The 144,179-nt window shown below is 37.3% G+C and overlaps 2 protein-coding genes and 1 long non-coding RNA gene across 8 annotated transcripts; all 3 read left to right on the forward strand.

Annotated features, from left to right (window-relative positions):
• The first annotated feature begins 232 nt into the window (after positions 1-232).
• sars1 (seryl-tRNA synthetase 1) lies at positions 233-7,138 on the forward strand. The gene is made up of 11 exons (XM_051880326.1): positions 233-478; positions 1,934-2,004; positions 2,108-2,188; positions 2,596-2,754; positions 3,010-3,153; positions 3,369-3,524; positions 3,870-4,091; positions 4,317-4,446; positions 4,560-4,717; positions 4,816-4,945; positions 6,263-7,138. Exons 1-11 carry the CDS (start codon positions 343-345, stop codon positions 6,418-6,420), a joined length of 1,545 nt encoding a protein of 514 aa, XP_051736286.1. The 5' UTR covers positions 233-342; the 3' UTR covers positions 6,421-7,138.
• Positions 7,139-7,891: 753 nt separating this feature from the next.
• chchd6a (coiled-coil-helix-coiled-coil-helix domain containing 6a) lies at positions 7,892-79,051 on the forward strand. Of its 5 annotated transcripts, none has more exons than XM_051879530.1 (10): positions 7,892-8,013; positions 8,108-8,219; positions 9,134-9,212; positions 9,350-9,446; positions 10,310-10,454; positions 29,948-29,971; positions 31,824-31,907; positions 42,137-42,207; positions 54,739-54,874; positions 78,690-79,051. In XM_051879530.1, the coding sequence occupies exons 2-10, from the start codon at positions 8,136-8,138 to the stop codon at positions 78,711-78,713; spliced, it is 744 nt and encodes a 247-aa protein (XP_051735490.1). In that variant the 5' UTR covers positions 7,892-8,013; positions 8,108-8,135; the 3' UTR covers positions 78,714-79,051. The 5 variants fall into 5 exon arrangements, with proteins under 5 accessions (XP_051735490.1, XP_051735489.1, XP_051735491.1 ...); XM_051879529.1 differs by lacking the exon at positions 78,690-79,051 and adding an exon at positions 70,301-70,457; XM_051879531.1 differs by lacking the exons at positions 29,948-29,971; positions 78,690-79,051 and adding an exon at positions 70,301-70,450.
• Positions 79,052-81,974: 2,923 nt separating this feature from the next.
• On the forward strand, positions 81,975-98,031 carry LOC127504648 (uncharacterized). 2 transcript variants are annotated; one of them, XR_007927415.1, is made up of 4 exons: positions 81,975-81,996; positions 88,015-88,137; positions 88,277-88,483; positions 96,822-98,031. It is a non-coding gene; the product is annotated as an uncharacterized LOC127504648 (long non-coding RNA). The 2 variants fall into 2 exon arrangements; XR_007927414.1 differs by lacking the exon at positions 81,975-81,996 and adding an exon at positions 86,857-87,400.
• Positions 98,032-144,179: the final 46,148 nt, after the last annotated feature.

The following is a 144,179-nucleotide window of genomic DNA, read 5'->3' on the forward strand; positions in this document are numbered from 1 at the left end:
GACAATATGACCTGTGGAAATTATAGCGTTATACAGCCTCGCTTTCATTCCTGTCATTGCGCTGCTCTGAATAAGGTCTATACCACTATGGTGAAGGCTTGGCTCATGAATATTAATTAGCTTAGGCGTGACTGCTCCAGGAAGGTTACCAAGCAACGTCGATTTAAAATAATTAATATTAATTAGCTCAGCTTTCGACTAGTATGATTCTGTACATCTCCCCAGAAGTGTAATGAATATGCATAAGCAGCTGCTCTCTAGCGCCACCCCTCCATATTCCTCCACTCTTTCCATTTTCCTTTCCTTCATTCATCCGCACTGCACACCGCGTCCACAGGCAATATGGTGCTCGATTTAGACCTGTTTCGCACCGATAAAGGCGGCGATCCTGAAATCGTGCGGGAAACCCAGAGGAAACGATTCAAGGATGTGTCTCTGGTGGACAAACTGGTCCAGGCGGATACAGAATGGAGGAAATGTGAGTAACGGCTAACGCTAAAGCTAATGAAACACATGGCAGCCTGTGAATGAGAACAGATTGTGACACGTATAACAGATCTGTTAATAAAGATTAAGACTTTACGATAGGAAACACACACTAACTGTGCTATAACACATAATAAAGTTAATGTTAAAGGCTTAGAAACGTGCGGAAACTGCACTACCGGTGTACTGGAGTAGCATGTAGCATTGACGCTAATAGTTAACCCGCCTGTCATAGTGTGGTTAACATTGTTTACGTCAGTTAATAAAACTAGTATCTGTTATTTAGCCTAATATTTGTTTATATTATGTGTTATTTAGGGACGAGAGGTATGAGTATGTATTGGTTAAATGTGCCGCAGCATCACCCAGCTGGATCTGATGCAATCTCAATGTCAGAGTGAGAGGAGGAGCTGCAGTGCTGACTGTCAGTGCTGTTGTGTTGTGTGATACTGTTCTTTCACCATGTTTTTTTTTTTTTTTTTGCCTATGCAACTGAAGTGAAAGTATTAGGGAATGACAGTTCGGAAATTTTATTCCATAAAATGGAATGGAATAATTACTATATTTCAGCTCAGTGTGGTCACATATGAATCAGGACTAAAGACTTAGGGTTGCTTTAAAGTCACCATGAAATCAAAATGGACAATTCTTATTTTCCTTTGGAATATTGAAGTATTTATTACAAATGATTTATCCGTGCACATTATTATTATTTTAAAATTTATATCCTCTCACAGTTTTTAATTAAAATAAATTCCCATCCCACTTGCAGCGACATCTCTTCTCTGATGACGCGCTTACTGGCGTGAGGGCGGGACAACCTGTCACTCACATGAGATCGGCCAATAGCAAACCACAACAACTATCCAAGGATACAATCAATTAAGTACTTAAAAAAACAAAATCAACTCTACATTTTCTCATTTGAGAAGCTGTTTCACTCGTATATATGTCACAATAGGGAAGAAAAATACTATCACAACTCCAGTTTCATGCTGACTTAAAGGGTTAGTTCACCCAAAAATGAAAATTATCCCATAATTTACTCTCCCTCAAGCTATCCTAGGCATTTGACTTTCTTCTTTCAGCCGAACACAATCGGAGTTATAATAATATCCTGGCTTTTCCCAGCTTTATAGTGGCATTGAGTAGCGCCCGGAGTTTTTGAAGCTCTAAAAAGCTCATCCATCATAAAAGTAATCCATACGACTCCAGTGGGTTAATAAAGGCCTTCTGAAGTGAAGCGATGTGTTTTTGTAAGAAAAATATACATATTTAAAACTTTATAAATTATAGTCACTGGCGTCCGGCAATGGCTGTAGGCGCTTTCACGAGAAATCTTCTCCAGGTGATTTCAAATTTTAGTATAATTTATAAAACAGTATGATTACTCTTGCCAGATCGCATTGATGTTAGAATATATATATTTCTTTTTTTATGCCTTCAGGTCGCTTCACCGCGGATAACCTAAACAAGGCCAAGAATCTGTGCAGCAAAGCCATTGGTGAAAAGATGAAGGTACGTAAAGCAGCTGTCATATATTTGCTTTGACCTTTTATTGTTGAATAATAATAATAATAATAATAATATTCTGCTTGCTGGTCTTATGGTGTTTTTGCAGAAGAAAGAGCCAGTTGGTGATGATGACACTCTTCCAGAAGAGGTTCAGAATCTGGAAGCCCTCACTGGAGAAACATTATCAGTGAGTCGAGCAATGATGTATAATTCCCATAATTCATGTATAATGGACTATAAGTGTACATACTGTAACACACTAGCAGTCATACTTTTTTAATGTTTTTCAAAGAAGTCTCTTATGCTCACCAAGGCTGCATTTATTTGATCAAAAATACCTTAAAAATAATACTATTGTGAAATATTATTACATTATACATTGTAGCTAAATTTTTAGCATCATTACTCCAGTCTTCAGTGTCACATGATCCTTCAGAAATCATTGTAATATGTTGATTTGCTACTCAAGAAACATTTCTTCTTCTTATCAACATTGTAAAAAATCTTTTGAACTGAAGTGTTGATATATATAACCATTAAACAATGATCCACAACCCATCTGTAACCACTAATTCTCCATCCCGTCTCTTGCAGCCCCTCACGGTGACTCAGATTAAGAAGGTGCGGTTACTGGTGGACGAGGCTGTGCAGAAGACAGACAGTGATCGTCTAAAGCTGGAGGCGGAGCGCTTTGAGTACCTGAGAGAGATCGGCAACCTCCTTCATCCCTCTGTGCCCATCAGCAACGATGAGGTGAGTTTCAGTCGTCGGTCACGGTGGGTGTTTTTATATACACAATAAACTAGGCAGGTCCGTAAATCCTGCAACCACCATGGAAACTTCATGGAAATACACTATTTGGCCAAAAAAACGTCACACACTCTAATGTTTTGTTGGACTGCCTTTGGTGCCAGGCAGTGTATAATGTAGCAAATGAACCATACTACCATGATGTTGCTTAATGTATTCAACTGGAGACTAAGGTAAAATGTTGTTTCTCTTTCTCAGGATGTTGATAATAAGGTTGAACGCACCTGGGGTGACTGCACAGTGCAGAAGAAGTACTCTCACGTGGACCTGGTTGTCATGGTGGATGGATACGAAGGGGAAAAAGGAGCCATCGTGGCTGGAAGCAGAGGATACTTCCTAAAGGTTTGCTGCCCTTTAACCTAAAATTACATTTTTGTGGATTGTCAAACTGCGAGTGAGGGAACCAAAGGAAAACGGAACTGTTTCTGTGTAAACCACATCTGAACATTTAAATTCTGAGCATGTGGTAACCATTTTGCCTTTTTGCACAATATTTACACCAAAAAGCACCAATTTTTTAAATTTTTAGCTTTCATGGCTGGTATGTTGTATTTCAGGGGCCTTTAGTTTTCTTGGAGCAGGCTTTAATTAACTACGCACTGCGGATCCTGTACAGCAAGAACTACAACCTGCTGTACACACCCTTCTTCATGAGGAAAGAGGTCATGCAGGAGGTTGCCCAGCTCAGCCAGTTTGATGAGGAGCTTTATAAGGTTTGTCCTATATCTATAACTTTATACACTACCAGTCAAAAGTTTGGAAACATTACTATTTTTAATGTTTTTGAACGAAGTCTCTTATGCTTATTAAGGCTGCATTTATTTCATAATAAATACAGAAAAAACAATAATATTGTGAAATATTATTACAATTTAAAATTATGGTTTATGTGGTAATGTTTCTTAGCTGTCTTTCTTTCTACAGTCTTTCTTCAAATCTCCCTCTTGCTCACACTTGCTCCTTCCCCTTCATGAGTGGACACACCCCCTACTGCTGATTGGCTATATATATATCTTGATCTACAGAAACAAAGCATTTAATGTAATGTGTTTGTTTAGGTGATCGGAAAGGGGAGCGAGAAGTCTGACGACAATACAGTAGACGAAAAGTATTTGATTGCAACATCGGAGCAGCCAATCGCTGCTTTCCTGAGAGATGAGTGGCTGAAGCCAGAGGATCTCCCCATCCGCTATGCCGGCATGTCCACCTGCTTCAGACAGGAAGTGGGGTCTCACGGCAGAGACACACGCGGGATCTTCAGAGTCCATCAGTTTGAGAAGGTCCGAGCAATTCTATCATGAAAATAATGAGTGAACAGTGCAGTATTAATTTTACATGACTATATTATTTCATGACAAGGATTAGACCACTATCAAATTTTGCAGCAAGTAAAGATCATGAAAAATTTTCTGGTATTAATTAGAAGAATCTTTTTTAATAACAAATTTTTTTCATGTATGAAATCACAACGTCTCTGAATACAAACTCTTTCCATCGCTTTCCAGATCGAGCAGTTTGTGTACGCCTCTCCTCATGACGGCAAGTCCTGGGAGATGTTTGATGAGATGATTGGAACTGCTGAAGAATTTTATCAGTCGTTAGGAATCCCCTACCGCATCGTCAACATTGTGTCAGGTTTGTTCACATTGCCCAGTTTTTTCTATTGAGAGCACCAATAGACCATTTGTTGGCTTTTCTCAGCTTCCCATAAAAAACCTTCAAATTAATTGTTTGCTTTTATTTCACAGGTGCTTTGAACCACGCAGCTAGTAAAAAGCTGGATTTAGAGGCTTGGTTCCCAGGCTCCCAGGCTTTTAGAGAGCTTGTGTCATGTTCAAACTGCACAGATTACCAGGCTCGTCGCTTGCGTATTCGCTACGGACAGACTAAGAAAATGATGGACAAGGTACAGTGCTACTTCACTGTTCTGAGGAAGGATGCTGGGTAATCTGTATTGACCATATGAGGTTGGTTTGATTGACCATTGTGTCTGTTTTCTTAAAGGCTGAGTTTGTGCACATGCTAAATGCCACCATGTGTGCGACTACTCGTGTTATCTGTGCAATCCTGGAGAACTTCCAGACAGAGGAAGGCATTATTATTCCAGAACCTCTCAAGGCATTCATGCCTCCAGGTGAGCATCGCTGAGTATGGATTTGTTTACCTGGATAGGTTATAGAAAATCTTAAATCCTCTTAAATCTTATTCTACATGCATGAAAAAGACCTGTTTTGGGATTCCATATCCTAGTCGTTAAAGGGATAATTCACCCAAAAATGAAAATTCATCATTTACTCACCCTCAAGTTGTTCCAAATCTGTATACCTTTTTTTTTTTTTCTGCTGAACACAAAGGAAGATATTTTGAAGAAAGTTTGTAACCAGGCCGCTTTGGGGCATCATTGACTTCCATAGTAGGAAAAAAAAAAAATACTATGGAAGTCAATGGTACCCCAGAACTGTTCAGTTTCCCACATTCTTCAAAATATCTTCCTTTGTGTTCAACAGAAAAAAATAAATTTATACAGGTTTGGAACAAGCTGAGGGTGAGGAAATGATGACAGAATTTTCATTTTAGGGTGAACTATCCCTTTAAAGATTAGGGTGGGAATCGTATGGAATTTAACAATTCCGGTTCATGTTCTGATACTGATTCCTCTGAATGATTCCTTTGGGAATCATACAGCACTGCTGACACTGTATGTTTTTGATTCACTATAAAGAACCAATTCGCTATAAGGAACCAAGTCATTTTTTGGGAATCGGGCAACACTGGTCGCAATGTTTTTGATTTCCAAAAAAAGAACGGACTCACAAGGGTTATTAGTTTGGGAAACTGACAACACTTGTCATACTCCGTTTTTGATTCACTATTAAAAAAATGACTTGTGAGAGTCATTCGTTCAGCAATCGGGGATCACAGGTCGCAATGTATGTTTTTGATTAACTGTAAAGAACCGATTCATAAGTGTCAATCATTCAAAAATCAGACTCCACTTGTCACGCTGCATGTTTTCACTACAAAGAACCAACTCATAAGAATCATTTGTTCGGGAATCAAGCAACACTGGTCGTGCTGTGTGCTGTTGATTTGCTATATAGCACCGATTCATAAGAGTCATTCATTCAGGAATCGGACAACACTGATCGCACTATATGTTTTTGATTCACTATAAAGAACTGATTCATAATTGTCATTCCTTCAAGAATCAGACCCCACAAGTCGTGCTGCATGTTTTTGATTCATTCAAAAGAACCAACTCAGAAGAGTCATTAGTTCGGGAATCGGACCATGCTAGTTGTGCTGCATGTTTTTTATTCTCTCAAGAGTACTGGATATGTGAGCTATGAGTGAACGTTTTAGATAGCTGTTCAATGTATGTTGGTTGTGTTTTCTCTGATTAGAAGAAGTCACCAAATATCTATCTCAATATTATGGTTTCTTTACTCAGGTTTAACAGAAATGATCAAGTTTGTGAAGCCAGCCCCTATTGACCTGGAGGCAACCAAGAAGCAGAAGAAACAGCAGGAAGGCGGGAAGAAGAAGAAACAGGGCGGTGACGCTGATATAGAGAATAAAGTAGAGAACATGTCTGTCAATGACTCTTAGACACACCCCCCTGCAATCCCAGCCAATCATAATGGTTCACAAGCCTTCCATTTTCTGTACTCCATTCACAATCATTGTCCACTGAAGCTGTTGCACTGTTTCATCCCTGATATGTCCCTGCCTCAGTTTACTTTCTCTGGGACAGTCCTACTGTGGAGCTCTCTAACAGTGTGACGGTGTATTTTAAGTCATTCTCAAATCAATTTCCTACAAAGGTGTCTTTGAAATCTTTAATTAAATGCATGGTGTTGCGACAGACATTTAGCCATTAGACCGAAATGCCTTGATGGCACTGTAATTTCCTGGGGCACTGTATTATGATTCTGTGGTTGAATTAAAGGGAACGTGCATGGTCAATATCAGTTAGTGCTGGGATAATTCTGCATCAGTGCCATGTTGGAGGTGGGAGTTTTGGGACATTCTCAAGGGAAATTGGTTCTGGATAAAGGACAGACCTCTTTCAATATCCTCTCTTACAATTAATATTTGCGCTATATATTTAAAGTTAAGAAATTATTAATAACTTACCGTTCACATTCACACAAATGTTACAGTGAGCAGCTTTCTGTCATTCACGTACGTCTTTTGCTTCATAGCAACATTTCTTCTTGTGATTTGTCTGTAAAACAGGGAATGTTATTATATGTACAGTACTTAAGATGCCTTGTGTGAGGAGTATGATGGCATTTGAGAATAAATCAATACCTGAAAGAAAAAAGTGTCTCTGAATTATGTTTTGTGTTATGCTTTTGATGAATGCATGAATATTGTGTTATGGGTGTTAAATGTAAGAGACTAATATCTCATTGCACACTTTTATCTGAAGCAACATAAAACTTTGAGCAATTTATTGTACAGGAATCAACTATTTAACTTTACCAAATTAACTTTATCAGAGTACAAGTAGCCAACATTAATATTAGTCATCTTGTTTGAGTGTTTTTAGAAAGCTTATTTCATATGCCTAAAAATGGACTTTTAAGTGGTTTATATTGTAATAAAAATAATGCATTTTCACCTATATAGAGTTGCTATAAAAATTATTTTTTTTATTTAGCCAAACCCATCAGAGTGTGGAGTTAATTGGTTTTTAGCCAAAATTGTATTACACCAAGAATCAATGAGAAAACACTTTATTTTGTGTTTATCCAAATATTGTTTATGAAGGATTTTGGAATCTCCCCCTCTAAATGGTCACTATGTAAACAGTTGGAGGTAATAAAAACAGTATATTAATTTAAAACAATTGTTTAACCTCATGTAAGAAACATTACTCCCTCCTGGGCTTTTGGAAATCATTTGATTCATAACTGGAGCACAGTCTCAATAATTTAACTCATATTTTATTGGATAACTGTAGGTTTCTTGTTTTCACAATTTATTTTTTATTTTTTGTGAAGTACACTTGTGAAATAATTACACTAAAGCATCAAACCCCTCTAATGGTATTTGAGTAAATGAGCTTACGGACTGCAACTCCCAGAAGCCTTTTCTCCAGTCGCCGATATATCCTGAGATTCCATTGGCTCATTGCACTGTCATTAGCCAATAGTGTTTCAGAATACTGCCCTTACAAACTGCCACTTCCCAACGGTAAGATCTGAATCTGTCAAACATATTGGCGTATTTACGAAATAATTTGTGTTCATATGAGTTAAAGAATAAAAATGTTCATCTTTTATTAAAGGTCCATTAAAGAAACTGTGCAAAAAGCGATGGGATCCGGAGAAAGCACGACCAGGAGAGTTTCTTTCGGCCTAGATGAGGATGACAGGGTGAGGATTCTGCGTGGAGTGAAGGTAATCCAACATCCCATATTTATTACCTTCAAGTCATACTGGTTATGCACGATTATCTTTGGTATTGCGGAACTTTGTTGCGTGAATTTGCAACAGGGTTAGCCGAACGTCCTTCAATGAACAGGACGAGTTTAGGAAAACAGGCCACAATGTTGTCATTTCACAAATACATGAATGTATGGAGTTTTTACGTCTGCAGTCCGCATATAATTGACAGATGGGCTCTGGTTAATGACAGTCGCGTCTTCGGGTTTGAGAAACTTTTTTTCTGCTTTGGAAGTTGTGTTGGACTGATAACTTACTAACCTAGTGGCTACTCAGGTGTGCAGAACAGAAGTGTAAATGAAACTAAGGGCAGGTGTATGTATGGTACTATCTGGACGTTAAGCACGCACGGGTAATCTTTTCATACTCTTTAAACAGAGTTGACTACAGAACTGCTTGAGAGTTTGATTCTGACTGGAATCTTTTGAGTTCGATCACTATATATATTTTTTTTATAGATCAAATATATATATACACACATCATTAGGTCAGTACGTGAGAACAATTGAGTGTTTTGTGTGTGTGTGTGTGTGTGTGTGTGTTATGTGCAAGTCATTGAATCATTCATTTAACTAATTCGCTATAAAAACACAGAGACTTATTATTCTTTAATAATCTTTGTGTTACTGTGTTTATAAATTTGCAAGGATACCACAGAAGGAATGATTAAGCTTTATAAGCAACAAATTACAAAAACATAGATTTATGTTTTTCCCTCTCCATTTTGCCAACCACTGTGCATTACTTTTTGTCAAGCTATAGATAAAAAACAGAACGATAATAGCCTAAATTATGAGTTATCAGTGATGTCATTGCTTCATTTTAGTCATGTATGTTCTTCAGTCATTTTCATACGTTCATGTTCTTAGCTGTCTGAAGACGTCCTACAGCGCATGAGGAATGCCAGTGCTGATCCAAGTCCACCTGTCAACAATAAAGAAAACCTAGGTATGACATAATATTGTCCACGTTCATAAATGTTTGCTGTTTATATACCTGTGTGCTTACCAGTTGCAATTAGTGAGATATTTAATTTGTAATGCATGTTAGCGATTAATCATTTTAGTTTTTCTATAATTTTGCAGGTCAGCAGGCTCGAACGTCCAGCACATCTGACCCACAACCTCCAAAAACACAAGCCAGGGCGACTTTTCCTGATACTAAAGAGGAGCTCAGGAAGAGGTAATCTAGGCCAGAGGTTTTCAAACTGTGGTCCAAGGGAGTGCTAGGGGGTCCTTGGAAAAGTTTAGAGAAAAACTGTGTAAAAAATGTAAAAATGAATAAATAATAAAAAGATTAAAGTAAAAATAAATAAATAACAATTAGAATAAAATAACACAGCCTTGTCTGTGAAACCAGGCACTAATGTGTTAAAACTTAACTTAATAGATACGAAATATAACATTTTAAAATTGGTATAGTATATCAATTTAAATTAGTCTTTTTATATGAACATATATTGCTGCTTTTTAAATTTTAGAATGGGGTCCCTCACATGAGGATCATATTTGCTTGTCTGTGGCATCTAAAAGATTTAAAACCCCTGCTCTAGTCTAGTTTTTGGCATTGCACAACAAGACAGGATTTTGGAACGAAAAACTGTTTATATATCAACATGACACGCCTTTAATTTTAGCTATAAAGAGTCTTTCTAACTCTTCCTAAATTACTTCATGCAAATCTGTTGTATGTGTGAAGCTGACATTTAATACATTCACCTTGCATTTTCACAAATTTATGATTTATTAATTAATTAATTTATCATTTATTATGCTTCTAATCTGACAATATATGTATTGATGGTAAATGTCTAAAGAAATGCTCACAAATATGAGTACTAGAAACCGTAGCTCCCACAAACGAAGAGAGTAAATTAGAAAGGGACTCATTTTTTCCTGGATTCTATTCAAGTGTGAATCATAGTCAAAACAAGCATAAGAACAAAGGACAAAACACTGACGCTCAGTGGTAGGTTTACGAAATGCTGTGAGTGAATCAAGCTTGGCAACAGGCATGTAAATAAAGCTGTGTGTGTGCATGCACAGGTATGAGCAGCAGCAGGCCATTATACAGGAAGAGTTGGCTCGCATCGCACGCAAAGAGAGAGAGGCAGCGCGGCAGGACATCACTCGAGCGGTGCAGAGAGAGCGAGTACAGACACGGCAGGAGTCTGAGAAAGTCAAACAGCTGGTGAGACTCTTCTACAAACATTTCAGCACAGCACAATACTTCAGGACAGAAGTATGACGCATGCAAACACTGACTCCACCCTGAGACAGGCAATGTAAATACTGTACATAATGTTAGATTTTTCTTTGTCAGTCATCGGCAGATGTAGTGTAAGGAGTTGAATTTCAAGGCAGTTCAGTAGCAAACATATTAGTTTAAAATTGTATCTTATTTCTGTGGTTTTTAGACATGGCAGCAATATTAAGCAGCAAAACTGTTTTCAACATTGATAATGGTAAGAAATGTTTTTTCAGCAGAGTAATGATGCTGAAAATTCAGCATTACATCACAGAAATAAATTACATTTTAAAATATAATAGAATAGAAAACAGTTATTTTAAATTGTAATAATATTTCACAATATTACTGTTTTTACTGTATTTTTGATCAAAATAAATGTAGCCTTTGGTGAATATAAGAGATTTAAAAAAAACAAACAAAAAAAACATAAAAAAATTGTACCAATCCCAAACTTTTGAACTGTATAGTTGACACAACGGCTGGGTGATATATTGAATATTCACAATGTTTTTCAAAATTAAGCAATATTGTGCATATGCATTGATTTTAATATACTTTTTATCTATCCATTAAGATAAGACTGCAATCAGTTTAGTTTCGCAATCCTTCCTTGACTGGATGTTTTAATAACGCATTTAAACTTAAATAGCAACAGCTTTAGATTTTAATTCATTTGTGCATCAGTTTGAACGATTTGTTTGAATGAATCATATCAAAACTCTGATTTAACAATTTGGTTGCCATCACTCAGGTATTATAGTAGAGATTATAAACCAGTTTGCAGTTATTTATTTATTTTTTTTAGCATTCAATAATGCGCATTATAAAACAGACTCTAAATTCTGATTGGATTAGCCTTGTTTGAAACCATATGAATGACTAAAAAAGACATCCGAGACTGCACATTCTGTATTAGTTTGCCAAGTTGCTTTTATAAAATGGTGGCAACTGCAATTTTTTTTAAATAAAATATATCTATATTAAAAATTATAATAGAAAAGGTGCAGTGTGTAAATTTTAGTGGCATCTTGTGGTGAGGTTGCGAACTGCAACCAAAGGCAGCCCACCCCTCCCTTTTGAAGCAAAATAGAGAACCTACGGTGGCCGTCTGGCTGACAAAAGTCAAATATGTTGTCTTTTGAGGCAGCAGAGAGTAACCAGTCAAGCAACGTGGTTTCTTCTAACTTCTAACAAAGAACGGTCTCTGCTTCTAATAAACCAGACGACTACTACTACTACTACTTCTTCGTGCGTATTTAACGTAGTGACGATGCAAGCTGCCTCTAAAAACAGGAATGATTTAGAAGAAGAACAACATTGTGACCAAACGCACTCTATAGTGTTTGTCCGTTTAGGGATGCTGTAGAAACATTCTGCCGCATAATGCCGACTTGACATGGAGGGGGGACCCGCGGTGTATGAGATATAAAAAGTTAATAAAAACATAACGGTTCATTATGTAAGGTCTTTATACACCACTGAAAACATAGTTATATATATTATATTGCATTTCTGTCAATAGATCCTTCTAAATTTTACACATTGCACCTTCAATATATTAAAAATAAGTTTAATTGCTGTTGCAACTGTTTTATAAAAGCCAAAAGCAATTTGAGTCTGTGTTTTACAGTGATTTTTACAATCACTGTCACTTTAACATGTAGCTTTTTGTGGCTTATTGCTTTCTTAACTTTATCAAACATTTATCTGTGTTCAAACAGCCAAACAAGTTAACAGTTCTACAATAAATAAATACAGTTAAAAAAAAGGGAAAAATTAATAACTTGTATTCTTATCTCCCTTAATTTTCCAGTTTGAAAGTTTTTCTTTTAAATAAAGTCCCGCAGGCAAGGAACACTGGTCAAGTCCCTGTCTGAAAAACATGCGGCTGCTCTCTTGACACGGGTGAAATTGGCTTCTTTGAATTCCACTCAGTTTTTTCCTTTGTCCCATCTTCCACTTTTTCTCATCCACTTATTTAGGTCCTTTAGGGATTATGTCCCTCATTCTTGGGCCCCTAGAGGAGCCACCTTCTCTAGTCTATAAGAGTTACGCATCTCACGTGTCGTGCAGACGTTGGATTGAAAACCGTGTGTGTGATGTTATACATGTCGGCCCATGCCCGAGGATCCTGTACGTCTTGTTGGTGTGTCTTATCTGAGGTCTGACATGTTCTGGACACTTAATAGAAAAGCTTCCCCTGGGCTCAAGCTTTGAAGAGTAAATGTGTGTGTGTGTGTGTGTGTGTGTGTGTGTGTGTGTGTGTGGAGGCAGGTTGAAGGTAATTATGGCTCAATCCTCTTATTCATCCCTGAACATCTCTCCCTCTTTCTCTCTGAACCTCAGTGTCTTATTAGCAGATGTGTGAACATGCCCAGATGTCACCAGATGTCTCAGCTGTGATTCTGATGTTTGTGTGGAGTTCAGTATGGATTTGTTCTCTTTTACACCAGTGATTCTAAACTGGTTTTGCTTCACGACCCAGCTTTTATATTTGACACTGCTATTTATTTTATTATTATTTATGTACTAGTATAGTTAATATTTTGAATTGGCTTTTTTCAGTTTATTTCAGTTAGTCATTTTTATGTGTTTTGCCATTTTTATTTTTTATATATTTATGTTTAGCTTTAATTTTTGTTTTAGTTTGACTAATTTTAGTACTTCAAGATTGACTTGTTTTTAGTTTAATTTTTTAATCAAAAATGTATAGTTAATTTCAGCTTATTTCAATTAATTTTTTAAAATAAAATTTTATAATATTTTATAAATTTTATAAAAAAAATAATTTGAACAAAACTGTAAAACATTCACTAAAAGATTGATAAATTCTTCTTGATAAATACTTATCCATGTTGTTCAGCACATTTATGACCTTAGAACACCTTGGACCTTAAACTAGAACACGTTTAGCAGAATGTCCAAGCTGTTCTCTCTGACCAGGGACTGTCATGCTCCAAAAGGACAATAAAAAGCACAATAAAACCACAAAAGTACTTCATATAACTTGTAAGGCTTCAGAGGACTTGAAATAAAGCCCACAATAGCTTTGTGTAATGAACAGATGATTATTTAACTTATCAGTTTAAAAGCCGTGGTCACCATTCACTCTCAGTGTATGTCTTGTTGTTCACAGGAGAAAGGAAATGAAAATGAAAGTGACATATGAAGGCCAAGTATTGTAACCCATACTCAGAATTTGTCCTCTGCATTTAACCCATTCAAGTTATTGCACACACATTAGGAAGCGTGAGTAGTGAACACACACTGCAAACTGTGGACACACACACCCGGAACAGTGGGCAGCCATTTTGCTGTGGCGCCCAGGGAGCGATTAAGAGTTAGATGCCTTGCTCAAGAGCACCCCAGTCATTTCCTGCCGATATTGAGAATCGAACCCGTAACCTTCGGATTAGCAAAAGGCCACGACTGCCCCGTCATTTATTATTCATTAGAGTGTACAGTACCGTTCCGTTCACATAAACAGCAGAACTAGTGTGTTTTACCAGCCTAACACATGGGACAAACTCTTGGCCAAATATTATATTTACTATGTGACAGATGAATAGAGTTTGATTGGATTTTATTTAACAACAAAAAATATTCTGGAACAAAAGATATTACAGGTTTTTTCCCTGCCATGTGAAAGCTGAAAAGCCTATTTATTTTGCTATTCCACTGATGGTTATGGTTAGTGGCATTTATTTTATTATTTCCATTTAGCGCTGTTTCTTTTCTCTGTGTTCTATAGCCCTAAAAGAACAAACCTGTGACCCATCAGTTGAGAACCAGTGTTTTACACCCTGTATGTGAATTGTAAGCCGCATGCAGTGGCTCTGTGTGATGTAGATGTAATGGGAAGTCTTATCATTAATCAGAATGAAGCTGTGACATGGCGACTCCTCTCTGTTCTGCTGGTGCGTTTCAGAGAATGCAACATCAAGGTCTGTGCCTCTAAATATTCATGATTATCAATAATGTCCTGATTACTGGAGACCTCTCTTGTGAAACGTGAGTCATGGTGAGATACCAGCTCAGCCATCTGAGGAGGAATTGATCCTTAGTTGTACGTTTCTTGCACAAGGATGTTAAAATATTGAAAAGAAAGTGTTATCATAATAAATTAGAAGTGCGTAACAGAATAAATACACCATTATTTGGTGTCTGTTCGAAAGCGAAGTTGAATTGAGTGGCAGGAGTGATTTTGGATTCTCCATATTATCAGTGTTGTCAGGATATGATTGATCACCAGGCATTTCAAAGGGATTTTTCATGTCTTTTATTGGTGAAGTTGCATCTGTTGTTCTGGCTTATTTCTACATTCGACGTGCCTTAAAAATTAAAACAGCGTATCGTATTTTCCTATAAACCTATTCACTATGGCAGGCTTGTTTTGCTCTTGATGGCAATAGCTTTGAGTTTAGGTAAGATAAAGCTGGTTCCCACAAGATTTATATCACAACAACATTCCTATGGAATCATTCACATTGAGGATGTCATCCGATCATCCAAGGTTTTTTTTTTTTTTTTTTTTAATCCTAATTTATTTTATATTCAGCCCAGCGTTTATTTGTTTTGAATAGCTTTGTATTTGTGACGTTTTGCCTGTTCTTTTTTTTTTTTTGCCATTGTTTTTTGTTTTCTCTCTGTGTGAATAGCTTTACGTTTGTTTTGCTTTTGTCTCACTAATTTGTTTTACTCTCCATGTGAATACTCTTTCATTTGTAGTACGTAATGCCATTTGTTTAATTTCTTTAAAAGAGTAGCTTTGCATTTGTTTATCCTCTTGCCTTTTTATTACTCTGATTCGTTTTGTTATCTGTGTGAACATTTTTGCGTTTATACAGCATGCAACTCAAACGTACTCTCTGCAACCGGTTACAAAGTATTTAAAGCTATTGTTGGTTATGTAAAATATCAAAATGATGAACTCATGCCTTGAATTGGAGTCATTTATTTAATAATGTCAATCATGGTAAAACTTCACGGTTTTATGGATGCCTCCATGTTTGATACTCACTACGGTTGGTTAGTTAGTTAGAATGCAGTTGTGACTTCAGCTGTTTGTTCATACAGCTGAATGAACATATTCAAGCAGCTACTTTAATCTTTTGTGATAAATAGTATCGTTAGATAAAAGTTCATACATAGATTAGTTACGGTTATTATTTATTGGTAAATTAACCAAAGGATTATTCGATTAATTGATAGATTAATCGATTGAAAAAATAATCGTTAGTTCCAGCCTGACTTTTGACCTTTTTTTTTTTTTTTTGTTATTTTTTTTTTTACATTTGCCTCATTCTCAGTGTTTGCATTTGTGATGTTTAAATAATCGTTAGATTATTTGATTAATCAGAAAAATAATCAATAGATTAATCGAATTTAATCGTTTTGTTTTTTCATTTAACATTTTTTTTTCTTGCTCACAGTGTGAATATCTTTGCGTTTGCGATACATTTAAATAATTGCTAGATTATTCGATTAATCGAACCCCCCCCCCGACAGATTCATCGTTTTTTTTTTTTACTACTTTACTCACCTTCTTACATTTGCTTTATTCTCAGTGTGTATCTGCATTTGTGATACGTTTTGCCTTTTCATTTAACAGTTTTTTTCTTGCTCACAGTGTGAATATCTTTGCGTCTGTGATGTTTTGCCTTTTCGGTGTGCCTTTTGTTACAAATTTTTGTTTCACTCTGTAAAATAGACCTATAAGCTCCCACTTGCAGTGCTTTCATTGCAGTTTTCCGTTCAGTATTTGATAACTGCTTCACATAAAGAATTGCTATTCTCTTAAGACATACAGAAAGAGGTTGTCTTACAGAAAGAGGGCAGTACAAATATATTAAAATGCAGTAATATATCACCTCCGCCCCTGTGCTCTCACTCAGACTACAGTAACACTCTTTCTGTGAAACTGTCTGTTCATCTCTTGCCTTACTTCCTCCATCCATCTGCCAGGGTCTGTGCAGATGCCCTCCATGAGCTCTCACTGTACATGACAAGCCTTCACAAGATTAATAAAAAATAACGTAGAGAGAGGTGGATAAAGGGAGAGAGAGAGGGGAGAATTGTGGGTAATTTCTTTGCTCTTAAACGCATTAATGCCTTTCCCTGGCCTGTTGGCGGGGAGAGGTGATAAGTTGCATTTGCATTTGGCACTCTCTTTCCACAGTTCCATTAAAAAGCTCGTCTCATTAACACCGCTTCACGCTCGCCGCCGAGCTGCCCGCCTGCTTCTCTAGCTCAGTTGTTACTTATGCATGAGAGATGCTAAAATAATCGGAGTGCTTCTATGCCTGGCTTATCTCTCTGTGATAAGGACTCTGATCCTTTTCCAGCCTCTCATATTTGATTTTGCATCAGATGAATGATGTTTTTGAGTGTACCTGCGATGGTGTGACATCATTGCACAAAGCTTCACACTTGCGTGTGAATGGAAGCTGTGTGGGCTCACTTCCTGTTGTTCAGTATAATCAAGTTGAGCAGTGATTTAATTCAGTCCATTCTATATGAATGTGTACTATATCTATACATTTATACATTCTCCTGACTGACCAGTATTTTGGTGTTACCCTAGTACTTTCTTGGCATCTCTACATATTGTTTTCTTTTCTTTGAGGATCATCCAGTGCATATAGTAAAATAGTGTAAATTCAGTTGTTAGACACTAGATGGCGGAATAACTCTTTAACACAATGCCTTTTGTCTTCATTTCTGCAAAATCTCAATACAACGCCCTAGAGGTCTTCATTGCTAATTGGTATTGTAAAATGTGTTTCTGGTACTCTATTACAGTATTTAAATTTGAAATAGAAGTCAATGTTTTTGTTACCACTACCTATCTCTTAAAGTGAGAAAACATGGTGTAGTTCTAGTGCATGCGAATAAATGGAAGCAGGACAGTCTTAGAGCTGACAGGTGAGACTCTTCACTAGGTTTATAGAATCGGTTATGTGTGTAGTGTAGTCATATTTATCTCTGAAATTAAAATGAATAACATCAGAGCCATGATCTAGCAGTAAGTGCATATGTTCCAACTTCCAAGCGTGTTGAGCCTTGGTGCTTACGCAGGAGATGTGGGTTCTAGCCTGTGTTTTCTCAGTCCTATTACATCTGTCTCATATACACAGTCTCTGTAAAAAAGAAATGGTAAAAACCACAGAACTCCACAAAAAGCTCAAATTTTTTTGTGTCACCACCGCATCAGCACCGAAAACATGGGGAATTTTTTTAAGACAATAATACCACAACCTATTTGATATTCTATAATTAAATTAACTAAATCAAATATTCTAAAATCGTGACACATCCCTATTGTGTACATGTTTTATATTTTAAAAAATACCTGCATGTAATTACATTTATAATTACACTGTTGACACATCCCTTAAAGGGTTAGTTCACAATTCAAAAATGAAAATTCTGTCATTTATTATTCACCCTCATGTTGTTCCACACCCGTAAGACCTTCGTTCATCTTCGTAACACAAATTAAGATATTTTTAATTAAAATCCGATGGCTCAGTGAGGCCTGCATTGACAGCAAGATAATTAACACTTTCAGATGCCCAGAAAGCTACTAAAGACATATTTAAAACAGTTCATGTGACTACAGTGGTTCAACCTTAATGTTATGAAGAGACGAGAATACTTTTTGTGCACCAAAAAACAAAATAGTGACTTTATTCAACAATATCTAGTGATGGGCATTTTTTAAAACACTGCTTCATGAAGCTTCGAAGATTTACGAATCTTTTGTTTCGAATCAGTGGTTCGGTGCGCGTATCAAACTGCCAAAGTCACGCCCCCCAGTGGTGAGCCATTGAAAATTCGAAACACTTATGACGTAACAAAGCATCGTTTACTGAAATCACGTGACTTAGGCAGTTTGATGCACACTCCAAACCACTGATTTGAAACAAAAGATTAATAAAGCTTCGAAGCTTCATGAAGCAGTGTTTTGAAGTCGCCCATCACTAGATATTGTTGAATAAAGTCATTATTTTGTTGTTGTTTTGGCGCACAAAAAGTATTCTCGTCGCTTCATAACATTAAGGTTGAACCACTGTAGTCACTTGAACTGTTTTAAATATGTCTTTAGTAGCTTTCTGGGCATCTGAAAGTGTTAATTATCTTGCTGTCAATGCAGGCCTCACTGAGCCATCGGATTTTAATCAAAAATATCTTAATTTGTGTTCCAAAGATGAACAAAGGTCTTACAGGTGTGGAACGACATGAGGGTGGGTAATTAATGACAGAACTTTCATTTTTGGGTGAACTAGCCCTTTAAACCTACCCATACCACCAAACCTGTCCCTAACCTTACCCATATCCCACCTCAATAGCAGCAAAAGTGTTTTGCAATACAATATGAACACAATAAGTACATTGTACTTAAGGCCACCTAATATAAAGTGGGACAAAAAAATCGATCTCGGCTAATGCTGTAAACTATATACAGGGAGCCCTTTCTTGCACATTATTATAATATTATACTGTACGACTGTATTCGTCGTCTGTCTGCACAATTTCCGTGACATTCATATCGGGACTAATACATGTACTGTTACACCCCTAATAAATAAATAAATAAATAAATAAAAAATATTTATTTATTTATTCTCCAGCCTCATAACATACCTCATCACAGACATCAACATTTCCCACCAAACCCAAGATAACAGTAAGCACACGCCGCACCTTGTGAACAATTCATTCCTTTGTTTATTTATTTACCTACTTTTCATCTCCCCTTGCCGTGCAGTTTATCAGAGAAGCTCAGTGTGAGTAATCCGGTGCGGCAGGAGAGAGAGAAGAGAGCCGTTCTGGTAGCAGAGTCCTATCAGTAATTGTAATCTCGGGCCTGACATCTTCCTGCATGCAAAGCCATTAAGACTCCCGCGCTCTCTGAGCTCAAGCCAGGCCAGAGCTCAGGTAATTGCCAGCGAGGCCTGCGGCAGGCAGGTGGAGTGGATAGATTTTATCCCGTGCTCCCTGCGCAGTTTCTTCCGTTCTAGCGTCGCTGTTCGAGCAGGAGTCTGGGATAAGAGGGAATTAGGTGCAGGATTAGGTCTTGTGTTGTCTCTGTGTTTGTAAGTGTTTACTTATCACTCTGTCGAAAGGGCTTTTTTTTGAGTGTGTCACAGGTTTTCTGGTAAGCGTCTTTGTGTCAGTTGAGAATGATTTCCTTGTTGTTTCCATGTCAACCTCAAAATGCCAGTGTTTATGACAACAGTATGAAGAATTTATTTCGAACTCAACTTTTTTTTTTTTTTTTTACTTTTTGTGATTTTTACAATTTTTTTTTAAGTTATTTGTTGTGAGAGGAACAAAACAAAAAACTGGATTCAAAGCAGTATTTTCTGTGTGAGCACCTAGGCTCAACCTGAACATGAGCATTTTTAACCCTTGTGCGTCAATTAAAAAAAAGTTACACATGGGCCTATAGTGGACAAAAATGTCCATGTCAAAAAACTGTCATAAAAATTCGAAGCTTGGGAGCACAGACTTAAGTTTGGTCTCATTTTAAAGAAGACCCTTGGCAGATTATTGCTTTTTGACAGATTATTTATTTATTTTTTAAAGTGAAACCAAAAAAAAGTTATAAAGGTTTAAGTTTATGAAAATTATTTATGAACATTTTTTTAATATAAAATATATATTTTATGAAACATGTTGAACTCTAAAACTGCTAGAAAATCAAAGCCATCAATCTAAACAAGTTGTGTTCCAAATTTAAGGTTGATATCTCAAAAAATGAGCTTTCAGTAAGATTTTGTTTGGGCGCAGTACCAAATTTTCCCCATTAGATGCCAGCAAAACTCCACTGGAACACACAGTGGTTGGATTTGTGATTTGCAGTACAGTAGAGTTTTTCTCTCTCAAATATTACAATACACACACACAATTTTTTTTTATTTTTTTATTACACACGTACAAACCACACTCTGACATCCATACCGACACACCCGCACAATTATAGCTGCATAATTTATCTAATTGGCTTTATAATATGCATAAGCGGAAATCAGGAATAAAGTGAGTAATTGCTTAATGGGCCAAACCTGAGAAAATGGCATGATCTGGTAAAAAATAGTAAAAACTTAAGTTTTGAAGCCTTTCCAACAGAATGAAAGCTTATTAACAAAGATTGCAATATTTTATAGTTACAGTTTTAAAGGAAATGGGGGTGAAATATTAAAATTCCAATAAAAATACACACCTGAGCCAAAATTTAAGCACTTGGCATTAACACAGGCAAAATGATTTAAAAAAAAAAAAAAAAAAAAAAAAACTGAAAAAGACAAAAATGTCCATAAGGTCGCACAAGGGTTAATAGAAATGCTGAGTTTGTCTGTTTTTAGACTTTATTGGCAGTGAAATTAAAGAGGAGACCAGAAGTTATCTGGCAAGACACAAATCATTTTGGCTGCATTCAAATCAGTGTTTCCTGCATGATCAGGAAACGTGTGCTAGCCATTAGGCTACAACCTTTTTTTTTCTTTTTTTTTTTTTCTCTAGGTTAGCACACTAAAACTTAGAAAATTAGTTTGAAAGAGAAAGTTTGTCTGTTTTTGGACTTTTGTCACTTTTTGGCTGCGTTCACACTGTAAGCCTTAGTGCTCAATTCTGATTTATTTCTCAGATCAGATTTTTTTTGTTTGGCTGTTAACATTATTTTTTAAAATGTGGCCAGTATCAGATTTGAGTGTGAACTGATCACGGTCCCGATCTGACCCGCATGCGCAAAAGAACAATAACAAGATGGCATGCAATATGCTTTATACAGACGTAAACATGGCTGATGTGCCATAGAAGCCAGTTAATTTGTGCAGAGGCGATAAGGAGGATGAAGACGAGGCTAAGGAAAAAGATTTTTCTAGTTTTCGTAGTTTTCCCTGAAGTTTTGCTTGTGTAGAGCTGTCACCACGATACTTAGACCTCACTGTCCTTCCACTGACTACCATCACGGCTGTCTTCCATATTAACTGAGTGACCAAAGAACTACCAGTATATAAAGTTTTTGTAGAGTGATGTTAAAGTCGCATGAATTCGAATATGACTGTTCAGAATGATGATGCATTTCAAAACATCCGATCTGTACCTGATTTAGTACCACATATGGAAGTGGCCCAAATCAGAATCGAAAACATCAGATTCCATGTGGTTTGTGCTGTTCACACTGCTATGAAAAAAAAGATCTGGATTTGCATCACTTTTGCTGGCAGTCTGAACGTAGTCTTATTTGGCTGCAAGGTTAGAAAGGAGAAATAGAATTGAATTGGATTTAAACCTTAATTTCCTGTTTGAGCACCAAAATGTGTTTGCACTACATTTGCTAACCGCTAGCCCACATGTCTGACTTTTAAATGTTTCTGTTGAACATTTTAATAGAAAACCTTAGTTTATAATTTTGGGAATTTGTCTGCTTTTTGGACTTTTATTTTATTTTTTTAAATTACTGGCTATTTTGGAAATAATCTGGCAAGAGACAAATAATTTTGGCTGCGTTCAAACCTGTTACCTATATGAGCACCAAGGCTCAACATGTCTGAAACGTGCTAGCCACTAGGCCACATTATTTCAGCAGAGAGAGGAAATAGGATTGTAGCTGGATTTAAACCTTAATTTCCCAAATGAGCACCAAAATGTTTGCACCACATGTGCTAACTGCTAGCCTAGATCTCTGACTGTGTTTTAAGGTTATTTTGAGTGTTTTAAAATAAAATTTGAGATCTCTTTGGACTTTTTTGTCACTTTTTGACCTCAAAATTTGAAATGGGACAGCAAATTATTTTGGGAGAGAGAGAAGATAGAATTGGGACTAGACTGAAACCTACATTTCCCATATGAACACGTGCTAATTGCTAGGCAACAACGTTTTGAAGATTTCCTTGAGCATTTTAAGAAAAAAAAAAAAGTGAAACTATGAAACATGATGGGGAACAATATCATTTAGGGGCAGGTGACCCCTGAAGGCGGTCGGGATTATGACTGCTAGCTGTACTCTTTACCTGCCATTCAGTAAAGGAAGATGAGCATATTAAATTTTTATACCTTGTGAGCACTTGACCGTTCCGGGCTGATTCCCGTGTCTCTCCCTCTGGTGCCAAACGAATCCCGACCCTCTGTCAAATAGTTCTTCTGGATTTGTCTTGTTGCTCTAATCTCTTTTCCCTCATGTCATCAATATCACGTTCAAGACCCTGCTCGAAAATGACATTGGCTTTCGCTGACACGGTGGTCGGATCGGGCTCAGATAAGAGCCGAAACGTCGGCAGAGAAATTATTCATGGCAACGGCACGAGAGAAGCAAGTGGCCCTTCCTTCTCCTCCCCAGACGACCGCAGCGGCGTGCACTCTGAGTAGTCAGTTTGAATATTAAGTGCTAATTTATTGCCTAGCCGGGAGCTACGTGTTAAATAAACGCAGACGAGTAAATAGACGAGGAAAGCGGGAGGGAAGCTGTGCCCAGATATCAGATGGCAACGCAGCACATCCAACCTAGAGGGGATGACGGAGTATAAACACACACCACAGGACACAACAGATGCACTGTGAGTGTGTGTTTGTGCAAGAGACGGATTTTAGAATACGTGACAACTGTTACTCATTGCGAGTTTTAGTCACATAGCCTCCAAAACTTAAAATTAAATTAAATGAACCTGAATCAGTTTTTCATATGACACAGGTTAATCAATAGCCGTATGGTAAGACTGTTATCTGGACGTTTCATACGGGGAGAGCATTTAATTGCGGATTATCATTACCGGAGGTAGTAATAAATAGAAATGAACAGTTTTAATTATGTTTTCTAACATGGTGTCGGACTGAAACATTTTAACATGTAAATCTCATTTAGTTTTGACTGGAAATACCTAATGCTGAAAGTAAGTATAATTGAGAACTCTGCTCAAAGATGCAGTGGTTCTCAACCTTTTTAACTCCACAACAATAATCGAAGTATAAAAATACTTATAATCAATATATTATATTAATATTATAACTGTTTTAGGAAAGCAGTGTGTTCTATTTGAGGTGTTGTACCTCATCTTATAAACATTTCAATTCACATACATTTTAAAGGGTTAGTTCACCCAAAAATGAAAATTATGTCATTAATTACTCACCCTCATGTCGTTCCACACCCGTAAGACTTTCGTTCATCTTCAGAACACAAATTAAGACATTTTTGATAAAATCCGATGGCTCAGTGAGGCCTGCATCGCCAGCAATAATACTCCATTTTTCAATGCACAGAAAGCTATTAAAAACATATTTAAAACAGTTCATGTGTCTACAGTGGTTCAACCTTAATATTATAAAGTGATGAGAATACTTTTTGTGTGCCAAAAATAACAAAATAGCGACTTTATTCCACAATATCTAGTGATGGGCAATTTCAAAACGATGCTTCATAAAGCTTCGAAATTTTTATGAATCATTTGTTTCGAATCAGTTGTTCAGAGCGCCAAAATCACATGATTTCAGTAAACGAGGCTTCGTTACGTCATAAGTGTTTTGAAACTTCAGTAGTTCACGTGACTTTGGCAGTTTGATACACGCTCCAAACCACTGATTCGAAACAAAAGATTCATAAAGCTTTGAAGCTTCATGAAACAGTGTTTTGAGATCGCCCATCACTAGATATTGTTGAATAAAGTCGCTATTTTGTTATTTTTGGCACACAAAGTTTTCTCGTCGCTTTATAATATTAAGGTTGAACCACTGTAGTCACATGAACTGTTTTAAATATGTTTTTAGTAGCTTTCTGGGCATTGAAAAAGGGAGTGTTATTGTTGGCGATGCAGGCCTTACTGAGTCATCGGATTTTATCAAAAATATCTTAATTTGTGTTCCGAAGATAAACAAAGCTATTACGGGTGTGGAACGACATGAGGGTGAGTAATAAATGACATAATTTTCATTTTGGGGTGAACTAACCCTTTAAATTGTGAACGTAGCAGAAACATCTTAGCAACGTTTTAGCAACGGGTTGCAGAATGCTTTAAACATAAATATTCCAAATGTAAATGTATATCACAGACTTCAAATGCGATGCAAACGACATGACTTCAATTACATCAACCTTAGATTAGTTTGATAATATCGATGATTGTGATTGATGAGAATTAGGCTGTGTTCACACTTGGCAGATTTGGTTGGATTAAAACGAACTCCGGTGCGATTGCTCTGTTAGTGCGGTTCATTTTATATATATATAATTATTTTTTTTTTTTTTTACTCAATTTCTACCAGATAAAATATTTTAGAACTTGTCATTGTACAAAAAAATAATCTTATTTTGTGGTCCACATATTAATTTTAAACAATCTGACTTATGGTTTACTCAAATATGTTTGTTTTTTTAACATTTATCTGTAACATCTCGTGTGTGATCCGAAGAACAACTCGATGCTGAAACTTTAGGTGTGATCGAGAACTCTGATAATATGCTATAGTTGACGTAATGTGTTCAGCAGCCTTCATCATTCCTCCAGTCTCTTCACTACTTCTTGAGCGTACGGCCTGTCACTTTGCATCTATCCTGGCCTGGGTGCTGAGTTGCAACCTAACGCACACACATGCACCATTGTTTACGGTAAACCCAACTCTGAGCAGGGCTCATTTCTAGACTTATCAGTGTAATTCATGCTTGCCTGAGTATTATCAGCCTGCTCCAGATCCCAAACAGAGCGTTACATGAGTGCAGCACGCCCATCAGATTGGCTTTGTCACCACAGAGAATTTAAAGAGGATAAATAAAGAAATGACAGGGCTTGTGTGTAGTCAGGAGCTGTGTGTGTATGCCGTGCATGTGTGTGTGGCTCTCAACAGGCTCTGAGAGTTCTTTGAGACTGAGTGATGAGTTTGCCATCATCAGACCAGCAGGGAGCACACTCTTGATTCTTCAGCTAAAAGTTGTCGTTGAGTCACTTTTAGGTCCTCGAGAGGCTATTTTAGGCTGTCTGCAGCTGGCATCATGGTAACAACATTTGTAGCTTTGTAAATGCCATTTTATATAAATAGCTACCTATAAATTGTTTTTCTTTTTTTATAAAAAGTATAGGACTGACACTAAAATCTTGGTGAGTCGCAATCAAATGTGCTTAAAAATAGGCAATATATTCACGCCTCTGACCGCACATCAGTTGAGATCTATATTAATGTGCCAGTTTATATTAATAGCCAACAGGTAGGCTGACAAACTATATTACTTGGCAGAAGAAGTGTTTATTGTTATTAATACATTTAATTATTTATTAAACATTGGTGTGTTTTATCATATTGCTGTTTTGCCATTTTAGGAAAGCAGTATGTTCATTTTGTATCTGATAAACATCTAAAAAAGATTGAATTCACATACATTATAAATTGTATATGTAGTAAAAACATCTTGATAGCATTTTAGCAATATATTGCAGATGAACAAATGCTTTAAATGTAAATATTCCAAATGTAAATGCACATTACAGACCTAAAATAAGATGCAAACAGCAATTAACCTTGACTAAGAATGTCAACCTTAGGGTACCTATACACGAAAACGATGTACTATAAACGGAAAAGATTTTCTTTTTCGCTTTTCACGTACAGATGACAACGTTGTAAAAAATTTACATTTTCAGGCTCCCAAAACACAGTATCGTGTAAAGCCCCTTAGGTTAGTTTGATTGGCTCAATAAAGGTGCTATTGATTCTCATTAGTATTAATATTAGTATTATTTATATACTTTTGTAGTATTTATTAATATTTTAAATGGGCTTTTATTCGAATATTTTGAGTATTCTTTTTAATTTTAGTGCTATTGTCATTTTATTATTTTATATTTTATTTAGCTTTGAAATATTAGAAATGTTGCTTTGGCAAGTACCTGAAATGTTTAAGTTTTTCATCTGATATTTCGATTTTATTTTATTTCAGCTTTATTTCGATTAAGGTTAAGGATTTTTAATAATTGTAGTTAACAACACTTATTTTCATGAATGCAACACCAACTAAGAAGTAAAATAGAAAATGAATGATTATTAAATAATTAACTTTGAGCTGATATTTGTTAACAACATGAGCAAAATGAACCATATTTCTAGGTCTTCTCTGATGCTCAGCTCTTGGTTTTATCACTGTAGATCCATGCAAGCTCTGGCAGTGTTGAGCACTTGGCTTCAGCAAGCAGACCAGATTACCCTCTCTTTCCTGTTCATTAAATACGTGTGAAACGCCCTGCTGCTGCTCCTATAATGAGGAGTGATTCCATACTGCATAATACATTTGTTAGCACCCAATTTACAGTTGCAATTAGGAGCCCTTGGAGATTCATGCTTGGCCATTTACAGTCTCCATTTCATGTTTGATGTTTAACTGGTCAAGCATAAAAAGTGGACATTAGATGTAGACTGAAAATGTTTGCTGAAATGGTCAGAGAGGATTTTGTCCACTTTAACTAAATATTTTTTTAATATTTCTACAAAAACATTCTACAAAATTGACCCTATTTACTTTATGTCCTTGGGCATATTGTGCATGATTCATCATCAGTGTTGGGCACATTACTTAAAGTAATTAGTTATAGTTACTAGTTACTTCTCACAAATAGTAACTGAGTTACATCATTATAAAAGTAACTAATTACCAGGGAAAGTAACTATTGCGCAAAAAAAAAAAAAAAAAAAAAAATCATGTGTCAAATAACTTGGATGCCCCCAATATTAAATATGTCTAAAAATAAATTATTCTTGATCCGACTCGTAACTCATGATCCGCTCTTGCTCACTACATGAAATTTTTCTGTACTGTACTACGTGTTGTAGCCATAAAACGTAGTTTCATATTTATGTTTAAATAGGCCTATGTTTTAAATTCATCTATTTGATTATGAAAAGTGAACAGCATGAGTAAGATAGAATACATCATAAGATGCGCAATATATCGGGAGACATGGAGTGGGTCAGACATGATTTTGACCATTTCATTAATTTAGTTTTGTAGAAAGCCTTTCTTTGAAGTGAATTTCGTTTTGTAAAAATTGTATCTTAATTTGAATCAATGTTTCATCAACCAATTGCCTGGATTTAATAAATAAGAAGCAAATATAGCAGACAATATAATCATGACATGGAGGCGCCGGCGCGATCACTTGCACGTGAACTGGAGCACATCTTACAGGCTAAAATGACCCGAAACTCAGTGTATAGGCTGCTTGCCTCGTAGACATGAGAAATATATCTACAGAAAGCTCGAAATGTCTACTTTTAAACGAAATAATTCAAAACGAAAAGAAATAGGCTACATTCTGATTATGTAATCCGAATGAAATGTGCATTCTCTCTCGAGGCGTGTCCACTGTGGAGATGATGAGAGTCAGCAATGTCAACTTCATCTTTGCAGCCGACACTGATTCAGAAAACAATACTTTATTAATAAACAATTAAAATGTCTCCTTGCTGTTTTTGTCACATTCATAATCATTACTTTTGCCGGTTCAGAAAACTGCATAGACTAAAAGATTGATTCTTGGGATATAAGAATCGATATTGGTTTATCAAAATAAATATTGATTAATCAATATCGTCAACCCAGCCCTAATCATAGCCTAACATGCTACGCTCCCAAGATGTCTTGTCAAGTCCAAATGCTATATCCGAAATCGCATACTCTCTTGAGTAGGTACTTATTTTAAATAAGTAATTATTTCACGACCACTAAAAAAGTATGTTCTATATAGTATGAGTGTGTTTAGTATGAATATAATCCGGTCTACTACATTTGCCATGCTGTCATTATCATGTGACCTACCAACGTCAGTTACGTTACTTCACTGTAATTCACGAATCCTCTTCTTTGGCCTCATGGGATAGTAAAGTGTCCATCGTATGAGAATCTCTCTGGTAGTAGTAGGTCATCCAGGTAGATTTTGCCTACTCCTTTATAAGTACTGTGGATTTGGACATATTTTTTTGTCACATACTGTTTTTTGCCTACTATAGTTTCACTTAAAAAAAAAAATTCTTCACATTACGAAATTTAAATTCCCTACAAATGTCATTGCATTTTTATAAATATAAAAACCATTTAATTCAGTTGAATAACGATCGCTTCAATCCCATCCAGCTCATCCAACATGAGCTGCAGTCGTATGTAGTGCAGCAGGAATCTGAGTTCACTGATCATGCGACGAGAGTAAGTGTCGAGACGACTGACAAGACCATGGCAGAGGATTCGTTGCGTCTGATTGTCTTGTAGAATGTGTGCTCAGCACCGCCGCTCCCTATTCAGAGTAAGCACGATCACGAAATCGAAAGCGAAAGTAAAACGCGAGCACACATTCAAATGTGATTTCTATACCCCGTATTTTGAAAGCGGCTCCCTGATGCATGCAAATATCTCCCAGTATGAAAGCCATCTTAGGCTGGGCTGTGTAGTTGGCTGTGAGTTTGCTTAGCTCTGTATCATGCTTGAAGAAAAATTTGGTCTCTATTTGCACTTTGAATATTGAGAGAGTACTTTGATTATGGTTGCACTTATTGTTTGCACTTAAGACCAAATGAAAGCTGTGTTATTCATTTTTATTTATACTGTTTTTATTTCAGTTCAGTTAGGAGGTCAAAAGTTCTCATATGAAATCATACAGGAGAGAAGCCAGTCAGTTGAGTTTGTGGCAAAACATTTTATAGTGCTTGAGTATTGTTGTCTTTTACTGCATATTGAGTATACATTTGAGTGTGTTGAAAATTACGTTATAAAGTTACTCTGTGCGTTCACTCGGCGGCTGCTGTGAGACACCTGTTGCACACTGCAGTAAGCTATTATCGATATTAGAATATCATTAAATGCTGGATGGCTTGTGTTGATAAATGGCATGCAATTTTAAAACGTATTGTATGATTGAGAAAATGCTGTATTACTGTTACTAAAAATAAACCTGCATCTGATTATGATATGTTGGCTACTTCACAAAATAGTGTTTTTCTCTGAGGCATGGTAAAGCATGGTACTCGCAAATAAATCAAGAAAATTAGATTTAAACAATAAGTCTAAAGATGTTGAGCTTTATAACAATAATTCATTTTCTGTCTACAAATATATCAAAACAGTTGTTCCCTTGTCTATTAAAACATGTAAATATTAAAGCGTCTTTGGTGTTTCCATGGTTTCTACAAAATAAAACCAGAAACCGAGGATAACGCGGGTATGACGCAATTGACAGGCAACTCTTCACACGTCCCGGAGCCTTGGTTAAAATAGCAATTTTCTCACGATTTACAAATAGTTGTAAACATTTGGGATATTGTAAGTACTCAAGTGAAAAAAAAAAAAGTATAACACTGGTCTAGTGGTTTTTGGATATTTTACTGCAAAACTATTACATATTACACCTTTAAGTGATGTTTTCTTCTTCTTTCTCTCTCATTCTTTCTTTCTCAAGCCTGCCTCTGAACTGGATGCCTGGGTAAGCACGGCCTATTCCACAATCACTGTTACATTTCTCTTATTCACTTTTTCTTTCTTCCTATCTCTCCGCATCTTGTTCCCTCCTCATTTAAACATGGTGTTTTGGTTTTCATGCATTAAGCCCTGATTGTGAGCATGCAAACCGTGTCGGCCACAGTGCCGGTTTTCGGAGCTACCCAGCTAGAAAATTGCATATGATGCTCATGCTGATGGAGGTGATTTACTGCTCGCTCGAGACAGGAGGCAGAGGGAAGGGGGTGATTATGTATGCCCGTAATTTGGGGTTGTGCTTTGTTGTGCACTGTTGTCTGGCTGCTACAGTACATGCGCCTCTCTCCCGGTCAGCGCCACGGGGCGTCTCTCCACCACAGCGTTGTTGCACGTGTGTCTATGTGAGGAAGCACGGCAGTGTGAATGCCGTATCCCGCTGGGCTTAATGTATCTGTGCTTCATACGTAGTTACGGAATGAGAGAAGCTAATTACAGGGGGGATGCGTGCATGTGTGCGAGCATGTCACTTTCTGCGCTCCCTTGTCGAATATTGTTTGAATACTTGTTCTTTTTGCAGCTTTGAACTCATTTTTTGAATGTATGCTTGTGCTTGTACATCCCTCAGTGTTGTGTAAGGTTATCACCGCTATTGCTTTTCAAAGGCACAGATGTTTGCATGCTCATAAATAGTCCATATCATCTCAGGCAGTCAGTCCCCCCTCTTGCTTTGTGCATGCAGAATGAGTGCCAACCTCGCCGATCACATTCAGTTATTGCACACCTGTTTGAGCGTCACAAGCATGGACGAAATCACCTACAAACTTGTGTATGTCGTTATCTTGTGTCCTCACTTTCTCTGTTTATTTTTGGAATCCCTCCATGTTGTAAATCCTCCTCAATGCTTTTTTCGAGGGCTGAAAATCTTACACCAGCTGTCCATTTCCTAAAGTCTCTGGCAGAGTGGGCAGAACGGTTTTAAGAGCTTTTGCTCCATGCTGTTTGAGTGAAGCTGCACTGTGCGACAATCTACGTCCGGCCTCTCTTGAGTTTGGTCAACAGTTTTGGACCAGTTGGGACATATGTTGCCGAAAGCATTGGCTAATTCACTGCCCAAAAATCTGAAAACCTTGATGAATCTTCTAGAAATGCCAGCAAATAGTGAAATTCCAAAGATGACAGTTGTACTTTCAATGTCCTAAGCTTATAAGCCTTATGGTTTAAATTTTTTTTTTGGAAATTAATATCACCAACTAGATCACAGGGCTTGAGTCTGGGCCGTGTGTCGCTTTTTGTTTTGCCTCACGTTTATTTCTAAGTTAGAATTTCATCAATAATTTTTTTCCTTGCTGGAAAGTTAGTTCAGTAGTTCAGATTCTTACTTGCACTGCCAACAATTTAACTGGCTTAACCAAAAAATAAATAATTAATTTTATATATATATATATATATATATATATATATATATATATATATATATATATATATATATATATATATATATATATATATAATAAAATATTTTTTTCTTTACAAAAAATAAAATTTACAATAAGCTAAATTTTGCAATGGTCAATAAATAATATAAATAATAAAAATTAAATACTCAATAGTAATAAAAGTAATACTCAATAAATAATAAATTATTTATTTATTTTAATTTATTTATTTATTTTTTCGTATTTGCTAGAAGCATTAACATTTTTTTTATTTAATTTTTTTTTTTGATTAAAATATTTATTTTAAAAAAATTACATGTATTTTTTTTAAAAATATTTTTTTATTTACAAAACAAAATTTTGCAACAGCCCTGGAATTTACGAAGATGAGCAATTGAATGACACAAAACTCATTCATTGCAGGGGAAACAGCTGGAGAAGAAGGAGGCGGAGCTGAAGGCGCTGGATGCTTTCTACAAAGAACAGATCACAAATCTAGAGAAGAAGGTTGGTGTCTTCCTGTCAGTTTGGTATTCTTTCCAATTTCATGATATTTTTCTACATGCTAAATACTGATGAAATGGCTCTCTGATACTTATGGTTTTAGTGTGTAAATGATCAAATACCATGGTACGGCATCTATTCCATTTCTCGGGAAACCTTTGAAATGTCTGGCTTTTAAGTTCTGTCTTCCCATATAATTTTCACAGTTGATCCCTGACATTTTCGAGAAATAAAAGTTATGTTGCGGAGCCTCAAGGAAAGGTATGCATAAGCAGACTCAGGATCAGTGGGTGGTTAAGAACTTGTTTCCATGCTGTTGTCGTTTTTTCCGCTTCACGCATGGCTATAGTTGTTGAAGACGAGACGCCTCTGTTTGTACACAATTCTTGTTGCGCCATAATATTTGAGGATGAAAGCACAGTTTATCCTCTACTGCCACGTTCAGTCACTTTCAGAGAGAGATAATGCCCAAGCAGGGCTATTTCCCACTGCCCTATACCTTCAGCCATCTATCCTTTGTAAATGACTGGACAGAGATCATAATGGTTCAAACAGCACTGAAGTGGGAATCTGAAGTGCATTGGCTCCATTTGGATGGGCAGCAACGCCAACTGCCTTTATCCGCTGGGTTCACACCTTGATTAACCCCCATTGGTGTAAAAAAAACGAATAAAGTTACGTTAAATGGAAAGGGCTTGGTCGGCGCGGCAAGGGGCAATGGTGCAGAAAGTGCTTTAGCCAAAGCCTCAAAACCATTCAGCTATTGGCAAATGAAGTCAGAGTCGCTCTCCAAGATTTGTGATTTTCCTCAGTCCCCCCTCATTCGTTTTCTCTCTCTTGCACTCCCTCCCCCATTTTTTTCCTACGCTCTCTCTGAGGTCTTATCGACTGCATGCAGCAGGCAAAAAAGTGAGATTCGCTTCTTTCCCCTCTTTACCAACATGCCGTAGGAAAATGGCCCAATGTGTAACTGTGGCCGTGCTGTATGTATGGAAGTGGTTGTCCGTGAAAAAAAAAAAAAAAAAAAAAAAAAAAGGCATTTTTCATGTGGTTGAGTTACCTTATTTCCAGGGATGTGAAGTAACGAATTACAAATACTCACATTACAGTAAATAAATATTATTGTTCTTGCATTCCCTATAAAAAGTCTGGAGAGTAAAATAATACATTTACTAGCCAATGGCAACTTAAGCTTCAGTGTGTCCAAAGAGGGTTGATCTACTGTGGTTGAGTCACCTTATTTCCCAGAATGCACAGCAATTTTCGAAGAGCCACTGCCAAAGAAATGTTTAACATTTGGTTGTTTATAGTGGCTAAGTCGTTATTTTGCAGATTGCAAATCATTATTTGAAGAATCTCTGATGAAGAACATTGTGACGTAGTTGTGTTGTAATATTAAACGATTTTGGTTGAGTATTTCAAATATTGCTGTACATTCTGGGGAATAAAGTGATTCAACCACTGCAGTCATGAAATTTGTTTGTGGTTACTAAACAAATGGGTTACAATTTTCTTTTAGCAGAGATTCTTCAAATATTCTGGGTCTCTGTGGGTCCATAAAAGCCTTAAACTCAGTTTTATAAATCGTATGGTCATAAAAAGTCTTTAATATCTTAGTATAAAAAAGTCTTAATTATCATTTTAATAGGTCTTAAATTTGAGGGCAGAAAAGCAGTAATCTCGATATGACTTCATAAGATTATTAAACTTCAAAGGGATATGATTAAATTAAATTTGAGAGGTGCATGTTAAAAACACGGGGCTGTTGCACGTTCTGCAGAATTGTTTCAGAGTTTGCAATTATTGAATACCAAAGCTGAGCGATTGCTTATGATTTATTGTTTATGAGTTATGACAATTTTTACTTTATGGTGTTTATATTGTTGTATATTTCAGATGGGTGTAAAAGTGCATATTTTATCTCCCTCATCTGTTTGAGTAGCTGGAAGTAGTAAAGCAAAGATTTCAAAATAAGAGTCCCCATACATTTTTTAGTTGCGTAGTAAAACAAAACGAATTTGGTTGATTACCATAATTGAATCACCATATTTCCTAGAATGCAATATTTGAAGAACCTCAGTAAAACAAAACATCATAACGTTGTTGTTTAGTGACGTCAAACAAATTTGGTTGAATGCAGTGTTTGGAACAAAACATAAACCGCAAGACTGTTCCTCCATTAATAATAATGTGTGGTGTCGTTTTATATTCAGTGACTAAAGAATATGGCATTAAATGCAATATTTGTATTCTCTCTATCATACGCTATATTCAGAACAAGAGAATAACCTAGCCACCTTGACAGCTTTAGAGAGATAATTCCTCTCTATTTGACTCCCTCACTTTGTTCAGCTTCTCTTGCTTTGTTCATATAAGCTGTACTAAGAGGGTTGCTCACTCACTGGCTTGAAGAATTGCCTTTTTGTTTATTCACTTTGGGTCCAGTGATTCAGGGGAAGGAGATGGAGATGAATGTTTTGGGTACATGCTTCATTATGATGCGAAAACAAAGGATTGCAAAGGGAAATATTAACACTGGGACGGCATCCATGGTGGCTTTGCCGGGCTGATAATTTAACGCTTGTGTCTCTGAAAAGAGGGGATTTGTTCCACGGTGTACAGTTAACGTTGTTCGCAGGCAGCAGATTTACACTCCACTGTCTTTCAGACTTAATTCATGTTTCATTTTGAGCCGGAGACAGATTTATAATACACTTCCAAGCACCGTTTTCCATTTTGTCCGTTTATATTAAATCTACGTTACTAATATTTCACTGGACGTTAGTCCTTGTATGGGAAGGTATAAAGTGAATACTGTTCATTTTGATTGAATATGGAGCTTTGGCATAGCAGTTAGAGCACATGCTCAGGTAATGCGTTCTAGGAAGTGAAGCGTTTTTCCACCCTGGCCCATAAAAGTTTATTTTATTTCAAATATTGCTGTTCATTCTGGGAAATAGTGACTCAACCACTGCAGTCTCTTTATCTGTCTAGATGTCTGTCTATCCATCTATTGGTCTGTCTGTCTGTATCTGTCTATCTATTAGTCTGTCTGTTTATTGGTCTGTCAATCTGTCTGTCTATTGGTCTGTCGGTCGGTCAGTCGGTCTGTCTGTCTGTCTTTTGGTCGGTCTGTTGGTTGGTCTGTTTGTCTGTCTATCTATTGGTCTGACTGTCTATCTATTGTTTGTCTGTCTGTCTGTCTGTCTATCTATTGGTCTGTCTGTCTATCTATTGGTCTGTCTGTCTATCTATTAGTCTGTCTGTCTGTCTATTGGTAGGTCTGTCTGTCCGTCTGTCTATCTTTTGGTCAGTCTGTCTATTGGTCTGTCTGTCTGTCTATTGGTCGGTCTGTCTGTCTTTTGGTATGTCTGTCCATTGGTAGGTCTGTCTGTCTGTCTATGGACCCTTTTCACAGACTGTGATGACGCGTTTTAACGGTCATCGATATCGTAAATCCTGCGTAGGTACGTAGGTACATTTATAACACTATACTTAGTATTATATTACCTTTGCATCAAATTACAAAAATCTAGTTAACGTTGCTGTGAGGGTGTTTCTAATACAGCAGCTATGGGAGTGACAGTAAAAATGACATCTTTCTCTCTTCTGACTGCCGTTATCAATCGATTTCTTTTTTTTTCCTCTTTTTTAAAAGTTGTGAAAACAGTATTGTGGAGTTTTTCTTTTGCTATTTGAGCAAATGGAAACAAAAAATATATTTAATGTATTCTCTCATTCACCGCTATAGAATTTTACCCAACTATGACGACTTCCCCTTCTGAGAAACCCAGAAATGTGAAAAGGGTCTATTGGTAGGTCTGTCTATTGGTAGGTCTGTCTATTGGTAGGTCTGTCTATTGGTAGGTCTGTCTGTCTGTCTATTGGTCTGTCGGTCTGTCTGTCTGTCTATCTATTGGTCTGTCTGTCTAGATTGTGTTATTTTTCTTATTTAAAAATGAGTTAAATTAATTTCTTTTTATTTCAATTCATTTTAACTACTCTTCCTTACATTCAAATTCAAATTCAGGAACTGAATGTAAAAGACGTTCTCAATTAAAATCTGAATGCCACACATCCCTGATTCAAAGTCCAACAAAGTATTTTACATAGGTGGTACGGAAACGGTTAACTAAATTTATGCCACAAGTATTCCGTCAGGGCACGAGGGGGTGGTCCGCATTGTGTCAATCTCCGTCGCTGGCTCAGGGCAGACACAGGCTGTGAGGATTAATGGCGACCCAGTGCTAATTACTGTGCGATCATCATAAATAAACATTCTACATTGGGAGCTCCCCTCCCATCTATACACACGTTCACACACATACACACTCGCTATCTCGCACACATTGAGGTTACAGACGAGCTATCTTCTGTCTAATAGCAAATAGGATCAACCCAGTGTGTCAGATGCCCCAGTATTTATATTTACCTCATTACAAGAAAGCGCCGTTTGCCAAAGGGATCAGAAGCTGGCAATAAAAGGCGCACAGAGTGTTTGCAGTCAGGCTTTACTTGCCGTGTGACACAGTCAGACCACGGGAGTGGGATAATGCAGGCAGTTGGCATGTCTGCTCAGACTGCTGTTACCCCAGCATGGGGTTTTGGGCGGGGGAGGCTCTGTTGGTATGGGTTTGGAGGGGGGTATCTTCATGACAGACCTCTGAGAGGTGTGGTGTATCCATCCTGCTTCTCCCGTTTCCCGTCGATGGCAGGTGGGGCTGAAGAAGTCTATCTCTGCAGCGCAGGCGAGCCACCGCAGGAACGTTCTCCACGGCGCAAGTGGGGAACGCCTTTTATCGCAGCAAACGTTGCGTCCCCCCCCCCCCACTTCTTTTTGAAGGTGGCACACATAATCGCCTAACATCCATAAATTCTGCCAAAGACGGTGAGTTAGCGCTGCTAAAAGCGAAAGCTGTAAACAGCAGCATTCCGCCACCGTTTTGAATTAGCGCTGGCGCTCCCTAATCCCGCTAAAGCTTCTCCACTCATGTCTGCGTCCCGCTCTTAGCTGCTTCACACTCGCTATACAAGATTTTTTTTATTGCCCCGCCGTTTTAGCCTCCCCCCCCCCGCTTCGCTCTTTCCCCCTTGTCACTAGTTGCAAAGCACTTGAGCGTGGGTACAAGATAATAATCCTCCTGAAAACCTGGCAGCCGGGCTGACGTGCTGTCAACGGGAGCCCTCCTTCTAGAAAAGAAGGCTGCGGCAGGCTTCACCTGGACGGAGTGGAGAGCGGAAGATCTCTGGCCCTCTTTGGCCTGGGGCACCAGCACTGCCAAATCTAAAATTCATTTACTTCAAAGTATTTAATATTTCAGTTTTATAATTCTTAAGCAGAATTATACTTTATTCCATTCATCATGCTGTGTTGGGTGTACACTTATGTCAGGGGCTGCAGGGGTGTAATAGCTCGTTGACTCTGTAATGGCGAGAAGCAAGGAGGTGGAGCAGCATTACAATCAAGAAGAGGACTTTTTGCATACATTTTTGCTGTGTTGCATCTCAGTAGGCTAATGCAAAAAGTAAATGCTGATGCGTTGACAAAACGTCTGGTTATGTTGCGTCTGCTTATTCAGCCTTATCAACTTTTCATATTTATGGATCTGGCTTGATTCAGTTATTTAATCGCCCACAAGGAAATCTGGACATGTCTTTTAAGATATAAACAAGGCCTTTCTGACACAATAGATACATTTTTCTGACATAATAGATCAAACAGATCCTGACCTGCATTGTTCATAGTGTTTTTATTTTATTTAAGTCTTGTATGCTCACCGAGGCTGCATTTATTTGATCAAAAATACATTAAAACAGTAATACTGTGAAAAATTATTACAATTTGAAATAGTCATTTGTTCATTTCGAGCATAAATCCATAGTGATGGTCAGATATCATTATCTTACAATAAAGGCATGAAAAATGTCATAAAGGCTTTGGAAGTATCCAAAGGCCCCATGCAAATTTCTACAATTTGTTTTCTTTTTTAATATATTTGAATTTTCTGAATTGTCAGCATTATTACTCCAGTCTTCAGTGTCACATGATCCTTCAGAAATCATTCTAATATGCTGATTTGGTGCTCAAGTAAGATTTCTTATTATTATCAATGTTGAAAACAGTTGTTGCTTAAAGGATTGGTTCACTTTGAAATGAAAATTAGCCCAAGCTTTACTCGCCCTCAAGCCATCCTAGGTGTATATGACTTTCTTCTTTCTGATGAACATAATTGCAGAAATATTAATAAATATCCTGACGCATCCGAGCTTTATAATGGCAGTGATAGGGTTCAATGAGTATGAGCTGAACAAAGTGCCTCCATCCACATCCATCCATCATAAATATGTGCTCCACACGGTTCTGGAGTGTTAATAAATGCCATCTGAAGCGAAACAATGCGTATGTGTAAAATAAATATCCATATATAACAAGTTATGAAGTCAAATATCGAGCTTCCGCCAGACTGCCTTCCGTACGCAAGTTACGAAGAAAGTGTAAACTGGCGTCGCCTCAATTACACTTTTTCCATTTAATAGCGAAGGTGCATGACGTAGCGTAAGCTTTGTGAACTGCAAGAGGTGTTCTTGTTTAAATATGGGTATTTTTTTTTTTTTTTTACACAAACGCATCGCTTCGCTTCAGAAGGCCTTTATTAACACTCCGGAGCCGTGTGGAGTACACGTTTATGATGGATGGATGTGGATGGAAGCACTTTGTTCAGCTCATACTCATTAAGAGTCTAAGATTGGATCATTATTGCTGTGATTATTATGTTTCTAGCATGTTATATATTTTTGGCAACAGTTCTTCTAACCCTAATTGATGAAGTGTGTAGCTTTTCATTTCTTAAACAACCATGTAGGAAGCTGTATCATTTCCATATTCCAGGAAGACAAAGCCAGGATTTACCAGGCTCAAATTGGGGTTGGGAGGGAGCATGAAGAAATATTTTCACACATGAATTGGCACCACTAAGTCCAGACCTTAAATTCATTGAAAGTCTTTGGGATGTGCTGGAGGAGACTTTACAGAGTGCTCACCTCTTGCATTGTCAATACAAAATCTTGACCAAAAATTGATGCACTTCTTGATGGAAATAAATGTTATGTTATTTTCATCAAATAAATTGGGATTACATTTTAACTAAGTTTAATGGTGCAGCACTCAAATATTTAATAGTCTGTAAATTGTATCTTGCCTATTTATGCCACTACTAGGATAGGTTGTACCTTATGCAATAGGCCCCAGATGCAATCCCTGTTCCTAGTACTTTATTCTGTGTACGTACTACAGAATATAACCGTCTAACCAATATGCTTTATCAGTTTACTTTTACTCTTTTTGCTTTTAGGATTCAAACCTACATCCTCCACAGTCTTTAACGTGTGTACATAGCCTGAGTATCTGGAACATGTGTGCTAACAACTATGCCACGGTTCTAAAATTGAAGGTTCTTTTTGATAGTACACTAACACGGTTTACAGTCATAAAGGATGGTTAATGCTTTGGGTCCATAGATTCCCCAGTGCTGATCCCTGTCTGTCACAGGAAGTGCTCGTCCTTAGGAGGAAGTCTTGCAGCAAATGCATCCTGCAGTGAAGCATAGCTGCCCGATACAGATTAAAATGCTGATTGGATTAGAAATGCAGCGGCTGTGACTGAAAGGCGAGGGTGTCACTGACGGGCAGTGCCAGGCAAAGAGGAGAATGACAAAGCAGGTGCCAGCTGCGTGATTATAACGAACAAATCCCTTCCTGCTGCGATGCTACAGGAAGGGACGCTCTGTGCTAATGCATGCAAGGATGCGAGAGGGGTTTTTCATTTCGGTAACCCTTATCTTTCCCTTCTGTGTTTTCATTTAGAGTCACTTGTTCATTTCTAGCATAAATGCATCCAGTGTCAACTGCTGTATAGCAGCTGTGATGATGGTCAGATATCATTATCTTGCAGTGAAGGCATGGAAAATGTCAAAGACTTTGAAAGTATCCAAAGGTCCCATGTTAATCTCAACAATTGCTTCAGATCCATACGTGTTTTTCATTTACAGAATTAGGGTTCTAAGCTCACTGGCCCTGGCAGGAAAGCTCTTGTTATTGAGGATTAGTTTTGTTTTACAGCATTAAGTGTTTCCCGCTGGCATGAAAATGACCCTGAATTGAAGATCTGTCAGGGATTGCTCCCCGAAAGGATAAAGGGATTCAGGAAATGTATTTGGGTCAGTGTGTCGGTAATCCTGCTAGACTGCATCATACTCAACAGTTTTCACTCTTTATTTTGCATATGATGAACGATCCGCCCACATGGTGTTTAACATTTTCTACAGCGTTAAGATGCCTGTAGAATGAGATTTAGTCATTTGATAATGTTGCTGGTGATGGAGAGCATTTTTATGAATACATTACCGCATGGTAAAATTGGCCCGCCCATACTGAGTCAGAGGCTTGACGAAAGCAATTCGCTTTGTTGTATTTCCTTTTGAAACAGGAAGTCTGGGAAGGGCATTTGGCTTTTTTCCTTTCTTTAAAAATAGCCAGTAGATTTAAACATTTGATTTGGACAAAAATCTCTAGAGTGCAGGAAGAGTTATCAATATTTTTGCTTCATGTGATTTACTGTAAGAGAAATCGGGAATTGATTGGATCATTGGGTGGTTATGGTTTGCTATTGGTTGATCTCATGTGAATGACAGGTTGTCCCACCCTCGTGCCAGTAAACATCATCAGAGAAGAGAAGAAACGTCATAGCAAGAGGGAGGGGAGGTTATCTTGATTAAAGAAGGGCACAATAATTTAAAAAAAAAATAATGACGTGCACGGATAAATCATTTATAATAAATACTGCAATATTCCATGAAAAAACAGGAATTGTCAATTTTGATTTCATAGTGACTTCAATGGCACAGCATTAAAAAGAAGTGTTTCATTCAGAGAGAGAGTGTGGGAAATGGTCATAGGTAACTACATTTTTTTTTTTTTTTTTTTTTTTAATAAATCCTTTAAATTATAACATTTGTTTGGTTTCTTGCATGTACTGTAAATGGCTTTGTATGTTCATAGCATCAGAATCTGAGAAAGGTGTCCCCACAAAGTGTAACGCCTCATTAGAACCCTTAACAATTTAAGAGTAGTTGTCTTTGTGATCGTGCCTAAATAGCTAAATGTTCTTCTACTGCAAGAGGTAGAATTAATAGCTGAAAACTATTAACTGACTTTAAATAATTCAGGATCTAGAGTTTCAAAGGTCTCTTGGTATACTTTTACTAGGTATAGATTTTGGGATAAGTGGAGCTTCATACACTCATCATTTAGCTCTTTTCCATTTCATTTTTTGTCTGCACAGGGGAAATCAGAAAACATATACAAGAGAGTGTTCAGTGTCTTGATGTGACTCTCTTAAGTGCCATAATTGTCTTCCCAAGATGCATTTTCTCTCCCCATAGCCTTTTAAAATATTTGCACTACAGAAGTTTGGAATCACTATGAAATGTTTATATTTTTGAATGAAATTGTTGTTTTTATGCAGCAAAAATTACAGAATAAGATCACCAGTCATGTAAAAAAAATTCTATTCTATCAGCTTTGTTCATTGTATAATCCCCTACTTGCATTCTAGCAGTCAGTTAATTGAGATATTAAGATGAAGATTACGAAATAAGATCACCAATAATTTAAAAAATATATTATATTCTGTTCTATATTCTATCAGCTTTGTTCATTGTATAATCCCCCATTTGCATTCTTGCAGTCAGTTATTGAGATATTCAGATGATTACGAAATAAGATCACCAATCATTTAAAAAAAATATTCTGTTCTATATTCTAAATTCTATTCTATATTCAAATCTATCAGCTTTGTTCATTGTATAATCCCTCATTTGCTTTCTTGCAGTTTATTGAGATATTCAGATGAAGATTACGAAATAAGATCACCAATCATTTAAAAAAAAGAATTCTATTCTATTCTATTCTATTCTATATTCTATCAGCTTTATGTTCATTGTATAATCTCTCACTTGCATTCTAGCAGTCAGTTTGAGATATTCAGATGAAGGTTACAAAATAAGATCACCAATCATTTAAAAAAAAAAATTCTATTCTATTCTATTCTATCAGCTTTATGTTCATTCTATAATCTTGCATTCTATCATCACTTGCATTCTAGCAGTCAGTTTATTGAGATATTCAGATGAAGGTTCATTTCGTAATCAGTATTTTTATTGTTTGTGTTTCAGAATGAGGAACGCTTCAGGATGTCTGCTGAACAGTTTCACACTGCTGCAACCAGAAGTGAAGCCAATATAAAGTAAGAAGTGATTATAGAATTGTCACTTAATTATAATGCAAATATTTTAAGATTAAAATAAGCGCTAACAACATCTGCTTGTGTTCAAGGTAGGATTTAGTGTTAAAGAACAATCAAAAGTTTCTTGCAACTATTTTTTTTTTTTAATTGATTATTTAGAAAATTGGTCACCAAAATTAGAGAATTTTTTAGTTAAGTGGGTGTAAAAGTGAACAGACCACAGAGTTTGCAGACATTTACTAAACAAACACGCCTGAAAAAAAACCTTATTTTGTTCCGGCTGATAACGGCCTCATAATAACCTTGACTTTCCTGAATAGAGATGAGATTTTTTTTAGTGCCTTGAAGATGTTTCATTAAATTAATGATCATGTTGCCGGCAAGGTAAGCCTTTCTGCGGTCCTCTAGTTTACTTCCTGAAATAGTCTATAATTGATGATGGGGTCAAAAGCGAGGGACCGTCGTAGCCTTGCTCCATTGCTTTCAAAGGAATATGGCCTGGTTTCTATGGAGATAGGTCATTTCTGTCCCTTCTCGGCAAGTGGTAGAATGAAAGTAAGTGCATGTGGAAGGTGCAGAACATGCCAGAATGAACGGCCAGATTCTCATTAACGTAAACGCAACATCCGAAGAGCCCTCCCCCAAACATTGATTATTATTCTTTGCTATCAACTTCATGTTGTGGTCGCTATCTGTCTTTCTCCAACCTCTCAGAAGCCGGATGTGGAATTGGCAAGGTTGAATTGCATTTGAGATTCATTAAAGCCAATTTCTTTTCTCCTATGCAGGAGACACAAGCATTTTGTTCTCTCTAGGTTCGAATGAATCTCCAGCAGCTGTAATTAATGCAGATTGTTTGTAGCTCACCATGACCCTTCCGCCGCCCAAAGCTGCTCGCCATTTGCTAAGGATTTTTCACTTTTTTTTTTCTTTTTTTTTTTAAATCACGTTTTCTCCTTCCCTCTATTTTTCTTCTGTCTCCACCACAGTACTCTGTCTCTACCTCTTTCTACCTCTAGTTTCCGAATGTATTTGTCCCATTCGTTTTCTCTATAGACATTTCAGAAGATTCGTTGAACGAACCTGCTCCAAGATAAATCAGACCATTATCACATTTGTTTTTTTGTTAGTTAAAAAGAGAAAAAGTTTTCAGACTGCATCCTTATCTTTTATAAGGGAATGAATTGCGCATTGCAGCAGAACTGTACTTACAGTGGTGTACACTGATGAGCAAAAACATTATGACCAGTCACAGTTGAAGCGCATATCGTTCTGGGTAGAACGATTAAGGTCTGGGTAGATTAGATGGATGGATGCGGGAATAAAGAACTGAGTGACTTTGATAAGGGCCACATTGTCAAAGTATGGCAAGGCGACTGGGTCAGAGTATCTCTGAAATGGCCAGGCTTGTGGGTTGGTCCTGGTCAGCAGTGGTGAGAATTTACCAACAGTGGTCAGAGGAGGGACAAACCACAAACCGAGTGTTGTGCTCCCAAGGCTCATCGATGCACAAGGGCAACAAAGGCCATCCCATTTGGTCCGAGCCAACAGAAGGTTATGGAAAGAATGTGTCACAACATACAGTGCATCGCACTGCTGCGAATGGGGCTGCAGATCAATCCGAGTGGCTATGATGACCTGTCCACCGTCGAAAGCGCCCACAATGGCTCGGATGTAAATACATAGCGCATGTAAACTGCCTCTGCTCAAGCTAGGGTACACTGTAAAAAAACTGTAATAGATCTAATGGTACATTTAATGTAATTTCAGAGTAAAATACCGTTAAGTATTCCAAAAATACAGTTTTTGGGAGTGAAAAATAAGTCATTGTATAATTTACAGTGGAAAAAAAACGTAAATTGACATTCCCACAATTCCCTGTGTGACACTTCACATTTGATGTATTGTTGTTGAAATAAGTTTTTCTTAGTTTTTTTCTCATCAGTTATGTACATTAGGGTTTTATGTTACATCTAATGTTGTTAAATTAATGTTTATTGCATTTTTAAAATTTCATGTGTGTTACCATGATGGTGTTTAGTGTTTGTGTGAATGACACTGTGTGCACGTTCTATATATTAGTATTGTCCTTCTCAGCTTGTGATGAACTCTGATTCATCATGTGACTCTCATCACCACTGTGTTTGGTGGTTGTCAGTGTATTACAAAGGTACGAAACAGATATTGGTACTTCAGTAGGTTGGTAAATTAACATTATATCAGTTAATGAAATTTTTTACCGTAAATTTAACAGAATTTTTTTTACAGTGTAAAATAAACAGTTATGAACCGTAATTATTACAATATAAACCTTTAAATTATACAGTTTTGAACTGTAAAATAGACAGTAAACTAAGTGCTGTCCTGTAAAACCTAAAACATTGCTACCGTATTTTTTACGGTAAAGTTCTGGCAACCACAGCTGTCATTTTTTTTTATTTTTTTTTTACTGTAAATTTACTGTTATTTTTTACAGTGTAAATGCTCTTTATTACTGTGCTTTTCAATTAAAAAAATACTTCTCTTAGCTTTCAATATATGCATAAACAGTTACCATTTACATGTTCAAATTTCCAAAGAATTTTGGATGAAATTTTTCTACAGCCTAGCTGAAATTTCAGTGCACCCCTAGTATTATCATAGCTTAATAGTTCTTTTAATGTTTTGTCATTTCCTAGACAACAAATTTGCTAAAAATATTGGTAGCAGTTTAACTAGAATCCAGTAGTTTTTCCTGTTTGGTTGATTTCTGTTTCCATGATAACAGTGGTGACTGATTAGTGGATGTCTTTACATAGAATCCACTTTTTATATACTATTTTTGATCATCCCCAGAGCTTGTGATTGGTCTGTTTTGAATGGATTGTACATAAAAATGATTTGCTCTATAGATATTTTTGAAAGCCATTTTTCTTCTGGATCCCTTCTGTTATGTCTGGCAGAACAAAGCACTGTGGGATCTTTTGTGCGTTAGCTAATTTTTTGGAAAGGAGGGCAATCATTCAAAACATTTAAATCCTGAATTCACCAGACGACACTTAAAATTGCCTTCATGTTTGACAATACAAAAATAACACTTTTGACCGTTAAACCTGCAGATGGCTTGTGACTAATTCTCTCCCAGCATGCTTTGTGCTAGATTTAAAGAGGGATTTGAAACGATAATCTCGCAAGGCCGTCCCAGAGTGCGAGGTATCGTGTAGCGCGGCAACACGCCATTGAGCTCAGATCGTCAGATCGAGTGTACGTGATTTAGGTGTGTAAGTGTTTGTGTTAGCTTGTTTCCTCTCCTGTCCCTCTTGAGTCTCACAGGTTTTGTACCAGCTGTCGGTGAGTGCCAGTCGTAGGTGCAAAGATGGCAAAGAGGCGAGTGCTTTGAGGTTATACAAACGATGTTGGCACCTGGGTAATGAGCTTCTCCCTGGGGACGTCTCATCTGCCAATCAGAGCACAGAAGAACATCTGTACATGACTACTTCAGGTTTTGTGTGTCTTTGTTGGTAGTGTATGACCTTGTTCTTTTACTAAAACAGCTGAGCCGAAAGCAGACTGAAGCATCTCTTTAAAGTCGACATGAAATGGTGTTCGCAACCCTTTTTACTTTTGTAATGAGATGGTGAAATGAGAGGAAAAAAGTGGGTGTTTCATGACAGAATAGAGCCAGATGTCTGGAATTAAAAGGTTGACACAAGGAAGTTTGGTGATGTCCATTGGAAAATTGTTGCCGATTTTATATTTATTTATTTATTTATTTATTTATTTATTTATTTTTAATGAGAGATTCAGAGGTCCACATTTTTTAAAGGGGTCCTATTATGCTTGTTAACATTTTCAGCTTTCTTTAATTTTGCTGTTTGAGCATGAAAAATATCTGCAAAGTTACAGTGCACAGTCACTCCAAAGGAAGTTATTCACTATATTAGTGCGCACTGTTTCTGAACTCCCTGAAACGCTGATTGTAGTCTTTCTTCCGGGAACATACATGTCACAATATTCCTCATTTAAATAATTTTCGCCCAAGGCATACACAAAAAGGGGAGCGAGGCCTGGTTGCATTACGTTAGTAGTGTGTTGAAACTCAGTTATGGTAAGGTGCGTATCATTTCCGAAACACACTTGAAGTGGTTGACCAATCACAACACACTGTTCCAGCTGACCAATCAGAGCACATTGTGCTTTTCAGAAGGATTCCGGAACTAAATGGAGAATTACAGACTGATTGGTAAGAAAGGTGCTGCAACAATGTAAAATATATATATATAAGCATGAAAACCTATTCTAGTACACCCTGAAAACAAAATCAAGACTTTGAAAAAGGGCATAATCGGTTCCCTTTAATTTTAAGCAACATGCACTGATTAATTGCACACAAAAACACTAAGAATGTGGGTTAAAGTAAAAATTGGATCAATTTTAATATCGATTTTGAGTTTAAATTTAAAAGACTAGAAATTGCTAATCCATTCTTTCTTAAGCCTCATTTCCAACAAAATTACTCAGAACAATTTGTCCCAGGAACTTTTTTTCCCCCAGACCCGTTGCTGACGTAGACTGTGCGCGACTTTCCAGTTCCCGCTGGATTTCGTCCTCCACATATAAGCTTTATAAAGTCTGAACCTTGTTGTTGGTCCATCGGTCGTATTTTAAACTCCATGTTGATTTGAATAGCAAACAACTCTTACTGCACGCACTGCAACAGACTTATAAAAATGGTGGTTGAAATAAAATGCTGCGTGGAGTTAACCAATCAGCATGTTCAGCGCCCAAGTCCCACCCCTGAAAGTTCCTGAACTTTGAAAAAGTACTACCTCGCGAGCAGGGACTTTCTGAGGGGGAAGTTTTTACACAGAACTTTATTTAGACCCTGGTTCCTGCGGTCGAAACACACCGAGTACCACCCCAAAGTCCCTAGTTCCTGGGGAAAGTTCCTGCGGTGGAAACGGGGCTTTAGTTTCTGCACTAGCTTAGGTACAGTTTGTTCAGTCCGTCCAATCCACTTGTTGGCAGTTATATTTCAGAGAGTTTTAGCAAGCTTTTTTGCTGTTCTACCTGCGTGGAGCTGATGTTTTAATCCTGGTTTTAATCCCTGAGGGTATGGCAGCTTCCAGACCCCCGACTTCTGGAGCATGACAAGGCCGTCGTTTAATCCTCACCCGCCTCACAAGCCTCGAGCGGTTCAGGGTCCCTCTGTCGTTTGCCTCGCCAACACATGGAGCTCTAAGACAGCAATGGCTTCAGGGCCATTCTGCCCCATTCCCAAGCGAGGAGTGCGGTGGATCTGATAACTCAAATTGAAAATGCCTGCTGAGGAACTGCGATCCAGCCAAGGCGAACTACCTAACCTACAGGGTTGTTAAGAAACTAAGCTAGACCTGTCAGTCAGGGAATATGGTCTAGGCAGTGAGAGGGGTGGATTGGGTGCACCACAAGAGGTTTAAATGCATGAAGTTGTTGGTTATTGTAAGCGAATGAATCCCAGACAGAAATGTCCTGGTCATATTGCACACCAAACTCAAAAAGAAATATTTTTAATTATATTTTGCATAACAAATGCTATTTTCCATATTCATTTTTCTCCAATTCTAATTTCGGTATTGCAAAAAAATTATTAATCCATCTTTATCTAAATACTGTAATGAAAGTCAATTATTTATATTTATTTATTTACAATAAATAATACCCTGATACATTTACACATATGTTTTAAAATGTGAGTAATTTATCTATTTTTACTTTCTGAGTGGTTAGTTCTCTTTAACTTAACTGATTTCATTCAGGAACAAAAAGAGTGTTCATGGTGAGTCATTGCATTACTCACTAAACTCTTTCATTCAAAAACATTAATTAATTTTATCATTAAATATATGAGATTAAATGGATAATCAGACATGGTCACTGTAAGAGCTGTTCATGAATTTCTCAGTTTATTTTTGTGTTCCTTAGGAAAAAAATAGCGTATAGTTTTGGAACAACATGAGGGTGAGTAAATCGTGACACAGTGTTTATTTTTGGGTGAACTGTCTCTTTAAGAGAATGAAGCAAAGTAAAAGAAGCAAACAAGAATAGTAAGAAATGCATCTGGTCAGCGTCATGCTTGGTCTCTCTTCCCAGTAAACTTGCTTGCTCTTTGGCAGCCAATTATATAGCCTTAGCCAGGCATTTGTTGTTGTTTTTTTGCGATGGATGTTGTTTGCGGTCTCTCAGAGGAAAGGCCCTCATTAGAGGAGCTCTTGGCTGGAAGGGTGGGTGGAAGTGTGGGACGACTAGACTGTGGGTCATGAGTCTTGCTTTAGCACAGCCACAGTACAGCACATGTTCATAAGTCTTGTGCAACCTAAATAAAAGTAAAAACTAGCAGTGCTTTTTTTTTCACAAGAAATATTTTTTCACACATGCCAGAGGTTTCTGGTTTGAATTCTGATGATAATTATCTTGTGGCATTCTCTTCTCACCATGCTCTCTTCACTTCATTTGTTCAGATGAATGAAGAACTTTATTTGACCATGATGAGTCATCGTCATCATGGGTAATTTATGTACTTTTTGTAGTTGCATTGCTTTGAGAGTTTTGCATTGGTATTTTAAACTTTTATCATAACCTTTTCTTCTGTAATTGGGGTTGGTGTGGCCTCGGAAGGTTCCATCTCCACCAGGAACGATTCATGAATAGTCACCGGTTGTGCCTTTGAAGACACCTCAGTTTGCTGTAACCATCGGCAGCTTTAAGTCAGGGTGAATTTAATGAAAACTTGTCCAGATCATGTTTTACCCCAAAATCAAAAGGGGAAAAAAATGTACATGGAGAAAATGAAGATATTTTGTTTGCATTGTGACATTGTTTTCATGACATTTCATCCCCCAAATTCTTATTATCATAATTTGTCCAGACATTTTACTTTAGACTTGTTTCTGATTATTCTCAGTGGTGATTCTCATTAGATTCTCATTATAGAAAAACAGTAATTTATTGCTGTATTACATAAAAATGCTTTGATACATTTTTCCCCAAATTAAATAAGCATAAATTAAACTACATTATGAAAAATATTATATTATATTATATTATATTATATTATATTATTAAGCTACCAGCATTAATATTATTTTTCTATCATTTTAATGTCAATATCAACAAGATAATTTTTAATATTAATATGTATATCAATATTAATATGACTGTTAACATTATGCATTCTTCATTCATGTTCATAATAATGTCAATATTAATATTAATATTAAAATTAATGTAGCCAGTTTGTAATGTGTTTTTATCATAAAAAAATTTTCATCAAATATTTATTATTTTTCATCTGTCACATTAATGCAGGGCTCACCAAACAGGGGGTTTGTGAGATGAAAAGTTAAAGTCTTATGAGCTGCATGTTTCAGAGTGAATATAATAAATTTCATTTATTATAATTATTAAATATTCATTTTTTACAGTACAATTGTAATTTACGACAGTAATATATTTCTTTATTTTTTGTCTTTGATTGTAGAATTAGTTAGTAATACTAATACTACTACTACTACAACTACTACTACTAATAATAATTATTACTAATATTAACATCAGATAACTTTGAACATGCAAATTTGCCGTTATATTATAGAAATATTAACTTAAAATCTCAGAGAGTACTTCAAGTGCATATTTAACATCTAATGGGCTGGGCTGACAAAAAAGTTTGTGAACCTCTTCATTAACATAACGTCTTTTGAACTTCATTTGGGAGCTTTTATCACCAAATATTTATATATATATATATATAATGTAATATAAAGTGGAGGATTCCAGGTGTGCTGAAAGTTGGATTCAAGTACAAATGTGTGGTTTTTAAGAAGAGAGTTCTGCACTGCTGCTCTGTGACCTCCTGTCTTGAGGACATGTCCGACAGCTCCCGCACCCCAACAACCCCTCACCTTGTCACACCAGAGTAACATCTCCTCTCTACACCTGTCTCCATGCGGCGGGCCGAAGGTTAAGGAAGCGTGCATGACTGTTGAGCTCCACGCGGTGATTGACTAGAGGCAAGAGAAGTGACTCCTCAGCACTTCAGAGACCGGTACCCTGGAGAGAGGTGCAGAACTCTGGCCCGCCGGTCTAGCATATGCGGACCCTGGCTACAGGAGTAATTATCAGCTTTGTCAGATCCCTCCGAGCACTTCTCTCCTCTTTTCTCTCTCTCTCTTTATCTCTTTCTTCCTTCCATCCTCCTCTCACCCTGTCAGGTTTAAGTGGGGCCCATCTCTGCGAAAAAACGCTGGCCCCTACAGGTGAGATTGGACGGGAGGGTGGAGGGATGCGGTCTAGGAGGAGAGGGGAGGAAGCCCGTGTTCAGTCAATTGAAAAGCTGTCAGAGTGCGAGCGAGCCCCTGGAAGGAGAGTCGACAAGATAAGACGAGGTTCTCATCTGCCAGCTGAGCTCGAGCGAGGTCAAGGCAACGGCGCCTCTAATCTAGTTAATTTTAGACCCTCGATTCGGAAAACATGTCGAGTCGAACTCTGAGCTGATAAAACCTTGTGGCCTACGTGTTACATCAAGTTTGATTTTGTGTTTTGTGTACCCCTCTCGCTATTATTTGTTTATCTCAGTTTCTCAAGCATTCAGACGGTAATCCGAGTTCGAGTCGCGGAGATTTCCGTAGCGCGGTAATTCCAAAGTCTTGTTTTCTCTTATCAACAAGAGCTGATTGGAAATAATTAACAAGCGAGCGGAAGCTAAACCTCTGCGCGGTCTTTGGTATCTACCAATTTTCAGCTTGCGCATGGCTCCTTAGCATCAGAATAATGAGCTTGTCTCTCCAAGTTACAAGCACATGCTCCTACACACAGAATGTGTTTTAAGCTAATTTAATCTTTTGTAGTTGCTTTTTTCTTTAAATTTCATTTCCATATTTTTGAATTACGCTTTGTGCGTTTCCTTCTCGGAAAGGTTTCTGAAGTCGCGCTTTGTTCTGTAGCACTCTGCTCCGTTAAGGAGATTACAAATAATAGACGAAATTCTGGTAATTAACATTTAATCTTTAAACGCTGTGTTATTTATTTACAGATGTGAAATGAGAAAATGAGCGTCCCTTAAACAGGCACGGCTTCTGCTCTTCAAAGCAGAGCAGTTCGTAAGCAGCTCAGCTAATATTTTTATTAAAGACCTCACCTTCAATTTGGTTCAATTCAGTTCAGCCCGGGTTTGAGCAAGCCAATTTTCTGCTTCAGACTGCTTTAATAAACCCTCTGCTCTATCAGAAGCCTCTGCAGTTCCTGATGAAGGCAGTTTATTTTAAATTAAAGGAGAGTTTCTTATCTGCCGGAGCAAAGAATGTGACTACAGTAGTCGTTCTTCCTTTTGCAGGGTAATTAAAACAAAAACCGCTTTCGGCGGCTGATAAAAATATGGGATCTGATACGTGGTGGCCCTCTAATGTTGTGCAGATGTGCCATTGATGGAAGTTTATTTCCTTCACCCTTCTCCTTTCGGCCACATCTGGTTACCCTGAACGACCGTAAGACGTACAGCCCTACTTGAAAAGGGATCAGCGGATTGGCGTATCTCTACCCTGCGTCAGTATGATGGCAATCGTTGATGATTTAATTGAACTTGCAAGTGAAACCTAAGCTAGATTGAAGCTTTAAATCGCCTTTCAATTAAGCAGGATGTCAGTCGATTGCCTCAAAGCCGCAGTCATGGTGAAGCTGGAGGTGGATGCATGGCTTCACTTTGCTTAATCAGTCTAGTGATATTTGACATGACACCTGGCTAGCTGAGCTTTCATCAACTTGACGGCAGGAGTTATTAGCTTGAGTGGATAAACTGCACTATAAATACCTGTTTTGATGTTTAGGATATGCTTTGAACAAAGATACAGCACTTAAACTTTTCTACCTATATTATCCATTTTATCAGTCAAGCCATCAATCATTTTTGTGGTGCAACGCCTAGGTAGATCACTGTAAATTTGATGGTATTGCTTTAAGGTGATGATACACGGGGCAACTTTTTGAGCAATGTTGCTGGGCAGTGTCACCGAGCATTGATGCTTGGGCACTTTCCCATTGAGAATGGGCAACAAATTTCTATCTGGATACTTTAGATCAAAATTTGTTGCCCATTCTCAATGGGAAAGTGCCCAAGCATCATCGCTCGGCAGCATTGCCCAGCAACATTGCTCAAAAAGTTGCCCCGTGTATCATCACCTTTAGAGTAAGTTTAAATGAAATGCCACATACATTATTACAGTTAACTGACCTTTTGTATGAGAGCTTGATTGGATAGACCACTCTATAAAACAAGATTTCTTAGCTTTACTTTTGTTGCTTTAGATTATGCTTTTCAGCAAGGATATTTGCACAAAAAAGCCTTTATTTGAACACCGCACACATTATCAGAGTCAATAATTTTAATATTTTTACAATAGCTGCTTGAATGTGTGCTATTAGTTTGCTATAAGATAGCTGAGCTATTGTCAGTTTGGCCATTTATTTTGATTATATAAAGCTTATAAATAGGGCCCTATGAAATCCGTTTTATTTTTTCTTAAATTCCAAAGACTCCATTTTAATGGTTAAATTAAATTTTAGTAATCAAAAAGCATGTCTAATTAATTGAAATAATGAAACTTATCCAATTTACCAACAATTTATTAAAAGTTTAACAAAAAATTAATTTTTTTTTAGGGCCCTATGATATACGTTTTATTCTTTCCCCTCAAATTCTGTTTTGTTTTAACCAAATTCTGTTTTAACTTTTCTGGTTTCCATTTTAATCATTTAATTACATTTTAATAATCAAAAAGCATGTCTAATTAATTGAATTCTTAAAAACAACAAAATTTATTGATTAAAAAATGTATTTTTATGAAATGTTTTGTTTTTTTCAGAAATTCTGTTGCGTATTTTAATTTTCCCGGCAAGCAAATAACGCATACCATTTAATTTATCTTTCAATCATGAAATTAAACTTTTTTTTGTCAAACAATGTGCTGCACAACAGAGCTTCACTGTTAAAATTAAAACATGGAAGAAAAACTGGGATTATTCCTTAAAAAGATAGTTTTAACAATTTATTATTAAATTAATTTATCTAAATTCTACTGTACAACACTAATTTGTTTCTGTCAAGTTAAATCGAACTTTTATTTTGACAGGTTGCCAAGAGCTTTGAGTTTCTCTGTATTTATGACGATTGGTTTCTCAAACGAAGCAGTTAAATGCTGATGAAGTGACTTTCAAAGCGGCTCTGGAGATGAATTGCCTAGCAATGCGTTCATTTCCTCATATAGTGATGCAGGATTTATATTTAAATAGTCTTTTTGCAGTGTAATATTCACAGACACTAGTCTATATCGCAATTTGATTTAAGTGTACTGACCTGCTTTTTATTCATTCATCAAAAATTTGACAAATTCCGTGACATTCCGCGTTATATACTAAATTCTGTTTTTATGACTGGATTCCGCAATTCCCAATTCTGCGTTTTCTGCATCGCGGAAATCATAGGGCCCTATATAAAGTTTTATTATATAATATAATATAAATATTATATTATATAAAGTTTTCTACATATTTTTTATTTTTACTTTTATTTGATTTTTTAAATTATTTTATTTGATTTTTTTTACAATTTTAATTTAATTTTATGTTATTCAGATACATTATCTGAGTGAGAACTAGCTTGTCTGTCTTTTGTTAATTTGACAGCCGGATTGATTAGCTTGATTGGATAAATATCTTTATAAAACTTTTATTTTCTTAGTATAGAATATGTTTTGAACACCGTTTAACACAGTTTGAACACTGTTCATTTTAATTAAATTCAGTTTAACAATAGCTTCCCTGGCTTTCAAATTGGCATCGAGGACAATTAGTCTGATAAACTCTCATTTTTGGCTTCAGTTGTTTTGTATTAGATTTTTAGCACAAATTTCTTATGCTTTTTAGCACAGATCTCACCACATGCATTATCTGAGTCAATAACCGTCATTTAACCGTCATTGCAACAATGGCAGTTCGGATTCGCGTTATTAATTTGAGTGAAGGTGTTTGTCTGAAGTGAGGATGAATGACAGGTTATTTGCCGCTCTTTTTTTTTTTTTTTTTTTTGCCTTCAGGGTCTACTGTACAGATGTACCGAGGAGTTTGTCGGGTCTGTTCACCGCCTCCACCTCCTTCCCGCTCGCTGGGTTATTTATCATAGTTGTTCTAGTCACTGCCACTCTTGACACTGGTGTTATTAATGAATATCCACTCTGCCGGTAATTCAGTTTAACCTGTCTCCCCGCATTCATTCATTCTACTAAACCATCCACAGGAAGAGCAAAATTGAGGGAGGGGTGGGAGAAAGGAAATGAGTGAGTCATGCGACTGTATTTTACCGCTGAGTTTGTTTTTTGGTTGCGCTTCATATTAAATGTTTACTGTCACTGCATGCACAATCCTGCCAGGATGTGTACAACAATGTTGATCTGTCTTTGCACAAGTTAGACACTTTTGTTCTCATGATTCCTTCTCATTGACCTCTGACCTTTTCCACAGGCCACGTAATGTGGAGCCAGTGTGTTCGACCCTGCAAGCTCAGATCCTGAACTGCTATAGAGAGAACCGCGAGCAGACACTTCAGTGTTCAGACCTGGCCAAAGAGTACATGCAGTGCATCAATGCAGCTAAGAAGGTAAGAAACCATAAAGATTTAGGTGGTAAAGTTTTTGTTTAGAAGCATTTGTGACCTTAAATGCACAGTTGAAGTTCATTTATTTACTGTAACGTTAAAAAATATATCACAGTTCAAGCATATGCTTTTCAAGCAGGCATTAAAAAAATTTATTAAATCAATAAATATAAAACAATCTTATATAAATATACTAATAAAACTAAACATAAATCTGTTGCTAAGACTATAACTTTGTAGATCACACGCAGAACTTTCCACTCCGATCTGCGCTTTTGTTTTTTTTTTTTTTTTTAGAATTGCACTTTCACGCTAATTTGCCCTTTATAGTTTATTGAAATATGAATGTTCATGACATTCATAAATATCTGAATCCATTTTAACTAATGATCTGTTAAGTATTTTAAGTTATTATGAAGTGTTAACAAAGTACGCAAACTACCTCACATATTCAGAGTTTGTGTCCTGCACAGGTGAAGGGTTTGAATATTATTAATACATATTAAATATGTTTTATGATGTATGATTCACTAATAGGAGGACATATAGAAGTCTAAATAGTTTCAAGTGTCCAAGTAGTTCCATTTACATCTTACAGCCAACTCACACTCAACCGACAGACACTTCATTGGGTTTTGTGTACCCCTGTCGGCATCTGTTGGCGTTGATTGCCACTTGTTTTCACCGACTGAGCATGTTCGTTTGCAACATGTTCATTTGTTGGGTTATGGAATCTCTGAGAAGTGGCGTTCTGTAATCTGGTGACTGTCCACGTTGGTTGGCTTCTGTTGATGCAGTGTGAATTGGCCTTTAAATGTGCAGTATCAATAAAAGCCTGTTTGATACCAAAATGATGTTCACACTAAGGTTGCCAGGTTGCTGTAATTTTGGTTGCTAGCAGCTGTCCTACTTGACATTAGTATACAACCTTAAAGGGTTGGTTCACCAAAAAAAAAAATCAAAAATATCTTAATTTGTGTACCGAAGACAAACAAAGGTCTTACAGGTTTGGGACGACATGAGGGTGAGTACTTAATGACAGAAATTTCATTTTTGGGTAAACTAACCCTTTAAGCAGAGTAATATGTGAACTTCGCTCTTGCTTTCATTGCTAGTAGGCATTGCTGTAGCTCAGATGGTAGAGCATGGCCCTAGAAACCCCAAGATCGTGGATTTAATTGATTCGGGACACAAAAACTGATGAAATTTATCCCTTGAATGCACTGCAAGTCTCTTTCTGCCAAACGCATAAATATAAATGTAAATGCCCATTGGCATCCGCAGCGCATTTGCATAGAGTTGAACTCTCATCAATGTCTGTAGCTCATGTCACCTCAAATCACCTCACATCATCAAACTTCACTGAAAGAGAGTCACTTTTTAGTCGTTTTGTTGATATAATTTGCTGCCAGCGTGAATGCCCCTTAAAGATCAGAGAGAGGGGGTGGAAAATGGTCATGAAAAACTCGATTTTGATTGTTATTGGTGCAAGAAACCTTGATAAACATAATAAGTGGACTGAAGTATAGTTCAAGTTTTAGTTTAGTTATAGTTTCAAAAAATGAAAATTCTGTGGTCCAAACCTGTAAGACTTTTTTTCTTTTGTGGAACACAAAAGAAGATATTTTGAAAAATGTTTGGACCCAAACGTTCTTCAAAATATCTTTATTTTCACATACTTCATGTGTTCTACATTAGAAGGAAAATCATACAGATTTGGAAGAACATCAGGGTGAATAAATGATGACATGCTGCATTCCAGTCGTCGGTCTTTTCTCAGACATTACATTCGCTTAAAGGCATAGTTCACTCAAAAATGAAAATTATCCCATGATTTACTCACTTTTAAGTCATTCTAGGTGTATATGACGCTCTTCTTTTAGACGAACATAATCGGAGATATATTTTAAAATATTCTTAGTCCTCCAGGCTTTATAATGGTTGTGAATGTGGGGGGCACATTTTAAAGCCCCAAAAAAGTGCATCCATCCATAATAAAAGTAATCCATACGACTCCAGGAGGCTAATAAAGGCCATCTGAAGCGAATCGATGTGTTTTTGTAAGAAAAATATCCATATTTAAAACTTTATAAATTCAAATAACTAGCTTCCGGTGGACGACCGTATGCATACTGCGCAAGTCGACATGCACCAAATGAGTAACCCCTGATGCGATGTATGACGCAGGATGTAGGAGTATCGTAAGCTTAGACGCCTCTCACGGCTGTGAAACAAACTCAAGCTCCTCTTCTCTTATATCGAAATCCTCCGACACTTCTAATTTGTGACCGGTGTTTAGTTTTGCTCTGTCCTCTGCGCTTCTGCGTTTGTCATTGTGTCATGCATCGGGTCAGAGGATATGCTTCCGCCGCAAATCGATGCATACGGCCGTCTGCTGAAAGCTAGTTATTATAGTTAATAAAGTTTTAAATATGGATATTTTTCTTACAAAAACGCATCGCTTCGCTTCAGAAGGCCTTTATTAACCCGCTGGAGTCATATGGATTACTTTTTTATGGATGGATGCATTTTTTTTTTTTTTTGGCTTCAAAATGTGGCCCCCCAATTCACAACCATTAAAAACCTTGGAGGAACAAGGATATTTTTAAATATATCTCTGATTGTGTTCGTCTGAAAGAAGATATTTATATACACATAGGATGTCATTTTTGGGTGAACTTACCCTTTAAGTGTTTTGTGTTGGTCCGCAGCACCCTTGCTGCAGTTTTGTCAGTAAAGGTGTACTTTTCAAGGTGTTAATTCTCCAGGAGTTTTATTTTCAATGTTCAGTTGTAGCCTGGCAACAGTAGAGTAATTACTCCACTCCATCACACCCTCAGTCGCAAGGAAGAGAGCGTGTGTGGATGTGTTTCGGGCTCACAAGTACACACTGCACTCAGGGAGTGTGTGATAATCACTGCTATGGCAACGGCTCCCAGTACCAGGATGTGGATCTGGCATGCCGCCGCATGCTGCTGCCGGTGGGTTATCGCTCTCACTTCCTCATTCCCCTCTCCTCCGCTCATCCGTGCTCTATTGTAACTGTTGAATGCAAGTGTTGACTTTTGATTTGAACTCTTTTTAATTACTATTACTTAGCAGCACAGCTACTCAATATGAGTTTGAAAATGTCCTTGTTGTTTGGGAAGGTGTTTTTGTTTTTTCCCTTGAGTCTTTCTGAATTGAGTATTTTAAAGAAAGGGGGTTTTCAATGCAGTTTGATAAAGCAATTTTGTGTGTGTTCAGACACTCAGTTGCATGCTGTGTCTTTGTCCAACTTTTCACATAAGCATTATTGCTACAAAAGCAGGAGATGGTAAACACAAAATCCAGATCAATGGTATTCGTTTGGCTAATCGAACATCGCTCTCAGTGCGCACAAAGCCTCGGGATATTTGTTCACTTTGTGGGCCAGGGGCGAGACTGTACAGTATGTCTTCCCGCTGGAAAGAGAGATTGGCTTTTAATGTGGTTTTCCCTTTTCTACAAACTGCTTTTTCTAAACTGGGTGAGGTGAACATGAAAACAAAATTGACCATAAGAAATATGTCAGGTTATGGAAGAAAAGTGGGTTGTAAGCAGTTTCATGTTGACCAAAGGCATAGTTCAACCAAAATTGAAAATGTTGTTGCTCAATGAAAATCTTCCCCTCCGCCACAGCTCTCAAATATCATTGATGTTTGTGTTCTACAGCAGAAGAGAAGATTTTCAGTGATTAATGACTTCAATTCAGTCTTTTCCTCACAGAAAGCATTGCATGGCTTAGGCATCATATGATTATAACCTGTGTATAATATATGGAAAAAAGCATAAAAATATCATCATGTATTTACAGAGAAATAGAAAAACCAATATAATAGCATGAGACTGATTAAAGAAGGACAGAGGATTCTTTTTATTTTGCGTGAATTATTCCTTTCAACAATACACATGTCAGTTTACATTATAAGTAACACTTGCTGAGGCAAATCACCTCTAGATAATATTCTTTGCACAAGGCTTGTGTTACCTCTCAGAACAGACGTTGCTTGCTAGAGGTGTGAAATATAATGCAGTCAACCTTGTTATAATTGGGATGCATTTAATTAGACTCCAGCAATTAAACATAAGCTAAGCAGTGGCATTTAAGACAATAATTTAACCTCATATGGTTTATGTTTTTTTATATATATATATATATATATATATATATATATATATATAATATAGAGAGAGCGCGAGAGAGAGTGTAGAGTGTTGTTACCATGCCATCATTTTACGCCGGACTGCTTCACAAATGAGGGTCAATTCAACGCTGGATTTACACAAAAAGTTAACATGACGGCACATGCTAGTCGATGAGTTGAATCAACTCCACAGCAACTACATATATTTTTCCACTAACCATTCAGAAATGTCCAGTTGCATTCTAAAAGTTGTAACTTCTTCCTGAGTCTCTCCATCAGTGTCCGACTCCGGTTTGGCTGAACACCGTTACTGACAATCGTCATTTTGGCTGCGTGAGATTCTCCAGCTTTGTTGTTGTTGAGCAACTGAAGCGCAAGCTGTTAAAGCTCCGTCCTCTTCTAGAAAGGGGGCCAGGAGTAGCAGCTCATTTGCATTTAAAGAGACACACAGGAAAACGATGTGCAAATTTGACAAGCTATAATAAATAATCTATGGGATATTTTGAGCTGAAACTTCACAGACACATTCTGGGGACACACTACATCTTGTGAAAAGGGGCATAATAGGTCCCCTTTAAAGGTTTAGTTCACCCAAAAATGAAAATTCTGTCATTAATTACTCATTAATTACTCAAAAACAAAAGAATGGCTTTATTCAACAATATCTAGTGATGGGCGATTTCAAAACACTGCTTCGTAAAGCTTCGAAGCTTTATGAATCTTTTGTTTTGAATCAGTGGTTCGGAGTGTGTATCAAACCGCCAAAGTCACATGACTTCAGTAAACGAGGATTCGTCACATCATAAGTGTCTAGAAATTTTAATGGTTCACCACTGGGGGGCGTGACTTTGGCAGTTTAATACACGCTCTGAACTACTGATTCGAAACAAAAGATTCGTAAGCTTCGTAAGTAGTGTTTTGAAATCGCCCATCACTAGGTATTGTTGAATAATTGTCATTATTTTGTTTTTTTTGGTGCACAAAAAGTATTCTCGTCGCTTCATAACATTAAGATTGAACCACTGTTGTCACATGAACTGTTTTAAATACGTCTTTAGTAGCTTTCTGGGCATCAAAAAGTGTTACTTATCTTGCTGGCAATGCAGGCCTCACTGAGCCATCGGATTTTATCAAAAATATCTTAATTTGTGTTCCGAAGATGAACGAAGGTCTTATGGGTGTGGAGCAACATGAGGGTGAGTAATTAATGACAGAAATTTCATTTTTGGGTTAACTAAGCCTTTAAGACTAATTAGTCGACTAGTTTTTCAGGCAACCCAACAGCTAGTAAATGTTATAATTGTAAATATGTAGTTTTGCACATTCCTATTTTAAGCACAGATCAAAGACAAGTCTACTCATCATAGCAGTTCCCAGACAGCAGTTAGAAGCTATAGAAGCCCTTATTAGAGAAACTCTCTCTTGCTCTTGACACACTTCATTTTGGGAAGGCTGCATGCCCTGGAATTAAGGGAGACCGAGAGAAGAAGCGGGAGTTGGGCGGGAGCGAACCCCGTGCTCTCCATCTGAGGGGGCACCCACGCTTCTCTGGGCATTGTCTGGGATAATGACTCCGAGATTGGCTGATTCCTCCATCCTGCACGCTCCACCCTGCACCGGGATCTTCCGCTCATTTACGGCCAGGGCCAGATGCACCGACGGTGATTGTGATTGATGTTTTGAGCTCCCTTGCATTTAACACAGAGGAAGAGGAGAGAGAGGCTTGTGGGCAACTGCTGAAGGAAAAATGGAGGGGAGGAAATATAGAAAGGGATAAAAAAAAAATGGAGGTGAAGAGAAAAAAGAGCGGGAGAAGGGAATAGGCTAGTTAGCCCTCCGTGTCTGACGCTGGATTGATGCTGTGGGGCGGCAGGGGCTGTTGTGTCAGGGCTGAACTTTTTGAGAGGCTGCCCAAAACTTTTAATGCTGTTTCTCTCAGCGTAAAATTTGCCCCCAAAGCCCCAGCTCTGCCATCAGCATTACTGCAGGCTCAAGGGCTAATGCCCCATGTGTGTGTTGATGTGTTTGTGACAGTTCAGGCCAATGCATGCTCTTGGAACAGATGTTTCAGAATGCCTGTCCACATATAGAAATACATCAGCACTCATATGAGCTCTGAGATGCCGTGAATAATGTGAATGTATAAGAAGAGCTTGAGAGTTTGTGGGGTGCTATACTCAATAATTGTTTTTGCTCTGACATAGTTTAAATTATTTTCATTTGAAACTATTTTTCTTAATGCAAGTTAAGAAAATTCATACATGTCATGTTTACAAATGTCTGTCTTTATCAGGACTCAGACTTATTGTTTCGGACTTCTACCCTAGACTTCTATCATTTTATTTTATTTTATTTTATTTTATTTTATTTTATTTTATTTTATTTTATTTTAAACAGACTTACTCAAACCCTAATACAAGTTTGAAGGTTGTTGTTGTTGTTGTTATTATTATTATTATTATTATTATTATTATTATTATTATTATTATCATTATTATTATTACTTGTTATATTTAATAATGATATTTAATTATTAATATTAAATATTTAATGACTATAATAAATGAATTAATAAATAAATAAAATATAAACCACTAATGTTTAAATAAATATAATTTATTATTACTATTGAAATCTTTATATTTAATTGTAATAATAAATAGTATAATAAATGTTCAAACACCAACGTTTATATAAGAATTACATTTATTGTTGTTATTATTTAAATACAAATCATGTTTAATAATAATAAATATAGTAATATAAAAATACTAAGGTTTAATTAAATGTATTATTATTATTGTTATTATATAAATATTTATTTATAAATGTATATTAATAAATAAAATACAGTGAAATGTATTACTATTATTAATATTATTATTAAAATATAAATTTCTAATTTAGTTATTTTTAATAGTAATATTATTATACATAAAAATATACAAATATCCAATATAAAACACACAAAAACACCAATGTTTAAATAATTCATTGTAAAGTAAATAATTAAAAGGTAAATTGTTGTTGTTATTATTAATGCATTTATTAATTAAACATTGGTTTGTTTAATCATATTGTTTTTGCTTCTATTTTATTAAAGCAATAAGCTACTCAAGGCTGCTTTGCGTTGTGCCTAAAAGCACCCTTTAATTGTGGTAAAATCAATGTAACACACAGTCTTGTAACTTCTTGCTTTATTTATGATTTTTGCTCAATAGCAGACTCTATCAGATTTGGCTAACTTCAGGGAGCATTTTTCCTCAAAGGTATAGATAGGTTTGAAATGCGCACAAACACACTTTCAGTACCATCCTGTGTCTAGCGTCCATCACCACACACACACGAGTCAGATCACAGAATGTACTGCTGCATTTCTCCAGTGAGGCCCAGAGATGGAACCTCTTTTCATTCGATTGACTAAAAGGAACTGGCTGCCAGGTGCTCCGAGGCCTTCCCACGACCCCCGCTGTGCCAACTCAGAGCTGTGTGTGTTAACGTGAGTTCTCATATCAAGTACTGCTGGAATATTGCATGACAGCTTGTTATTTATATGGTTGTGGAGCAAGACACAAATGCAACGACTGACTCTGACTCCAGGGTCCACAAACAAATCATCAATACGAGCACCACCATTGAAATAAATGGTGGGTTAAATTGGTCTGCATCAGACATTTCAAATAAAACAAGATGTTTCTATTGTGTGTGATCTGTGTGAGCTCTTTCAATGAAACAAGCCTGAAAACAGAATGAGATAAATGAAAAGCTAGAAGTAAAGGAAGAGAGACTAGGTCAAGGTACTGTAGGTGGGCAGACGCTTTCAACATCTTTCTACTTAGATGAGAATAGTGTTTTGTCAGGATAGTGAAGTTGAATCATTGTCTGTACTGAATCATTTAACTATCCAATGTCTCTGACTCTGAAAAACACCCTAGATACAGGAATGCTTGTCCTAGTTATAACTACAATGACTCCGACAACTGCAGAGAATTTTGAATGTCGGGACTGGTTAAAATTCTAATTATACAAATGATAGTTCCAGTCCTTATATTTGATTGGCTGAGCAGCGTTCCAAGAGTGCTAACATACTGTGTAGAACAGGGGTGTCCACATTTTTTTAAAAGGGGGCCAGATTCGATGTTGTGGACACATCTGGGGGGCCGGTTCCTTTTCTATTTTATATATGTATATATTACATGTTTTGTTTCTTGAAAACATGACAGATTTGACAAAAGCTGGAGCTGACAGTAGAGTAGCTTGAGATAGGACACAGATGTAAAATGAATACACCACAAATATCTGTAAAACTTTTAACAAGCTCGTTTTTAAAGGGTGAAATTGAAATATTATTACTGAGTTAGAACTCTATTCTTATTTAAATTAAAAAGTACTCCAAATAGATCACCGCAGGTAAAACCACACATGGCACCTCACTACATGGTAAAAAGTAAAAATATTGTTATATCTAGAATGGCTTTATGGTATTTAGTCTATGAACACATTTAATATAAATACGAATGCACAAAACTGCAAGTTTATGACAAACATAGTCTGTAACTTGGCCTTTATTACTCATTTGATACATGTCTATATTAAAAATTAAATAAAATGAGATATTAACTTACATTTCTGACAAAATACCACAGTTACAGTTAGTGTTACCACAGTAAATCCATGATAAATGTTGTTGAATTGTTGGTTGAAAAGTATTCTAACTGGATTGGCTCAATGTTTCTCCTGATTTGCACGTTAGTGATGTTGATTCAGTCAGCGCTGTTTCAACTGGCTTTAAACTGAATTAAATCACAGAGAGATTTGCAGCTTGTACCCGAGAACTTGAACACTTCTCACTGGCTGTTTAGTGGTCATGTGATCGAGACACTCAGCAAGTAAACACATTTGTGAGCTTGTGAGTCAAACGCTGGCTCCTGCGTCAGTATCACACGCATGCGTCGTGCTGCTCATGTGAACAGCGTCGGCCAATACTGAGCCAGTGTTCTGATGTAAACACGGAAGCGCTGCACTGCGTCAACTGCGTAGGAGACTGACAGGGTAGAGAAAAAATTCTTGAATAAAGTCGTTATTTTTGTTTTTTGCGCACAAAAAGTATTCATGTTGCTTCATAACATTAAGGTTGAACCACTGTAGTCACGTTGACTATTTTAACGATGTCATACTTTTCTGGACCTTGAATGTGGTAATTGACCGTTCGCAAAGACCCGCCCCCTTTAGTTACTGTTGCTACGTCCGACAAGCCATGATCTCTTGCCACTCATCATGTTCTCACACAATGAAAATTACATTGTGGAGCAAAGAGTACACTGACAACGCGTCGACAGATAAGACAAAGCAGGTTACTTTTGATATGAAACAGTCTCAAATTTTGTCATTTTTAAATAAATTTAAACAATAAATACCGTTTTGTGGCTCTTTAATGTGTCATGACAGATCGCTGTAGCACTTCAGTTCAAGCGGCTCATGAACCGATCATCTCTTCCTACTAGTTCATTTATAGAATCAAATAAACATGAATGAACATCATAAGAAATGTTGTTCCAATCGCAGAAAGTTGTCAGTACACACCATTTTTCAAGTTCAAGTTCACCTACGTTAATCTGCTAACTCCCCTGACTGCTTTGTCGGACAAAATGGCGGATTCTGCGTTATGATTGGTTAGATCGCCTGTCAATCAAACTCCTGGCGAAGGGTCAATTATGTTGCTTTCTATGGGGGATAAAAAAAACCTCTCGGATTTCATCAAAAATATCTTAATTTGTGTTCCGAACCTTAATATTTGTACATTTATATGTAAATTACTAAATAATTATTTAAATAGAAAAATAATTTGTAGGTTAATTGATTTAAATATTAAATTGTGATTAGTCAATTTTTCTATACTTGAAGCATGTTATTTTAATTTTAATTTAATACTTAATTTATTAAATTTCATCATTCACGAATGCAAATGAGTTTACTTTTGTTAAATTTCCTGCCTGGGTTTGATTTATAAATAATTAGAAGTCTAATAATAATTAATGAAGGTAAACCTGTTTAACTAATCGCATACATTAACATACATTAACCACAGTTCTACTAAAAATATAAGACTCGGTGCTCAACGGCAGGCACAAGACTTATCATTTCCAATCTCTGCCTTTCATTTTTTTGCTTCTTTCTCTTGTAAGAGCAGACGCCTCGAGCCTCCATCCATCCATTCTTCACAGTGGGATTATTGATTTCATTTTCATATTGCTGCAGGTCCTCCGTTGTAAACAACCTTCCCCTCTTTTCAAAAAGTGAATTGATCCTCGGTCCGCCTGTGTTAGAAGGAACCAATCAAAGGGAACACCATTATCTTTCTTTTTTGCAGCCGCTTCCCTTTCTCTTCTCCTTTTGTGTCCTGAAATAATAGAGCTCGCATTGGCAAACAACATCAAGTATAATGGTGAGTTTGTTGGCGGCACAGATTTGAAAAGTTTTCTGAAAGTGCCACGCTAAAGTGGTTTGAGTTCAGAACAAACTTATTGTTCCAGCAGCACATTTACACAATATAATAGATGGCGAGGATTATCTTGTTTGCGGTAATAGCTCGAAAAGCTTCACACAGCCACACTGAGAAAGACCTTGAGGGAAATGGATGGAGGGGCTTTTTCTTTATTTAATTTTTATTGCACATCTATAGAAACGTGGGGGGGGGTTGGGTGAACTAGAAAACCTTGATTTGCGCTTATATACAACAGAGACTGTTGCCTTGCCATTTCTGAAAGCCTTTACATCAAAAAGATGCAGTGCTGTGAGGACCCAATTACACCTGTTAATGTATTTGGCCTTGGAGACGCAACATATACATGGAGTTACGCTTTTGTTCATTTAGGACATCTGCCTTTATCAAAGCTGTAGGAAGGAGTGCATTAAAATTCATTGTAATCTTTCGTCTTGTGGGGAAACTAACTAAGATAAGTGTCTGTGTTGTTGATTAGCTGAACATGTGGGTCTAGGCTGAAGAACCACTCAAATGGGTTTTAGAAGCTGTTGTGCTTTACTGGCTGCTGTCTGTTAGCTAAAGAGATTAGGACTACATTTCTGTTTCTTACCCCTGATGATCAAGGATACACAAAAGCAGAAAGGTTTATTTCACTCTCTGTTTTACCATTTCGTTCTATCACAGAACCTGAAGTGTGGACGTTCTTTGTGCTTTCAGAGGGTAAATATCAACATGACATCAAATTTGACCCTGTGTACTTCATAAAGGTCTAGTTCACAAAAAAAAATTAAATTCTGTTATTATTTACTCACCCTTATGTCATTTCAAACCCTGTCTGACTTTCTTCTGTGGAACGCAATGAAGATATTTTGAAATATGTCTTGTTTTTTGGTCCATTTAATGAAAGTCAATAGGGTCCATAGAAAGTTATACAGTTTTAGAACAACATGAGGGGCTGTAAATTACATATTTTTCATTTAATAGATATTCTTTGTTGTGCATGATTTGTCAGGAAAAAAAAAATGTTTTGGTTATATTTCACCAAATTTGAATAGCTTCTTCAACGCTGAAATGAGTTTTCATTTAGGCTGATGTCACCAAAAACACTTAAAGGTGCTCTATGTAAGTTTTTGACTGTTCTACAGCATAAAAATACCATAATATGTTTTATTAAACATGCTTAGTTCACATATTTGTTTCTCTGAAAACCATTGCTACAGCCAGTTATTTTACTTTGAAATTTGTGTTCCATGTTGGAATTTCTGTTTTTGTTTCGGTCTGTGCAAGACCGCACGTTGCCAATTTACTCAATAGTATTTCGCCACCCTGGGTTGCCAGTTGGTGGAAAACACATGCAGAGAATTGCAGCCATTGAAGCCAGCAAACAAACTGGGTCGCAGATTCTACCCAACCTAAAAAGCCTTAGCATCCATCTAAAAATCTCTATGAACGGGAGCATAATAAAACACAATATAAACTCATCATAAATCAATAAATCAAATAATTATCTTACAGTGTGTAAGTCTCCTCGCCTTCCAATGTCAATTGAGCTCGCTCCTGTTGCGTGTCTTCAAACTGGCAACCCGCAAAAGCATTGAGTCTGAGGAGGAGGGGCGGAGCAAACAATATTTTGAATTTGGACTGCAGTACACATTTCAACCACTAGCTGTCATTCTTAAATAGAGCACCTTTAAAGGAATAGTTCCTTCAAAAAATTAAGTCATCAATGCACATATTCCAAATCTATGTAAATTATTTTTGCGCAACATGCAGTTTTTTCCCCCATGCAATATAAAGAATGGAGATTTGTAGATTTTAAAGGGTTAGTTCCCCCAAACAATGAAAATTCTGGCATTAATTACCCTCATCTTCAAAACACAAATTAAGATATATGTAATGAAGCCTGGGATATTTCTGTCCCTCCACTGAAAGTCCATTATACCAATACTTTGATGCTTTATGATCATAAACACTTCATAAAAGAAATCCATAGGAATCAACTGTTGATTACTGTTGATTGAGTAACTGATGAATTTTCTTTTTTTACGGAACTATCCCTGTAAGCTTCAAAGTGGACACAAAAGCATCATAAAGGTATTTAACACTTTTTTTCAAGTCTTCTGAAGTCATATGATAGATTTGGGTGAGAAACAGACTGAAATTTAAGCAGTTTTTACTGATCAATCTGCTCATTCTGTGAGTTGTTACCCCTTATTTATCCTGCACGCGTCTGCCTCGTCCAAGCCACGCAGCTGAAATACAAAATAAAGTCAAAAATAATCACCCTGAGAAGACTCCCGCTCATATTTCACATCACTAGGAGGCCAGAAACTGACGACGAGATTCAAAGTTTAAAAACTTTAAAATCTTTTATCCTTGTCGTCCATAACTGGATTTTTAAGTGTATTAACTTTGTCTGTAGGCTACAGCAAAATAAAGTAGGGCATAGCAATAAACACAATTAAACTGGACAAAATATAACCATTTGACCAGTAAAAACACGAAAAATCAAGGAAAACAATGTTGTTCAGGCAAATCTTGTGGTCTCGCGAATCCAGCCGCTTCGCTTCTGAAATGCTTCTAGTGTGAGTTGACACCACGTAGAGGACGGAACAAAACCTCGCTGGTGCCGTAACGCGCCGCAGACGCGTGCAGTGTAAATAAGGGGTCAACCACTCTGACCAGATCATTGAGTTGAATTTAAGAACTGATTCAGTCTGATTTGTGAACAAATCATTCAGACCACTTTTGTTAACTGGATCAAACAATTAATTAAAAAAAAAAAAATCAAACTTAAAAGAACAATTCTTACAATTTTCAATTGTTTATGACCCAAATCTCAGTCTCTTCCTCACACAAAGCTATTGTAAGACTTCAGAAAACTTTGGAAATAGAATGTGAGTTGTATAGAGCACTTTTGTGATACTTTTCTGGTACTTACTGGTCTTTTTTTTTTTTTTTTTGAAGTTTGAAAGCTTTAGACCCCATCCAGTGTAATTGCATAAATCAAAAACTTTGATATGGTTTTTATCTTAGTGTTAAATCTTTACAGCAGTTTGTGTGTTGTTAGGCCTTTGTTGCGAAAATAGATTCAATTTGCACCTACAGTAGCTGTCTTTGCGGTAGAAGGATATTGGAACCAAATGTGACAATACATGGTGCTTGTAATACAAAAAGATCAAATCAAAAAAAAAAAAGGCTGAATACATGCTTGGCTCACTGGTCTTTGTAGCCGTAATTCTCCTTTCATCTTTCAATCTGTACTACTTCTCTTGTGTCTTGCTTCTGTGCTTCCCTCTCCAATCGTTTCATTGCTATTGTCTGCACTTTGCACTATCTAATGGCATATCAGACCTATTCTGAAGGCTTCATTTTGGCTCAGGCGTGCCACATGGCCTACGAACATCCTCACAAAGCCCTGAAGCCATAGTCAGCGGGGAACCTGAGGCCAAAGAGCCAGAAACACAATGGTTGACGTGACCTTTCCGTAGCGGAGCCGCAGTTGTGCACCACTGTGCATTCATTCTGATAACTCTGATAATCCATCGGACAGACATTGTTCCGCTAAAAAGCAGCTTCAAAACCTGAACTATAGAATCTGCAGTCGACTTTTTTTTTCCAGCACTCTCCAGGTGTGATAAAAGTGCATTAGGAATGGCTTTCTTGCTTTGTTACCCCAAAAGCATCCGCGTGCTGTTTCCCATTTGGCATCGGAACAAGGCGGTTCACTTTGTCTGTCTGGTCTCCAAAAGCTCTTTCCTCTGTTTTATTCTATTGAAGCTGTTAGGAGGAGCAGCAAATACTGTTTGGGCCGGCTATCACTCCATCCACAAAGGCAGGTTTGAAGTACCTCCACGGAGTAGCTTCAAAGACATCTATTTTTTCACGGTTGTCATCAGACATCATAAGGAGAGCAACCAAATTGTGGGTTCCTTTACCTACAACAAATAGGTTTTTGTTTGCTTTTTGGTTTTCAGAAAAAGCGTATTGTGTTTCAGACTATTCCTATGGAAGAAATGGCTTCTCGTTTGAAAAAGCATTTTGTGAAAAGCAAACAATCCCATCATCCAACTAGCACAGGGATATTTTGTTTTTGCGGTTTTTTTATTGTTTCACCCCTAATTTCTACAGCAGGCGAGCAAGAAGTTTGTTCTTTGAGTACCAGATTGCCTGTCAAGCATCTGATATGATGGATATCCAATTCAACCCAGACCAAATGCAAATGGGGGAGCTGAAATCTATACTACACAACTTTTTGTGTTCTCATAATAAAATGTATTTTATTTTATTTTTAAATTTTATTTATTGTAAATTATAATAATACAAATGACCAAAAAACATTATTTATTTATTTATTTATTTATAACTGTAGGTGTTTCTTCATTTATGGGCTCTTTTATGTCCTAGGGTTTTTGTAAATAACTAACAGATTTATATAACTAACAGATTTCAGCTTTTTTTTTTTTTTTTTGGTTACATGAAGGTCACATTAAAACCTTTTTTAACGTGACCTCATCATTTATTTTTGCTTATTTTCAAGTGTATCAGTAGCTATGTTTCCATCCAAAGTTGTGAATTTAACTTATGCGCAAAATTGTAATACCGCGTAAAACCAGTAAGTCAAAGAGAACAAAATCTTCACTTCCTGATAAACTGGTGCTAAATATCACTAAGAAACGTAGGAGAAGCCACTGTATATAATAATTTTTGTATATAATAAATTATTTACTTCTCAGAGCGTGCATATGAAACGCAATAAACGTGTTATCTTGCTTTCAGAGGCAGATGTTGCTGTTTGGGAACGCAGTCATGTAAGACAGTTCTGGGAGGAATTATACCGAACCACATTGACGACAGATTTCTGAATGACCGAAACAGCATTTCAGACGCTTTGCAACAAGATTTTCCCGCTGTTTAGTAAAGTTATGCCGTCCCATCGCGCAAAGTCACATGATTTTTTTTTGATGCACATCAAGAAATTTATTCGGTAAATGTGTTTCCATCGTAGTTTATGTGCATGTTTTCTTATCGGATAGAAAATTTATCTGACTCAAATGAGCGGATATGTTTTTTTATGTGCATTTTTAGAATTTATGCGCATCTTGGCATTTCCATCCAGCAGTTTTTAATGTGATATCCCAAAATGCGCATAAAAATAGGTGGATGGAAACATAGCTATAGAAGAGCATGGTAGAGAAAAAGTTAGGTAAATCACATGTGAACAGAATATTTTATTTAGATTATTTAGTATTTCCCATTAAACTTTAACTGTTAAAATTAAGCAAAATTGGCAACATTATTTAATTTTGTATATTTAGGATACATAATGCCTTAGCATGACAAAGGAGTCAGTCATTTTATTCCAGAAATGTTAAAAATGTAATTTGCACCACAGAATGCTATTAAACACAACATGTGATGTAAATTACACTGTGGTGAACATGGTCAAATAATAAAATGTAACAAAAATGCAGAATTCTCCTTTGATTCATGTATGTCCACTGCAATGCAATTAAATTACTGAGTGTGTGAAGAGTTTATTTTAAGAGAGTTTACTTTCTAAAAGTTCAGAGGGCCAAAAGTGCTCATAGTTGAAGAAACACCTAAATACGGATCTATGTTATTCAATAAAGAAGAAGGATTTGACTTATCTAAAAATAATTCATTTATATATACTTGTATAGTTCTTGTGCAATACATCTTGCTTATTGAACGAATTGATATTGGATAAGTGCAGTAGGCTGAAAATTTAATATTGAGTTTCCTCTTGCACTTAGTTATGTCATAAACTCAATGTGTTTTTTGGAGATTTTGAAAGTGGGTTTTCTGTTGTTTAGATGGGCTGTTTTTTGGATGATGATGTTATTAGAGCAAAGGGCATTTCTAGCTTTTATGTCCAGAAATGAAAAGGGCAGAAGTCATGCATATATTGGTTCCTCCTCACAATGTCCTGTCACATCAGACATGATGTAGTGGCCAGGGAGCTTGAGGTCAAGAAACCCGCCTGACCTTTGAGAAAGAAAGTAACTGACATTGTGCTTGTGTTTGAAAGATAAAGTGTGAGTGTATGTTTCTGACTTCCACATGTTCTGAAGCTCTGAAGAGTGCAATCGGTTTTAGCATCAGCTTTAGTTGTATGAACAACCGTTAAGGCCTATTCACACCAAGCATGGAACAAATGTTCATTGTGAACAAGATTTAGAACAGAAACACTGGGCATAAGGAAAATTACAATACTTTTTTGTCCTAATTTCTTCACTTGCAAGAGATAAACACTAGAGCTTTTATTTTGACAGAAACTGCAGTTGAGCTTTTATTTTGGCGGAAAACTACTGTTTCTGTGAAAACAGGTTTTCCGTTACAAATCTAGTGAAATAGCTGTAATCATTTGCCCACAAAATGCTGGAAATTATGTAAATGTGAAAATAATGTTGCCCACTATGTTACCAAATGCACGCTACACTCACAGCACATGCAAAGATGGAGTTCACTACATTCATTCACTGTAAACTGAGCCATTTTGAGATGCGGAAAACACTAGATCACAAGCTGATTGCATGAGCAAAGTGCGCACTTCGCTTTGAAACATGCAGCGCAAACAGACTATATACTTATTTAATTAAATAGCAGTCTTTTGCGATTTGATAAGGGCACAAAGCCATATTGCGCATTCGATTTTAATTCGTTTGACAGATACTTTGCCAAAGCAATGGTTTTAATGTAGACTGATGAACATTCGTTTCGCTCTTGATGTGAATAGACCTTTTTGTTGGCGATTTGTTTTGCATTTTAGTTCCGCATTCGGTTTGAATAGGCATTTAAAGTATTTTGTCCAGGTTTGCTCTTTTTGGAGAACTAAATTTACATACCTCAATGAAACTTCCTGCCTAATGAAAGGTGAAGTGAAAAAGAGGTAGATCAGCTCTTATCAGGCTCATTAAATGCCTTATTCAGGACGTGCTTTATGCCAGATGTGTTGTGGAGTACTTCCTCTTGCATATTTGATTGCGTGTGACTATGTGATTTATCTGACTATGAAATGAAAGGATCAGACAGATCAGAGAGTGGTACATCAGAAGTTGGTGAAGTCAAAATCAGCAGAACTTGCTCGTAGATTGAACCCACTGTCGCTGCTGGCGATTTCTTTCCTTTTTTTCCCCTCATGTACTCTGCTCAATGCAGAGTTCAGAGTCAAGCTCCCTCTCGGCCTTGTTTGTTTGTCTTGTTTGATCATTCTTCTTCATCTGCTTCTCTCTTGTTTGCCGTCGTAGTGACAGCAGCTGTCTCTCCCTGCCCTTAATGGTGAGGGGAGTTTAGACAAGGCCTCAGAGAGGAAAATGAGACACTAGGAGCAGCTAACATCAGCCCAACTCTTTCTGTAGGTTACATCACTTTCTTTGGTAGACATCCAATGTGCTATTTAGCTTTATAAAAGTTCACAATGCCCCAACAAACACCAACTACCATGAAGCTGTTCATACAGTAACCAAATGTGTTTCTCACACACACACACACACACACACACACACACATATATATATATAATCGCTTTAATTTAATATACAGTATATATATATATATATATATATATATATATATATATATATATATACTGTATATTAAATTAAAGAGATTGCAATTTTTATTAATTCAGTTTATTTATTTTCAGAAATTTAACTGATCACAATTTAATCACACATCAAATTTTGCTGAGAAATTATCCCCGAAAGATAATTTAAAGTCATTATTGTGATAAATGAGAAAATACAAAAAGGAGATTTAGAAAGAATTATTCTATTTGATTTAACATAGAATTTATTACACAAACTTTTTGGCTACAATGTCCATGTGTCCATGAGGGTGAGTAAATGATGACAGAATTTTCATTTTTGGGTGAACTATACCTTTAATGTTTTTTTTTTTTTATTAATATCAATTATTATTATTTTTGTTAATGAAGTAATACTCTAAATAAGATACTAAAACTGCCAGTAGGTAAATGTCTAAATGAGTAAGTCATTGAGTCATTCATTCGATTTGTTCAAATGGCTGATTCATTCAGGAATAAAGTAAAGGCCTCTCTTTATGAATGGGCTATTGAATCACTGGTTCTCCGATTCGTTCACAACACAAATTCATTCAGAAACACAGCTGTGTTGCTTGGAGACGCACAATTGTTCTGCTATGGCTTTATAGCAAAAACAGATAATATTATAAAATATGACAAAATATTATCTTCTTATTTATTGAACTGTTGTATAAAATCAGTATCACATTTGCACCTGTGCTATTCGGAACAAAAGCAGCACTTGTTGTGTGAGATTGCACTCATTGCTCGTGTGATATTGCTTAACTATATCAAATGATATAAATATGAAACAAAAACTCATACAGTGGCATTTTTGCCCCAATATCTTGAATTTTGTTTCCTTGCATCATGTTCGTCACCATCAACAACTGTATGAAATATCAGATGACATATGTAGGTCTGGGGCGTGCGCATTATTTTTTCCATAACTAATTAAATTAATGTGTTAAATCAACTGTGTGTGTATATATGTATATAAATAATACATTTTATTATTATTTATGTAAGGAATAATTGACGACGGGCCGTTGGATTCTTAGAAAATAATGCACACCTGAGGTGGTAATGCGGCCACGACGCGAAGTGGAGTGGCCATTACACCTCGGGTGTACATTATTTTCTAAGAATTCAACGGCCCGGAGTCAATTATTCTGCTTATACTACAGTTATGACACCTCAAGACGCTGTTCCGATGTTGTATTTCAAGACATTTGTCAGGTTTTTGTCCTTAAACACTCTTGTGTGTGGGACTAATTTCTTACGTATCTCATCCCAAGCCTCCATTGCTAATTGCAAAATGTCATTCAAGAACTAGTAACGGAGGCTTGAGCCTTGATAGCAGAATAATACAGATGATGCAGTTATTAACGCAGTTGAGAGAGAGAGAGAGAGAGAGAGAGAGAGAGAATAAGCATAATTAGCCCAATTAGCCTAACTTACATGAGTCTGCTTCTCTCACGGCAGCAGTGTCTCTACTAATAGCGAAACTATAAGTTTATCTACCTCAAGAACCACACAGTTATTACCTCGCTGTTGAATCATGTATCTTAAGTTGCTAAACTATTTTACTGATTAATTCGTCAAAGCAGCGCTGACAAAACGTTTCTGCGCGAGTGTGTGTCCGTACTATATAGTCCACAGTACGTGTGTATGTTTGAAAGAGAGAGAGTGGGAGAGAGTATGTGCTTTCAGGACACAATAAAACGTATTTTGTGGCAAAAACCATGACAATAATTTGTCGTTTTCATCCTATTGTTTACCATATTTATTTGCTCGGTGGGTGTCGTTGTGGGTTTTGTTTATTTTTGCGGTTGTAGGCTATAGAACCTATTGAAATAACTGAAATCATTTGGCGAAGTGATATGGAACTGTAATGCGGTCAAGACCTGCCTAGAACTACTTTAGCCATGCGTTTCCCTGAAAATAAACATTCAACAGCATATAAACATTTTTATTGTGCTTTAATCTCTCTCTATATATAATATACTTTGATTATGCTTTAATTTTTGACTTTTATACAAAAGTGTTCCTTTATTGCATCATACTACTGTTTTTTTTCCTCACAAATAAAATATATCGATCTGTCATCAAGTGTAAATGAGTCACTCTTGACTCATTTACACTCACACACTCTTTCTTTCTTTTTTGGCAGTATTTGTCCTTCATGCATTGTGAGAAATCCATCACAGCTGTGATATTGATCTATCAGTGTTCTTATCTGTGTTATACGTTTCTCAGCTCTGAACCTTTTTTATGATACCCACTCCTCACCACACTGCTTTCAACCACAGGTCAATACACCACACTTGCACAGTCGGTGCAGTCGGCGTTCCTCAGGTCTCAGTGTTGGGCCTATTTTAATTATTTCTATATCCCACACTCTTAGTTCTGCCTCCCCTCCACCACCAGTTAGTTCCCTGTTTTGATCCAGGAGGTCCTCAAGAGGGTTATCAGAATTTGATTCGCTGTACAAACAATGGGTTTGGCTGCTTTCAACCACAGGGAAAGACAGTACAATCGATAAGGGACTGAAACATATACAAGCCTGCTGAGCTGACAGTGGCCTTGTGCAAAAGCTGTAGAAGGCGACCGCTGTGCAGTTTCTTTGTGATTCTCAGTTATGTAGGTTGTTACTTATAGAGTGTGCTTTAGTGAATTAAATGTATCTTTCTTCCTTTGTGTAGCCTGTATATGCATATTTTTATGTCCCATGGGTTGAACTGGTTTTTTTTTTTTTTCTTACTTTTTCTTGGAAATGTTGGTAACACTTCACAGTAAGGTTTTATTAGTTAACATTAGTTAACTACTTAAGTTAATATGAACTAAGAATGATACTTCTACAGCATTTATTAATCTTAGTTAATGTTTATTTCAACATTTACTAATATATTATTAAAATCGAAAGTTGTATTTGTTAACATATATATGTTAACAGGTCTCAGTGTGTGTGTGTATATATATATATATACACACACACACACACACACACACACACACACATATATATATATATATATATATATATATATATATATTATAAATATAAATACAATTACAAATATAGGTAAATATACATTTGTGAACAGTATTTTGTTTCAATTTTAAGTAAACTAATTTAGCAAAATTATGCATGTGAAAATATTTAATTTTGTATATTTAGGACATGTAAAATATTGGCTATGACACTAACTTTAGCAAGCCATGGAAGTTGCCATTTTATTTCCAAAAATTATTTAAAATGTCATTTCCATCACAAAATGCCTACATTCATAATTTCAGGTGTGATGGAAATGGTGAAAATTTTCATGACATTTCAGAAAAAATGTCAGAACGATGAAAGAAGCTTGTGTGTCTAGTGTTGGACATTGTTAGTAGACAAGTTAAACTTGTGAGAGTGTAAAAGGTGAGTTTATTTTGTAAAAGTCCACAGGGCCAAAAGTTACCATAGCTGAAGAAACACTTATTCATGTGTAGGATCTTTTTCCACAATCTCTTCTTTTACTAAAAACCCTTAACCCCTCACAGAAAGCCAATTTAATATTTGTTTGAATCTTTTGAGGGCCATGCACAATAATTGTGCAGATATCCTGACCCAGAGTGATGAAAGACGTAAATCCTCAGAGGTTAAACTGGCCCTTGGCGCTGCTGACAGGTTGCGTTAATTAACTCGCACACTCTTCGTTTGCAGCATCTTCGTTTTGCCTGCATGTATGCTGAGAAGCTTCAGAGGTCAAGGCTGGCATTCAGAAATAATAGTTATGTGGGTTGCTTTGAATCTGAGTGATGTCATTGCAATGTCCTCCCTTTCGCCTGTTTCTCTTTGTTTCTCTCTTCATCTCCCTCCTCTTCTCATGCCCTGTCCTCCCTCCATCTCCTCCTGCCCTCCTCTCTGGCACACCCCCACTGTAATGTATGGAGCACCTCCGAATGACTGGAATTAAGGGCCCTGACCTTTAGTGGGTGATGATTACCCATGCAATGTAGTCCACCCCCTCGCTCGTGTGGGCCTGAATCCCACAGGCAGTGATGGCAGTGACTACTGTTTTTTTTTTTTTTTTTTTTTTTAACTGTAAACTCTAAAATATTGTTTGTTTTTTTTTTGGCCAGGGTTTGTTTCAGTCCTGTGGGAACATCACCTTGTGGTTTTGCTTTTGGTTTACAGTTCGGTATGTGCTATGTTCAGGAAAAAAAGGACTACTGTCAAATAAAAATAAAGAAAATAAGAACAAATAATCAAACAGTTACAAATAAAATAAACAGTGCTTTTCAGGTTTTTCAGGTAGGTTTAACAGTACTTTTCAGGAAATAAAGTAATCAAATGTAAAATAACACTGCATATACAGTAATCTTCACTGTATAAATTAAAGATTAATCCTTATTAAAGTTACAAAAGTTATTTAGTCGAGGAGTGAGTGATTTCTTTGTCTTTTGTTGTTTGATTAACATTAATAACACAGACAGCAGCAGCAGGAATATTAGGCTACTGTCACTTTAAAGGGTTAGTTCACCCAAAAATGAAAATTTTGTCATTAATTACTCACCTTCATGTTGTTCCACACCCGTAAGACCTTCGTTCATCTTCAGAACACAAATTAAGATATTTTTGATGAAATCCGATGGCTCAGTGAGGCCTGCATTGACAGCAAGATAATTAACACTTTCAGATGCCCAGAAAGCTACTAAAGACATATTTAAAACAGTTCATGTGAATACAGTGGCTCTACCTTAATATTATAAAGCGACGAGAATACTTTTTGTGTGCCAAAAAAACAAAAGAACGACTTTTCAATAATATCTAGTGATGGCCAATTTCAAAACACTGCTTCGAATCTTTTGTTTCGAATCAGCGGTTCGGATCGCGTGCCAAACTGCTGAAATCACGTGACTTTGGCACTCCGAATCACTGATTCAAAACAAAAGATTCGAAGCAGTGTTTTGAAATCGGCCATCACTAGATATTGTTAAAAAGTTATTTTGTTTTTTCGCCGCACAAAAAGTATCCTCGTCGCTTCATAACATTAAGGTTGAACCACTGTAGTCACATGAACTACGTCTTTAGTAGCTTTCTGGGCATTGAAAGTGTAAATTAACTTGCTGGCTATAGAGGCCTCACTGAGCCATCGGATTTCATCAAAAATATCTTAATTTGTGTTCCGAAGATGAACGAAGGTTTTACGGGTGTAGAACGACATGAGGGTGAGTAATTAATGATATTATTTTCATTTTTTAGTGAACTAACCCTTTAAGACACAATGCACAGACCCTTTATACTGATACTGTGCACATGCTTGTCTTTCTTGACTGTTTACGTTCACTTAAGACATAACCTACTACGTTTGCTAGGATACTCACCAAGATGTGCATGTTGACATAAATTTTGCGTGGATTTGTCCAGTCAAGCGCAAGAAGACTTAAAAAAGTGAACTTAATTTAGTATTCACATGCTGTCTGTGTCCCTAATGCATTGGAATATTGAATGTATTAAATTTGAATTTTTGTATATTCATATAAATTGTAATCTACAGTCTTGATGTTGATTATTAAATGTATTTATTGTCTTCTTTGTCGCTCTCTGAACAGAATCTGTTGGTGAATCACGGATAGAGAGTCATTCACTTCGGCAGCGGCGCCATCTTACTCGTCGCTCCAATTCATCTGTATGTTGGGTTTCACGGGCCGCTTCATCTTAAGCCTCTCCATCCAATTACCATCTGATCCCAGGGCTCGGAGTCGCACTCCAGTGTACTGAACAAGCTACATATTACAGGCCACTATGAGTATTCCATTATCTGTAACAGCGCAGAGAATGGGATCACCGCAATGCAAGGCTTGATTTTTATAAGAGTACACTCAGGAAATCCTGATGCTTTTATTTGTCAGGATTTTATTTATGCATTGTATTTCGGCAAAAGCATATCTTCATAAATGGATAACTGCCCAAAGCTGGTCCCGCCTCTGTCTTTTATTGCCCTTCAAATATGGCCAACTTGAGATCAGTGTCTGAAACTGAATCAATCTGATAGTGAATTAATTTCTGGTTTGTTCCACATAAAAATAAGCCTGACATTGGCCGTTTAAGGCATAGTTCATCAAAAAAATTAAAAATTTGTATTCATCCTCGTGTCGTTTCAAATTGCTAATGTGCTGATTTTTTTGCTATAGGACACAATAGGAGATATATAATAATATCAACAATATAATATAATAATAATAATAATATTAATTATAATTAATGTATTAACAACAACAATTAGTATTTTTAATATATTTTTAATACATTTTAAATACTATTTAAAGTTATAATTGTTATATTATATGATATATTATAAAATAATTATTGTATATTAATTTCTGGATGAACTATGCCTTTAGTCGAATTGAATTTCATTAAAAATGCATAAAATATTGTGATCTGATTGAATGTAGCCTATTTTTGAAATAGGATGAAATGATTCACAGCAAGAAGAGAGATGAAGACGTGATTGATCTGCGAGTAGTGACACGGTTTCGGTGTCATACACACACATAGACATACTAGCTCAATTTGTTGCTTTTGACATGGCCGGGTCTCCCATGTGAGCTCAGGCAATTATGGTGAGATGGCATCACACACACAACCCTCAATTATCCTGCTGACACACACTGTATCTCGACATCAGTTCAGATGCGCACACACACACTCCGTGTCAGAATATACACACCTCTCTGTCAAGCCTAATAAGGTTCTCAATCCATGCTAGCAGGATTGACTTGGGAATTACCTTGTTAAGGATACAGCCGAACCGAGCACATTTCCTTTGCTGCATGTGTTTATGTGCAGCTGGTGTGGAGGGCAAACTGGGATATGCTGCTTTGAATCAAAACTCACCTTTTCTTAACTGTAAAAGGAGGGTGTTGAATCTTATTTTCACTTTATATCTGTAAATAAATTGCTTATGACAACTGGCACTTCGGTGCTACCTACAGCCAGTCCAATACACCACCACTTATCTTTAAACAAAAATACTTTGACATACAGTAATGCTTTTGAAAATAAACCGTGTGTAATAAGACAGTGTGCTAACATGTGCGAATGTGTGAAAACCTCTAGCACAGGCTCTTCAGACAGCGATCACACACTCGGCAGAAGTGCCCTGCATGGTGTGCCGAGGACAAGATGGCAGGCGATAGCAGGAGCGAGGGAAGGGCCAAAGGTTAACATAATAAGTGCTCCATCATACACCAATGAGGTCTGACAGCTCAACCATACACAGCTCACATTAAAGAGAGAAAGAGAGCAAGTGGGTTTACCTCTCTGTACACCTCTAACACAAGCTTTCTAATCTTGTATACTGTCACATATACACTGATCAGCACCAAAATGCAAACAAAAACGAATGAATACATACTAGATGTGACCCTGGAAGACAAAACCAGTCATAAGTCGCACGGGTATATTTGTAGCAATAGCCAACAATACATTGTATGGGTCAAAATTATCGATTTTTCTTTTATGCCAAAAATCATTAGGATATTAAGTAAAGATCATGTTTCATGAAGATATTTTGTAAATTTCCTACCGTAAATACATCAAAAATGTATTTTTCTGAGTGGATATGCATTGCTAAGGACTTCATTTGGACATCTTTAAAGGCAATTTTTTTTGCACCCTCAGATTCCAGATTTTCAAATAGTTGTATCTCGGCCAAATATTGTCCTATCCTAACAAACCATACATCAATGAAAAGCTTATTTCAGCTTTCATATTTAAAAAAATGACCCTAATGACTGGTTTGTGGTCCAGGGTCACATATGGGAAAACATGGTACTTTCTATATGTCGATGTAAGTTTGCAGGAATTGTTTGTATCTAGACCTGTAAGTAGAATAGAATTAACCTGTAAATCTATTTTATTTGTTTAAAAATAAATATTCTGTTTTGATGCATGCAGATCCTCCACCAGTGGGCTCCTCATTAATGGCATTTTACTTATAGGAGATATTGTATTGGTTTTTGAGCATCAATAATAATAATATTATAATAATAATTTTATTCATTTTTCTTTTACTTGTGTGTGTATATATATATATATATATATATTTTTTTTTTTTTTTTTTTAAAGTAAAATTATATATTTTATATTATTTTTGGTTGTAGTGGATATTGTATTATTTTAGATAATCTACGATAATAATAATAATTATCTTGTGCTTGTAGGTGATATTTTGTTCTTTTTGAGCATCAATGATTTGATTTTTTTTTTTTTTTTTGCTCATAGTGGATGTTGTGTTTTTAAAGTGGGATTCAAAATCTAATTTAAATCTGAAAATAATAAGAATATTTTAATATTGAAGGTAAGTGTACCCCCCCCCCCCCCCCCCCCCCCAAAAAAAAAAAAAAAAAAAAAAAAATATATATATATATATATATGTGTGTGTGTATATATATATATATATAGGGGATATTGTATTCTTTTGGAGTGTCAGTGATTAAAAAAGTAAAAATTAAATAAAAAAATTATTTTATTTTTTGCTTGCAGTGGATATTATATTATTTTATATAATCTGATAATGATAAATATTATATTTTTGCTTGTATGGATAAGATATTATTTTTGAGCTTCAATGGTAATAAGATTTTTATTTTATATTTTATTATTTTATTTTTGCTCATAGTGGATGTTGTATTCTTTTTAAGCATCAATGATAATGATAATTATTTTGTTTTTTCTTGTAGAGGATAATGTATTCATATTGAGCTTCAATGATAAGGTTTATTTTATTTGTGCTTGATGGATATTGTATTATTTTTGAGCATCAATGGTAATTATTTTATTTTATTTATTTTATCCTCTGCTGTGAATGAAACTCTGCAATCAACTTTCAAGCCATTATTACCACCATTGTAGGTAAGTATATCTGTACATCTGTATATGGTATGGTATACTTTGAATATGGCCTCTGGGTACCTGTGCTGCTGCCCTTTCGAATTCCGACAATTCAGAACATTTTTCTGAAATCACACAAAATAGAATCTGCATTATAAAAACCTAACAGTGCTGAGCATATTTAATCAGCCTCAAAAGAAAATGCTGCCTTTGTCAGTGCTAGCTGAAAGAATACCATTTTTATCCTCGGATTCCCCTCAGTGTCCACCCCACAGTCTCTGGTGATCCACTCTTTCTCCCAGGCCTCACTCCCTGCCAGCTCAATCTCCGTCCTTCCCGAGCATGTGCCCCTGACATTTGGATTGTGCTAACAGCCGCCCCCTTTGGGCAAACAGCGTCTAGCTGAGGTTGTGGAGCGCGCTGTTATTACCATCATGTTGTGCGCGGCATCGCCGTGCCGCTCTCCCTCCTCCAGGGCTCGACCTGCACTGACGCACATGGGCTTCCTGCACTGGAGCCGCAGCACAACACTGATTTAGAGACATATATAAACACACCTAGCTGACATTACATTACCATACACATGCGGTCTGTCTCTCACACTCGTACACGCACTCACAGCTGACATTTATCTTCAAATACCATGACACCCTTCCTCTTTTATTAGATCCTCTCACTGTGCAAAGATGAGAGTAATTAGAGAGGAACAGCCCCCGCTCTCTTCCGTCTCTTTTTATTGCTTTTCACTCATCTCCTTTTTGCGAGAGTGAGAGATCTTGTGGCATACAATGGCGTAATATACCCCCACAGGAGCCCTGCTGAGGCTGTGTGGTTTTGGAAGAGGGGGGACGTGTCTCACACTGTCAGCTGGTTACAGTTGCCAGGCTTTTAGTTTTTCAACCGAATTCAAGGGCAACTTTTGACACGACACTTATTCAAGACTAGCAAGAGATTCTTGTACTTTTGATGCTGGATTTCCTCTTGTTTGTAGTCTGAGGACACATTAAAAGTGGGAAATCTAATTTAAATCTGAAAATAATAAGAATATTTTCATATTGAAGGTAACGTTCGCACGATTCTGCGCTCATGGGAGTCTATTTAAAGATTTTACATACCCGACGTTATCAAGACAGTTGCCAAAGGCAGTCAGTAAAAGCAAAGACTATAGAATAACACAAGACGAGTCACTCGTATTATTTTGAATGGGAGAAAGTGAAACGAGCAATATGTCGGAATAAGTCCCGCCTTCTAAATAAGAGCCAATCGCCGATTGGTAAAGTCATCGTGTCACTGCAGTGGCCGTTAGAAGCTCCGGTTCCTATAGAAAAAGTCAGACGCGCGCCTCCGAAATGAGGCACAAGACGCGCATTAGCTTGATCCAGCCTGAAAAATACCGTTTTTTGTCATGGTTCGAGCGTTTAGAAACTAAATTTATGAGACAGTTGTTGTCAGATTTCATTGGTGATTTCAAATATGAAATTTAATCGAAAGCTTGGCAAACAGCTTTGGAGAATTTGATGTTTCCCTATTCAAAGAGTTAGGAGCTGCACTTGAATGCCCGAGAAGCGTTTCAAAGATGGCCGCCGAGTGAAATGACTTGTCTTAAAGGGACTTTGGTAAAAGGACGTGTCAGAACTCGTAAGTATTACAGAGACAGCTCTATAATACAAGCAAAACATGAGGGCTCGTATCATAAAAGTTTAAAAACTCTGCTCTCTTTTGTCACATCGTCTTTATTTTTCATATTGCCTGCGCATAATTTCGCTGGCTTCTGCAGCAGATCACACTATAAATAAACGTGTAATCGCTTACTTAAAAATCGCTTTAATACCCTCTGTGTTTACTTCCATATGACAGCGCGCTGTGTGTGTTGCCAAGTCCGCGATTTTCCTGCAGAATTGTGTTACTTTTTCACTGTTGCCGCAGGTTGTTTTGCAACTCCGTGGGTTGAAGTGACCGCACTAACGCGATATTTAACCCCCGGAACGCGATTTTTACTGGGATAGCCCAAGGAACGCGATTGGGCTAGTTTTGGACTAGTTTTGAGAATCAATTGAGTGGATTTTGTGGTAAAAACCTGGCAACCCTTTTTGTATCGTTCTTTTGCGCATGCAGGTCAGTTCAGAACCATGATCTGTTCACACTGGAAATCTGATATTGGCCACATTTAAAACAACATGAACAGCTATACAAAAAAATCAAAGCAAAAATCAGAATTGAGCATTAAGTTTTGCAGTGTGAACGTAGCCTGAGAAACACTGTTGAAAGTGGATCGGGCCGAGCACCAAAACACACTTGCAGCCAATCAACAGTAAGGGGTGTATACATTCATGAGGGGGGAGGTGCCTCTGCTGCAAAGCATGTTTGTGATTTGGGGGGCGGAGCTATCAAGATAGGGGTGTAATCCTTTTAAGTATGGGCGTGTTTGTGTTGGGGCTTTCAAATATCAACAGCGTTTCTCAGATATTGCTTACTGCACCTTTAAATGCCCAGGAAAATGATGCAGTAAATTGCAAAATTAAGGTGTGGCCAATGGACAATAAATGGTCATTGGGTCAGCAGGGTCACAAAAAACAGGTTGAGAAGAAAAGACACATGTTAACTGCAAAAGAATTAAGGTGTGAAACAATCAGGAACCCTTTCGCATATACAGTATATCACTTTCATTTTAGTGTGTGGACATTTTTAACATTAAAAAATAAGGCATTCTGATTTTCGTGTTTTCATGTTTGTTTTTTTATTTTCATTAAAAAAGTTATGCTGATAATATATTTGGTAATGGAAAAAAGCGATTAAATTAAAAATCAAGACTCAGACTTTTGAACCTACTGTATTTGCACTGATAAGGCAATGCATTTACTATTTTCTTTATCATGACCTCATTGACTTACATTTTTTGTTTTTTTAAACTGCCTGCATTTTGAGGGGTAAAAAGTTGCAGGTTACACCGTAATACATGACTTTTTAAGTAAGTAACATGCATTAGTTTTCAGTGTTTATTAAGTATTCAATGAGTTTAGTGACACATTAAGTGTGAAAACCTCTCTGTATAATGTAGTCACATACAGTAAGCCTATTGTTTGCTGCTTAGTTTAAACAGAAGCGCTGTACCACCACCAAATTTTCTGTAAAGATGTAATCCAGAATAAACCCTGTACTAAAATACACCGGCTCTGCCCCACTTCCACCCATCAGCAGTTCGGATGTGACTTTGGTAAATGAAATGCCACATCAAAGCCTGAAATGTTGCTTCTGTCGTGAGAACCTCATTTTTTTGTCAGCTGTCTACTTGTGGTGCAGTGTAAATACTCTTCTATATTAATATTTGGTATGTTGTTAAGATGGTATTTTGCTGTTATATATCAAGATTACTTGCTGTTATTTCACCATAAAGGCATTAACTGTTGTTGGCGCATTGACTAGTACCCCATAAAGCATTGCTGACAAATGCAGCTCTCGTTCTAAATTAACTTAGCACTTTAGATGCTCATATGTTTGGATTACATCTCTAAGAGCCTCATTTTAGTTCCCAAAGCAATAAGTCACAGGTTGGTAGTTTCAGTGCCTGCCTGTTCCAATGAAATCAGAGTGATCCCGTCAGATGGGCCTGTTAAGTGGGCTTTGCTCCTAATGCCCCTCTTATTGCCTTCATCACCATGCTACAGTGGCTTTATTTGCTCTGCTAAACTTCCTCATGGCCTTTTAATGGTAGTGAATTGATTATTAACTGCTGTGACCATTCAAGGTTCTCCAATGCTTGGGTTTGGAAGATTTTCAACCATGTCCTGTTGGGTAAGAGCTGAGGTGAGTCAATGGTCATACATTGTGGCTTGTAATAATTTAGAAGAGCCTATAGTGCATTGGCAGCTGAATGGTTGTGGATTCAAACCCTTAAGTCCTTAATTTGTTAAAATTATGACTAAGATACTTGAGGTAGTGATACATGGGGCAACTTTTTGAGCAATGTTGTGACAGTGTTGCCGAGCGATGTTGCTTGGGCACTTTCCCATTGAGAATGGGCAACAAATTTCGATCTAAAGTATCCAGATAGAAATTTGTTGCCCATTCTCAATGGGAAAGTGCCCAAGCAACATTGCTTGGCAACACTGCTCAAAAAGTTGCCCCATGTAGCATCACCTTCAAAGTCAACATGGCATTCACATTCCATTTTATGTTTGGAAAGTGACATTTCTGAGGAAAATATTTGGGTAAAATATGTAGGGTGGGAGATTTTATTCTATCTGGAACTCATTGGGTCATGAAAAGTAAGCTTTCCTTACCAGGAATGGTGTCACCGCCACCCACTTTTAAAGGGTTAGTTCACCCAAAAATGAAAATCCTGTCATTAATTACTCACCCTCATGTTGTTCCACACCCATAAGACCTTCGTTCATCTTCGGAACACAAATTAAGATATTTTTGTTAAAATCTGATGGCTCAGTGAGGCCTGCATTGACAGCAAGATAATTAACACTTTCAAATGCCCAGAAAGCTACTAAAGACATATTTAAGACAGTTCATGTGACTACAGTGGTTCAACCTTAATGTTATGAAGCAACGAGAATACTTTTTGTGTGCCAAAAAAACAAAATAATGACTTTATTCAACAATATCTAGTGATGGCCGATTTCAAAACAATGCTTTATGAAGCTTCGAAGCTTTACGAATCTTTTGTTTCGAATCAGTGGCTCGGAGCGTGTATCAAACTGCCAAAGTCACGCCCCCCAGTGGTGAAGCATTGAAATTTCGAAACACTTATGACGTAATAAAGCCTCGTTTACTGAAATCACGTGAGTTTGGCAGTTTGATACACGCTCTGAACCACTGATTCGAAACAAAGGATTCGTAAAGCTTCGAAGCTTTATGAAGCGGTGTTTTGGATCCTTTTTCAGTGAAAAGGATGCTTGCTAACAAGTTGCTAAATGGGACACCGAGCTTATTTTCTGCACAACAGGTGAAGAGCAACTTTAAAAATTTAGCAAACTATTGATAGAATCTCAAAACAAGAGACTGTTCTACATGGCTATATACATTCCCATAACAAATGTGTGGAGGATCAGTTCAGACGGGATAAAGATTATGAGTACAATAAGACTATACTTTGAGTTATTTGCTAGTATAGCTTGTAGAACTACAGAACTGAACTTAGAAACTTTAATTCTGAACTTCATGAAAGCAATGAATTCAGTCCCACGTTGACATCCTATGGCACCCGATGTAATAGGACGTTTGACAGGCAGGTTTCAATTAGCGTGACTGCACGTCTTGTATCTTTTAATAGGAAATCCGCCGCTGCTGTGAGGGAGAAAGCTTCAATGCTCTCTGCTGCATCTTAATAAAAATATGTATAAAAAAGAGAAGAAGAACTGGGTTTCCACAGCAACTGGCACCTGAGTAACGGCGGAGACGTGCTTGAAGGCATCAGGTTAGAAAATGACATCTTTGCATCCTGACGTGTCCGCATTGATCCCGTGTCATACCCAATTACAGCGAGTGCTGTTGTACAGGCGCGTGCTATTCAGCACAAGAGCGCCTCTCAAACGAACACACGCTGTCGCACTTCTCCTCAGACGTCTCAGGAAGTGGTTTTAATGAATACCTGCCCCCATCCCTTTTCTTTACTACCTTTCCATATACTTCTCGTGTTTACCTTAGCGAAAAAACGCAGCGACGTCGATTTCCGCTTTGAATCCGGATGCGTCGAGAGTGGCGGTAAAGCCTACTATGATTGGCAGCGTTTAATACTGAGAAATCTCTAAGTAATCTTCAATTATACAACGTATTTATCTTTCATTGTGACAGGGAAATGATCAATAGTCCCTCCAGATCTGATTCTTCATCCTAGTTCAACACATTGAGGGTTATTTTTTCATGTTTCATGCCTGGTTTGGTATATTTATAATCATTGCTTGAGAGGAATCAATATTTTCTTTTCTTCTGAGAGAAGACAAAATATATACCAGAAGCTCTCTTGAGGTTTTACTGCAATTTTTCATTCTTATGTTGACTGACTTGTCCCACTGTTGCACTTGTTTCTAGGAGCAGCAAGCATTGAAGTGCTCTACAGAACATCTTTGATGCACTCACAAACTCTGGTCTCGCGTCAAGCGCTTATACACCGCGCGTGATTCGACCTGACGGAAACAACCCATGAAATCTCAGGTAGGTGCTTGATTCCGCCTGAAATGTGTACTTAGCCCTTGCACAGCGAAGAGATCCATTTGAGCACCACACAGTCAGCTCCTCTTTTACTCAGCCTCTTTCAACTGCCTGAACCCATTTTCTGCTTGTTTCGTTTCAGAGTCTCCTCACCAGGGGGAACACGGCCGACAATAGGCCCTAATTAAAGCATGCTGTGGGCTGACAGAGCCCATTCTTCGCCACAGCGTCCCGTTTAAACTGGGCCTCCCTTCCTGTGCCATCCACACCCACCTCACTCCACTAATTTCAAGTGGAACCGTGAAGGCTTAATGGAAGACCTCGGATGACAGGAAGTCAACGTGACCTGGTGGGTCTCTCGAATAGTTTCTTTTGTGTTTTCCTTTAACACTCTAGCAGATCACAGTTTCTTCTATGTATTTTATTTAATTCAGTATTTGTAATTTAGAGTGATGGTTAGATTGCATTGGAGGCCCTTGGCATTCTGAAACCCCAGGAACTGGCTCTACTAGCCCGGTCCACAATCCAGCCCTGGTTTTCCAACACTTCTGTTATCAGTAAAATAATCCTTGATAACTGGGGAAAAAAAGATTGAATTTCCATCACACAACATCTATTCATTTTGTCAGACCATATTTCATAAGCAAAACAAGCAGCTGGATTTGGAAACTCGGTTTGTAATCAAACTGGACAAAACAAACATCTTATCCTTAATGAAAAGAGTGGGAGGAATGCCAGCTAGACCATTACCAAACCTCCGCTGAAGCCCTTACAAGTACTTCATAAAATAGTCTGACAGATGGGCTACAGCTCACTACCAACCCACAAAGCCACCTTGGTTGGTTTGGTCAGGCATAAACCCCAACCGCACAAACAATGTGGCAATCACAGCCAGACCACATCAAATATCTAAGCCTGTTGTCAGGTGGTGGCCAAATGTCCAATCCAGGGATATTACCTAATGGACACTTCCACCACCTCAAACCTGGGAGTAATTCCAGCAGCAGTGCTGGCTATGTTGGTGACTCATGGGCAGGGCCGCATTAACAATAGGGCTAGGCGGGGGGCTGAAGTCCCAGGGCCCGAGCAAGGAGGGGGCCTGTGATTGGCTGTGGAGTAGATTGACATGGTCATCGGGAGCACCTGAACTATTCCCGGTAGGCCGATCGCCAAAACACCTTGCCCCCACATATTAAACACTGTTATTTAGTGCCGCACCTGGGAAACAAAGACCAAAATCCAAGTGATGAAATGGCTACCTGCTCATGTTCTGGTTGTCCTTTAGATGTCTACAAATGTGGGGAAATATTTCTTTAATAACATTAATATATTTAAGATGATAACTTTTATATTTATTTAATTTTATATTTTCATCTTTGATATATATATATATATATATATATTATATATATATATTATACAAAAATTCTTTCTTGTTCTCAAATCTGATTGGCTGAGAGCCGTGTGATATTCTAGTGATAACAGCACTTCTGCCTTTTCACCGTTTGTATCACTCCGCTTGAAGCGACTGTCATCGCGGCCGAGCAAATCCACCGTATTTTTTACAAATACTACACTTGTACCACGAACTGTAGTTTTAAGAGGTTTTTCTTAGGTGAGAATGTAGTTGTTTTGACCTGAAATATGTAACTCATATTTAATCATAGCGCCTATTTTACAATTTGTTTAGACGTTTTCGGAAATGCGAGCTCCAGGCCGTTCAGTGCTCGTGTACCCGCTGAGAACAGCTTCATCTCGGCCAGTGCTTCGGGTATTTGATGCTGGCTCTTATAGTGATTAAACATGAGATATAATTCATTTTGGGTACATAAAACGGGCAGTCTTTGGTCTTTTTAATCTATTACTTGTTCCTAAGCAAATCAAATTGGGCTATGTTAAATTTAATAATTTAATATTAAGGCTATTATACATCCTGTGGAGCACTGCTTTTGTACGTTTGACTGAATTGTACAATTGTGTTTATTTCCTATTGTCATTTACAATGGCTGTTGTTGTTAATTTAAATATTGTTGTTCAATAAATATTTAATATAAATAATATGTTGTATTTGGTATTGAGAAAGAGTCCATTAGTGCGTAATATGGATTGAGTGAAAGTTACATTAATACGCCATTAGATGGCGGCAAACTTTACGAATGAATGAGTCAGTCACAAGAAACTTTTAAATTGAAAGTTTAAAATTAACTTTTGTAAACGAAGGACGTTGTTTTAGCGCTGTTATGGAAAATTCCCTTAAAAGGACAAAAAGATCGCTTTCCTCAGTGGACATTCAAACAGATTTTTGTATTGGATATAATATTATGGACATTGACCTGAAGAATGAATGTTATATCAGACAGGGAATGCTCACTCATACGATCTCTCTCTCTCTCGTAACGTCGAACTGTTGTATAAACACAATATCACACTCGTAGCCGTACGATATGGCTTTATATCAGCTCGCTGTGATTACCTACAGTACGACCGAATCACAGCCGTGCTGATATACAGCCATCGCACGGCTACGAGTGTGACCATATGTATATATGTTGGGTTACATTTTTATTTTAAGGTAACGCAGTTACATTGTTCTTAAATAAGTACTGAATAATATTAATTAACTGCATGTACTTACTATAGGGTTAGGGTTTGGTTTAGGGCTAGTCTTGTAATTATGCATAATTTACTGTTATTACTATAGTAACATGTAACTACATCACCTTAAAATAAAGTGTTACCCAGGTTTGGAACGGCATGAGAGTGTGGAAACACTTTGTTTTTAAAAAGCAGGTGAGGTAATCTGGTCTATGTCTATTAAAAAATTAAGACAGACATAGTTAATAAAACTGTCAAAACTCTGGAGAAACAATCAAAACCTTAGTAATTAGACATGTTGGAAGACTGTTCTTAGGTGTTATTTGATTTTTTTTATTACTATTATTATCTTTTGTCAATGACGAATTTGTTTCTGCAATCTGGTAGAACTGATCTAAAGTAAAGAAACACTGCACATGTTGAACTCAAAGAGATATCAGCACAGCTTGGTTTATTCTGACTCAAGAGTACATTTTTACATGTGAGGCTGGATATGTCTTGAAACTCACTGCAGGACAACTAGAAATCCAGTGTTCCTTGCACTGGTATTATAACAGCTTGAGGCTGTGTATCCATGCACTGGTAAAGCTCATTTCAAACACTCAAGAGTTGCTCGAAAATGACCCGGCACCTCCTGGTAACTCTTCACATGAATGAAAACATCTGTCAGAGCCCTCTTGCTGTGCAGAGACAGAAAATCGCCTGTAGGGTTTTTCTAAAGGCCTTGAGGCTAGATATCTAGACAACCAGCATCAACATGCTGTTCCACAAATGTAGTTTACCTCGAAGATTACTTGAGTAATGAATGCACAGAAATGTTGAACCTGTGGCAACCCTCGTTTGATAGCTTTGAAGACTCTAGTCAATATGTATCTTCCCTAGGGTATATAATCAGGTTTTGGAAGATACTTATAAGTTTTCCAAAACCTAGTGAGCTGCCTACCTAGAGAGTATCATAGGAAAGTGAAAGCTATGATGTGAAATCTATTCTAAAGGGTACACAGAAAAATCATGTTGCCTTCTGAATTCATCTTTTTTATGTTTTTGAATGAAGTCTCTTTTGTTCACCAAGGCGGCACTTTTTGATCAAAAATACAGTAAAAACAATAATATTGTGAAATATTATTAAAATGTAAAATTTTTCTATTTTAGTATGTGTAAGCAATAAGGTACGAGAGGCTGTGCTGTATCATGAATAAGTCACGGCTGAAGGACGTTAGGCACGACGTGAAGCGGAGTGCCTGCAACCCCTTCAGCCGTGACTTATTCACGATACAGCACTAGCCTCGAGTACCTTATTGCTTTTATAAAACGGTTACCACACAATACAAATATTAAAGCCAAAAATATGTATCAGTGCAATTTTCATGAAGTAAACTTTCACTGAAAGCCTTCCTTCCGCCAGAAAAAATAGTCCCTGACCGTGAACAGCAACAGAAGTTACATTATTACGCCATTAGATGGCGGCAAACACTGTCTTTATGAGTGAGTCAGTCAGTAGTGAAGACTTTTACACTGAAAAGACTGAATTGTTGTGAACACGGAACAAGACGCAACTGACAAATACTTTGACTAGCGCTGTCAGTCATGGGAAAACCCCTTAACTGTTAAAAGGACAGGATAATACATCGGACATTTAAACAGTTTCAACAGTGCTAAAAATACACATCCCGAAAATGGTAATTTTTACTGAGACAAGTAAAAAGTCATTAAAGATAGGAGACAAGTTGAGAAGAACTGAGCTTATTCATTTAATTCTAATGCAAATGGTGGTCTAATTTTTTTTTTTCAATTCGATTTATTTAAAAAAAAAATTTTTTTTTTACATTTTTTTTTAAAATAAATTTTTATATAATTTTTGTTTGTTAAGTTTCCCCATATTAGTGTACAATAGCAACATTTTGTTACTTTTAGTACAGAGGAGAGCAGTGAGAGGACAGGAGATTAGAGGGAGAATAGAATATATATAACTTACATATGAGTACCACAACTCTAGGTGTCAGACCATAAACAGGTGACAAGTGTGACCTCATTGTCTTATGTTTTGAATTTATAATAAATTAAACTGCCATTTCACAAGAGACTGAAACACGTGACCTATTGGTTCGACATGTACGGCTCAGTGATTTCATTTCCTGTGCATTTCTTAATGACATCATGCCCACAATCAGAGGACTGTGGACTGTTAGTTCAGGGCCAAATATTCAGGTTAAATGGAGCAGAATGATTAGCAATGTTCTGACAGGTCGCTCGTTGCTGTGAGCAGGTCAGTGAGGAGATGTATAAGGGCAGATCAGTTTCCAGACAGCTGCTGTTTGATTGGTTAATTCGTAAATTTGATTTCATGTACTTGCACACCCAGACATACTTATGCTAAAAAACAATATGAAGTGTTTGTAACCCGAAGGTTGCGGGTTCGATTCTCAATGCTGGCAGGTAATGATTGAGGTGCCCTTGAGCAAGGCACCTAACTCCCCAATCGCTCCCCGGCTGCCACAGCAAAAAAAAAAAAAAAAAGGCTGCCCACTGCTCCGGGTGTGTTTGTCCACGGTTTTCAATTTGTGTGTGTGTGTGTGTGTGTGTGTGTGTGTGTTCACTACTTACTACTCCTAATGTGTGTGCACTAACTTGGATGGGTTAAATGCAGAGGACAGATTCTGAGTATGCGTTGCCACACTTGACCTTCACATGTCACTTTCACTTCACTTTTTCACTATAAAAAGTGAAATATATATAGTTAGAAAATCTGCTGATTTGTTCAGTCCATGATGTTTCATTTCCTCCATCCTTTCTCTTCATTTCTTTTTTCAGTCTGTTTCTGTGTGCTGGCATACAGCTCAGTTACACATGCTTCACCTGGTACTTCAACAGCAGTAGGCTCTCATGTGAAGTACCTCTGTCATTTATCTGTGTGTGTATGTGTGTCAGGCCCACTGCCTGAGTCTGGGCTATGCGTATACCTAGTCACACCTACTCTCGGTGGACTGAGGACCCCATCAAATTCTGTCTTCTCATCTCATCTATTCATCATACACTCATCTCCTCTGAGCCTTTTCTCTGTGTTAATCTGTAGTAGAGGAGGGAAGCAGAGAATGAATGAATCACATTATCTATCAAGGCCATCGTGTAGGTCATTACTTCACGATAAACTCAAGCCAGTTATGATTACAGGCGGTGCAAATTAAAAGCCTGTCATCCAAACCATGAAGCCGCCACATGATAAAGCACCTCAATCTTATACGTTTGAGCCCCTAAAGGAATATTACATCCAAAAATGAAAACTCTGTCATCATCATTTACTCACCCTCATATACTCATTACAAACCAGTATAACTTACATTCTTCTATAATTTAAAAAAAAAATCATAAAAATACAGCTTTTTGGAGCTTAAATGATGATATTTTCTCTATTTTGACTGTACTATTCCTTTAACTTTCTATAGCTTTCTGTAGCTGAAGGGGATTGTAGCTATTTGTGTCTTGTATTATCAGAAATCCTTGTTTATTCAAAATATACCATATACATTAACAGCATGAAATGCCTGATTATAAATGGCTAATATTTCCAAAACTATCACTCTGACTATTAAAACACTTTTTAGCTGTGCCAGGAAGCATAGTGTTTCATCGAGAGTACTTTACACTCCAAAGGGACCTTATTAAATTAGCTAATGGAAAACATTGCACTGAGGATTTCATATGAAGAGCTATTTCAGTCATGGGAGACAAGGCATTGTGTCCATGTGTGATAGATTTCAATTTTGAATGCGTTTCAAGTGGAGGGGAGAGGTTGTTGAGTTTGCTTGTCTATGTCTAAACATTGAAACAAGATGTGCTCAAATATGTCTCAGATTTCAGAAGTGATCTGGAAAAAAAATTGAATGAGCCACGTAGAACAACTGTAAACAGCTTTAATAGATAACATGCACAGCATGCATATTTGGATATACTACGGTTCAAACGTTTGGGGTCAGTACGATTTTTTTATGTATATTTGAAAGAAATTAATACTTTTATTCCGCAAGGATGCATTAAAATGATCAAAAGTGATACATTTATAATGTTACAAAAGATTTCTATTTTAAATAAATGCTGTTATTTTGAACTTTCTATTCATCATCCTGAAAAAAATGTATCACGGTTTCCACAAAAATAGTAAGCAGCACAACTGTTTTCAACATCGATGATAAGAAATGTTTCATGAGCAGCAAATCAGCATATTAGAATAATTTCTGAAGGATCATGTGACACTGAAGACTGAAGTAATGCTGAAAATTCATCACAGGAATAAATTACGTTAAAAAATATATTCAAATAGGAAAGAGTTATGTAAAATTGTATTATTATTATTTCATAATATTACTGTTTTAACTGCATTTTTGATCAAATAAATGTAGTCTTGGTGAGCATAAGAGACTTGTATGTAGTTAATGATAAACATTATTTTATCATTAAACAAAATGTATTAAAGTTCTTACATGATGTTTAGCAAAGGATTGCAGAGAAAACTAATGCTGACATTACATATCATCGTTCACGCTGCAAGAACTGCAATGCTAACGGTAGCCATTTTGTTTCCGTGCGTAAGTCAGGCAACTATACGGGGCAGAAGTTGGAGATATCAAGCACACTGTAAAACCTAACAGTGAAAATAGGTGAAAATTAAATGTTTTTTACTTAAAATTTAAAAAAAAATTAATTCAACTTAACAGATATTTGTTATGTGAACTCAAAAACCTGTTCTGTCATCATTGCTTTGTACCAATGTTAGTTTTTGCTTAGTCTTATGTAACTTTATTACTTTGAGTTTAATGAACTTAAACCATTTAAGGCAATCGGTTTCCTCAAACCATTTAAGTAGCTATATAGTTAAAGGATTAATTCACTTTCAAATGAAAATTAGCCCAAGCTTTACTCACCCTCAAGCCATCCTAGGTGTATATGACTTTCTTCTTTCTGATGAACACAATCAGAGATATTTTAATAAATATCCTGACGCATCTGAGCTTTATAACGGCAGTGAACAGGACCAACGAGTATGAGCTGAAGAAAGTGCTTCCATCCACATCCATCCATCATAAACGTGTACTCCACGTGGCTCCGGGGGGTTAATAAATTCCTTCTGAAGCGAAGCAATGCGTTTGTGTAAAAAAAAAAAAAAGATCCATATTTAACAAGTTATGAAGTAAAATATCGAGATTCCACCAGACCGCCTTCCGTATTTAACGTACGACGAACGTGTAAAACTCTTGAAGTTCAAAAAGCTTACGCTACGTCCTATGCCTTCCCTGTTCAACTTACAGAAAAAGTGCAACTGACGCAATGCCATTTTACACTTTCTTCGTAATTTGAATATGGAAGGCGGTCTGGTGGAAGATAGATATTTTACTTTACTTTAACTTGTTAAAATATGGATATTTTTTTACACAAACGCATCGCTTCGCTTCAGGAGGCCTTTATTAAACCCCCAGAGCCATGTGGAGCACGTTTATGATGGATGGATGCACTTTCTTGAGCTTCAAACTCGTTGCCCCCATTCACTGCCATTATAAAGCTTAGATGCGTCAGGATATTTATTAAAATATCTCCGATTGCGTTCATCAGAAAGAAGAAAGTCATATACACCTAGGATGGCTTGAGGGTGAGTAAAGCTTGGGGTAATTTTCATTTGAAAGTGAACTAATCCTTTAAGACTTAGATTTGTTACTTGAATTCAAACTGAATGAGTGAAATAAACTTAAAATTTTTTAGATTGACTAAACCAACACTAAAGTATTAGTGAATTTAACTTAATGTATATGAGTTTACACTACTCATACGTATTGGTTTTAAAACTTAAATGGTTTAAGGCAATAGGTTTCCTCAAATGGTTTGAGTTACCGTAACTTATCTGGGTTTTACAGTACATATAAATATTTTTTTAGGCCACTGCATGTCTTAGATTCAAGTCTATCTGTCATCTTGAATATGTAATTAATATAATGAATATCTCATTTGTACACATGGACAGCCGTTGCTGACATGCATTAGCCAGGGTGAACTGGGAGAAATCGATCAGCCGTTCAAATGTGTTTTATCACCTCTTTCATCAGATTACTCAGCGAAAGCGACGTCCGTGGATGCTCTTCGGAAGCCGAGTGGCATTCCCCGTCTCCATTGCTCCCTGGGATAAAGAGATTGCCCTCCTTCTAATGGAATTACAGAGCTGGAGAACATTGAGACAGAGAAGAGAGAAGACTGTGGAAAGGACAGGCCGGTTAACCTTCTCATCTCGAGACCAGACGAGGAGCTCACAACCTTAATCCCTCCATAGTCCTGTGGATTAGGCCGTCCTCTTATCACGGCTTTAATGCGGCGAGCTGCATTGTCATCTCCCTTTCTTTGCCGCGTAATTATCCCCGCTAGCAGCTTCCAGACTCATTATTTTTATCATACCACTTCCTGTACGACCAGTGGGGGGGCCAGTGATTCAGGCCCCTATCAAAGATGTCTTGGATCTGTTCCTTACAATGAGCTGGTGCACAGACTGCTCTCATTCTGTTGCGGTTCTACCCAGAATTCCATGTTTATCCTTCATTTGCTCACCCTTATGTCATCCAAAACCTGCAAGACTTTCCTTCTTCCATGGAACGCAACAGGTAACATGTAACCTGGTTTTCTAGATCATTCCCTGTCGCCTGGTCATGCGCTCTGTTTACTTGTTTAGCGCGGCAGACCTGAAGGAAGCTCGAACCGTGACGCCGTCACAGATGAAAGCCGCTGTCTGGGGAACGCTGTCATTGAGGTGAATGACAGATTCACTCCTCCATACTGTCACAGCTGACAGGGATTCATCCGTCCCAAATAAAAGCTTTCAGGAGCTCCATTGTTTGTTACATCATTTCTTTTTTTTCGCCCACACAGGAGCACAGTCACAAATAATTCATGGTTTGTTTTGTTTTATTATGTCATGCTCGGAACAACTTGAATTAGAGCTCTCTTACAAATGGGAAATATTTACATAAAAACAATAATCTTTGTTCAACTTGCCAGCATGGCCCAGCCCTTCCTGATTTGAGCAACAGCGCACCTTACTCTATTCCGTTTCCTTATTTTGGTATCTTTTCCTCTCTCTATATCTGTCTCGTTTTTTTAAGCGTGAGAATTGATGAATGTCAAAGAAAGTTGGAGCCTATTTGCTTTTTGAGCTCATGCTTTTCAGTGTGGTGCACCATATACTAGAACATCAACATTTGAAACCTGTCGAGAACACGTCCGGGTCATATTTCAGCACAAAATTAAAAGGATAAAGAGACAGTTATTAATTATGAATTTCCCCCAGGGTTTTCATTACTGTAATGTGATATATATATATATATATATATATACAGTCAAACCAAAAATGTTTTAGACACACAATTTTTTTGTATTTTTTTTCTAGTGGGTGGAGGACACTATAGTTCATTTATGTAAGTGAGGATAGCTAAATAAAGTAAACTGTGACATATTATACCCAAAAATTCTTTATACAGTGGACTACCAGTAAAAAACTGATCAAAATTTGGGACCAAAAATTATTCAGACACTTTGACCTGACCTTGTTTTGCTCAAGTGTTATCTGACATAATTAAGATTAATGATTTCTGACACAATTTAACTCTCTTGAGATCTTCTCATATTTTATTTCCATTTTTTTAAACTATAGTGAATAAACTGTAATAATAAATGAAATGTTCAAGGTGTCTGAATACATTTTGGTTTGACTATATATATATGTATGCGTATATATATATATATACACACACACACGCACATACATACACACGCACATATATATATATATATATATATATATGTGCGTGTGTGTGTATGTATGTATGTATGTGCGTGTGTGTGTGTTTTTGTAATCATTTACAATGATCAAAGTGTGAATGATCAAAGTAAGTGTGCAGTGTTTTTATGGATACAAGCACATGCTTTGAAATATTGTGCTATGGCACTAAATCCCTGGGTATACTTAGTTTTTACGCGTACGCACAGTCGAACGCACAGCCTTGCAAAGTATACTTCACTTGACTCGTCCGCGTACACAGGTGTTCGACGCATGTGCAGTTTTGAGCAATCTTTCTCCACGAGTTACAACCCATGTTAATATATTTGTATTCATTCATGCTAGAGTTGTATAAATGAGGGTACTTTCCAACCTCTTCGCACAATCTGTCGTCTATGTAGGCCTCCATTGTCGCTGTAGCTTGCATGTGTTCCGATCTGTTCTGTTTATGCAGGTTTTCTTCGACTACCTTGTGAATCGACGGCCCTAGAGCACGGCTGCCATCTTGTGGATAAACTAATTACTGCAAAACAAATTAAATGTGCATGTGCGACCTGAGCGTACAAAAATTCGCTGGTGCGTGTACTCTTCTGATGACGAAGTTCTGTACGTTGACCCTAGCATACGCGAAAAAAGTGAAGTATACTTTGGGCTTTATGCGGTCAATGCAAGTTTGAATCCAGCACATAACATTTCCCAGTCTCCTTTGCTCTTTATCTTTTTCTGACCTCTCTATACTTTACCTCACATATAAATGGTAAAAGGCCAAAAATAAATAGCATAAGCATCACAAAGCTCTGTAAACAGTTAGCCTAGTGTTTGCAAGCATGTTTTTAGGTGTGACAGTGTTAAATGCAGCACTCTCGTACTTCCGCAGACCTGCTCTATTATATTACTGGTTCTATATTATAACTGGTTCTGCTGTGAATTTTGGCTGTGCTTTGCTCTGACAATATCACTAAAACTTCTTTGGCTTCAGTGGAGCTGGAGAATAAAGGCCGACTGCACTGTAGAAGTGCAGACTCATGCACATTTTCTATCTTAGCAATTGAAAAGTAACCTTCATACCTAGTTTCAGCCAAGGTTCTCCTCTCTAACAATAGATGGCAGTCTTGTATCCATAGTTCTTTGGCTCCGTCTGGGTCTCAGGCTCAGTCTGAGTTCAGTGTTTCAGTGATTTATGGGTAGTGTGTGCAGGGGACTTCAGGCCTTTTGTTTGTTCTCACAGACAATAGTGAGAGAGGTCACAGCATTGAAGAGCGGGGTTGTGTAAATGCGGCCCCTGTGGGTTTTTCAGAGCACAGAATACTCTTCTAGCATAAAAGACACTATGTATTTTTAAAGCATTGAAAATGCAAAGGTTTTGTCTCTTTTATAGTATGTTATTTCCATAAAACGCATATTTCCTTTTGGAGTGTTTGAGTAAAAAAAAAAAAAAAACTATGATGCATGGTGAACAGTGACTGCAGAAGTAGAGCCATATAGAATATGCAGATCTTCTACACTGATGCTGGGCAAAAATCTGTAGAATCCTTTTTTTAAAAGATTTAAATGAGGTAAAATGTGTTAAACTGAGTTTAGAGGGTTAAACTCTTTTTGACAGCTCAAGACACGTATTCAAAACTTGTTCAGAATTCAAGTAGGAAAGGAAAATTCAGGAAGACAAACTTTGATGTTGTCTAAACCTTGACTGAAAGTTGATGGATGGATGGATGGATGGATGGATAGATAGATAAATAGAAAGATAGATAGAGAGATAGAAAAAAGCTGGTGGATGGATGGATGGATGGATGGAGGAAAAGATAGACCATGGTAAAGGAATGTCATATATGTTTAAGATGTCCTATTCCAGCTCTGATACCAAATATTTTCAAGCTATTAAACAGGGTGGTTTATTAATGTGGAAAAAAAATCGCAGCTTTGTAATTAATTGACTTTAGTATGCTTGGTGCTATGTAAATGGACATCTCTTATGCAACATTACCAAAGTGTGCGCCAATCACTTCTTTGCATCCCAGCAGGCATTCAGTATTGTTGTTGTTTTAATTTATGGATGGAGTCACTTTTTTCCATTGTTTGTTTGTTGTAGTCATGCCAAGATTAGGCGAGGCAGGTTTTTATATAGCGGTGAGTGGTTACCCTTGACTGCTGGCAGGAGCTAATGAGTAACATAAAGCTGTGAATATGGATATTTTTATGGGGAGCTTCACTGCGGACCGTCAACCCTGATTATGACCTCTGTGTTACTTCAACCTCTTAGGAACAAAAGTGACGTGATCCTTTTATTAAACAAAGGAGCAATGGAAATCAAGCAACTAATCAATGTCTTTGAAACTCTCCTGTGACTCAGATGAAGAAAACAGCCTGTGCAACAAGTATCTTTTCAATCATTTTGTAAGGTTTTTCAAGAAATGCATTCATTTAGACAAGAATGATGTTTATAATATAAATGTGTAAAGATGTTGTTCTACAGGGTAGGTTCTAGAAAAGTTCACTAAAAATGAATCATTTGTCATCGTTTACTCAGCTTCATGTCATTCTAAACTTGTTTTTCCCCTTTGCTGAACATGATGAGAAAAAGACTATTTTATATGCAGTTACAATTGAATGAATGAATTGGCCACTTTCCAGGTTCCAAAAGGATGCAAAAGCATTATAAAAGTATCAAAAAATTTATATGTATGACTCGTGCACTATATTCCAAGTCTTCTGAAGTCATATATTAGCTTTTTTTTGAGAAAATGAAACTAAATTTAGGTTGTTATTCACTCAAAATCTTGACACTTGCCTTAATGGATAAGTTCACTTCAGAATTAAAATTTCCTGATAATTTACTCACCCCCATGTCATCCAAGATGTTTATGTCTTTCTTTTTTCAGGCGAAAAGAAATTAAGGTTTTTGAGGAAAACATTCCAGGATTTTTCTCCATACAGTGGACTTTAACGGCTACCAACGGGTTGAAGGTCCAAATTGCAATTTCAGTTCAGCTTCAAAGGACTCTACACAATCCCAGCTGAGGAATAAGGGTGTTATCTAGCGAAACGATCTGTCATTTTCTAAAAAAAAAAGAAAAAAATTATATACTTTTTAACCACAAATGCTTGTCTTGCACTGCTCTGCGATGTGCCACACATTATGTAATCATGTTGGAAAGGTCACGCGTGACGTAGGCGGAAGTACCGAAATCATTGTTTTACCTTTTTTTGTAAAGGGCGTTTGGCTTAGTCTTTGCATGTTCGCTTCATAAACACTGGATCGGTACTTCTGCCTACGTCACACATGACCTTTCCAATGTAATTACATAATGCGTGGCACATCACAGAGCTAGTGCAAGATGAGCATTTGTAGTTAAAAAATATAATTTTTTATTTTTTTTAGAAAATGACCGATCGTTTCGCTAGATAAGACCCTTATTCCTCGGCTGGGATCATGTAGAGCCCTTTGAAGCTGCACTGAAACTGACATTTGGACTTTCAACCCGCTGTTCCTTTAATTTTTGTTCCTTTAGTTTTCTGTGAACATACACTGAGAGAATTTTTTAGGGGCTTGGATGGACTCAAATGTCTCAGGAGATCTTTAAATGAGGTTAGGAACTCTTATAGGCTCATAAAAATGATCTCCCCCCTGCTTTGTCGGTCTTGACACAGTTGACACAGTTTTCTACTTACAGACGAAACCCAATAGAATGGTGAATTATGTAGACAAGATACCATTTACAGAGGTTAACAAAGGGTTCTCACACAGCTCTGCTCCTAAGAGATCCGCTCTTGAGAAATTATTCATCTGTTATGGTAGTAGATCCACAGAAAGGGAGTTACATAGTGTTAAAGTGTATAATGATATGATATCTTATGGTATTCAAACCAGTTATTGTAATCCACAAAAAACATCTTAGTACCGTTTGCTCATTACTATTTCTCATATCAATTATTAAACCTTTTGCATTACAGACTTAAATAATAATAATACCTAATATTGTGCACTTTGTTGAAGAAAGATGTATTATTACTCTTCAAAATGGTCAGTATTGTGATTTTCATCTAATGGATTTTAAAACAGGTGAGAAGTCCAACAAAATCTCATGACAATTTGTAACTATTTTACGTTTTGGCGAATTGGTGGCTAATTTGTATGATCTCATTTGAACGTTTTTATATAATCTGCTTTCACCCCAGTGATGGGCATGTTTAGGGGTGGACCTTCATGCTTTCTTTTTTCTAATAATCATCCTTTTTGTACGATTCACATTGTGTAAATTCATTCAAAATTGCCAGCTCGTAACATCTCGTGAGATCAGGTTGAACAGTCCCTTAGACTATGAAACCAAAGCAATTGACTAATGGGACCAGAATATCTTTTGGGTGTGGGCTCATTTGATTTCGTCCACTATATAACCACCTAACAACCATGAAGAACAACATAGCAACCATCCAGAAAATCTCTGTTGAAATAACCAGCACACATGTTGTTTTGAATGCTTGGTATGGTGGTATCATCTTGGTTAAAACTGGTCTATTTTGCAAGGATTCGAGCATGTTGGCTTTATAAAATGGAAAGAAAAAAGTTGTTTAAAGGGATAGTTCACCCAAAAATGAAGATTCCGTCATTAATTACTCTCCCTCATGTCGTTTCAAACCCGTAAGACCTTCATTCATCTTCAGATTTCTGTCCCTCCATTGACAATCTACGCAACTACCACTTTGATGCTTCAAAAAGTTCATAAAGATATCGTAAAACTAATCCATATGAATTGTGCGGTTTAGTCCAAATTTTCTGAAGAGACTTGATCACTTTATATGATGAACAGATTGAATTTAGGCTTTTATTGACATAAACATTCATCAACTCACACATCAGTTGTGGTAAACGGAAGCTCAAGGGTTTGCTTGACGTGCGAGAACCAATGAGGTTCATTCTCGTGTTACGCAGCACATTTGAGCTTTCTCAAGAACCAGATTTCATCTAAAAGATCTTCTTTTGTGTTCCGAAGATGAACGAAAGTCTTACAGGTTTGGAAAGACAAGAGGGTGAGTAATTAATGACAGAATTTTAATTTTTGGGTGAACTAACCCTTTAAGACATATAATGGTAGCGCTTACACAATATTCTCAACCATAATCATGTGACACACGATACCAGCATGACAGAGTATTCTTGTATGCCACAGGTGTGGATTTATGACATTTGAAATCTGGCCCCATGACAAGAAATTAGTTGTGCAGGGCTTTCTGAACAGATAGGTCCTAACTCAATTCCATGTCTAACCCTATCAATCTGTAAACTGTTAAAATGTACATTAGGTAAGGGAGGATGTTGATCTAGTGTTTTGCAGTTTGCAGGTTGTCATTACTGCGCCAGACAGCATGAATAAACCAGCAAACCCAGCAGTGGCTGGCCTGTGCTGCTCCTGGAACAGCTGGGACTAGAGCTATGAATCATGTCATCCGGCCGGGCTTATGAAAAGAGCTCTGCGTCTGTGCGCGCTGCTCAGACAGACAGAGAGAGCAGAGCGGGCGGTACTAAATCATACAGCTCATCACTCCCAATGCATTTGCCCAGCAAGACACATTCTGGATTTATGGGGTACCAATGCTACTGGTCGCTGATCTGAATACACTGTTTATCTATTTTCACACTGACCGGGGCTGCATTGTGCTAACCCATTTCATGATGTTTAACCTCAGTTGCAGGCTTTTGAGAATGAGACTAAAGGTCAGTGGAAGAGGATTGTGGGTTTGCATTGATTCGTCTGGTATTCTTTTTGTCATTGTACATAAGAAAAAGAAAGAAAGAAAGAATAAAAGCGAGTGGCATTAAATTGAACGTGAACTGGCTTTCGCATCCTCTCTTACTCCCATAATCTGATGTATTTCCAAAAATTAATTTTCTTAACCAGTATTTTTACACCCAGTATTTACAGGGGAAGCTAAATTATGCAGAATATAAAGACTTGAAGGGATAGATCATACAAAAATGAAAATTTTGTCATCACTTACTCACCCTCAAGTTGTTTCAAATCTGTATGAATTACTTCTGTTGAACACAAAAGAAGATATTTTAATGAATGTTGATAGATACAGTTGACGGTAGCCATTGACTTCCATAGTAGGAAAAAAATACTATGGAAGTCAATGGGTGTCGTCAACTGTCAACAAAAATATCTTCTTTTGTGTTCAGGCGAAGAAAGAAACTCATACATGTTTGGAACAACATGAGGGTGAGTAAATGATGACAACATTTTCATTTTGGGGTGAATTATCCCTTTAACGAAGTATAAAAGTAACAAATGTCTTTATATTAAAAATGTAGTTATGTATCGTTTAACATATATGTATATTTACATGAAATACAAATATATAATATGGTATTTATATATATCAAATTTATGTTATTAAATATATTATTAAATTATTTTCATGATTTATCACATTTTTATTTTGTCAAATCAACTTAGATAATTAATATGGTTCAGAAAACATAATATTTTGAGTTTATGTTGATTAAATCAATCGCCTTCATTGTATTAACTCAAATTTTTAATTTCAATGAACTCAAAATTTTAAGGAAACCAGGTAACTTACTTTTTTAAGTTAAACCAACAATTTGTTTTTACAGTGCGTATATTTATAAATACTATTCTATAATGAACTATATATATATATATATATATAAATTTATATATAAATAAATTTGATATATATATAAAATTTGTTATTAAATATATTATTAAACATATATATATATATATATATATATAAAAAAAATTTAAATTAATTTTCTAATTTTGCACCTCTAGATAATTTTACAGAAATTAGATTTTGACTAAAAAACAATATTAATTTTGAATTCTTTGCATTGAATGAATGTACAATGCATGGGTTTTGATTTAATCCAACAGGAATTAATTGGATCATGAAAGGTGGACATTACTAAAGATTACTAAGGCATTTTTTCTTTTGCAAGAATACCAGGAACGTGTATGAAAATACCCAATCTGGCCTGACTGACAAAAGTGCCCATCCGGCCATTCTAAAGGGCTGGTTGCCTTCAGAGGTGCATGTCCACCAAGGTGCAGTGTATAAACTTGGTCCGACGCTGTCATGTAAGCCACAAACCATATCCACCTTTCCCAGTCGGTCTCCATCACTGAGTATATACGCAGTGTGCTGCTCCAGGTGGTCCACGGTCTGCCTCTCCGGCTTATCCATGCTTATTCAAGCTCGACGAGGCTCAAGAGGCTGAGACTCACTTTGCATGGCCCCCCTGCCGTGGTGGAGGGGACAGCACTAAGCTGTGTTTTGGGCAGAGCAGAGAGGATTGCAGTGAGATGAATGGTAATAGAGGGAGAGACAATGCAGCCACTCGCCTGTGACCGAGCACAACTGCTTCACAGTACTTCTCTCACCAGGAGAATAGCAGGAGGGAGGGGGAGCGCAAAAGAAAGAGTGAGTAAAAAAGTGAAAGAGAGATATCGAGACCTTGCTCATGGTTTGCCATGCTGAGCGGTTCCCCCAGCTTGACCAGCATCAAACCAGTGATATAAATGCCAGTCCAAGATTGGGCACTTTAAGCCTTCAGAGATGAAAGGTGGGTGTCATGCCTCCGTTAGAGATCAATCATACACAACACACATGGATTAACAGTTGACTGTGTAATCTGCATGAAAATGCTGCCAATCGATCACTGGAAATGTTTATTGATGTTCCTTTCAGCATGAGACTGCGGCCAGGCTAAACAAGTCAGTGCATTAATCATCTGAAGTGAAGAGAAGAGAACATTACACCACAAGACATACTGCCAAGTGCCTTCGGTTTTGCAAAGGCCATCAGATTTCATTCGGCTAATCAGGTACAGCGTTATTGGTTAACCAGCTAAAAGCAGACAGCTAAAATAGTCTATAGTCCCAATTTATTTAAAGGATTAGTTCACTTTCAAATGAAAATTAGCCCAAGCTTTACTCACACTCAAACCATCCTAGGTGTATATGACTTTCTTCTTTCTGATGAACACAGTCAGAGAAATATTAATAAATATCCTTACGCATCCAAGCTTTATAATGGCAATAAGTGTTACCAAACGAGTATGAGCTGAAGAAAGTGTCTCCATACACATCCATCTAAACGTATTCCACACGGCTCCGGCGGGGTTAATAAAGGCCTTCTGAAGCGAAACGATGCATTTGTGTAAAAAAAACCAAACAAACATATTTAACAAGTTATGAAGTAAAATATCTCCGCCAGACCGTCTTACGTATTCAAGTTACATGATGACAGAATTTTCATTTTTGGTGAACTTTCCCTTTAAATTTTGAAGTCAGAAGTCATATATATATATAGCATGATATAAAGAGTGAGTTGCATGAACCACTTTCATGGTGCTTTTGTATCCTTTTACCAGCTCCAGTTACCATATTTCGTAAATGCATGGACAAAAATGACCAGTACATTCTTTGAAACATAAAAAAGTAATACAGGTTTGGAATGACATGAGGATGACTAAAATATTTTAATTTGGGGTAAACTATTCCTTTAAATGTGAAACCAATAATTAGTGGTGCAAACCAGCTTGGACAAACACAACCATCCTTGGCTGCTAATTACATACAAATGACTTGTGATGGGACCAGGACGATGGGTGGTCAAAGTTCAATGGCTTTGGTTCAAGTTTAATGGTGCTCAGATCACCAGGGTTCCTTCTCCGAGGGCCCGCGACCGGCTAATGGCCATGACTGAGGGTGTGAGGTTCGCATCTGGATCATTTCCATGACAATCAGGGTGACACTGGAGTAGGCGGGGCAAATGAGGATGGTCTCTGAGATGTAGTAGGATGTGCTGCATGGCATCTGTCCACCCTCGTTGAGATTTTTGATCTCTTTGACCAGTCTGTGTTGTATTATTAAAATCACCCTCCGGTCATGGGATTAGGGAGGGGTTGGAGTCAGTCGAAATGATATCCCGAAATGCACTACTGCAGGGTGGCATTGAACAGCTCAGCACGACCACAGCACAGGGGGCTGGAAATGCAGCAATTAGTCCTGTCTGTCTCTCCGTGCACTATAATCAAAGGCTCTGGGGATGCCGAACATGCTGGGGTGATCACATGGTTCAGGTCTCGTCTCATTATGCGTCTTCACATGGTGGACAGGTTAGATCTGGGTTTCAAGAACAATGGAATGCACGTGTAATATAACTACGGTGAATCAAAAGAATCAAACTCCCTCAATTTCTGGCATGCACTAATTTTTTTTTAATTGTAATATATTATGTTTTACATGTATTCATTTAGCAGAATCTTTAAAAGGCGACTTACAAATTATTATATTTTGTGCTGTCAATCGATTAAAAAATTAACTAATTAATCGCACATTTTTTTCTGTATCCTAATTAATTGCGATTAAAAACCTTGAAATTTATAATATTTTTATATTATAATAATTTCACAGTTACTCTCCAAATTAATGTTGAAACAATTTACAGACAGTATATTTTAAATATTTGTTTAATGGCATCTTTTTATGAATAAAGGCCAGTATCACTGATACTAATACTGGTACTGATGTCTCTATCAAACTGATTTTTTTTAAACATAGACATTCAACATTACAGTATAACTAAAAGCTATCAATTTCAACATTTATTATGCTTTAAAAAATAACTTTTTTATTTAAGTGAACTTAAAACAATCTGCACATAAACCCATTATAATAAATGTCATATTTACCTGTGGCCTTCCTACCTGTCTTAAAGGTGAAATGTGTAAATTTTAGCGGCATCTAGTGGTGAGGTTGCAAACTACAACCAATGGAGCTCACCTCTCCCTTTCGGAGAAACTACGGTGGCCGTCTGGCTGACACAAGACAAAGATGTCGTTGTCTGAGACCGCAGAGAGTACATTAGCCAGTGAAGCTATGAGGTTTCTTCTAACTTCTAACAAAGAACGGTCTCTGCTTCTAATAAACCAGACGACTACTACTACTACTACTACTACTACTTTGTGCATATTCAACGTAGTGACGATGCAAGCTACCTCTAAAAACATGAACGATTTAGAAGAAGAACAACATTGTGATAAACGCGCTCTATAGAGCCGTCTGTCCGTTTAGAGCTACTGTAGAAACATGCCAGCACAAAATGGCGACTAAACATGTAAGAGGACCCACGGTGTATGTAGATAGAAATGGCTCATTCTAAGGTAATAAAAACATGACGGTTCATTATGTAAGGTCTTTATACACCACTGAAAACATAGTTATGTATATTATATTGCATTTGTGTCAATAGATCCTCCTAAATTTTACACATTGCACCTTTAACAGGTAGGAAATATACAGAATTTGAATAAAGTTATCAATCACTTTACAGTCTTCACTGCAAAAATTATAAATTAAATATAGATAATTCCTTATTAAAGCTACAATTTTCTCTTTTACCTTTGTTCTTGTTCAACATTAATGACAGACATCACAGCAACTGGTTTATTAGGCTACTGTCACTTTAAGAACTGCCGCTGCTGAAAATGACGCGAATCTGACTCGCATCTCATTTTCTCAGAACTCTTTAAGGTATTTTAAGACGTTATTTAACTAATTTAAGACTGCTATTATGAGGATACTCGACAAAACAGGCATTTTGACATAATTGTTGTGTATGTTATTGTTTGTTCAAGCGCGAAACAGAACTCGATACTGGCGCGTGTTTTTCTGTGCACACGAGTCGTGTGTCACAGACAGCGCGTTCTCGTTTGTCTTGTGGCGTTTGACTGGTTTAAAAGCATTTGCGTGAATAAGAGAGATAGAGAGAGAGAGAGTGATCATATAATGTAACACTAGCCAAATTATGACAGGAAAAAAAAAAAAAACGATGTATGAAATCAAACATTTATCATCAGAAACTTCCAAAACCAAATGATCTAAGCTATTCTCTCCAGGAACAACATCTGAGACAACTGATACTTAATGAACTCAATTACCTCTCCTGAGCACCAGTATGAAAGTACAACCTTTGAGCAGTAAACCCTTTTTTTAATCAGCGTTTTTGTCTTCAATTCCAGTAAACCCCCCTTAAAACAAGATAAATTAAATTGATCAGCAAGCTTGTGTTAATAAGACTTGTTTTCAGAGAATTTAATTATTTCTTTTTCATGCACAAACTTTTTAGATTTATGCTTAAAACAAGGAATAAAAAAATCTGTCAATGGGATAAGGAAAGTAAACTTAATTTAAGTTATATTCTCAGAAAACAAGCCTTAATTTGTCTTATTCAATTTTAAAACGTTTATATATTTTAACTGGAAAACAAGACAAAAATATTACTCATTATGAAAATTATCTTTGAAGTTTTTTTGCACAAATATTGTTAAATTAATGCTTAAAACAAGAAAATTGTCTGACATTGGAGTAAAAAAATAAACTATTACAGATGTATTTTCTGAAAACATGCCTTAATGTTTTATTAAATTCTAAAAGCCTGTTGAGATGTTTTAACAAGGCAAAAATACTTAATAAGAAAATGATTTTTTTTGCATTGCAATACAATTTTCCTCTGGGAAAAATATAAAATCCATAGGTACAATAACACTCAATGTCCAAGGGCTGACTGTAGAAACGCTCCGTCTCACATCATCTCCGGTCACACGTCATTGAGTTTGCTCCTCAAAGGTAGTGCATGGAGGAGAACAGCGGGAAGGAAGGTTTATCGAAAACAAAATGGTGATGCATGTGTTGTTATTGCCTTCAGGCCCTGTTGATGCTTTCTTTGAAGAACCTAATAATGTGAGTTCTTGTTTGGTCATGCAGCAGCTGTGTTGGAGTTGGCAGGTGGTTAAACGGGTGACTAGGGGACTGGATGGCTGGCTGCAGTGTCTCGGCGTCTCTCTCCCCCAGAGTCCAGGTCTCTGGCTGGAACACGGTGACCTATAGCTGCTCTTGGCAGGGCCGTGGGGTTACCAGAAGGGCAGAACTGCACTCCGAGTCTGGCATCTGTGAGTAATTCCCCCTCATACTGATTGGTGTTGGAGTCTTTTAGCCATGTTCCTCACATTGAGCGTTCCCTACTGTACAGATTGCCACTCAAACAATCACACACACTATAAAGACCCTTTCACCCGATTTACATCAGTGTTTCCTGACACTGCAAACAGTGTTTTTTTTGTTTTTGTTTTTTTTTTACTTCTTTTCCAAATAAAAATCCTTAAAGGTTTAGTTCACCCAAAAATGAAAATTCTGTCATTAATTACTCACCCTCATGTCGTTCCACATGAGGGTGAGTAAAATAAAAAATAAAATCCGATGGTTCAGTGAGGCCTGCATTGACAGCAAGTTAATTTACACTTTCAGTGCCCAGAAAGCTACTAAAGACATATTTAAAACAGTTCATGTGACTACAGTGGTTCAACCTTAATGTTATGAAGTGACGAGAATACTTGGGCTTCATGAAGCTTTAAAGCTTTATGAATCTTTTGTTTCGAATCAGTGGTTTGGAGCGTGAAGATTTCATCATTTACAGTGCACACTTTCTGCTTTCTTACTGTCTAGCATCCTTGTAAAATTGGAGGTCAAAGTAACGCATGAAGCTTGTGTTGAAACCAAGGGTGGTGTGCTGACGTCCTGACGTGAAAGGGTCTCGCAGCGTGAAGCTTTCGTTAAACCCATGTGCACGGTGAGAAAACAAAGAAGAAAATTCAGTTTTGCTCTGTCTCTCTCTTACTTTCTCTCTTCCCATCACCCATTTGTTATGCATTTGTCTCAGCTCATGTTAGGCAAACATCCATCCCGCGTGTCCCCTGCTGCTAACAGCACAAAGACACATGCCACAGTGGGGCTGTCCATATCTTGATATATTCAGCTGTTTACTCATTCACACAGCGTGCTGGCTTTTATCCTGGTCGCTAAAGGAAGCCATTGTGGTGAAGTGGCATTAAAAGGCTTACAGTTATAAAGTAGCTTGTGCTCTCGCACTCTTCCGCACATGAGCTGGTCAGGATGCGACACGCTCAGCCATTAAGCTTATTAACCAACTCACAGTTGCTTTTCCACTAAGTCAGCTTCTAAGCACCGATACACTTGGAACAGCTGTCCGGGAAAAGAAAAAGAGAGTCTCATGGCTGTTTGCTTGGTTTTAACAATATGTTTTGGGGAGTGACTACATAATATAGTGACACGACTATCTTTTTTTTTCTTTTTCTACAGTAGGTGGCTGTGTAATGAGACAAAATTGCTATGTTTGCATTGCTATATTTTGTTACGATGTATGGCACATGCTAGTTTACAGCTTAGTGAACTGAGGTACTAATAAAATGTGGTCACCTAAATAAAGCTCTTGAATCGAAACAATAGATTCCTATGGAGCCTTTCACACTGGGCGCGAAAAAGCGAGGATTTTTTTTTCGACCTGTGTGTCGAAATTTTTTCCTTGTCGCTCCATGATGAAACGGGCCGTCCAATAGAGTGGTGCAGGTACGACGTCACTTTGTAGGCCAACCCGGAAGTTAGCGGCGCATGGGTTCCCTCGATCGAAAGCCTATGCATTTTTCCCATAGACTTTTGGAAAATCGCAAAAAATAAGCTCTGTGTTTAACAAAGAGTTATGATACTTACACGTTTTGTCCATCAAGATAATTTTCACACATGAAAATAACTTTTATGAAGTTTGAAGCCTAAATGCAGTCGCCAAAAGTAAAAAGCTAAAGGTAGGCTATAAACGAACTACACCACAGTCGCTTGACTTCAACGTCACCATCACTAAGCTTCCGACAACTCTTTCAGTTTTTAGCTAAAAACATTTTCCCAGCACGTTTGAGGTAGAATAGTTTATAAGAGTACAATTATGAGCATAATGAGGCTGTAAAAGCAGACTGAGCTTAGAGTGATGATGTTTAATGTCCCCGACTGCCTGTGTAGTCCCATTTAGCCACTTGTTAGAAACCGCCTTTTTCAAGACACATAACAGCTTAAAAAAATCACAAGTGGGGTAATACTGATGCATTTTATGTCGTAGAATAAAACGTGAAAACGTCTTGAGCTTGCGTTCACCACAGACCTTATTTCAGCCATTTAACCAAAATCCCATTCAAAAAACCCATTGATTTCAGGGCGATGGAACCGGAAGTGCTAAAATGCTAACTCACTTCCGCATTTTGGCCTACAAAGTGATGTCATACCTGCACCACTCTATAGAGTTTTTGTAGGGCAACCCGGAAAGTAGAGGCGCACAGGTTCCCTCGATCGAAAGCCAATGCATTTTTCCCATAGACTTTTGGAAAATCGCCAAAAATAAGCTCTGAGTTAAACAAAGGGTTATGACACTTACACATTTTGTCTATCAAGGTAATCTTTACAAGTTAACACAATATTTATACATTTTGAAGCCTAAATAAAGTCGTCAGATATAAAAAGCTAACAGTAGGCTATAAACGGACTACAGCACACCATGGTCGCGGATCAACGTCACCACCGCCAAGTTTCCTCAAACTTTATTTAAAAAACAACTTGATTTAAAAACATGCTCGCTGATTATGATCTGCGCTGTGTATAAATACTTAACCACTTTTTCATGAGAAATGCTGTCCAAATGTCCAGTTTGTCATGATGACGTCTAAAGTCCCCGCCAAAGGAAGTAGTCCCTTTTAGCAATTTGTTAGCAACCGTTTTTAAGACACAATAAAGGTTAAAAAAAATCACAAGCGGGTTATAACTGGTGTGTTTTATGTCGTAGATCAAAATGTGAAAACATTTAGAGGCTTTGTTAACCACAGACCTTATTTCAGGCAATTTAGCAAAAACCCATTCAATAAAACCAATGACTTTGGGTCGATGAAACCGGAAGTCCTAAAATGCTAACTCGCTTCCGGGTTTTGCCTACAAAAACACGTCATGTGCCCGGAGCAGCTGCTGTTGCACAGAAGGGCGAGAGTGGTGGCGCTGTTTCGAAAAGTGTATAACAAACACAGAAGAAGAGTGTCCAGGAGGGGATTATTATTGGTAGTATCTGAGAACAGATTTATCTTTATACAGAATATAATTTCTAGTCATTTTCCACTGAATTATGTGATCACTGTCCATTTTCTTCCATGTGCGCGAGTGTTATGATTATGAGAGGGTGTTTTGGATCTGTCAATCGTGTAATCATATCTCCTGTTCTTCTGTATATAAAAATTGAGAGAAACATTTTTTTACAGATGAAATATTAAGGCAAATAGATATGATTATGACGATATGTTTTCTGTGTTTTTTATGCAGCTCATGGTATTTTTTTTTTATAACAAAGGATGTTTATATGACAAATGATAAGCAGATTTAGCGTTCAATCCATTATAAAACATACAAAGAATGCATGTCTGCCCATTATCGAATCAAAACCCACTTTAGAACAAAATCAGAGGTTATTACAATAACTCGATGATGGTTTAAAGTGCGTTTTGAGCAAAGACATTAATAATCATATAAATTTTGAAATGTAGCTTGATGCTAATTGTACCTCTAATTATATTTTAAGATGTATTCTTGTAAGCATTATATTTTGTGTTTCTAATGTAGTACCAAACTACTTATCTTAATTTAACGCTGTATATTATGCAGCGGACGATGCTAAAGCCATATACGAGACACACACCAGGACAGATGCATTATTGGTCGGCGCCACCTAGCGTGCAGGCGTGAATTAGCAGAAGATGATCAGTCGTTTCGCGTTCGGTGTGAAAGGTCCGTTCTTCCGTGATTCACCTCGCTTTTTCGCGTCGCGTTCAGTGTGAAAGGGCCTTAAGGACCAGTGCGTCTTTTTTTTTGTCCAGATCTAGTATGTTTTTCATGATTAAATAAATAAATAAATAAAAAAATGCAGTTCAAAGAGGTTGTGGCCAGGGTTAATTGAACCTTAAATATCCACTCATTCTCTTATATAAGGTATCAGAGAATTTTGAATAATTTTAGTCGGTTTACTCATGTACAGGTTCAATAATATGATTTCTGGACAGATATTTATGCGGCACTTTCAGTTTTGAGTTTTGTAGCAATATAAAAATTACTACAATGTTTTTTACTAAATAAAATGTATTTCGATTCAGTGTTGTAGCAACTTTTTGTTATAGCTGGAAGAGCAGCAAACTACTTTTTCAAAAGAGCAGCTTGACTGTAGTTGAACTACTTTAAATCATGCCTAGCTTGTAGCTTGACAAGCTACAGTTTCAAAGCAGCTTCCACAGCACTGCTGTTTGGGATGTTTTGCATAGTTTCGGGTCCTCTGTTGTCATCTTGACAGAGACAGATGAGTCATACTCGACTTGGATGTCTCTGGCGAAATAGATGCCACCAGTATGTACCCTTGTATGAGTTTTTCACGCTGACTTTAAGAGTATGCAGGAAGCAGAACCAGGCTCCGATTGGCAGGTCCTCAAATTGTCTCATATTCCAGTTGGGATGTTCAAGAAGCATGGATGCTTCTGAAGTTTTAGGACAAATGTCACGTAATGAGAATCGACTGAAATATGAAAATGGTTCGGGATGGATGCCGGGCGCCCTGCACTGTCTCTTTCGCTGTTGTTGTAATATTTCAACCAAATGGAGGGGCTGTCTTTTTAATCTGACCTTGTGCAATGGTCTGTGTTAGTTACGGCCACCGATGAGAAAAATTTACATTAATGACAGACACGTCACTTTGAGTAACTCTTCCTTCCGTTTTTTATGCTTTCAGAGAGTCTGGGACAGTGAGAAAGAGAGAGCGAGATCAGCCAAGTACGTTGACAGTGATGGCATCATATGCACTCATGCTGAAAGGTTTGTCATTGCGTTTTTCCGGGGCATGAGAGCTCCTAGGTGCTCATGCCTGAAATCCACATTCAAATCTTTTCTATTAACCTTCCCGTCTCTTGCACACACATTCACATCCCTGACGTCCTGCTCTGGCCTGTGAATCAGCTTTTCTGTTTGGAATTTGTTCTGTTTGGGTGTGTGTGCGAGTGCATAAAAGTATGTGCCAGTTTCCGCCCCTCTGGCCAGAGCCGCCGTGTGACATCAAGCAGTAATGTAGCACTCTCTCTCACTTGCCAAACTCAGGGCCTCATCACTGGATCTTTCCCCTGGCTTAGATGCCTCTCCCTGGGTCTAATTGCTGGCTCTCTCCCCAGACATCCATGCCAAGCTCCGGGGCTAATTGTTAGCATTCCCCTCTGGCAGAGAGGCATGGCTGCTTCTCACCAGCTGAATTATCAAAGGTGGAGTTTGGTTTTCCAGGCACCACTTTGCCCGGTAAAGTCCACTTTATGCGGTGCAGAGTACATACATTTTTACATTTATTTGGTCATTTTATAAGGATTGCTCAATAATAAAGGAACATTCTGTCATCTTTTAATTCTCATGTTGTTCCAAACTTTCTTCTGTGGAACATAAATAGATGTTTGGCCAAATGTTCACACTGCTTTGCTCTCCAATGGGGATGGACACCAACTTTTTACAGCAATGCAGTGTTGAGGAAAGTTACTTTTAAAAGTAATGCAGTACAATATTGCGTTACTCCTTAAAAAAGTAACTAATTGCGTTACTTAGTTACTTTTTATGAAAAGTAATGCATTACATTACTTTTTGTGTTACTTTTTGCGTTACTTTTTCTCACCTAGGCTGGGCTTGCTTGTTTGTTTTTTAATAACAACAAAAATTCTATTTTTGGCAAATGTAAAGGCTCTTTCACACCAAAAGTGAAATAAATAAGCCTCAGGCTGAAGGAAATGCATATTTACGCCTGTACAAACCTTGCAGCTATGCTGCCATTCTGGATTAAAAGAAGAATAGGATACAGGAGAAGCAAGTTTAACACTCTTATTTCTAAATCTAATATAAAGTAATTTTTGCTAATTAGTATGGTTGAATTGGACCATTGAAGGTCAGCAGCAAAGACATAGGTTAATAAAGTGAGATTAAATAAATAATATAGTTAATTATTACAGGTTTGCATAAAATTTTGAGATTGCATTTCACTGTTTTTATTCGTTTTGGGGAATACTGAATGTTTTCGTGCAAGTGAGATAAGTAAATGCATGTTCACATTTAGTCTAGAACTGCAATAGCCATCATGTTTACACAGCACACACAACACCTCTGCACTTAGCCTATTTCTCTCAACATGGGGACAGGAGCGCTGTCAGTCAGTAAATGTGAAAAAGTAACTTGCGTTACTTATTTGAAAAAGTAACTTAGATATTCTGTTGTAAATTGAAAAAGTAATGCGTTACTTTACTAGTTACTTGAAAAACGTAATCTGATTACGTAACTCAAGTTACTTGTAAAGCCCGGAACACACCAAGCCGACGCCGACGAACTAGTGGCGATGAAAGTAGATTGTGGGGTTGGCTCACGTCGGCAGCATCTGGGTCCAAAGTTGCCCTGACACACGAAACCGATGCTCGACACCCGACGGCCAAGTAGCACGTCCGTTCTGCGCCTGTGTAAGAAGAAATGCCTTTCCGTACCAGCAGGTGGTAGTAGCTGAACAGCCAATCAGAATGATCAGATGGCCCGACTGACCGACGAGCTCCGACACTGATTCAACATGTCGGATTGGCTGAAAAAACGCAGACGAGGACCAACTTCAGCCGACGGTGCAGAACACACTGAGAAAACTTAGTCGGCCGACGAACAAAAACTGCCCGACGGCCGACCGTCGGCTTGGTGTGTTCCGGGCTTAATGTGTTACCCCAACACTGCAGCAATGTACACTGATAATAATAAGAAAGGTTTCTTTAGCACCAAATCAGCATATTAGAATGATTTCTGAAGGATCATGTGACACAGAAGGCTGCTGAAAGTTCAGCTTTGCCATCTACATTTTAAATATTTTAAAATAGAAAATAACTCTTTTAAATTGTAGTAATATTTTACAATATTACTGTTTTACTGTATTTTTGATCAAATAAATGCAGCCTTGGTGAGCATAATTATTTCAAACATTTGTCCAGTTGTTTTGAACATCGCATTTACCTCAGAATGACTTCAGAAAACATGGGATATATTAGCCTTTGTTATGAAAAACCAATCCCTGGACATTAGAGTGCATTTCGGGGGTTGGATCAACATGAGGGTGAGTAAATTTTAAAAAAGGGTAAGTTTTCATTTTTGTTTCTTTAACTGGATCTTTAATAATAGTATTAGGAGAGGACACAGAAAACACCGTGCGATGTGTCGGAGCATGTGCGCTACCCATCATGCCACATCTCTGACACTGTGCATATTTTATCATGACTTACATGAATTGGTGACCTCATAAATGTAGCCTTTAATGAATTGTAGATGTCAGCCACGTTGGACTGGAGCATAAATTAGCACATATGCAGGCTCTCTGATGTGACTCTATGAGGTAATTAAGCGTGTCCGTTATTGTTCGAAGGCGACTCGATGTGAATGCCTTAGTGCTGGCGCGTCCCCCATGTATGATGAACGGTAACATTTGCCGGACCACAGCAGCCATCGATCACATCGACGTACAAGTGTGTGTACAGGTGTGTCCTGAGAACTGCAGGCTGTTCTTACACTACTCAAGATGGATCTCTCTCTTTCTCTCTCTCTCCTTTTTTGCCTCAATCTGGCTTGGGATTGGTGCAGTCTTCCCATTGGCAGCTAGGAGCTGATGGATGAGATGCTGTTACACTGCAGTAAATGGATTAAGTGGTTTTTTTCCTACCCCAACTCTACCGTTCTGGAATGCGGAGATTGGATTTGGTTTGACAGGCAGGCAGCGAGTTTTCAGGCACCACTGTGGGGAATTGCGGGGATGTTCATGCGCACACCCACACTCGCACACATCCGTGAGAAGTAGATGAGTTAAATCATCAGTATGACAGGTTGACATGACAGCCAGGACATAACAGCAGACAGCAATGATTTCATTGGCCTGGTGTCCCTGGCTCTTTGGTGGATTCGTTCTTTTCCTCATTCTGAGTTCCTCGATTCATTTGTGTATTTGTGCGCTCTGGTATTTAAGTGCAAACTGTTGCCAAGCTGTTAACAGAACCTGTTCATTTTTTAACTGCTCTCAGATGAAGCAGCAAATAGAGGTACAGCTCATTACTTCAATAAGTGCTGTTCAACAGCTGCTTTACAAATTACAGACTAGACTAAATGTTTACAGTTTATTATGAAAACGTGGGTGGTGCAAAAGTTGTGAGAAAGCGAAGGTGTTTCTTTGTGGTTTCTAGTATTTTCTGGTTGGTTACTAGGGTGTTGCTAGGGTATTGTGTATTCGGTTGTGATTGCAAGCTAAGGTGTTCTGGGTGAGTCGACTAGTGAGTCGCTGGGGTGTTTTGGGTGGTTGCTAGCAAGTTGCTAGGATGTTCTGTATGATTGCTAAGGAGCTGCTAGAGAATTCTGGGATAGTTGCTAGGGTGTTCAGTGTGGTTGTTATAGGGTAATTTATGTTGTTGCTAAATGTGAGTGGTGCAAAAGTCGTGGCAATGCAAAGGTGTTTCTTTGTGGTTTCTAAGGTTTTCTGGGTGGTTGCTGGGGAGTTTCTAGGGTAATGTGTATTTGGGGTGGTTGCTAGCGAGTCGCTAGGATGTTCTGTGTGATTGCTAAGGAGCTGCTATAGTATTTGGAGTAGTTTCTAGGGTGTTCAGTGTGGTTGTTATAGGGTCATTTACGTTGTTGCTAAATGTGAGTGGTGCAAATGTCATGACAATGTTAAGGTGTTTCTTTGTGGTTTTTAGGATTTTCTGGGTGGTTGCTAGGGAGTTGCTAGGGTATTGTGTATTCGGGGTGGTTGCTAGTAAGTCGCTTAGGTGTTTTGGTTGGTTACTAGGGAGTTGCTAGGGTATTGTGTATTCGGTTGTGATTGCAAGCTAAGGTATTCTAGGGTGAGTCGACTAGTAAGTCGCTGGGGTGTTTGGGGTGTTTTGGGTGGTTGCTAGCAAGTTGCTAGGATGTTCTGTATGATTGCTAAGGAGCTGCTAGAGAATTCTGGGATAGTTGCTCGGGTGTTCAGTGTGGTTGTTATAGGGTAATTTATATTGTTGCTAAATGTGAGTGGTGCAAAAGTCGTGACAATGCTAAGGTGTTTCTTTGTGGTTTCTAGGATTTTCTGGGTGGTTGCTAGGGAGTTGCTAGGGTATTGTGTATTCTGGGCGGTTGCTAGGGAGCTAAATTATTCAAGGTAGTTGCTAGGTTGTTCAATGCGGTTGCTGTTGAGTTGCTAATGTATATGGGGTGGTGGTTAGGGTGTTCTTTCATGGTTGCTAAAGGGGACACTTGTGTATTTAGGGTGTTTGTTAATGTGTTCTGGGTGGTTGCTAAGGGGTTTGCTAGCATATACGGGTTGTTGTGAGGGGCTCGGTGGTTGCTAGGATATTTGGGTGGTTTTCTATAGGTTATTCTGGGTGGTTTCTAGGGGGTCTCTAGTGTGTTCTGCTTGGTTGCAATGGAGACTATTGACTTTTTTGGGTGTTTATTAGGGTGTTTTGAGTGGTTGTTATAAGGTAATTTAGGTTGTTGCTAGGGGGTCACTAGACTTTTCAGGTGGTCATTAGGTTGCTCTGAGTGGTTGCTAAAAGGTCTTCTGTTGGTTGCAAGGGGGGTCACTAGTATATTTGTGGTAGTTGCTAGGGTATTTGGGGTGATTTCTAGGGTATTTGGTGGTTGCTAAGGTGTTCTGAGTGGTTGCTAGGGGGTTACTAGGGTGTTCTGGGTGGTTGCAAAGATATTTGGGTGTTTTTTTTTAGGTTATTCTGGGTGGTTTCTTGGGGGTCACTAGTGGTTGCAATGGAGTCTTTAGACTTTTTCAGGTGGTTATTAAAATGTTTTGGGTGGTTGTTATAAGGTCATTTAGGTTGTTGCTAGGGGGTTACTAAGATGTTCTGCATGGTTGCAACGGAGTCACTAAACTTTTTGGGTGGTCATTGGGGTGCTCTAAGTGGTTGCTAAAAGGTCTTCTGGTGGTTACAATATTTGAGGTGGTTGCTATGATGTTTTAGGTGGTTGCTAGGGAGTTGTGAGGGTATTTGGGGTGGTTGCTAAGGTGTTCTGAGTGGTTGCTAGTGAGTTCTGGATGGTTGCTAAGATTTTTTTTTTTTGCCGTATTATTTTATAGAAGGCTACCACTGCAATGCTACAGAAAGAGAAACCAAGTAACCAGAAAAAAATCCTGTGGCACATAACTTGTCTACAATAACATAGATTTGTATACTAGCTTTTAACACTTGATGATCTATCATAGTTAGCACACAGTGTAAGTGTGCACAAATCCACTATTCTTTTATCTTTTTCGGTATAGCGTTGGTTATGTTTTTTATCCATCATTATCGGTTTCATGTCACTTTGACATGTTCTGGTGACACACTTGAGAGTCTATACCCGGGCTCAGATTCATCCCTCCATTGTGACACCAATCCCTGGCTTTAACCAATCAGCTAAGATTAACCCCCAGCTCATCCAATCACATAATCAGGCAGGCTGAAGCTGCGGCATCCTCAATCCTCCAGCAGGGAAATCACCAGCCTTAATCCTCCACCTCATCTGAAATGAGTTCACACCAGGTTGTGGCAGGAACACTGCACAGAGGAGCTGAGTGATGTGAGGCGGTGGCTTTCCATCAGGATGTGTATTTCCATCTTTGCCATTCTGAAAAGGTTTGACAAGCCCTGAAAAGCAAGAGCTTTTAGCAACGCTCTTCTGGCCACATCTCTAGACTGACTTTTTTTCCCCACCGTCTCAAATTTTAGGATATTGTAGCAGCCAAACACCGTTATGTTGTTGTCATGCCCAGTCATGTCTGTTCATTTGTTGTCCAATACTATATGGCAGCATCTTAATTCATCAAACAAATAGTGATTTCATATGCTTTTTCACGTCGTTCGTTGGTCTTGTTTCTTGATTTTCCTGCTTATGTCTCAGTTGTTGGTGGACTATGATAGTTTACTGCAATAAATTTATACTATAAATATTTTTTCATATATATTTGTTGAGTATCTGTCAGTTACACCATTGTTCCTGCATTTAGTTGCACTATTTTCAATTGTTGGTCTACAAATGCTTACAGACATCTTTGAACACTATATCTTATAGCATGAGCAATGAGCTTGATGTGATCTTTACCGTGGTAAAACCGAACCGTGAGTAATTTGAACCGTTACACCCCTAAGTCCTAACCAAGGTCTTATATTGCTTGTCGCTTTGTTACTGCAATTATCCCAACACTGTTTGTCACCTTCAAGCATAACATACATTTATAGCATAGTCGCAGTTGGGTCTCATTTAAATAAAGGTTTCCTTCAGCCAAATCAAATGATCTTTTCTACATGCCCTCATTCTCCTGGGCTTCACTGTTTATTAGCTGCCTGGCTCTATCTGTCCTATTGATCAGTGTCTCTCTTCCTCTAGCACTGCGCCATCAGCACTTTCAGCGTATTAAAGATGGGCTCGATCCACACAGATGGTGTCCTTAAAGCCTTGGTCACTTACTGTTCCCCTCATTTCAGGGTGAACTTGATAAAGCTAAGCTTGGGTTTGCTTGCTTATGGCCCTGTAATGCATCACAAAGACACTAGTTATTATGTGAGTGATCACGTTTATCTCTGCTCACAAAAAATATAGCAAAAATGTATTTAGAATGACAAATATGAAAAATTGTATATATTTCTGGTTAGTATATTTATAATAATTTATTTTATATCATTTATTTTTTAAAATAAAAATTATACATTTTATACAGATTTTATCAGGGTTATTATAGTTAACTAAAACGGAAATCATAAAAAAAAACATTTTTGTTACTTGAAATAACAAACGTGAACTGAAAAAAACCTTAAACTTACTTTATTTCAGCTAGTTGAAAAAGCAACATTTCTCATTTTTATTTAGTTTAACTTGATGTACTAAAATAACTAAAACTAATACTGACTAATAAAACTAATAAACACTATATAGACATATCTAAAAAAAAAACAGCAACTAATAAAAATGGCAAACACAAAAAATACTATACTTTAATTAAAATGAAAATGAAAAATACAAAATAAAACATTTCAAAATGTATAAAAAACTATAATACTATCTCAATGATGCTAAAATAACACTGTTTTTATATGCAGTGTCATAAAAAAACACTTCATGATCAGTAAAAGAATATTGTAGAAATATAAAATGGCCAGTTGACACATTATTGTCAGGTGTGGCATATTTAAATTTCAAGCAGCATATACAACCTCTCAATGGCTAAAAATAAAGGCATAAAACTCAGCCTATGGTGTAAATGTTAAACAATAAATACAAAAAACCCCCAACAACACTTGATCACCTTATCCTTTGGATCTATAACATTTTTCTCTATGTCTTTCTGTTTTTTTTGTCTTTTTCTCTCTGGCTAGCCTTGACCCACATGAGCAGATACAGATAATAAATAATAAATACAGGCTTTTCAGATTCCTGTCATCTTCTGTTTGCTGTCCTCCTACTCCTCCTCTTCTTCCTCCTGCAGTGGAAAAAGGGCAGAGTTGTCAGAGGAGTCTAGAACAGACGTTTTTTCCCCTTTTCTTCCTCCCAGCCAGCAGAAGCAGACCATGAACACATGAACAGTATGACATTGTCAGTCTGCAGTATTTGGGATGATAAAAGCTTAAAAGTTTTATCAGATAATTGAGCTGACAAATAAAATCACTGCCTGTTTTACTTTCCAAACATATTAATCTGCTAAATTTCAAACAAGCTATTGAAAATTTCCACCATTATTGCAGAGGAATTAATGTATCTTTAATGAACACATGTTGACCTGGTATTGGGGCATGTTGTCACACTATATGGGATAGTTGTCACAATGTAAGTTGTCTGACAGTAGAACAATTCATGGACAGAATATCAAACAATTAGTGCCAAACAATTGCAATTATGTTAATGTTGTAATTAATTATCTGCAAGATTTTACTTTAGCCAACTTAAGGGTTTTGTTGTTCCCTCATACTTTAATCAGACTTGTAGGGTCATGAAAAACGAACATCCCCTCCGGACATCACTTTTGGCCACTACTGTATGTGTTAAAGTTACATGAAATATCAGATTAATCTGAATATTTGAATGGATTTTAAAAAAATGAATGTATTTTCTCATAACATTACTAATGCTGTACCTGAATTGCCCTGAAATACATTTACAAGAACAGCACAGGTGACTTTGCAAATCTGAACCGAACCATTTCTTGTACAGCTGCATACTTATTAGTATGATTTGACTCAGAAGGGTTTAAAGCACCGACAGGAACAGTCCAATGGCTCTCTGAGCGCGCTGTGCTTCTCTGCCGAGCAAAGCCGAGCTGATTCCTGTGTGATAGTGCTGCTCTAATAAAAACACCATTTCAGGATAAGAATTGAATTTCACACATGGGTGCCCAGACACTACATATGTTTCTTCTTAATAAAGAACAACCACTCGTTCCGAAGAGTATAGGCCTCTGCTGCTCAGGCCTGACTCTACTTCCTTCTGCGATTATACCGCTTTATGTATAGGCTGGAAGTCTTGCATACATTTTTTTTTTTTCCCTGCATAAATCTCACATATATATATTACCGTTTAAAAGTTTAAGGTCAGTATTTAAAAAAAAAAAAAAAAAAAAATCAATACTTTTAATCAGGAAGAATGCATTTAATTGATCAAAAGTGGCATTTAAAATGCTACAAAATATTTCTGTTCTTTTGAACTTTCTATTCAAAGAATCCTGAAAAAATATATCACAGTTTCTACTGTGTTTTCAACATTAGCTATGTTTCCATCCACCTATTTTTATGTGCATTTTGGGATATCACATAAAAAAATACTCTGGATGGAAACGCCAAGATGCACATAAAGGGCCCTATCATACACTTGGCGCAATGCGACGCCAGGCGCGACACAAGTGTTTTTTGCTAGTTTCAGCCTAATGCAGTTAACATTTTTAACATCTAGCGCCATGTTGTTTAATAAGCGAATACACTCGCGTCCGTCTGTTCGCCCATGGGTGTGCTGGTCTAAAAACAAGGTGTGTTCAGATGCATTGTTGGCGTGTTGCTATTTTGAGGCAACTGAATACAACCTGGTCTAAAGTCAATGGCGCAGTATTTTTTTGTTATTTAAAAAGCGCGTTAGTAATATGCGCCTATAGTTGGGTGCACAACACGCTTTTTACACACACAGGGACGCGCAGCAGCACACAAACATGCCAAATATTAAAAATAAAAGGATTACAATGTAAAAGATTATTATTGTGTACATAAAAATAAAAATGCCTACATGTCATAATGGATAGTCATTGCATGTATCCGAATTGCCTATTTGCAGTAATGACAAATGAAATTGGCTAATTATTTGACCAATCGTGGCAATACACACATGTATTTTAACTGACTCGTCAGGTTAAGGTGTCTATATTCCGCCAAGTAAATAGCGAATTTGCCATGGTGCAAGCGCACCTGGTTTTTAAAGGGAATGGGAGATGACACTCTGATTGGATTATTGCACATTACGCCCAAAACACACCCATTACTCATTAAGAGAATAGGTACAACCCTTTTAGACCATGTGCCTGGTGCGCCAACCATTTTTTCCATTGTTAAACTAGCAAAAGTGGATTCGGACACGCCCTAAGTGCACCTGAGCCATGCACTTCAGACCATGCGCATAGATTGTTAAAATAGGGCCCAAATGAGCATAAAAAACTTGTGTGCTCAATTGAGTTGGATAATTTTTTTATCTGATAAGAAAACATGCTCAAACTATTATGAAAACACATTTATCGAATAAATCCCTTGAAAAAAAAGAAAAACTGGACTAACCAGTGGATCAATTTCATTGCACAGCATCTCAAATGTTAGTTTGATTATTCTGAAATGCCTGAGCCAAAGTCTGTCATTGGAATGATTTGGGTTAATTCCCTCCCTGAATTGCTGAATTGTCTTACATGATTGCGTTCCCAAACACCAGCAACCGAACGCAAGATAACATAACAGCAAACTCTGCTTTATTCGCAAATGTTTTATGCAAAATTCCAATTTTGTGCACAAGTTAAATTTGCAAATTTGGATGGAAACATAGCTATTGATAATAATAAGAAATGTTTATAGTACATTTCCTTTTTTCATCAAATGTTAAATACAAAGTTCTGTCATGAAACTCTAGATGGCACAGGCTAATAGGTCCTTAACTCAATCTTCTCGCAATCGCATTATTCTCTATAGTTCACAGCTGATTGGTTCCTGCCGTATTAGTAGCCAATGAGCTCGCTGCTCAACCTTCAAATACTTGGTTAGCATTTGCCTTAGCATTTGCAGGATAGCACGCTTTCAGAAACACTTCACCTTCCCCAGCTCCACCTGTATAGATCTGCTACGCGTAATTCATGTACGCTATATTGTACAGCAGCGTGTCGTGTATGAATTGGCGGTAGCAAGTCCCGTACTTGCTCTGCAGCAGCAATTAACAGCAGCAGCATAGCAGATCTATTCTGCCAAGACTAAATATATCAACATTGTCATACCCATGACCAGGCCAATCACTCCGAGAGTCGTCATGGCAGAAGTTTTCTTTACAAATGAAAATGTGCAATAATATCTGGAAAACAAACAGCTAAACAGGATCAAAAGATGACGCAGGCTGGACTCGAACCTGCACTCCTATAAAAAAATATATATTCTGAAGTGAAATTGCTGCAATAAACCTCCATTTTTCGGACTGTGTAGTTGTGAAACGCTATCTGTAATGGAATCAGGCCTTTGGAGCGTCACAAGATGTAACGGTATTTGAATGAACAAATAAAACGACTGAGCAAATGAAAACTCAACAGTGGCTGAATGCCTTTGTAAATATAGATGTATAATAAGGATTGACTGAGAAGAGTGGCGAGGCAACGTCTTTCAGGAGAACTGCAGTAACTGTCTGAACTAATCTTGCGCATTTGCATCATAAGTACGTTTGTAAATAGGTTTATCTGTGAAATCGTATTGCCCTTGTGAAATCTCAAATCATTGTTGCTTATGCAGCACAAACACGCAGAAGTGTGAAAAGACCTCAGATGAGGCAATCAAAGCCGACGCTACTTACACTAACTTTGATTCAAGAAATCTGTCATCTACAGAGACTCACAAACACAAAACAGCAATATGTTTCCATAGACACGGCAAACCTGAATTACCTGACCTCCTGCATGAATGGCAGAAAAGTCTCCTTTGAGTCGTTGCAAGATTGTGCTGCAGTCACTATGCATTATGCATGTGTGGATTGTTGGGGATTTTTTCTAGTCTCAGATGAACCGTGCGGTGATGGGTGCAGACTTGCTTTCTGATGGGGGACGTATCTCTGCTCATAGCCGGCAGAAAGACCCTTGACATGTGGAGTGGACGGCACATGGTGGCTGCCAGTCAGGCTGCTGGCACATTTTACACAAATACCGTAAACATTGGTGTCCCAAGACTTTTATTTAAAACTTTAGAAGCAAAATTTGTTTTGTTGTCTATTATCTATTATATTATACTGTTATCTAACATTAAATCAACCTAGCTTGAAAATCTCAAATAATTTTTTATTTTTTAACAAATACGTCATATTTATATGCATCCGATGTGATTCTGTGAAGTAATATTTTTTGGACCTTTTCTACTTTATGACATGAAGATCTAATTTTATTTTCTCAATTTGTATGCAAATTGAAGTATTGACTGCATTTTCTTTAATATAAGGGAACTATAAGTTTGCCAATAACTACAAACCAAAATTTTGTCCCAAACTAGCTCTTTTTTTATTTTTATTTATTTTTATTCATTTTAATTTAGGGCAAATCTGCAACCCTGTTACTTGCAACCTTGTTACATATGTAGGTGTGGTTTTATTTTAATTGAATTTTATTATATTTTAGTTTTTGAGTTGAGCTTTTGAGACAGTGTGTGACAAGTTTTACAAATTAATTTGTTTCTTTGCGGTTGCTAAAGTGTTCTGGGTCGTTGCTAGAGTGTATTGGATGATTACTGGGGTGTTCTGTTCTGTTAAGGGTATTTTAAGTGAGTGTTTGGTGTTATGTTTTTTCCCCCAGTAAATAGGAATGTAGTGTACCTTTTACCTTTTAACGCATACATTGGGTCTTTAGAGACCCAGGACGTCATTTACTACCCTCCCCCTCATTCATTTTTTAAAGTTAGACATCAACCTTAGTATTCCTCAATCTATTCATTATAAACAATATAACAAAAAAATTATAAAAGAATGCGTTTTCTAATTAATTTTTTGTAAAAAGTGTATAGGATCTCTAGCGACCCGAGGTATGTAATAGTGTATTTTTTTTCTGTGCAACAATAATTGAATCTCTGATGACTCGATGGGCCCTATCATACACCCAGTGCAGTGTTTTTCGCTAGTTTAAGCCCGACACAGTTATCATTTTCACATCTTGTGCCACGTTGTTTAAATAGCAAATGCAGGACAATTTGCCCAAAACACACCCATTACTCATTAAGAGAATAGGGACAACCCTTTTAGACCATGCGCCGGGTGCGCCGACCATTTTTCCTGTTCTTAAACTAGCAAAAGTGGATTTGGACACGCCCTAAGTGCACTTGCGCCATGCGCTTTAGACCATGCGCTTAGATCATTCAAATAGGGCCCAATAAGTGCAATTCACCTTTATTCCTCAAGGTGGCAATGTCTGATACACAATGATGACGTGATGTTTTACTCATATTTACTGCAGGCATAAAACAAAAAAAAATACAAAAATATCATCAGCAAAACTTAAAATAGCTTAGCGCTTTACTGAAGAGCAAGTACTGTATGTAATCAAATATTAGAGTCACTGTTACTTGAAGGTGGATCTGGTGAAGAAGCTATCAGCGATCAAAATATTGATTTCGAAGACATTGAAAATGATAGTTTTGAGAGTGTGGTTGAGATCACGAATATGAGCCAGATACTGAATTTACTGGGCAAATGTGCTCTGACAATCACAGCGATGATTGAACCCTTCCAAAAGATAATGAAATATGTTTTATTTTATTCTTTTGTAATTGTTATTAAAATATCAAGAGAGTTTGATACTATTACGGTAGTTATAGAACCATCCGTGTTTGATAAACATTCAAGGCCTCTAAAGACACGAATATGTGAAAATGATTGTCGAAGCATTCATGCATTTAAGGGTTGAACTGTTTTAAAGGCCTGTTCCAATCTATGATAACAGAGTTCCAACAATTGCAAACATAAAACAGCTTGTTTAATACTTGAACTTGACAAATGTTCATTTTCTAAAGGGTTAAACGCCTTCACTGACCATTTGTTCAAAAAGAAAAAGAAAAATTAGTTCATTATTTAAGTTTCAGGCCCTGTTTTTTTGTACCAAGAAAAGTGTCTGCTAATGAACTGTGGCAGTGTTGTTTCAGCTCTTTCTATCTCTCTCCATCTCTGTCTCTCTTGGGGAACTCTGGGAGTACATAAACCTGCGCCGTAGCGAGAGCCAACAATTGTGAAATCACAGTTCATGATTGCACGGTTCAGAACTCCGAGACGTTTCCAAGCACAGCCGTGGAATCAAAGCTCAAATGAATCACTCCTCTACACTCATTCATTCAAATTTGTGCTCTGTGCGTCTGAAGTCTTTCTTTTTGGGGGCGAGTCGTTGTTTGTATCAGTCTTACGCAGACAGTGGCTGAATTTGGTTTAATTGCTGTGATGTGGACTTGATAGGAGCAGTTCTCTCTTTCCGACTCATTTTCTCTCCAGCAAATGCATTCCAGTTAATAACACTCAGTCAGGCATTGCTTGCAAATGAGAAATGCATATGATTGCCTTGTCACTCACCATCCAGGAAGCCTTCTATGGTTGTCAGTGGTCTTGTCTCAAACAAACTATATTTTGTGCTCTTCAAATCTGCATACATGTTTAATTTATTCATCTATTCAAAACTATAACAGGGAAAGAAACTAACTTACACAGCATATAATAAACTCATTCTAAATCAGTTTTTATTTATTTAAAATATATATACTTTGTCTACTTTGCCTAATGTTGAAGCATATTCTTAGGCCCCATTTATACTAGTGCATTTTTGTTTTAAAACACACAAATTTTGCTTTGGTTATGCCTGTTGTTTACACTACGCTGGTGTTTCCGAACCTCGAAAACGGAGACTTTCGAAAATGCTGCAGACCCGTTTTAGTTTGAAAACACAGGGGTTGCGTTTCAGTATAAACGGACCAAAATGGGGACTTTTGAAAACGATGGTGTGGCTGCCCATGTTCGCTCTGCGTATCCTTGACGACCGTGTAAACAATAACATGGAGACTGAACTGCAATCTTTGCTGGCTTTGATGTCATTTTTAGCAGCCACTGTGCAGTTAAACTCTGCATTTTTTAATACTGCAGCTGCACTTGTACGCGCATGCCCAGTGTGCATGAACGGTCATGTGACATGCGTTTTCGGCTGTGTATTATGGACGGAGATCGTTTCTGAAACGCTGTGGAAATGCCAGTGTAGACGAGGATCGTTTTCATTTTAAAACGCCGTTTTAAATAAAAAATGCACTAGTGTAAACGGGGCCTTAGATAACAGGGATCATTCCCAGAACATTGGCTAACATTCTGGCAAGGTTCTCTCAAAGTTATGAACAAACATTCTTCCAGTAACGTTAATAAAACGTTCGTTCAAAGCTATCTGGTCTTTAAAAATGTTCTCAAAATGTTAGCACAAAAACATTATTTATAGATCATTTATGGAATGATTTAAAAAAAAATAAAATGAATGCTTTTTTAAATTAAATTAATAAATTTTTTTAGTTGGACATTTTTTTTAAACGTTACTACTTGTTTCAGAACATTCTGAGAACAATCAAAAGTAACTTTTCTATAATGTTTGCTGAATTAAAAAATAGAATATTTCCTTAAAGGGTTAGTTCACACAAAAATGAAAATTCTGTCATTAAATACTGTCATGTCATTCCAAACCCGTAAGACTTTCGTTCATCTTCTGAACACAAAAGAAGATCTTTTAGATGAAACCTGAGAGCTTTCTGTCCCTAAATAGACAGCTACACAACTGACACGTTGAGGCTTCAAAAAGATTGTAAAAATAATCTATATGAATTGAGTGGTTTTGTCCAAATTTAGGCTTTTATCTACATATAAACATTGATCAGCAAACATAAACAGAAGCTCAAACAAACCTGCTTGATGCGCAAGAGCAAACCTCTAGCGGAAGCTCAAACATGCTGAGTAACACACGAGAATGAATCTTATTGGTTTTCGCATGTCAAGCAAACATGCTTGAGCTTCCGTTTACCACAACTGATGTGTGTTGATGAATGTTTATATGTGAATAAAAGCCTAAATTCAATCTGTTCATCATATGAAACGGTCAAGTGTCTTCAGAAAATGTGGACTAATTGTCAATTGTTTTTTTCAAATTGTCAGTTGCGTAGCTGTCAATGGAGGGATAGAAAGCTCTCAGATTTCATTGAAAAAATCTTAATTTGTGTTCCGAAGATGAATGAAACTCTTACGTGTTTGGAACAACATGAGGGTGAGTAATCAATGACAGAATTTTCATTTTTGGGTGACCTATCCCTTTAACGTTTGAATAACCAAGAAAAGGCATTTAAAACATTAAACTGGACATTTTGGAAGTTTTTCATAACTTTATGGGAACATTAGCAAAATATTCTTAGAACATATTGGGTTGCTGGCAGCAGAAGCTTCTTTGTCGTACATTGACGCTTCTAATGGAAAAGTCCTTTGTTTTCAGTATTATTTTTCTCACTATTTCTGCTCTTCACTGTGATAGGTTCGAGAGGAGGTGAAGGCTGCTTGAGGAGGTCGAGTGAGGCTAACACAGGGAGAAGTGAAGCGAAATGCTAACAGACACAGGCCACTGCTCTTCCCCTCTGGCAGGACAACTCTCCATAACCCTACACAGACACCACTGCATCCCCCATCACTACCAAACTGACACACCACCCTCATCTGCGCCGATTCTGTGTGGGCGTCCGCTCGTGTGTTAGTCATTGTGACCACAGTGCACAAACCTTTACGGCCTTTGTCGCTGTAACCTTGCCCCTGCTCTGTCCCTGTAAAATGGAAGAAAAGATAAGAAAATGCAAGGTGTTGAGTGGGAGGATGTCAAAGAGAGAGAGTAAAATGAAAGTGGGCGTGAAGAGTGTGCACTATAAAATAAAATAAAAGATGAGAGGAAGCGGTTAATGACCAGCCGATAATAAATAAAGTGCATGTCAGATTACTAGTATAAAGAGGGAAAAGATGAAGAGAGCGGAAGGGGTAGGAACAGGAAGAGATGCAGTGTGACAAGAAAAAGGCAAGAAGCACTTTTCATGGATACAACATTAAAGGTTCAAAACCTTGTTTTGTCATGAGATATATATTATGTACTAATTTTGACAAACTATTGAATTAATGTTTGCAATTTTAATTAATTTTATTGTCTAAAAACAATATTTATTTATGTCCTAGAATTATGTGCACCACCTTAAGTAAATGTAAAATTACTTAAAATTGGGAACACATCCAGGAAGTGTCATCATTTGGACTCTTTCTACAGCATGATGAGAAGGCTCATCTCATCCCATTTTCTACATTTTTACAAATATTGTTGTGTTTACTGCATTTTTCAAGTTATTTAATCCTGGTACCAAAGGCTTTGAAAGAAAAATTAATAAAATACTTATTATTTTTATTAAATTACAAGCAAATATTGGTTCAATACTAGCTAGCCCCTATTGAGTTTTATTTTATTTAAGAATTTAATTTAATATTTTTATTTAATGTTTATTTCCAAAAATGACACAAATCAGTGTTTAAAAGTTTAGTGTCAGGGTTGCAAAAAACATGATTTTTCTTTGAATATAAAATAAAACAGTTCATTTATGTTCTTGAGATTGACAGTCAGGTTAAAATGAGCACTTTTTTTTTATTTTTCAGGCCCAACTTTTTTTACCCTGTTCATGGAAGGTGCAAGTAGAAAGATCTGTTGAACGTGCAAGTAGAAGAGACAAAATGTGAGAGAGAAGGTCTTCCGAATAAGGGAAGATGAATTACAGGAATGTGCACGGTGGCGCGGCTCGTTTAGGAGCTGATGTGTCGGGAAGCGGAGGATGGGTGTTAATAAGAAGCCTTATGTGGCTTTCTACGAACTGAAATGCTTCACAGGCCATGGGAACAGAAGAGAGAGAGAGAGAAAAAGAGAAAGACAACACAACATGAGCGAGGCTGCCTGATCTCTGCTGAGTCATTCAGGCGGTAGTTAAAAAGACATGACAAACATTCAAGTACACAGGTAAGTATAGTTTATTGAGCTCTTTCCAAAACAATGGTGGGTTGTGACCAAAAATTGGGTCGCTTGTCATAACCCTATCAGAACAAACCTGTAAGGAAGAAACCATGCTAAATTTAAATCATGAAAAATTCAACCATATACTCATTTAGGAGAGCAAATGATCCTTTAAAAGGATTTTTAAATCTAATTTCAAAAGGGAGTAGAAAACACTTCCCATATCTTTTGTCGCTGACATCAAAGGCTGTCCGTCCATTCAAAATTAACATCTGTCACTTAGTTGAACCTTGAATTAGGCAAATGGCCACATGGACAGGTTGCTTGACATACCCTCATTTAAGTGTTTGATTTTAAGGACATTTGTATTTGTTTTTGTTCATAAACAATGACCTGAAGTCCTGAAGCAAAACCAGTTGAGAACCTGTTATATACATCACAACATCGACTTACATTGGGCAGTCGTGGCCTAACGGTCAGAGAGTCATACTGGTAACCTGAAGGTTGCGGGTTCGATTCTCAATGCTGGCAGGAAATGACTGAGATGCCCTTGAGCAAGGTACCTAACCCCCAATCACTCCCCAGGCGCCACAGCAAAATGGCTGCCCAATGCTCTGATTGTGTGTTCACTACTCACTGCTCCTAATGTGTGTGCACTAACTTGGATGGGTTAAATGCAGAGGACAAATTCAGAGTATGGGTTACCATACTTAGCCTTCACATGTCACTTTCACTTTTTTACATCACTTGCCAAATACTTTTTGAGACACCGACTTTTCCTAATACAATCAAATCTGATGGATAAAGTCCAATTTAGGATTGTCATTTCATTTAATATTCTGATTCACTCTAAAATACTTTGCATTATTAGATGTAAAATGGGTTCAAGCTCAGTGTTTGAGCTTCATTTGTCTTTTATTTTAATCTGTTTACAGCTAGAACATCTTGGACAGTGAAATACTGGCACAGAGTCTCACATCTGACCGATTTGATTTCCTCTATGCACTCTTGTGTCTGAAAAACCTCTAATGCTCACTGATCATTTGATTTTAGTGTCTCAAGCTGTGGTTCCTTCCACTGCTCAAAAACAACCTCAAGATATGTAGTACTGAGGCAACATGCCGGACTTCACACACAGTGACTGTTGAGTACTATGCTCTGTCACATTGGGAATGCTGTGTGGCTCTAGCTATGAATTAATTCTCTCTGTCAGAAAAGACCAAATGTTCTGCAGATCTCAGAGATCCCACTATGTATTACAGCACAATGAGCTTTAGTATATGAAAATAATAATTAAATGAATTTTGTAAATTAGCTGTCTTTTTAAATTAAATTATTTACATTTGAAGATTTTAATTCTTAAACAGTCTTTTTTTATTTCGTTTTTGTTGATTACGACAAGAAAAATCAGGGATACGTACAATGGAAGTAAATGGTGTTTAGAGAGTTTAATGTCTGAAATACCTTTTGATGAAGTGCTTAAATCTTAATTTTGGTTCATAAACATAGCTAAATCTTAGATTTTATTCTCTAAAAAAAAAAAGCAAAAATTGCCATTGTAGTAAGAAAAATAAACTGACAAATGTTTATATCTTAAGTAAATGTGTTTTTAAGGAAGAAACATGGCAAGACAAAAATACTGATTATAAAAATTATTTTTAAAATCTCAGATTGCTCCAAGGGGATTGTCCTTGTAATGAAAGTCACTAAAAGTGACTTCTAAATCAATGCCTTTCTATTTCACAATGTGCATCCGAGTTTGTTTTTGTCCACTCAGTTTCTCACAGTGTCAATAACCAACACCTCAATTGCTTCTTTCCCAACTGTCCTATTCTTATCAGCAGATACATGATGAGCCATCCATTTTTTCCCCCATCATCCCACTCTGTCATCCCACCTCTCTCCCTCCCTCAACCTTGACAGGCTATAATCCCCATATTTTGTCTGAGCATATCACTTCTGCTACATTTGGCTGGGCTAATGCCCCGCTGCGGGGTCTCATGTGAGGGCTGAGAGAGGAGCGGGGCCCTCTCCGGCCGTTTACATAGAGCTGCGACTGCCATTAAGCCATCACTTTGCATTTAGATAACTGCCAGCGCACCTAGTAAATTAGGCCGTGCGCATCCACGTCAGTCTTCCCAGCTGTATGGTGCTGAGGAGAGGGAGGGGGTGTCACCACCTGACTGAAGCTCTCCATCAAATCAACATCTACTGTAGATCCACTCCTCAGTTTCTCTATTAGATGCACACATCTGAGATATGGATAGGCCAGTAAGTTAAGGCAGATTGCAGTAATGCACATGCAAATGGGAAATTCACAGCGTCTTGAGATCTGCTGTTATGCATTCTTGTATGGTGAAAATTCGGTTGCTCTTTCATAGCTCAGGAAACTTAATAGAGTTCTTAGTTATCTTTCATTTAAATACCAGCATTGCATGAGAGGTTTCTCCCAATTCATTAAAAGAAATGCAAATGAGAAAAATGTTGACGTATAGCATAAGCGCAAAGAAATAAAACGAATGTGGATAGCATAGATCATTTAGACTTGGACGAATTTAATGAGAAAAGTTCATATTGAAATCCAAATCTGGCAAATCTGAGTACAGTTTGAGAAACTGTTGACATATCTTCTGAAACTCTATGGGAGACACATATGAGATTACAGGGGTCTCTTTTTTTTCTCAAGAGAAACATCTGAGGAGCTATGATCAGAAATGTTCTTTCTGAAATCCATCTCGGCAAATCCGAGTACAGTTTCAGGCATTATTAAGATCTTTTCTGAACCTCCATAGGAGACACATGGGAGATTATTGGGCTCTTTTTTTCAGGAGAAATATCTGAGAAGCAAAGATGAGAAACATTAACATTAAAATCTATCTTGGCAAATAAGAGCACAGTTTGAGACATCACTGAAAGAAATGTGAGTTTACTGAGGTTTTTGTTCTCAGGAGACCAGTCTGAGGAACAGGACACTAAAAAAACATTTTAATTTTCCTTCTATTTATTCTTATGTTTGTCTAGGAAAAAGAATTGAGATCTCATTCGTGATCATTGTATGAAGAAGTCTACAAGATGCAGACCTTCAACACAGCTGAAGAATGAGATGAGCCATTTGAGGTTTACTAATGTATGGCCAGTCCATCTGTAACCTTCCAGCCTGGTCTCATTGTTAATACGTAGGTATTAATACGTAACTTTCAAAGACACAAAACGTACATTTTTGTACATTTAGAAAGGTGCTGAAACGTACAATATTGAAGTATTTATAACACTAAAACTTAAAAATACTTAAATTTTTTCAGCGAAAATATTTAAGAATCTTTCATGTCATAAAGATATATGTATAATTTCCCTTTTATCGTTTTTTTATCCCTAAACCCCATTCCGAACCTAAACATACCCATTTTATACAGAATATTAAAAGAATAAAACATAATGGACAGAAATGTGTAGGAAAATGACAATTTTAGTAAGAATATAACATTAAAATGATATTTAGAGCCACTAATCCTACACCTACCCCTAAACCTATCCATAACCATTTCTTAAAACTACGTACTGTCATAAATAAAAAGAATAACAGACAAACAAGCATAATCACAATAATTTATTTATTGTGAAAATGTCAAAAGTGGTACCAAAAGTAGTTTAAATGATGATGAGTTGCAGTCGCAGTCCTCACTGGCGGCAATAGTTTTTATGGGGTACAGAGCAGATTTTAACTTACTAATACATGAAAATATGAATCCGGCTTCTCTCCGTGAAGGCGTGCACTCATTTCAAATGTCAGTCCACTGAAACACGGCATGTCGCAATCTGTGACGAAGCAGGTGAGAACCAAAGAGCGTTCGATATCAGTGCCGTAAACCATGTCGTAAAGGTTCTCGAAGGCGCAACTTTCAAACTTTAATCATAACAAGCGCGGGCTTAGACTGTGATGGTCGCTGCTGAGAATGATGATAAAAATTTCCAGATAAAGGGCTAAATTTGGATCTGTTCCTTACAAACATATTGATTGTAAGGATTTGGAGTACAGCGAACAAATAAAATTGATGTGATTTGTGAATTTATGTTATGTCTTATGGTTGTATTGTCATTTGCTGCATAGGAGAAAACGCCTTCTGTGTCGCACAGCAAACAAACTAAATATTACAAAATGGTTAAACAATTACAGAAATTTTATTCATTTTAAGGTTTTAAAGTGTTTAACATTATGTAATCTGACGAAACGAGTTTGCAGCACAAGTCACAAACTTGTTAAAATGTTATTTCATATTAAGTAGATGAGTAAACTGCATTTAATAAATTTGACTAAAATGATTGAATACAACAGATTTAAAACATTAATGCCACGATTTTAATATTAATACATGGGAATTCATACACATTCATACTTGGATTCGTAAATGATTTACGTTTTATTGCTGTTAATACATAAGTATTTTTATGTTTTAGTGCTACAAATACGTCAATATTGTACGTTTTTGTGTGTATGGAAATGTAAGTAAATGTACGTGTGGTAGAACCACACTTTACGTAAAAATACACACGTATTCTCATGAGATCACATTGAACCTTCTAGTAAATTCCTCTCAAACTTACACTCAAAACAGCTGAGGTACATGGTAAGCATCTCTCTAACATTAAACATGTAATTTTGATCACCTGAGTACTCCTTGGCTAAAGTGCAGTTTGAAGTTTCACTCCTCCAAACACATAGCAAAAATTCTCATTAGATAAGGTTCTAGACATAACAACATACTACTGCAAGGACAAAGAAAGTTGTGAGATCTGACAGGGAATAGGACTCTCTCTCTTCCTCTAACCCCCCATTTTTCTGTTCTTGTCTTTTCCTCTCACCCTTGCTTTCAGGGATGGGTGCTCCCCGAGTGCTTCGCCAGCCCTCCTTTCTCCTCACTCATTTACACCACTGCACTGATGCATGCTGGAATTGATAACACGGACACCTTCTCTTATCTTGTCTTACAGTAGTCTTTTGAGTAGGAGTCCTTTGTTACCGAACTGGCGCGGAGCAAAGAGATGTCACAGGTCTGTATGCGCTGCCAGGAAGTTGAAAGTTCCAGAACCTCGCTAAGAAAAATATGTAGCACAATATAGAAGTTCAGTTGTTCTCAGTTGATCTAACCTAAAATATAAAATCTCCACAGTCCAATCTCCATTCTATCATTTAATAGAGCCGAATGTTTGACAGCCACTTGCATGATGAATTTGATTGATGATGTGTTGCTGAGTATGTGCATCTTAAACCGTTATTATTCTGTCTGCATCCAGCCCTCTTCTCTCAGTATTTGTAGCATAACAATGTCTCTGTCACAACTCAATAATTAATTTCCGTTTGTCAGAAACCAGTACAAGGTTGTTGCTGAGGGGACGGTGTTGGTAAGTGCTGCCGTGGTGACAGTGAGAAGCAATGCATTACGTCGATAGATGGCCGAGAGAAACGGGAAGCGATGGCCGGCTCCTGCAGACACTAGGAGCGCTTCATGTCCCGGTGATGAATCGCAAATAGAAGATCAGGGTTTGCCACATGAAAGTGATTGGGAGGAGGGAAGGAGGGGGAAAGAGACACAAAGAGAGAAAGAGAGACTCCCTTTACACTCGCCGTGTCAGGCCTCAGTCTTTGACTTCGGTCGAGACTAATGATCGGTCTGATATGGGCAAGTAATTGGTGTCTAGGGATGTTAGACTACACTGTCTTATACATAACATAATAGGCAGCTAGAATGGACCAGTATACGCTGCAATATTTAGTCAGGAAGGCGATGCACGCATACTGTGAAAGGCAATTAAAACTAAGGGAGTGACATTCGGGTGATGCACTGCCCAATTACGGGGGCAGGACTGGGCAAGCAATTACAACCATTTTGGCAGAAGCATATGTAGTCTTATTCTCTGCTTAGGTTTGATTATGAATTCACTTGTGTTTTGTAGGCAAATATGAAAAGTCATGAACTAATATCTGAGGTTGCTGACTTTGTTATTATATCTAAGCGCAGAGGTTAAAATGTTTGTGGAGCTTAGAGTCTGTTGACAGTTATGTTCACACAGTTCGGTTCAGACTACCTTAAAGGAATAATTCACCCAAAAATGAAAATTATCCCATAAATTAATCAGCCTCAAACCATTCTCGGTGTATATACAGTAACTTGCTTCTTTCAGCCGAACACAATCAGAGTCTATCCTGGCTCTTCCCAGCTTTGTAATGACATTGAATAGTTTTTGAAGCTCCAAAAAGTGCATCCATCCATTATAAAAGTAATCCATATGACTCCAGGGGGTTAATAAAGGGTTTCTGAAGTACAGCAATGGTTTTTTGTAAGAAAAATATCCATATTTAAAACTCTGTAAACTTTATAATCACTAGCTTCCGGCAACAGGCGTACACGCGTTCATGAGAGAGTCGAGTTCCGGCGGAAGGGTGATCTCTGACCCGACGTATAAAAATTTAAAACTTCTAATTTTAGACTACTAATTCGTGACTGGCATTTTGTTTTGCTCTATCCTCTGTGCTTCTGCGTTCGTCAATTCGCACCTAAGCTTATGCTATGCCTACGTCATACGACATACGACAGGTCAGAGGTCATCTTTCCACCAGAACTCAACTCTCTCGTGAAAGTAGCCATACGCGAGAGAGTTCCCCAAGAAAAAGCTTCCATCCACATCTATCCATCATAAACCTGTACTCTACACGGCTCCGGGGGGGTTAATGAAGGCCTTCTGAAGCGAAGCGATGCGTTTGTAAAAAAAAATATCTATATTTAAACAAGTTATGAAGTCAAATATCTAGCTTCCGCCAGAACGCCTTCCGTATTCAGATTATGGAAAAAACGGAACTGGCGCTGCTATAGTTCCGTAAGTTGAATAGGGAAGGTGTAGGACATACAGCGTAAGCTTTTTGAAGAATACGGAAGGCGGTCTGGTGGAAGCACTTGCAAGGCGAGCATTTGTGTTTATAAAGCATATACATTTTAATTTTTTTTAGAAAATGACTGATCGTTTCGCTAGACAAGACCCTTATTCCTCGTCTGGTATCGTTTAAAGCCCTTTGAAGCTGCACTGAAACTGTCATTTTGACCTTCAACCGTTTGGGGTCCGTTGAAGTCCACTATAAGGAGAATAATCCTGGAATGTTTTCATCAAAAACCTTCATTTCTTTTCGACTGAAGAAAGAAAGATATAAACATCTTGGATGACATGGGGGTGAGTAAATTATCAGGAAATTTTAATTTGAAAGTGAACTAATCCTTTAATACAGTTACATTCACACTCAGTTCAGCTATTTACAGATGAAGTGACAACCGCATTTTAAAACCGAATTCACACCCCTAAATTTTCAGTACTCAAAACAGCATTCTGGGAAACATGCGCTGTGTAAACGAAACTGGACTGGGCTAGTTGTCTGTCACGTCATACAGTGTGTTCTGCGCTGCACAAAAGCATCTACTATGTGTTAAGTTTTTTTGTGTGTGGTTCTGTTTATGCTAACTTACAGCGATGGAGCTGTGTATCACCTGAAGGTTTAAGATCCAGTCACTGTTCTCTATTGAAGCTGTTGCCGTGAGTTTTGTGTTATACACGCAACTCATGCTCTGCTCTCCACCCGGATATAAAAGCTGTTGTTGGTTAATGAAAATTTGATGGATGAACTCACGGCTCTATTGAACTGATAAGACTTTTCAGTTTTATGGATGTCGCCATCTTTGATATTACTTTGGTCACTGTTGTTTTGGTTACTGGTAAGAGAATACGGTGTTGACTAGCGTTGCACGTTCATACAGACAGTATTCAAGATGCTACTTTAAAGGGTTAGTTCACCCAAAAATGAAAATTCGAATGGAGCGCCAAAGTCACGTGATTTCAGTAAACGAGGCTTCGTTACGTCGTAAGTGTTTCGAAATTTCAATGGTTCACGTGACTTTGGCAGTTTGATATGCGAGCCGAACCACTGATTCGAAACAAAAGATTGGTAAAGCTTCGAAGCAGCGTTTTGAAATCGGCCATCACTAGATATTGTTGAAAAGTCGTTATTTTGTTTTTTTGCTGCATAAGAAGTATTCTTGACGCTTTAAAATATATTAAGGTTGAACCACTGTAGTCACTGTTTTAAATTTATTTTTAGTACCTTTCTGGGCATCTAAAAGTGTTAATTATATTGCTGGCAATAGAGGCCTCACTGAGCCATCAGATTTGATCAAAAATATCTTAATTTGTGTTCTGAAGATGAACGAAGGTCTTACGGGTGTGGAACGACATGAGGGTGAGTAATAAATAACATAATTTTCATTTTTGGGTGAACTAACCCTTTAAGCTTTTTTTTTTAACGGGACATTCCAAGACTCGCTCCTGTAAGTAAATGTGGTTGCCAATCCCAAAAACTGACGGTGTGAACGTAGCCTTATTAAAAACAGTTGTCCGTCCCAAACTCTGACTGTATGAATGCAGCCACTGTGTATTCAGTGTGTGCGATCTCTTTGTGATCATATTGCGAGGTCATTTGTTGTATATGCTGACCATCTAAATTTGAGACTTTTCATCATATATTATTGTAACATCATCAGCTTGTCTTCAAGTTGCATATCATGCTTTATTCCTAGCTTCCGTATCAATATTATTGATTTTTATGTGAAGAGCAGGAAACAGAGAAAAAAATATTTTCATGTATGTAAAATGAGCTATTTATATATGAATTTTGATATATCTGCTCTTACATAATGACTTAATGTTCCCGCTATATACAAGACGTGTAAAGACGGACATCAAGGCCCTGTACATCCTAAACGTAACATGCATCCATTATACAAACACACACTTAGTCTAACGTCTAATTACCCAGCCAGGGAGGAACAAAATGAAGCTTATTTCTGGATGCAGACACCAGACAGAGTCCCCACGCCCACGCTGCTTTGCTCTCTGCTCCTTACTGTCCTCACACCAATCATTTAGTGAGTTAGACAGACCTAATTCACAGAACCGCAGTGTGAGCAAAGAAGTAAAAGTGTGTCTGTGATGCTCCACATGATCAAAAAAAAAAACCCAAAAAGGCGTTAAAGAATAGAGGAAAAAAACGCACTCGGTTTCCGCCGGTTCCTCCTACTTGCCCCAGCCGCACATCACAGGGGTGCAGAAGCAGCCGGTCCTTTCTCTTCTTTTTGATTTGTGCCGGAGAAAAAGAAAGTGTTTGTCCCTAATTAGCTTCCCCTGCTCCCGCTTCCACACAAGATTTTAATTATGATTGGGTGTTTCGGTGGATGTGAAAGAAATGCATGGCTGACATCAAGGCGGCACTGGCCAGGAGAGATACGCCATGAGCCCCGCAAGCAGTCTCGCATTATACAGAAGTCTTTGCTTCTTGGTGGAACAATGTCCTGTGAGGAAATGTGCAAACTGCAGGACGTGAAACTGGAGGCAGAGAGCAGGGGGCAACTTGCAGCTGTGTGTTTGCAAAAGCAACAGCCATCGCAGCAGGCCTCCGAAGTCATGTTTCTCTAAAAGGTTTTGAATAGGTGACTGGGAAGGCTCTGTTACAGCCCACATACTGGACATGTATGGATACGGCTGGGAAGTGGGAGCATTCTTGTATTCATTTGCATGGGAATGTGTTAGGGATATAGAAAAGAGAAAATGACTAATATCCCTGCATTCACCACCTGCTTTACCAAAACTCCAGGAGTTGGAGAGAAAAGTTTTAGACCTAATCAATCTGAGTCAGACTTTCTTAATGCAAGTGACCTTGCAAACATCCCCAGGGATGAGCGGCATACTTACATTCAGAGCACTGTTTTGGCCAACTACTGAATGACCTGAGTCATCCCACTACACCTGGCTCTAGAAGCACCTGACCAACACCTGTAGGAGCTCTCTGGTCTTTTTTCTCCTGTAGAGATTAATACTGCCTGTTGAACTCTGTAACTCTTGACAGTCTGTCAGTTGGAGCCCTTCAATTTCTCTCATTCTCTCAGTATGCTTTTGTGAATTAGTCAGTGATTTCTAGACAGTTTTGAGCAGCACGGCTTGATGATGTACATTTTGTGGTCGCATTTGACTACTGGTTTAAAGTCTGATATATCTTATTCTGGCCAAGATCATTAACTTAGCAGTTGTTTGACTAAAAATTGACAAAAACAGTTGTTATTTTCTGATTTATAGTCGCAGGTACAACTAAAATCAATGCTATTTCACAATTAGACCAGCATGCAACAAATCGGAAAGGTTGTACAGATAATCCCAAAGAAATGAGTAAAAAAAAATGTGTTTAGACTTTGTGATCACAAATTTCCTTCCACCTAAAAGTAAAAGTGCTATTTCATGGACACAACATATTGCAAACAAATTGGGAGATACAGTCTAGGAATTTGTTGGTAACACGATTTGGTGAAATTTATTGAAGATACTAGCTATGGCCTATAAATAGGGTTGGGTATCGAGAACCGGTTCCAAATTTCCAAGAACCGGGGATTCGATAGACAAGTGCATTACGATTCTGCTTTACGATTCCTGTGTTCAGGTTTTAATGTGATTTTAAACCATTTAAGCATGAAAAAGATGTGAAAGAGTATTTACGCACTGTTTTGCGTGCCACGACGCGCACACATATGAAGCGCGAGCACAGAGAGCCACGATTCCGGCGCAAGTTCCCGGCTTGTATCCAAGCCGTTCCACGCATTTCCACTGCAGAAAAGGTAGTTCCGGGCTGGAACTGACTTCTCTTTCGCATCTCCTTGTGCTCAAACGGATCAATATACACAAAATTATGTCAATATATCCTCGTAAACACAGTCAGTTTTGTCTTAAGTGAACGTAAACAGATGAGAAAGAAAACATGTATTTTGGATCCGTGTTCGGTCTTGAAGTGACCACAGCCTAATGCTGCCTGTCATTAATGATAATCAAAGAACAAAAGAAATCATTCACTGATCTTGATTGAATATCTTTTGTAACTTTAATGAGGATTTATCTAGATTTTATGAAAAAAGAACTACGCAGTGTTATTTTACATTTGATTTTGATTTCTGTAACTGAAATTTGTTCAGTTGTATTCATTTATGCTATTGCTAATTTATTTGTTTGTTGACTGTTTACTTGCTTTTGACAATTTAATGTTTTAAATTTATATTAGTCTAGTTGTTTTTGCTGTGTTTTTGTTAAAACTATAGGCAAAAGTTCCTCTTGTGTTCTGTAGGCTTATGATTTTTGTTCATGGTATTCAGCTGCAACAGAATGTTTTTCAAAAAGACAGAATAAATATGTTTAATATCTAAATGACTTTTTTTGACCTTATTGGAATCGAAACTAGGAATCGATAAGATTTGTAATCGATAAGCAGAATCAGAATTGATAAAATTCAAACGATACCTACCTATAAACC

The sequence above is a fragment of the Ctenopharyngodon idella genome, chromosome 22, assembly GCF_019924925.1.
Source record: "Ctenopharyngodon idella isolate HZGC_01 chromosome 22, HZGC01, whole genome shotgun sequence".
NCBI classification, from domain to species: domain Eukaryota; kingdom Metazoa; phylum Chordata; class Actinopteri; order Cypriniformes; family Xenocyprididae; genus Ctenopharyngodon; species Ctenopharyngodon idella.

Excerpts from the sequence above, each read along its gene's own strand:
- sars1 (XM_051880326.1), top strand. The coding sequence starts at position 343 with ATGGTGCTCGATTTAGACCTGTTTCGCACCGATAAAGGCGGCGATCCT. Across the intron at positions 4,447-4,559 it reads CATCGTCAACATTGTGTCAG|GTGCTTTGAACCACGCAGCT; the intron begins GTTTGTTCACAT and ends TTTATTTCACAG. Across the intron at positions 4,946-6,262 it reads CAAGGCATTCATGCCTCCAG|GTTTAACAGAAATGATCAAG; the intron begins GTGAGCATCGCT and ends TTCTTTACTCAG.
- chchd6a (XM_051879529.1), top strand. The coding sequence starts at position 8,136 with ATGGGATCCGGAGAAAGCACGACCAGGAGAGTTTCTTTCGGCCTAGAT. Across the intron at positions 8,220-9,133 it reads GGATTCTGCGTGGAGTGAAG|CTGTCTGAAGACGTCCTACA; the intron begins GTAATCCAACAT and ends TCATGTTCTTAG. Across the intron at positions 29,972-31,823 it reads CCTCTGAACTGGATGCCTGG|GGGAAACAGCTGGAGAAGAA; the intron begins GTAAGCACGGCC and ends CATTCATTGCAG.